The following is a 144,179-nucleotide window of genomic DNA, read 5'->3' as shown; positions in this document are numbered from 1 at the left end:
ACAACTAACAAATAAAATGATTTTCAATAGTTTTTTTTTCTTCTCATTCATGTAGATCCTCACTAGATTTTTTTAAATCTTCAGTCACCTGTGCTCATAGTGGCTGCATTTATAAAGTAAATACATAAATAAATAAATAAATAAATAGAAAGATAATTTGTTTCAGTAATTTCTAAAAAATATATAATAAATAAAATCCTGTGATGAAAAGTTGTATTTTTGCAGCCATTAATAGAAAAGAAATCATTCCATAATGTTTCAATTTGGAGCTAAAAACATATTTCTATCTAATCATTAACCGTTTTTAAAAACATTGTGTGTGTTCTTAATGGAAACAGATATATATTTTCAGGATTCTTTGAGTATATATCAAAAAAAGCCATTTGAAACGAACAATCATTTGTCCTTTTCAGTTTGCATTTCAATAAACATGATGTCCTTCCAACTGCTTGCAAATAACAGACAAAAATAAGTTCAAGTACAAGTCAAAGCCTAGGCATGCCAATACAAATTACAATAAACTATTCCTTTCAACCATGCTCATTCATGCTTCATATAGATTCATTGAGGCCGTACGTCTTCTGACTTGGCTGAAATGTCCTTTGCATACTATAGGCCTCGACACGGGTGCCAAAGGACAAACTATACTATAAACAAGCCGACATGTCTTTTACACCCACTGGACTGTTTTGGCTGAGCTCTGTCTGCTTCTAACCCAGGCATGGTGCTCTACTGGCAGCCTGACAAACCCAGGCTGTACAACCACTTCAGGACGTGCTGCTCTCCAGACAAGCCACCTTATGTGGACAAATTCTCAGACCAGACTGTTTAGTTTGTGGACATGAAAAAATAAATCGGAAAAAAACACCTCAAATATGTGAAGCGTTATATTTATCAAACTGAGTGTGATATGTCAACGTGAATAACTGTCTTCTGCTTCTGTTTCTTTTGAGAAAAACATTTTTGTCATTTTGAGAGTCGAAATAACATATACATGCTAATTACAATTAACGTTTTTGGCTATACTGAAGATGTACTGATGTCTGATAAAGTGAAACGATTGATCTGTGCAAAAAATTTAAAATTATTAAGGCATTTCTTTAATCCATTATTACATTCAGCAAATAAACAACGATTGTTGTAAATTTTCATAGTAAGGGTGTGTTTGCGAATAACATTCATTCATTTTCCTTTCGGCTTAGATCCTTTATTTTTTATCAGGGGTCGCCACAATGAACCGCCAACTTATCCAGCATATGTTTTAAGCAGCAGATGCCCTTCCAGCTGCAACCCGTCACTGGGAAACACTGGGAAACACCCACATACTCTCGTTTGCACACATACACTACGGACAATTTAGCTTATTCAATTCCCTATAGCGTCTTTGGACTTGTGGGGGAAACCAGAGCACCTAAAGGAAAACCGCACGAGCATGGGGAAAACATGCAAACTCCACACAGAAATGCCAACTGACCCAGCTGAGACTCGAGCCAGCGACCATCTTGCTGTGAGGCGATCGTGCTACCCACTGTGCCACAATTTACAAAGAAAACTGCACCTTGAAACCTTGTTTTTGGCAGCTTTTTTGTCTGTTTTGTGTAAACATAGCCAAACAAAGCATTGATTGGTAATCTATCTAAATCTAAATACACTGTAAAAAATGCTGGGTTCCATGCAATTCCTTCATGTTGTTCCAACACAAATGGATTAAGTAAGCCTTCTTTACCCCTTTTTCAAGATCTAAGATAAGTATTTTGTGTCTCCAGAATGTGTCAGTAAAGTTTCAGCTCAAAACACCCATCAGATTATTTATTATACCTTTCAGAATATTGGAATTGTCTGCTTTAAACACATTGTAGCTGTTTCTGTTGCCTGTGCTTTTAATGCTAGTTCTCCCTGCCCATCGCTCACATGTGTCTGTCAGTGTGCCTCAATCTCCGGCTGCATCAGATAAACAACACAATGACAGGAAGGTAGCAGATCTCACGTACTGTTTGTGAGAAATACTACAGGAAGAACTTTCCCGATGATTATTTGATGTATTTGTTGTGAAGTTAATTGAAGCCTTTTGATGAGTAACGCACACACACTACAAGTTTTTTTTTCAGCAAATGTGACAGAATCCACGTTATATCCACTGCTGTATGGACATATGCTATGTTAATGTACAAAATAAACCTGATTTAACGTCCACAAACTGTAATCAAAGCATCTTCTTTTATAATTGTACTGACATGTGGCTGTGTTGATAAAGTAAAGACAATAAAATCGCTGTAATTCATTACAAACATGCACTGTTTTAAAACCGTTTTAAACTTGTGAAACTCATTCTTGATCACATTTGATAATGATTGATGATCACAGAGAGCTGAACAGATCTTTTAATACCGGTTGCTTTGCGCTCGTCCTGTCTTGTTGATATGATTATATGTGTTACTACAGAGATATGTTAATACATGGCTGTCAATCACTCCCAAACTTTAGAAAATTTGTTTTTGTTAAATTAATATACCTATAAAAATGCATAAATTAGTTATCAAATAAATAAATATACTATATGGATAAATAAATGCCTCAAATATATGCCTCAAAAGCAGAAAGCACAGCGGCAGAAGTCACAGCGCCACCAACACTATTGCTCAGACTTAACAGACTGTGTTCTGAACCTGAGGGTAGCTAGGTTGTTGCTTATGGGTTGGCTAGGCAGTTGCTAGGTGGCTGCTAGGGTGTTCTGAGTGGTTGCTAGGCAGTTAGTAGGGTACTCTGGGATGTTACTACAGGCAAGTTTCATTTACATGTTTGATCGAATCTTAAAGGGGTGGTCCAGAGTGTATTTTACAGCTTGGTTATGTTTATAAGATGCAAAGCAATGCTTCACTTGTAGAAAATCACGTTATTTTTTTCATATATCTTATTTTGATTATATACAGCAACTCAGCTAACATGAAAACCATAGTCATATTTCCCAGTTCCTCTAAAAGAACTGCTCTAAAGAGGCTCTGAATGGTCAGCTAACATAATGTGCTGCGATTAGCAGATCGGCTTCATGTCACCAGGAAAAGCATCACGTCCCTACAAGCACACACTTTTGCGCTGTGTAAATATTGTCAGTCAGAATCAGACAGAAAATGACACAGAGGACACAGCTGAACCTCATGCCTTCTCTCTAAAATAAAATCTGAAAAGAGTCTTTTACATATATTCAGAATAAGCATGTGTCCGTAATATGAAACATATACATATCTTTTGTGGGTTTGTTATTTGAGTCTAATGTATGTATATTGCATGGCAAGCAGCTGCATAGAGACACTGCAGCAATGGTGAAGATTGTGGCCGTTTACAGGAGTTTGATGGATATATTTGAATTTGTAGCTAAATAGTTAGCAGTGCCAAACAGCATTTCCCGTTGTTTACATCCTTTCTACAACATACCATTAATGCTAGACACTGTGGATGTAATAGATCAATTTTAACAAATAAAAATACAGATTTGCAAATACAGGTTGTGGCTCACAATCCATAGCTTCGTCAGTTGGAGGAGTTTTTAGCTTTAGTGTATGTGCATGGTAAATGCGAGTAACATGAAGCGTTTGTGATCTCACTAACCTGGATGTATTTTTTTGTAGTCCCCAAACTTTGTTTGCTTTAGGCTTTGCTAAGCTAACTCTGTAAATGCCAATGACTCCCTTTGCATTGAACTTTGAGCATATTACATTCAGAGATGCTGTTGATGTTCACACAGCTACATTACACATTAAATAAAGTTTAAAATATGGTATCGTAGTGAAACAACCACTTTAATAATTAGTAAGCATTTCTAGCATGTTATAGCACTTAAAAATTATAAAAAGCAAAGAAAGATGTTGCTTTTACAAAACTATGATTGAGCAGAATACTTATGCTTTTTTGTGAATTGAAAGGTCAAATACTACTTTTTTGTGTTTATTATACAGTAGTGGTGACGAGTTGTTGGGGAATGTGCTTAATTGTGATTTAAAAAAAAAATCAATGTCACTATTCAAAAAATAAACTATTAAAACAAAAACAAACCCAGATTGTACATTATTCACTATACTTTGCTGGCTACAAAAGTGTGTGCAACTGTGCATTACAGCAAACAAAGTGATTACACATTAAATATGTGCATATGTTTGCATGTTCAAAATAAGAGTGCCTAATATTCCATATGCACTGTATTTATGTGTTGACCACAGCAACAGTGACTCATTCTGGCCCCATTTAAAGCGGTCCACTTGTGTACAAGGCCGGGCCAATGGTCATTTGGGTGGGACTGCGAGTTTACTTTGGGATCCCTCCCTCCTTTGATAGCTGCTTCTCTCGGGGCCTTCAATGTTTTGACATTTCAAGAGACTCCAAACCCACAAGCTTGCAGCAGTTTAAGTAGGTTTGATTTAAACAAGCTTCATCTGACATCTCAGGTGTTGTTTATGCTCAATAGCACCCAAATAATAAAGCAATCTGGTGTAGATACTTGCTTACATGGCCAGTCAGCACATCCTCTGGAGAGAAGCCCGGGATCTTTAAAGGCTTCTGCACAGATGGTCATTTTACACATGAGGAAACAGGATGGATGCAAAAAAAAAAATCAACAGTTAGAGAACAAACTGTGGTAGAGAACCAGGCATTTGTCCCTCTTTATAAATATGTACACCACAGACAGAGGAAAAAGAGTGCGAAACAAAACAAAAACACGTTCCTCTCGTGCTTCTAAATATAAAGTCAGACATCTAAAATGCTGGTGTTTACTTCACAACATTTTTGCTTCAACAGGCATTTCTAAATGATTTGGAAATGTAACCTGCATTTCACAATTAAAAATGGAACCAGTTTCACATTTCATGGTTGAGTTTTATTGGTGTTTAAATTAAGTGGTGACTTTTTGTGATTTTTTTTTTTTGCATGTGAAAGACTACAAAGAAAAAAAGGGTGTAACAGTACACATAAATGATGGTTCTGTTCATATCTCTGTGGTTTACTGAACACAATTTTCTATATATAACAAGTCCAAATGAAGTTCAGCACTAACAGTGGTTAAAACTATTTGTTTGGTACATGTACAGCAAATACCAAAAAAATTACAGTGCTAATATACGTAGACTCAGTTGCAATTCTATGTTCTAAAATGCAGCCCTAATCTTTTCATTAAACTATATAAAAAAGTTCTTTGATTGTTCAAAACATCATTTAAGGATGTATTTTTGCTTTTAGTAATTTTTTACAAAAACTTTTCATACATTTTATTCTTATCTTTCAGTCTCATCTTGTTTTGATATTCACAGAAAATTATTTAAAATGGTATTAGAACGTTCCACCGACATTATATTTATGTTCCTAAAATTGTTTCCTAATGTCTCAGTAAGTTATAAAAATGTTATTGCGGAAGGTGTTTAGTATGTTTAAAATGTCCAGTTTTCTAGACAATGTATTAACGTTATTGTAAAAAGTAGAGGTAAAATAGAGGTGAGGATCTTATGTGCAGCTTTGTTAATCATAATAATCAGGCAGGCATTGGTTAAAACGGGAGCAAACTGGAGCATATAGGTAATCCAAAGAATGGTCAAAATTATAGGCAGTTTAGGACAGGCAGCAAAATCAACATGATCAAAGAAACACTCAAAAGTCAAAACACAAAGGATGGCTGATGTGAAACTGGCATTTCGACACAGTGTCGAGATCCCTAAGTGCAAGTGAAACACTGCACCAAAGCATAATTCGAAACACCCAGGTCACGTGACTTATGTGATTCAAAACATTGGTCATTTCAGAAGAGTTTCAAACCTGGCGAATATGCATTTGATTAACAGGTTCGGAATACTAGCACAGAGTAAATGGCCCGGTTCAAATACAGACTTGTACAAATACTATGAAATTATGACAATGTTATTTTAATATACTTTTTATGACCAAAACAAGATATTTATTTACTAAGTGTTCATTCGAATGTCAGACCAATGTTGAAACAAAACACATCACAAGCAGTTGAGCATTTAAAAAATAACGTCTATATTGCTGCATCACCCTGGATTCGAACCCATTACCTCAGCATGCAGGTCTGGAACTCTCATCGCTTCTGTAAAATCACACAACTTCACAAGGTGGGGTTTAATACCTCAATTTGCTTAACTGTTTCTTTGCTGAAGCAGAACACATAAAACATGACCACTAGGTGTCACCGTAGAGACTGGTTTCGAAACGTTTCGAAGCTTTGACCCATTTGCATCAACTTCAGTGTTTCATGAAGCCTTGCTTTGCCCACTACTATGTGCAACTTTATTAATCAGAATATCAGGTGACTGGTCAGGACAGGCAGCAAAACAACATGAATAAAAAAAAAACAAACAAAGGTCAAAACACAGCTAAACAAGGCAAGGATAACCCTTAGAAGACTGAGCTATAATGTTTGTGCGTGCTATGTTTTTAATCCATCTGATTAGTCTTGAACAGCGTCAGATGTGTGTGTTTGCAATTAAAGAGAATCTGGGCCAGGTGTGTGAATGAAGTGCATGATGGGATCTTTAGTTGATTTAAGTGGCAGATTTGGAGTACTCCAGCTATCTGCAAATGCTAAATCGTTGGTGATCGTGACAGTTATTATGTTGGTTATATTTGCATTTTACTAAATGTTTTCATAATGTTTTGGTCTCATGTTATAACAATGTTCTCAGAGTGTATTATATTAATGTTCTAAAAATGTTTTCCTATCCCTATTGTGAGAACATCCGTGAAGTACAAATAACATCCTAAAGACATTCCCTTGTTTTAAGAATGTTTTTCAAGAATATTCCAAAAAATGTTATTTTAATAATGTTACGTGAACATTTTAAATAGTTTGAGTAAGTAAAATTATGATGATACTATATTTTCATAATTGTATACAGCAAATGTACAAACTTACCATCTACATTACAAATGAATTCATGTTTTGCCAAGTTTGTGTCTAAATAAATTCTAAATTAAACAAATTCTTTAAAAATGCATATAAATAATCAGGGACGTCACGGTGGTGCAGTGGGTAGCACGATCACCTCAAAGCAAAATGGTCGCTGGTTCGAGCCCCGGCTGGGTCAGTAGGCACTTCTGTGTGGAGTTTGCATGTTCTCCTCGTGTTGGCGTGAGTTTCCTCCGGGTGCTCCGGTTTTCCCCACAGTCCAAAAACATGTGCTATAGGTGAATTGGGTAAGCTAAATTGTCCTTTATTAATCAGGCGACCCATGATTAATGAAGGGCAAAAGCTAAAACAACTGAATAAAATATCAGCTGCTAAATCTTTATTAAATCCTGACACTAGTTTTTATTGCAAAAACAGTGTTTGGTACAAGCTGTTAGTAAATCTGGCCTTATTTTAGCATTTAACTTTAAAGGGATAGTACACCCAAAGCTTAAAATCATCATTTAATCACCCATCAAATCCTATTTGAGATTCTTTCTTCTGTTAAACACAAAAGACAACATTTTTTAAATGCTGGTAGCTGGTACCCATTGACCATAGTAATGATTTTTAATACTATAGAAGTCAATGGCATTCTTCTTTTTTTATGTTCAACAGAAGAAAGAAACTCATAAAGGTTGAAGACCACAGGAGGGAGAGTAAACGATGAGGTCATTTTAATTTTTAGGTGAGCTATGCCTTTAAGACGAACACAAAGATGCTCAGTCAGCTGTTGGTGCCAGCGATGCCAACATGCAGTAATCCTGTTGGGCATCTGAACAAAAAGACATCACACTGTGTGCGCTTAAGGCTTAAACACAACCATGAGAACCTGTGCTGTATATAAGAGGAAGTGCATCTCAGCCACTTTTAGCCAAAAAGCCACATACAATCGCAACATATTCTTTATGACGCATTTTTCTGGCCTCGGCGGTCGCTGAGACACAAGGGGAATCTTAATTTGCAACCTAATGGTAAGGTACTAAAAGCGACATAAAGATAGAACCATCCCTAATTTGCAGTTTCCTTGAAGAAGCTAATGCTACAGTGAGGAAATCCGAGAATAAAAAGCCTGAAGGATGATCAAAACAGATCTTTTTTCAACCCCTATATGCAACGCTGTCATTTCCATAGCTTTCTTTACCTTCGGTTTTGGAGCCAGGCCACCAGGGGAAAGTCACAGCGCAGACCACTGGAGACACCGGGGGAGAGGCGAAGACCACAGGCTCCTACCATGCATCCTGGCTCCCAGACACGGCCTGCAGAATAATCCCACAGCGGGGCATTTGGGATTTGTTTCGTTCCCAACACACATCGTTTCTCTGCTTTGTCTAGCCGTGGTGCCCTCACACAATGGACTCGAATGCTCATTGTTAGCATGTCTGATGACCATGCAATCGGTCTAATTAACATGTAACAATGGCGATGACAACTTTAACTGCCTTCCAATTTGTCATCAGCGTCCTATTTAGGGCTGAAAATGAAATTCTGTCTAGTTTGGAGAAAAGCTAGCGAGGTGAAAAGGTTTTGAAAACTGTAGTAAATGGAGCCTTTTGCATGCAGAAGTAAATATAGCTTCGTGAACACGCCATACTCCTGTACTCAACCTGTTTATCTTTTATTTACGAGTTATTAACTTAATGAGCGAGACTATAAGGACTAATGGTGCTGTGAGATCGGTCGACGTCCATAGAAAACTCTTGGCTTAAATGTGTTAGTAAAGGGAAAATTAGGGCCACGGCTTTAAATATGATATAATTGGCCATGAAATAAATAAGGAAATTTACAGATCTTGGAATCATAAAACAATATTGCCATGCTGGCATTTGCTCAAGGGTGGTTCCCTTGAACTTCAGGACCCGAGTGTAATATACATTTAGAGTAGTTTTCCTAAAGCGCCCTGCATCCCTGCTTCTGGGAAGGGAAGTAATTGCTTTTGCTGACTCAGGAAAGTCCACTTTGAGCTATTGTTATCCTTGTTTTTGGTGCGTTAACCCTCTGATGGTGGATACAGTAAAAGTCATTTTTAACCATTTTGAGAGGTTAAAATGACCATAATGCTATATAATTTTTCTCTTTATTCGTAACTGTACATGAATTGTACATGACATGATTCATAAAAACATGTGCTGATCAAAAATATGGAGCACAAACTTGTCTGAAAATCTGGTTCTACTGATAAATCTAGGACTTTCTACAATTTTATTTATTCATTTTCTTTTTCGGCTTAGTGCCTTTATTAACCAGGGTCAGAGGTAGGTAGTAATGAGTTTTTAACTAAAGAAACTGCTGTTTAAGAGAATAACTATATATATATATATATATATATATATTTTTTTTTTTTTTTTTTTTTTTTTCTTAAGATACTAGATATCTTTCAAGTGACATTTAAAGGCTTAACCAGGGTAATTCAAGTTAGGGTAATTAGGCAAATCATTACTAATGGTTTGTTCTGTAGACAATCAAAAGAAATAAGAAAAAATGCTTAATGAGGCAAAATTGTTAAATTAATGAGGCAAAATTGTTCTGTTAAAATCACAGAAGGGCAAATAATTTATATATATAGGCATAGGCCTGTATCAGATTCTGACGGTATGATAACCTTAGATAATTACAATATTGTGATTACTTCTATAAATATATTCTTTTTAAATTTCTTGGTAAAAAAAAACTAAAACGTTTTCCCCCTTTGAACACTATATTTTATTTTGAGAAACATTTTAAATATTTTGTAACAGTAAACATGTCAGGCTGAATATTTCAAGTGAATCATTGACTTCTGCTGTCTTCATTTGTTTAAAAAAACACAGATTTCTTTACCATTTAAAACAGCATCTTTGGATATCTTTTTTGCTGGAGATACTGTTGTCCTAAAAAAAATGTAAATAAAAAAAAAATCTTACACAAAAACATAGGAATGGTATAGCAGAAAATTTGGCGGTTTTAAAAACCTTGACTTTTCCAAACCATGGTATGCCTTGAAAACAGTTTTCATTCCTTACCTAATTATATATATATAAAATGAAAATTAACTAGTTTTTCATCAGATACTTTTTTTTTACTTTTACTCAAGTAACTTTTAAGATTGTTACTTTTACTTTTGCTTGAGTAAAAATTTCTGAAAGTACTTGTACTTTTACTTAAGTATAGATTTTGGATACTCTACCCACCTCTGGGGGTCACCACAGCAGAATGAACCGCCAATTTATCCAGCATATGTTTTACGCAGCTGATGCCCTTCCAGCTGCAACCCAACACTGGGAAACACCCATACACACTCATACACTATGGCCAATTTAGTTTATTCAATTAACCTATACCGCATGTCTTTGGACTGTGGGGGAAAACGGAGCACCTGGAGGAAACCCACAAACACAGGGAGAACATGCAAACTCCACATAGAAATGCCAACTGACCCAGCCGGGGCTCAAACCAGCGATCTTCTTGCTGTAAGGCGATTGGACTACCCACTGCCCACCGTGACGCCCTTGCAGGGTTTAGGGAAGGAGGAGGGTGGGTCAGTCGATCGGTCAGTCAGTCAGTTAACAGTGGCCTCCGGTGGATTTTTGTGAGAACAGCAGGTGCCAGTGGCACTCACAAGAGAAACTCGAGATCTCAAAAAGCATACACAGCGCCCTCTGGTGCATTTGCGAATACAAAAACTGCAACAACAACAACAAAAAAAACTCTTGAGACATATTTGGCACTCTCCAGTAATGTATATAGAGGTATTTTTTCAGAGTGAGCCTGGGTTGAAATATTGTTGTGTTACTTTTGTCCCTACTGACGGTGTCTAAAGTAACAATATGCAATTTATGTTTTAAGTGAAATGATCTTCAAGTTGTTCTACATTTGTTAAAAATACCACCCGATATTGATAGATAACACTTATGAGTTAGTAACCACAGCAAAAATATATTTCTGTCTAAAACATTATCTTTTAAAAATAGTTTTTTATGAAAAATGGTACTTTCATCCCCACTCTCCCCTATTTAAGTGTCTGCTCTACTTATAGTCTAATTTGTGCCTTAAAGAGCAAAAAAGTGGGACAGTATATTTGCTTTTGTATTTAAGCTCAGTAGCAAAAAAGTCTTAATACAAAAAAGCTAAATCTGATCATTTGCAAACATTCAGAGTCAGACAATTCAGTATTTTATCTTTACAATAATCCCTATTTGTAATAAAGTGTGTACCCTCCGTAGGAAAAAAGTTAAAAGGCATATCAGCTATATAGAGATTCAATTGTTTGACATGTTTGACCAACAAAATTTACTCGTAACCTCTTTTACAGGGACTCCTCCAAAATATAACACTGTTGATTAAAGACTGAACCCGTCACATGCACTTAAAGACCTACAAACAGCATCAGCCATGCACTAATTAGAAATTTAGCAGCATCACTTTCCACAAATGAACACACCCAAACAAACTGCATGGTGGGAGACGAACTACGCACAAGCAATTCCCAGGGGCACATTCTGAGAAATTATGAGACCACCAATCACAGACGCACACAGTAAAGTTTACACATGCCATCAGTTTTCATACAGTTCCCATGAAGATACATCTGCTGAACACTGGCATAATGAAACAATTTACCCCTCTGGCACCCTCTAGTATATTGCACTGAAATGTAAAGAATGAGCTTTTTTTTTATGAGGAGTGACGAGAAAAGGAGGAGTTATTATTCCTGATTTTCTTTATTGGTCAAAGACAAAACATTTTTAGCATTAAAACTAGGGCTGTATGATATTTAAAAAAATCTGACATTGTTATGTTTTATTTTTCTGCTCTAAATTTTGCGATATGAATATAGCTTCACAAGATAATTTGAATAGCACCATTTGACAGTTTTCCGGGGGGGTCCAAATATCTAAAAATTCTTAGATAATGTAAAAATATTGTTTTATTTTCAACTTTAGAAGAAATAAGTCAATATAAAAACTTAAAACTTTTTAAAATTATCTGCAAGTGGTGTAAGTAAAAAAAACAACTTATTTTGACTTTGAAATACAAACAACACAAAAATTCCAAAAAAGATACAGTAATTTAATTCAATTTTGCAGCTATATTGTATATACATACAATATATTGTATATATATATTGTGATATCCATGCTAAAACCATATATTGTGCAACAATAAAAATTAATACAGACAGAGCTAAACTAATTTTTTACAAACTTGTAGTTCATTTTAATAACACAAAGCATTTAGGTTAGTATTATAATCTAGAATGATCATTTTAGGTGATGTATTCGGATTACTTTTGAATTCATTTTTGGCCTGACTTGTTTGCAACATCAATTGGGTTATTTATTTTTATTATTTTTATTTTAAGAAACTTAAAAAATAATAATAAATGAGAATTAATGAATAGGGAATAATTTTCTTCCATCATGCGAGTAATCCAGCAAAATCTCATCCAGCAAAAATGACTGTAGTCTGATAATGGGCATTTTATAATGTAATATAAGTTACTTAGTTTAATTTTAACTTTGATTTCTAGATGACATCATTTAAAATGCCATTTAGTGTTAATGTGGCAAAGAAATGGCTGGCAAATACATTTTGCTGACAAATTCTTGCTGACTTCAATTTTTTAAGTTTAGAATTAAATAATCTTTTCTAGTCCTCTGACCTTACAGCAATCAAACCAAAAAGACTAAAAATATTAAGTTAAACTAACTAAGTAAATTAAATCAACTTACAAAGATTTGTTGTCTTGACTTTTTCCTCAGTACAATTTTTTGTATATTTCTTGACATCTTAAAAAAACTATAAAGAATCACATTGGTGTCTGAAAATTGTAATAAAATGTCATTTTAAATCTTTATACTTTAGCACTATTCTTTAAAAACTATTTTACGATGCTTCAGGATTGGCCAGCCCAGTCACCACTCCTGAACATTATTGAGCTTGTCCGGGGTAAGATGAAGGAGGAGGCATTGAAGATGAATCCAAAGAATCTTGATGAACTCTGAGAGTCCTGCAAATATGCTTTCTTTGTTGTTCCGGATGACTTTATTAATAAGTTATTTAAGTCACTGCAGATATGTATGGATGCAGTCATAATACACAATATTAATTCTTTTTCCACTGCACCATGACTTTAAATTCTATACTGTACAGTGTTTCTGTTAAGCAACAAGACTTATGGCAAAGCAAAGTCAGATCTTACTGTCCTAATTAAATAATTAAAAGTCAAGGTATGATCATATTTTATTTTGTTAAAATAAGCGTAATCTAGAGGCCTTTGCCTTTCATATAAGCCACTTTTAGCCACTTTCAAGATATTATTTGTTGTTTCTAATACTTGGATTGGCATATAATACTTGGATATAATCAATTATTCGATACATGTCAGTTTTGCATATAAATGTTATGCAGCTCCATGACATCACCTATATTTTGGCACTTATTTTCAGAGAAGGTATAAGGAATATTAAAATGTACATAAAATTACATTTTATCTAGAGAGCATAAGGACATCTCGTCTTGCACACTTAGTTTCATCAGTACATTTGTTTAGTTATTCACACTGAATGCTGCCCAAAAGTTGCATCTCTCATAATAATTTTCATCGCCAATACATCAAGCTGTTTTTAATTATACACAGTGGGCGAGAGTGCTTTAATTGAACTGCGCAACTGTGAAGAGTTTGTTGGCTGAGAAGAGATGTGACCTTATAAAAAGCAAGGTACATCTCTATATAAATGTCAAAGGCACTATCATGATTCATTAGTAGCATAAAACTGTGCGCTTGTATATACATGAATGTTGTTACAGTCTTTATATTTGGAAGTACGTAACGAGTTTAACCTGTAGTAACCCATTTACAGCGTACGAATAACAAAAATAGCTATTGTAAATTCACAATAATGAGCACTTGGCGTGAAGTTGACTGTCAGTCGCTTATCTTACATTAAGATGGATGGAGATTGAGTAGGCGCTGCTTTAAAAAGCACACGGCTCATAATGTCGGGCTCTGGTGCATTTCTGTCCTTTAATTTGGAAAGGGCGTTTCAGAAATGTCACGGAACTTAAAAAGATAATAGAGGGTAAATGTATAGATTACAGTGGATTTCCAAAGTCCAACGATATAATTTGGCTCATTTCAATGGAACAAACCCACAGCCGGAAGCCTGTAAATGCAGTTTAACACTGATAGAAAAATCTCCAATTGACTAAAAAACACAAAACAAAGGATGTTAAACTGTGAGACTTTAAAGTGATGCTTCATTTGTTCTGCCAAATAATTTCAGTACTACGTTAAAAGGATGACAAAACGTAAAGAAAAGTTTGCTCAAGACTGCCGTGTTTAGAATCCAAGCAAAGGCTAGTTTATTTCTGTGCAAAATTGCCTCTTAAGTGGTGATGAAGGATAAAGAAAACCTGTCCAGATGAAAATGTTTGGATCTTGGCTGTCATGGTTTGCGGATGAATGAGCGGATATTTTCATGCAGTAATCTTTGAGGAAAAGCAAATCAAACAGAGTAAGAAAAACTTCTGAAGGTAATTTGTCTACAATTGTCAGCTTCTAAGCTGGAACATCTGTAGAAGAGGAAATTTGAAGTTTTATTTCTACCACTAATAGCTGAATTCGAACCAAACACAACTTAGCAAAAGGCTCAAAACCCACGTTTCTGGCAAGTTTAGCCCTGTGGGTTCAGCTGTTCTATTTGTACACCATAAAACCACCAACTGCCCTCTCTGAATGTATTCATATATCACTACAAATAGCTTAGGTGTCCTCTTAAACCAGCATAAACACCTTAAAAGTGTCTGTTTTGAAAATGAGTCCTCCTTATGCACTATTTTGCATTTCAAATCTACCAAACACTAACTTGTTTTTTTCTCATTTCTTCTAATCATCCAGCCCAGCTTACGGGAAAAATGTAACAAACAGGAATTCAGCTCGTTCTGGAACACTAAACTTCATAGTGTTCACTTCCATTTTGTTGCTACTGAGGAAAAACCCCAGAGGAGATCATTATGTGGCGCAGAAGAGACCATCCTGCATGTGGTTCCTAAAAGTCAACAGGTCATCAGTTGTGGTTCCTGAAGAGCAACTTTGGCACATGCTGAAATTACAGAGATCACTGAAGCTCTCAGAGTCAAATACTCTTGAGGTTGTCTCCTCGTTCGCTGCCAAAGCTCCTATATTAGGCCAGACTTTCCGCTGAGGACCCGTCTACTCATCCGGACTCCGACTGTTTATGAGTGGCGTAGTTTATAAACGCATTAGCCTGAAAAATATATGGTTCTAAAACTGTCTGAATATGCGGTTCTTGCTTCAGCATGATTATTTAAAAAGCATCTACTATTTATTCAAAATATAAAATGCAAGGTGTAGGCACTTTCATTTAAGCATGTACGGTTGATTTAAAATTTATACTGCACTTTTTAAAACTCTTAAAAATAAAGAATCTTTATTGGAATTGTCAGTTCCATTAGGAAGCCTTAAAGGTGCAGTAGGTGACTGTCTTCAGAAACATGTGCTGTTGTGCTGGTTGAAAGTCTCTTCACAGTCCAATAGTAATGATTAAAGCAAATGATCTAAATGTGTTTATATGTATTTTTATATTCTGGGTAAGGCATACAACTAAATGTTCATCCAATGAAATATTGTCAGCTGACATCTCCCATAATTCTGATAAGTAGCTCAAACTGTCTGTCAACAAATGCAGATTTGGGTTTTTGTGCATCTTTGTTCACGCATATCCGCCATCAGCCTGTCCACGCCTGCATGAGACGCATGTGACGAACTCCCGATATTGTTTACAGCTGCTCTGAATATTCACTCTGAAATAGCATGTAAGTGTGGCTTAGTCATAAGTGAAATTCTTGCAACCTGCCGGGCCAAAAACTACTCACACTTCTAATTGACAAATGACATGAACTAGTGGGTTGTCGGGCCGTGGTGGGGGCAATCGCTAATATGCTAACCAATTAGCATTTTGGCAGATCACCTGCTGCACCTTTCAGAACATCCATGAACCTTTTCATTCCAAAAGGTTCTTTATAGAGGAAAGAAGTTCTTTATCATTTGACACACAAGGTTTTCCAAATTCATAATATTACAGCCTCTATTTACCACACTGTAAAAAATACTGGGTTCCACACAATCAATTTGTGTTGGGACTAGGGCTGGGTAATAAAATCGGTCTCGATATTTATTGACCAAATACCATTGTCAATATCGATAAAAAAAGTTCAGTATGAAGGCTATAGTTTTATTAAAATGTAGCTGCTGAGTGTGCACATTGAGAGGAATGTCAATAAGCTTAATCTAAGTTTGTGATTTCCAATAGAGGCGCGCGACTTGCACGACGTGCACATGGTGTGCAGCGAAAAACATCTGAACTTTCAGAATGCCGCAAGCACACCACAATTCATGTAAAACTAACCAATCTGCTTTACACTTTATATGGAATATACTGATTTCAGTAAGACTGAAGAAAGACTAAACACAGTACAATCAAACACTGTAGTGCTTTTTACTTTTCTCCATAAACTCCATAAAATCAAAGCTGCAGCAATGGTTTGTTCGTTTGTCATCCTCTGAAAAAAACGGTTGATGGTCACCTAGTTACGAAAGACGCCATTGAAAATGGCGAAGTAAACCCCGCACTCGCACTTGTCACTTCAGTTCAAAATAACAACACATGCAAAAAAAAGTGCCATATAGCAGCAGTGAAGAGATTGTAAATAAAAAAGGATTTAAGGATATCGCCAGAGTGGCTTTTTGGTTCCTCTTCTTGTGCATCCCAGCCACTAGCTCCCTATCTGAAAGATTTTTTAGAAGGGATGTGCAATTAATTGAAAATCCGATTTCGATTTCGGCTTCAAACGATTATGAAAAAGCATTAATCGAGATAAAAGATAATTGCATCATATACCGCCCCCTTTCCAGCTGTACACATCTGTTGCTCCTAAAAGCGCGAAAGACCGCGTGCTTATGTGTGTGCGGCACGCGCACAAAGCCAGAAGCATTCGGCCGGTCAGCATTCAGTCTCATTCGCACACTGAAGCTGGAATTATACTCGCGCCTGGTGCCGCATCGCGCACCTCCGCTAACCGCGCCCGCACCTCGCGGAACGGACAAGGTGCAAGACATCTAAAATCATCTTAATAAGAGCGCTTTAATAGTCAAATAGGTGTCAAAACGCGGTGTTTAGCGATTATTCATAATGACCCTCATTTGTGTAATAAACAAACGAGTTGAGAATCAAAAGACAAGTGAAAGAGAAACCATTAAAGAGACAGCGCGCTATGCTGTTTTTATCATTTATCAAACAAAACGAGAAAATCCCTCTCTGCTCTTGACTGAAGGATTTTTGTAGCAAAAGTTTTATTCTTACAGTGAAGATGCTTAAAGCACAGTTTGTTTCATATTTTTATTATTTTGTATTTATTTCTTTTTCCTTTGCAGGGAGGAAAATAACTGTATGTATATACATTGAAGTCAGAATTATTAGCCCTCCTAAATATTAGCAACGCTATTCCCCCCAATTTCTGTTTAATGGAAAGAAGTTTTTTTTTTAACTTATTTCTGAACATAATAGTTTTGATATATAATTTGTGATTACTGATTTCTTTTATCTTTGCTATGATGACAGTACATAATATTTTTCTAGATATTTTTTTAAATACAAGCATTCAGATTTAAGTGCAATTCAAAGACTTAATAAGGGTTAAGCAGTTCATTGTATAACAGTAGTTTCATCTGCAGACAATCAAAAATATATTGCTTAAGGGGGCTAATAATATTGACCTTAAAATGGGTTTCAAAATATTTAAACCTGCTTTTATTCAAGCTAAAATAAAACAAATAAGCATAGAAGAAAAAATATAGGAAATACAGTTAAAATTCCTTGCTCTATTAAACACTATTTGGGAAATATTTATTTAAAAAAACAAATTCTCAGAAACACTAATAATTTTGACTTTAACAGTAATCGTTTTAAATAATAGTGATTACAATTATGACCAAAATAATCGTGATTAGGATTTTTCCCAAAATCGAGCAGCCCTATTTTTTAGCATAGTGAGTAATATATCCATCTAACTTCACAATTTGTAATGCTGTATGTATTTGAATAATGATGATTAGTTCCTTTACTTGAAAGCTCAGATTTTGTCATAATATGTTTTGTTTACAGAGTTTGAGGTGTACTGTATCATTATTATTCACACCTTGCAGATGTTGATTAGCAGACCTTTATCATTGCACATGCTTTGTAACATTTTATTGATCAAGTTTAAGAGTCTCTTTAACACTTGTTTATTTTATTATAAAAAGATGAGAAATTTTGTTTAAACATTTTTGTTTTGATTATTAAAACTATTTGCCTTAGTAATGTTGGTAAATTAAAATAAATTGGTTTAAAAAAAATACAATTATTGAGTTTTTTGGGGAGCGATTTTTTTTTCAAGTAATTTGAACAAACAGCAAACGCCATTTTTTGAGTGCATTTAAAAATAATCATAAATGTTTTCATATCTTTTAAAGTTTTCATTTTGTCTGTGTTGTCTTTAAAGAGATATTTTGTATCATTATTCCTACTTTTAGTTTGGTGTAAAGGCTATTCCCCAATCCAATTAAGTCTTTGGAAAGTAAATATAAAAAAAAGTATTGGAGAAAGGCATCTTGTTTTGTTTATTTTTGGACGGCTGCTTTGCTGAGGGCGCTCTTGGTGGGTTGCCATGTCCTTTTACTATACATGCTGTTTAGCTTATTTTGAGCTTGCTCCTTTTGCTGAGTTTACTAACAAGATTTGGCAACACGTACCTCCTTTACTTTGATTTCTTGAACCGCACATGACCCTATGTTCAAGTCATAAAGCGCTTTGGGTGTACGCGTTAAAACACACGGTAATACACGTTTAAAGCGCGATATAAATGCGTTCACTGCAGGTCTTCACATTATTTTATGATACGCCATTAACAATCAGGCCTATGATAGACGGCTAGCATAACGAGGTCGACGTTTATCAAAAGACGAGCATTTTATATTTCACTTTTGTTCGTGATGGCACACGAAAATGAGTTGTAAGTAACACTCTTTGGCAGATAAAAAGATGCTTTATCTTACCTGTTCACTGGTATGAAATAAATCAGCTCATGCTCCTTGATTTGCCTTGAGGTTTCTTTGGCGCGCACTCCTCAACTTGCTGCAGTGATTGACAGCTTCGTTATTTACAATGAGAGGGAGGTGGTTGCCAAATGTGTCTCTATAAAATAAGGGACAAAACTAAAAATTCTCAGCACAAATATTGGTTTTTTATAGCAGATTCAAAATTCTGTTTTATTTATTTATTAGTATTTTTTTTTTAAAGCTAGAGAATTAAATAATAATAACAAAAATAAGAGTATATAACAAGGTGTTTATTTGCTTTATTACAAGCTGAATCATCTGCATTTTCACTGCACTTTTAATCCAAGTAGTGGTGCTACATTAACCCTGTTATTAATTAGCTAGTTAGATTGTATAATTACAAAATATAATATCAAAATATTTTAAAACATTTCAAACGGGATACATTGCCCTTTGAAGTGAAAAACAAAAATAATCACCATATTGCCATGTCATTCCAAACCAAAGTGTCCTTTGAAATTACGGATTTTGAAGGGTACAATTGATGGACACATCAAGCACTCAAGATCCTTTGTGCAGGGTAGTAGTTTTGATTTCACACAGAATGACAACTGAAAGCTCGGAGTACAAGCCAGAAACCAAGATGTGCGCCTCCATTGATTGCAATCCCACAAGTTGATCAAAACACTGTAAAAAGGCAGTCATTTGCACAGACAGTGCTGAAATGTCCACAAATAGAGGGTGGATAGCACTGTTTGCATCACTGGCTTCACCAAGACAAAAACAAACAGAAATGTGAATAAACAATATATTTGTGATGCAAGGTACAAACACGCAAGGCAAGGAACCCACGTCATAATGTTCAATCAGTATAACAAGACTCAGCAACTAGTGTGTGGGTCTGTGCTGTTTTTAAAGTCCATGTGATCAGTTCTGAACAGCTTCAGCTGTGTGTTTGCAATCAGAGCTTGATCAACTTTTTTGATCACCAGAAACTGTGGCTAGTAGATTTCCATCATTATTAGCCACTCACCATTTTCAATAGCCACATTTTTGTTGTTGGGAAAATATATTTTAAATGCATAAATTTGACTTTGACATGCTAAAATTACTTGATTTAAATTTTGTGTTATGTCCACATGCCTCCTCGTGCATTTAACTTTTTGTGTGTGTTGAGTATGAGCTTGCTCAGTGTGCATGAGCAAATGGGTCTTGTCGCATTGCAATTAGTTTTTATTTCACATGACTTTTCAGGGCTTAAAATTAAGAATTTACCAAATTTATCTCTGACCACACAAAAAATAATTAATTATTTCTAAGCCTCAAGTTTTTTAACGTGTCAAAACAAGGAAAATATATGCCATGTATTTGCCCAAATTTGCCATGTATCTAAACTATGTGCAGTAATCTGTCATAGCTAAAGGTCCCAGATCACATTTGCGTGAATATTGGGTCATCTTTATTGTTGAATCCTCTGCTTTTAAGAAAACTACAATTTAAAAATGATTTCCAACCAGCTAGAGTGGCTAGTGGAGGTGGCCGTCTATGCATTTGGTGGGACCCGCATTTGGTGGGTTGCCGGGTGTTAATCAAGCCCTGTTTGCAATCATGGAGATCTGTGTGAGTGGTGCATGACTGGATATGTAGTTCTTTTGCTGGCAGATTTGTAGTTCTCCAGCGTTCTGCATAGGCTAGATGGCTGGTGACTGTGACAACATTATACTGTTTCAGTTCTATATTGACTTCTGATATGGAACACAGAAAAAAAATAAAACAGCAAAAAATTGTAATGTAAGTTTTGTTACTTGGATTCAAAATTAAGATTTCAATATTTTTTCTGTCACAACAATGGTCATTACATTTATTTATTATTTATTAACTTTTTAAAAACAATAGATCTTACATTTTAATGCTAGTAGATCACAACTAACAACAGATACTTTTAAAATACATTTTAGAGTGTATTGTATGATTCGTGTTATTTAAACGACCAAATTAAATTTGGGTCCATTTGATAAAACCATGTCTTAACTGTTTCACAACTCCTTGACGATTGCGCTAAACTCCAAAGTGTTCTTCGGGCTTTCAGATGTTTGTCGTGTTTTATTCTAAAACTGCTTAAATTGTTTCTTGCAGACAGAAAGCCTGCAATTATCTTTGGAAGACACTCTTGGATCAGTGATTATCTTTAAATACAGGACTTAACCACTAAATTTATGTTCTGAAAAAAACATTAGGTTGCTTTATTTAACCGTATCCTTTAAGCGATTGTGATTCCCCGAAGCAAGGGATATTTTTTTTTCTCCCATGCTGTCATAAAAGAGTGAAAGGCGAGACCTGTCTGAAAGGTGGAGGATCAGAGACACAACAACTCCAAAAGAAAGAGTCTCTTTGTTAGTGATGCTTTTAAAAAAGCAGAAATGAAAAGCAAAGGAAGCCAGTAATGTGCTGAACACTTGACACGATCAGCACACCTTTCACTTTATGTTTTTTTCAGTATACCTGTGATCTTGGAACAAATAACAATGATGGCATCAGCAGTCGTTCAGACGCTTCATGCTTGATGAATAACGTCTCAGAGAGCAGTTTCATAGCGTCTATTTCCGAGACCCTATAATTTAGCTGATAATCTAGTTGAGTAGTTCCCATCCACCCTTCCATTCATAAAACTCAAAGTAGCTTTTAGTGGTGGAGTTAGTTTATTGAAATCTTAAATTTGTGTCCCAATCTAGATGGGGTGTATCTTTAGCTCTCACTCAAAAGCAGATCCCTGTTGCATCAACCAATAATTATTGTATAGCATGTTCTGCTGCTGGGTGAGGAAGTGCTCTGGTCATCTAGGAGGTGAACTGAAAATGTTTTCTCATGTGTTTTCATGTACTTAAACTAATGAAAGTCGAACACTGAAAAAAATATTGTTTTCTTACTTAGATTTTTTGTCTTGATTCTAGTCTAAATATCTAAAAATTCTTAAATCAAGAATCCTTTTCTAGACAAAATATTGCCTTGTTTTAAAGGGGTGGTCAACTACAATATCCAACACAATCTCACGGCAATTCGTAACCTTTCCATTTAGTGGCTAATTCGTATGAATTTGTACGATCTAATTTGTACTATTTAATACAATTTGCTCATCCCCCAATAACGGTTGGGGTTAGGGGTGGGGTTAGGTGCCACGCCTCCTTTTTTAAATCGTACCATTTCGTACGACTGAACTCGTTCAAATTCGTACGAATTAGCCACTAAACTGGCCAAAGTAAAATACTTACGTTTTCTCGTGAGATCAGGCTGCAATATCATATTTTATACTTTAGTTGATTTGTAATGTAGCTGTGTGAACATAAACAACATCTCTGAATGTAATATGCTCAAAGTTCAATGGAAAGGGAGACATTGGCTTTTACAGAGAAAGCTTAGCAAAGCCTACAGTAGACAAAGTTTGGCGACAAAAAAAACAACATCCGGGTTAATGAGGTCATGAACCCTTCAGGTTGGGCACATTCACCCCGCACAGAGCTTCTTCTGTTTCTGTATTTAGGCATCCAACGGATATGACACAAAAAGAGAAGTGCTTACAATTTAATTTTAATTATGTTCCAAAGAATAATAAAAAAGATATAGCTCTAGCATTTGACAAAGGAGAGCTTCCAGAATCTCTCTTAGATCAGTGTTGGATTCGGCTAAAAACTCCTCAAAGAAGGAGCAGCTCTAACCATAATAGACAAAGCTGTGGATTGTGAGCCACAACCTGTAAGTGTTTTAATTTGTTAAAATTGATCTATTACATGCACATTTTCCAGTGTTAACGTTATGTTGTAGTGAAGGCGTAAACAAGGATGTAAACAACAAGAAATGCTGTTTGGCACAGATAACCATTTAGCTACAAATTCATATTTATCTGCCAAACCCCTGTAAACACCCACAATCTTCAGCAGTGCTACAGTGTCTCGCTATGCAGCCGCTATCCCTGCGTTCTACAATTCAAATAACAAACTCGCAAAAGATATGAGAACGTTTCATGTTACTTACACAAGCTTATTCCGAATATATGTGAAAGAGAGCTTTATTTTAGAGAGCAGACATGAGGCTCAAACTGATACAACTAACAGCTACACTGACTGACAGTGTATTTACACAATAGCAAAGTGTATGCTAGTAGAGGCATGGCGCTTCCTTGTGACATGGGGCTGACCTGCAAATCACAGCACATTATGTTGGCTGACCAATCAGAGGCTCTTTAGGGTGGGCCTTTTAGAAAAACTAGGAAATATGACAGTTGTTTTCATGTTAGCTGAGTAGCTGTATATAATTAAAAGAAGATATAAGAAAAACTTACATGATTTTCTACAAATGAAGCATGAACACACATTGCTTTGCTTCTTATAAACACAACCAAGCCTTAAAATACACTCTGGACCACCCCTTTAAAAAATAATATGCTAAAATTCCTAAATAATTTGTCATTGGGGTAAGCAAAATAATTTTATGTCAAAAGGACATTTCATTGCCAGATGATTTTGCTTGTTTTTAAGGGAAAAATCAGTTTATTTTGGCATATTATTTAGTAAAACAAGACTATATTGTTTGCTTGTTTAGAAAATCTACATTTAGAAAAGCATTTTTTTGTAAAGATTCAGTCTCGAGCTACTGCTGGCCCTCAATAAAACATTTGTTCGCAAATCGATCAGATGTACTGTCTTCCTTCTTATTTGCAGTGAAAAAACACCATGATTTTACAGAACAAAATGTGATTTCTTTTATTTCTACCAGGATGGTTAGAATTATGAAATATCTATTGTATTTATTAACATGTATTTATGACAAATATGTATCATATCTTTGTTGGTAGCTAACTGAAACTCATCAGCCACTTTTTTTTTTTTTTTTTTTTTATCTTTCTGATGCCAAGTTGGACCCTATTTTGTCTTCAGAACTCCCTTAGTCTACACTTACTCAGATAAATCAGATTGGCTATAGGACTGGTGGAGCTGCTTATTGGTGGTGTTGCTTTTTATGACATTTGCATTACACAATTAAATTGATTTGCTCACAACTAAATCTGAACTACAACTAGACAACTAAATCTGAACTAAACTGAAATGAACTTCAACTGTGACATCTGTACTAAACTAAACTGAAGCCGTTTAATTTTACTAGTACATCAGCATTCTCCACTACTCAACTATTGTAATATTTGTAATATTTGGCTATTAATCTGTATCTGTATGTTTAACTGCTTTGACATAATCTACATTGTAAAAAGTGCCGTTGACATAAAAATTAATTGAAAGAAAGAAGGTCAATTCTGTGAATCAATCTCCCCTTCTGGCATATCCCAGTTGCTCATTCCAGATCTGAAGACTGTGGAAAAAAGTTTAAGTGTTGAGAACTCATTGTAATTTTCAAGAAACTTTCCCAAGACCCAACTAGTCTTTAAACTCAACTGGCACAAAGAGGGATGTACCAAGCAAATATACATATTTTTGCCACCAGCAGCCTCAACCATTGATATACAGCAAGGCAGTATATCCCAATGTTGCAGCAAGAAATCGAGACTCATCAGATCAAGCAACCTCTGACCTTTCCTCCGACCTCTGGCATCAACAAGATATTTTCTCACACAGAACTGCCACTCACTGGATATTTTCTGTTTTTTATGGTACTCTTTGTCAACTTTAAAAATGCTTGAAGTTACTAGTAGATCAGCAGTTTTTAAACTCAGCAGCCTGTCTGGCACAAACAACCATGCAACTTAACCCAGCAGGCACATGACGTCAGATTGACATTGTACCCTAACGACGTGGGACATTGCATTATGTTTGGAAATGAAAATTGGGTTGACGTCAGAACCCAACATCAAGCCAATGTCAATATCCAACATCCGACAGACGTTGCATTTTGGTTACTTTCCATCACAAACTAAAATATCAACGTCTAATAATATTACAGCTTGACGTTGTGTGGATGTTACCAATATGACGTCTATCAGACATTTGATTTTGGTCACTTATAGCACAATCTAAAATCAACAAAATATCAATGTCATTTTACTTTATTATTGGACGTCAAAATAAAATTGTCACTAGACGCTGGTGACCTAAATCTAACCTAAAATTAACATCTTAAGATGTTGTGTGTCTGCTGGGAAGTTGATCAGAGAGTAAAGCAAGCCATTTAAATTGAGCATAATGAATTGGTTAAGTACACAATCTTTCCATACATCTGGCTTTCATGTACTTTTTGCTTTAATTGTGCAGTAATTTATCTCGTAGTTGGTTGTGTTGGTTAATTTCTTATAAAACACTGATTAAAAATTACGATGGATAAATAAATACAGGATTTAGTGCTGTTGAAAAAAACAAACAGGCACTAATGCACTGAGTACACTTATTAAACACTCTTTTTTCTGTAGGTAGACAGTTCATTTCTATGTACAGTATCTTGTTAACTTTCTAAATGCCTGAAATGCAGGCCATAATAGTCATTATAAAGTAAGCCGGTAACCACAACAAGAGAGTCAGAGAGGGTAATGAGTTTAACAGAGGCTGAAACACGTTCTCTATCTTTTCCTCTGTTACTGCAAAGTGAAGTCACCGTAACTTAAGTGCTGTGTCATTTATTGCCTCATGGCATGGCTCATAAAAGTAAAACTAAATCACTCACAAGACAGTATACAGACTTTTAATGATCTATGCAGCAAACAGTAACACAGTTTCATGAGATGGACCCATCTTGACAGTTTTTAAAAAGAGTAAAGACATAAATTAACCGAACCTGAAAATGTAACAAAAAGACTGACTCCACCCATACTTGCTCTGTCATTAAACTAAATGTTAGTAGCATTTTGAGTCACTCGCCTCCTTAGTGGGTTGTAAACACAAACATAGTTTGCAAGAATGGATGTCTGCTGGAGACTTCACTGCAGGAGGTGCAATTACACATTTAGAAAGAACTGTTGTCAGCAGAGGAAAGTGTTCAAGGAGTTAGCACACACTTAAAGCCTACAAGTCTCTTTTTTAAGACTTTAGGTTAAATATCAGTTTTTATGTTATAAAATTTATGTTGTAAACTTGTAAACAAATTATTGTTTAGAAGTTGTATGCAGTCAAAACGTGCAGTGTCAGTTCCACCTTTATGGACCACTGACTGATGACATCACTCTGCATTTGCTTCTCAGCTCACAGCTTCTCGTCAGATTTTCGGTCCAGTCAAATGAGATTCTGAAGCGTAGTTTATTCAATTCACCTATAGCACATGTCTTTGGACTGTGACTTGGAAACCCAGGCGAACATGGGGAGAACATGCAAACTCCACGGAGGAATGTCAACAGGCCCAGCCGGGACTCTAAGCAGTGAACTTCTTGCTGTGAGGCAACAGTGCTAACCACTAAGTCTCCGTGCCGCCCAATTTCCCATTGTCACGACAGATCATATGTGCAATGCTGGAAACGATACTCATTTGAACTACAGAATCCTCCAAAAATTCTCAGCCCAATCCCTCTGGTTTAGATCTACATTGACCTGGTATCTGGGTCACTGCTGCAATTCTAGATTGGCACAAGTCACAGGTCTCCAAATCGATTCCTGAAGGACAACACAGTTTTTCTCCAACCCTAATCAAACACAGCTGATCCAACTAATCAAGGTGTTCAAGCCTACTAAAAACTATTAAGCAGGTGTGAGTTGGAGCTAAACTATGCAGAGCTGCGGCTCTCCAGGAATTAAGTTTAAGATTACTGCTTTAAGCCTTTCTGCACTCGAGATATGTTTTAATTATATTAAATGTTACAATAAAAGAGCAAGACCTCATACAATTGCTTCATGTCTTAAATTTTATTTCAGTTTCTTTTAATTTAGGTAAAGAAATTGTATAACAATTTCTGCAATTTTATTGATATCCCCACAGATGGACATTTGACTGGTCTTCAAATGAAAACTCTTCTTAATCTAAAAGCAACACAAATTACTTTATTAAATTTCAGTCTTTCCACAATATAGCATTAATATTGAAATATTGAGCTTGAGATATCTTGTTCAATTGTTTGGGGTCAAAAATAATGTTTTTAACAAGGATTCATTCCTCAAGGATGTATTAAACTGAGAATGACAATGTAAATACGTTTATATTTTTACAATACATTTTGTTTCAAATAAATCCAGTTGTTAAAATGAAATGTCCTCCTATATATTAATAAATCCTGAAGAAAAAAAATCTTTAGTTTACATAGGAATAAAAACAACAATTGTTTTCAATATTGGTAGTAAAAATCTAGCATGAGCACCAAACGTAGTTCAGAATAAAAAATAAGGATGCATATTAAAATGATATTAGAAGGATCAAATGAGGAGTTAACATGGTTATACTACAGTTGAAGGCCCTCTTGTGAAACTAGTATTCTCTTAAAAATATTTTCCAGGTGCTGTGTAATGCAGAGAATATTTGTTTTAACACATTATTAACCATAATAATTTTCTAAAACTCTTTGCCATGATGACATCATATTTTAGTAGTTATTCAGTAGATTTTCTTTTAGTAGATATTCAGCTTGAAGTACAATTTAAGTTCTTTAGTTAATTAGGCAAGTCATTAGCTAACAGTGGTTTGCTATAGCCAATCTAAAAAAAATATTGATCTTAAAAACAGCTTTGTAAAGATTAAGTGAGTAATGTGCATTTATGCAGCAAATTTGTCGTGTATGGCCATACATCCAAAGCACTTCACAATCATGATGAGGTGTGGTCTCTCCACACCACCACCAGTGTGCAGCATCCACTTGAATGGTGCGACGACATAGGACAACAACACTAGTGCGCTCACCACAAGGGCTGATGGAGGGAATTTGGCCAGAACACCGAAGTTACAGCTCTCCTCTTTAGAAGTGACATGGGATTTTTGGTTTAACATCTAATCTGAAAGAAGTGCTCTCTGAGAGTACAGTACTCCTTCTCCTTCTAATAGCAACCTAGTTTTCTCACGTGGTCTTCCATCCAGGTACTAACCTGTCACGGTTCATGGGTTTGTGTGTTCTTTCTGTATGTTATGTGTCATGCCTTGTGTGTTGTCGTGTGTAAGGGTGTGTGCTTGTTTACCTTTTTGTGTTGCTATCGAATCAGCTGACTTAATCATCCTCCAGCTGATCCCTGTTTCACTGGCTATTCATTTCAGCCTGTGGTTACTGCTGGTTATCAGTCCGTTGTTTGTCTTTGTTCCTGTCTGTTGTCTCTCAGGATTCTTTGTAGTCTGTTCGTCGGTTGGTGTCTTCGTTTGGGCCAGTGGGCTCTCTTTTGAATGTTTCATTGTCTTCTAAACATCTTGTATCCTTTGATACATATTTTTCATTAAAAATACTTGCAATTGGATCCTCTCTGTTTGGTTTCGTGACACTAACCAGCCCTGATTAGCTTCAGCTGTCTTGGGCTGCAGGGGAATTAATTAGGGATTAAGAATGTTTTTATTTTATCTAAAATAAAATAATTTTTCCAGATGAATAGTTATAGGAAATACTGTGAAAATATGGGAAATATTTGAAAAATAATACAATTTTCACATGAGGCCCAATTAATTTTCATAAATGCAGCTGTAATGAACAGCCTTTTGTGTTCCACATAAAAAATACCACAAAGATTTGAAGAGTCTTAAGAGTGTCTCGCTAACAGCTTCTTTAAATATACCATGCTGATTACATGCAGAGATTAATGTGAATAAAGAAAGGAATAGGAAAAATCCTGTCTTGGAAAAAAGAACTAAGCGTCTGAGTATAGCTTGCAATCAAGCATAAGCTCTAGACAGCAGATATTGTGATCTTTTTTTAGATGCCATGTCTATAAAACAGAATTTTCTCATATTCCACAGCAATTTACCAGGTAAAAGATGTTGGATTTCAGACTGCAGAACATGTTAAAACAATGCTTGTCAAATGCAATTACTGTTCAAAACTGTTTAGTATCTTAAGGCACTACTTTGGAAAATTATACTTGATTGAGACTAATTCTGAAAATTGGAGATGTTGTAACAAACTTCATGTTCAGAGAACACTTAATGATACGCTATGTGGCACAAATCTTCCATCGTGTGTGCAAAGGGATCTTCCATTCAACCTTTCCGCCTTCATATGCATGGTATAAAATCATATATGGGCTAAACCATACAGTATGTGTTATTATGTAAAGATTTAGGAGCTGTTGCCTGATGATCATACCTCTAGACCACTCTAGTGTTGTAGAGGCTATGATTAATTGGGTGTGCACGTTTCCCATGCAACCAAAAATAAATGGGGAAAAAATGAAAAGATCCAGCAGCAGCCTCAGAAAGTGAGAAAGAGAGAGCTGTGTGAGAAGACCTAATTTAAGGAAATAAAACATGATGAAAGGACCATAATGGGACGAAATGCGCAGAGATGAAGATGCTGACAAATCCGAAAGCATTCACAACCATGCGTTTAAAGCAAAATATGCGCCCCCTTCTGGACGCCTTGTGAAAGATGTATTTTCCAGAACGTCTTTTTATACATCCTTTATTAGCTGTTTCTGGGTGAAGCACTTACAAAAATACACACGTAAAAAACCATAAACTTGTTTGGCCTGAAATAGTACATTTTATGAAAGCCTCACACACTCTCCGAACAGACAGGCTGAACAAACAGAGTCCAATGTGGCCCCTCTATGTGTATTTTTCTCAAGGAAAAGAGTTAAATGTGTTCTCTAATGGTCAGACGCATTTGGGTTCATCGTGTTTGTTGTTATGAACAGCAGGAGGGTTTTCGTTTACCACACTAACCTGCTGAATCCGTCTTCCCCGCAAATTTTAGTGTTTATTTTCTGGGAGAAAATCAAATGCACCAGACAGTCCTGAAAACTGGGGAAGACGACCAAGTAAAGATGCATCTGGAAAGTGAATTCACTGCTTCATTAGCAGTTTTGTGATGACTGATGTGAAATAAAATAAACAAAAAAAATGAAAAAAATGAACATTTATATGTATGAATTTTATACTCAGTATAATCAAATAAAGAATTAATAATAATAAAATAAATAATATATTTCAAATATATGAATTCAAAAACTGCCACCTGAATTTATTTAATTAACATTTTATTATTAACATCTCAGCCTTGTTTATGTTCAGTTATTTCACTTGCAATGACAAGAACCTGTTCTTGGCCATAAAACTGAAAATGTTGCACCAGACACAAGTCTCTGAGAAAAAAAAAAGCTCTTTTATGGAAGAAAATTTCAGATTACATGCACTGTAAAACCCAAAAAGTTAAGGTAACTCAAACCGTTTAAGGAAACCGAATGCAACAAACCAACTTAATCAGTAAACGAAGCAATTAGAGCACAGTAAAACCCAATAAATAAAGAGAACTCAACCGTTTGAGCAAACCGATTGCTACAAGCCATTTGAGTTAAAAACAAATCTATATAAGTACTTTCAACTTACTCCATTTAAGTTGAAGTAATGAGGTATTTAGTTAACTCATTATCTTCAACACTGAGTTCAAAACTCTTTTCAAATGAGTAGAATTAACTTTCAGTAAATTTTGAGTTAACCCAACTCATTTCATTTGATAAAGTTGATTGTTGGGTTTTACAGCATATGTTTATGTTCAGTTATTTCACTTGCAAAGTGAACCTGTTCTTTGCCTTAAAAGTGAAAATGAACCAGACACAAGTGACTGAGAAAAAAATGCTCATTTTATAGAAGCAAATTTTAGATTACATGACTTTATATAAATTATATGTTATAAATATATCATTATGAATCATATACATTCATTTTTACTTTTATATCTACACTGTAAACCCGATCAGTTAACGCAAACTGTTTGAGGAAACTGATTGAGGTAAACCATTTAAGTTTTGAAACAAGAGTACTGTAAACTTAAATGTTGTGTTACAAACATATATATCATTTCTGTTGATATCATCAAACTTATAGATATTAGTAAGCATTAGATAATATTCAGTATTAGTAACTTAAACATTTTAGGTTCAGTTATCACATCACTATTAGTTCAATTAACTTAAATAAATTAAGTCTATACAACTATATATAGATACTCAAATGGTTTGGTGTTCCTTCAGGCATTTGAATTAAGTTAACCCAAAAATATAATTAATGAATTAATTCATAAATCATTCAATTAGAGTTCTTCTTAATATAATCAGTTTGAATGACCATAACTCTTTTTTTTTCATTGAGTCAAAGTAACTTTTTAATAAATTATAAATTAAACTAGCTTATTTTATCTAGTTTCTCAGTGATGGGTTGCAGCTGGAAAGACATTTGCTGAGTAAAACATATGCAGGATAAGTTGGTGGTTCATTCCACTGTGGTGACCCCAGATTAATAAAGGGACTAATATAATAATTTATACTTGTTATATCAAATGACTAATCATATATAAATATATATTGTCACTGTAAAAAATTCTATGATAAATTAGCCATGACAGCATATGTTTTAGTTCATTGTAACTTATTCAACTGTTAATCATGTTCTAACTTAATTTTAAGTTATTCAAGCCGTTTTAAGTCAGTTTACAAAATATAAGTTCAATGGACTCATAAAGTTAATTTGATTCAGCTTAAAAATTATATATATATATATATATATATATATATATATATATATATATATATATATATATATATATATATATATATATATATATTGTATTTTTGTATTTAGTTTTTTTAATTTAAGGCAAAGATGTTTTTTTTACAGTGTAGTTATATAATAAAAAATGTAAATGTATAAATGTAAACACAATGCTAAAACATAAAATCTAGAAAATCCCTAACTACATACACTACATGAATTATTGTTTACATCATGTTCCTAAAATGAACAGCATTACACACACATCACACAACTTGTCCATACCCTAAAAATGACATTTTTCATGCCAAATATAGGACTAAAATGCATCTTTTGCAGCTTTGAGGGGAGCCTAACAAGATCTAATCATGGGTCTAAACACTCAAAGCAAAAAGCCATCCTGAAGTGACATGCCAACAGTGGGCAAATCTGCCTGGTAATTACAGCCCAGCAATGAGAGGGGAGGTACTAGTGTGGTAGGTGCTTTTTTAATGATGCAAGGGCCAGATATGGTATAAAAACCCTCATCATTGTGCAAGGCAGCAGCAGATCCTGTCTGGCTCATACCACAAGGATATTCAGAAGTGGGAGCCACGGCTGACTTTTTTTTATTTATTTGGAACCCAAGTATGCCGGTAGGTGTCCATTTTTTTCTCTCTTTGGATTTTGAGAGACTGGGCCATAATATTAAGGGATATCTCTCCACTTTGGGTGGAAAATGAACAGTTAACATGATAATTTACATTATATTTAAGTAAAGTTTTCAGTTTATTTTTTAAAACTGTTGAGTTAGTAGATATCTGATCCAATCAAGTGTTTTTGGAGTGTATCTGCAGGTGCAAAATAAAGGATGCTTACTAAGTTAAGCTTTAAACAAGCTATTATTAATAGAATCATAGTTGATATCATTGCATATGATTATTGTTTATGAGAATGTTCCATTAGAATTTTCTACATCATCACTTATAACTGTTGGAATTCTGTTTCAGATTTGACCTCAGAGAATGGAACTACGAGTAGTAAGCATTCTTCTTCTCCTGGTGGCCTTGACGGCTGCCCATGGTGAGAGATATGTTGTCAAGAAGGTGATGAAGGCCCCGCAGTACCAGCCTTACTCCGTGAAAAGCCATGGTATGTGTTTAAATTTGAAAGATGATTTTCTTGGCTCTCGGAAAAGCTGTGTTTCTGTATATGTTTTATGTAAAGAACACAACAATGATGTGTGTGCATAGCAAAGCAGCTCGCTGATTGGTTACCAATGCATACTGCTTCCTCCAATAGCATGGGTTGTAATATTTAAAGCACAGATTTGCTGTATGTAAATTGCTTCATACTAGAAAGAAAGACATGTTAAAGGGATAGTTCACCCAAATCATCATTTACTCACCCTTTACTTTATAAACCGGCTTTAGCTTCTTTCATCTGTTAAACACAAAAGAAGGAAAGCTGGAAACATGTAGCTATTGACTTCCATAGTATTTGCTTTTCCTACAATAGAAGTCAATGGTTACCGGATTTTAGCTTTGTTCAAAATATCTTCTTTTGTGTTCAACTTAATAAAGAAGTTTGAGGGTGAGTAAATAGTGAGTATTTTCATTTGTGGGTGAACTATCCTTTAAAACAGATGCATCATACTAAAAAGTTTATTCCGATTAAATCCTGGAAGTCATTTTTTAAGTTTTAAGGAGTGAAAATTGCATTGACATTCAAATATTATATATATCTTTTGTATGCACAATAGATCTATGTCCACTAAATGATTCACAAACTAAAACTAAACTAAACTAATTTTGCTGAACACCAAGATAAAAGATGTACTGTATGAGGTATATTTATGTAATGTTTAAATGCTTTTTATTTATAAAATCTGCAAAGTTCAAATATAATCAAGTTTAATATTTTATTTATTTAATTATTTTATTCAATCTTTTTTGTTAAGTGTATGCATGTCAAAAGCAACACAAGTGTTAAGAAGTAGTCTGTAGAGGCATGTTGAAAAGTGATTTGTCTGGGTGTGTCATGGCAAAATCTAGACACATCTGTTTTGGTTCATGAAAGCTGTGGCTCTAAGAATGACCTTTGGTATGATGCAGTTTATAAACCAATTGATTTGACCACATGAAGGCAATTATAAAACTGAAGCCCTTGCCGTATGAGTGCAGAAGCGGGACTAGATTCTTCAGTGAAATTGCAAAATGCACTACAAGAATGTAGATTGTAATGCAATGAATATTTAGATTTTTTTATTTATGAAATGCATGTAATACTAGATTTAAAAAACTTAAAACTTTGGCTTCTAAATTTAAATCAAACGTTTTTTTTCATTTAGTTTATTTATCAAAAAAATTATTTTAAAAATTGTAAATCGCAGGAAAAAAATCTGAATACTTTAAAACCATTTTAATGAAGATTTTCTTATTGTATTTAAAGTTTTAAGTGATATCTAAACACTTTTATGAAACATGGGGCTTGAATAAAAAGGCCTTTTTTGAGAATCTACAGAACATACTGTGAGTGCATCCTTATACTGACTCCCTGCTTTATAGAAAGATAACAACTCTCTTAAAAACACTTGTGACAATTTTCTTTAGTAAAACAAGTTCTAAGACAGAAAAGCATTCCGTTTTTAATAGTGATCTGAATTTTGAATATAGCACAGACTGTCTAGAAATTTTAAATATTATCACTTTTTTATTATAGTAGTATATTGTACTTTTGTATTTTAATGTTATTATTGTATATTATTTTATTGTACTGTAAATTGTGCTTTTCTAATCATTGAGTATCATGGCAATATAACTTGTTTCACACACTTTATATTTACATGAAATATGTTCCCCCTATATGAAAACATTAATTGAATTCAAGTGATATGCATATTGATTGTGACTATTGCAACTGATATAATTCTTCTTTTGTTCCAGTTGTATCTGTAGCAGGAGAACCAGGCACCCCTGGTGAGCCAGGACCGGCTGGACCTCCTGGCCCACCTGGACCTGCAGGACAAGATGGTGAAGGTCTGCCAGGGCCACAGGGACCTCCTGGAGCACCTGGGCCTGCTGGGTATTCAGCACCTGGAAAACCTGGTTCTCCTGGTGGCCCCGGAAAACCAGGAGCCACAGGTGCACCTGGACTTAAAGGAGACACTGGTGCGCCTGGTCTTCAAGGCCCAAGAGGCATGCCTGGTCCTTCCGGTAGTCCTGGACCTGCAGGCATTTCTGCAACAGGCAAACCTGGACCAGCAGGTCTGCCAGGTGCAATGGGACCACGTGGTGAGCAAGGTTTTAAGGGACATCCAGGTATTCCTGGTCTACCAGGACAAAAAGGAGAAATGGGGGTTGGGGTTCAGGGGCCAGCAGGTGAGAGAGGTCCAACAGGACCAGTCGGACCTTCAGGGAAACCTGGAGCGCCTGGAGTTGGTTTACCTGGCAAACCTGGAGCTCCTGGTGAAGCAGGCAAATCAGGCTCACCTGGCCGTGATGGGGAATCTGGGCCCATGGGTCCACAAGGTCAAAAAGGTCAAACTGGGGCTCCTGGAGTTGGAATTCCCGGCAAACCAGGTGAAAATGGTGCTCCTGGTATGCCTGGCCCTACTGGTCCCAAAGGTCCACAAGGTGCATCTGGCGCTCCAGGTGCTCCTGGTGTACCTGGTTATGGAAAACCAGGTGAAAATGGTCTAAAAGGTGACAGAGGAGTACCTGGTAGTCCAGGAACAACTGGTCAGAAAGGTGAGCCAGGTGCTAAAGGGCACACTGGATATCCAGGTTCTCCTGGTGCTGTGGGTCCAGCTGGTCCTCAAGGTGCAAAGGGTTTCCCAGGTGAAAGGGGGCAAGCAGGTGATAAGGGTGAACCAGGTCCAATGGGACCACCAGGGCTAAAGGGGCACAAGGGAGAACAGGGAGCCCAAGGCATTGAAGGCAAGCAAGGTTATCCAGGGGCAACAGGTCAGCCAGGTCCAAGGGGAGCAACAGGTGCTCCTGGAGCCAAAGGAGAGTTAGGTCATACAGGTGCTACTGGTGCCCCTGGAACACCTGGATCTGTTGGACCAAAGGGTCATCCAGGGTACCCTGGAGCAACAGGTGAGAAAGGAGAACAAGGAGCTCCTGGAGCAAGAGGTCCTGTTGGCCCAGCAGGTCCTGGAGGCCCACCTGGCCTAAAAGGTCACCCTGGTATTCCTGGGGCACCTGGCCCTGCTGGTTTGGCTGCAAAAGGAATTCCTGGACCTCAGGGTCCACCTGGTCTTCCAGGATCTGAGGGACCTGCTGGAATTCCAGGTCCTTCTGGACCTCCCGGCCCACCTGGTCCTCCTGGTGAGGTCATCTTTGAGAAGGCTCAGGGTGAAACTGCATACCCAGTTCTTGTCAAAAGTCCAGTGTCTGCATTTACTGTTGCAACTGTGACACCTTATCCCCCATCTGGTACTCCAATTAAGTTTGACCAGGTTGTGTATAACGCAGAGCAGCATTATGATCCAGAGACAGGTATTTTCACCTGCCACATTCCAGGAATTTATTACTTCTCCTACAGCATGCATGTGAATGGAGCTAATGCTTTAGTGGCACTTTATAAAAATGGTGACCCAGTCATGTTCACTTATGATGAGTACAACAAGGGATTTGTGGACCAGATGTCCGGTAGTTCTGTACTTCAGCTCAATGAGCAGGACACAGTTTACATGCAGATCCCCGATGATGAGGCTAATGGTGTCTTTGCTGCCGATAATGTCCATTGCTCTTTCTCTGGATTCCTGATTGCCTCAACGTGATAAGGTGACCCATCCACATCACATCAAAACATCACTATTTCTCAAACAAAATTTCCTGTTCTGCAAACATGATGCACAACAGACTGTGCTATTGTTCTGAGAAATGCACGCATCTCAACTTGAAAATGCCAAGCAGTGGTGCCTAAAAGAAGGAAGTAATTTATGTAATGTTATCAGGGATAAAAAGATAGTTAAAACCTTAAAGATTTCAATTTTGTGCGGAGAGTGCATGTGAAGTTGTGTCCTGACAATTTCACATCTTTTCCTCATTAGTTTTTTTTTTTTTGTTGTCTTTTATTGTATTTTGTTTCCTTGTTACTGTCAGTGTCTACTTCAACTTTGTGCCTTATTTTTTACTGTTTACTGTTGTCTTTATAGTCTCACTGATTAAACTAAGAGACTGCTCTTCCTGACATCCTTATATCTGACTTGAATATTGTGAGATGGTGAAAATGCGAAAAAACAAACTCACAAGCAAATAACATCTATAAATGTTATCCCAAATGATTGATTTTGCTCTGTAAACCATTATGGCTGAAATAAAAAAAAACATTTCCTAAAGAATTCTTGTCTGTGTGTTGTTTACATGTGCTGAATATTTTAATGAATTGTTTATTGTGATTATTTAAAAACAATAACTACTAAGTGGTCTACAATGTACAGCAATTTACAATAGTACAAGTATTTAATAAACCTCTTCTGTGTTTTGGTGGTTGCAATAAAAAAAAACTGAAAACTCAACAACTATTTCAGTAGATTTAAAAATAGTGCACTTAAAAATGGAAGAGGGAATTAAAGGAGCATGCTTTGATGACTGTGTTAACTTCACCAAATAGATGTGGGTTAGGTGGAGAGACGAGTCAAACAGAAGCCGCTGGGTGGAGGCAATCAGAAACTGGGAGCCACAAGCCACAGGCAGGCCCTGCATTTGGAGGGTTTGAGGGATGTGGTTAGATAAAAAAAAATGAAGTAAATGAAGACAAGAGCACCTGGAGGGTGAATTCGTTACCATCTGGGAGAGCCGAAGTGGGAGCTACAAGTTTAACATTGCAATATAAGATGAACATCCATCATCTAAACTAGGAACAGGAATATTGGGTGAAAGCACACCCATCATGTGGTTGCTAGATTAGTGGTGCAGTTCATCTTGGAGCATAGAAAATGGATGGTTCTAAATTACCCTTTGCATCTGTGGTAGGCTAAAAACATCCGAAAAGTGTCTGTTAACGTTTATTTTTTTACTTAGAAAGCATTCGACTTTTCTTGGCCTTTAGAAATACAGCAATTACCAGTGGTGAGGGTAAACACAGAAATCTGAGTAAATCCTTAATCTTCTATCAAATGTAATTGTTTTCATTAGGACAATTTGGCACATGGCTCTATATGCTGCTAAACTTTTTATGAATACAATGATCTTTCCTCAGCTATGTTTTTACGCTACAAGTTGGTCCCACACGAACATTACAACACTGAAAAAGGGCCTTTTGCTACTTGTTCAAACTACTTATTTAAAATGAGTTGAATCAACACAACTCTTAAGGTTTTTAGGGGACGGTCCACTTAAATTTGTAAAAACGATGATGGAATGAAAGAACTGTGTGGAACCCAGCATTTTTTATACTGAACATTAAAACCATTGAATATTATTTATAAACAAACTGTAAAAATTGTAGCTAAAAAGTCAGGGAGCTATAATTACCGTAACTGTATTAAACAACATAAATTACTAACATTTGACAATTTTTAATTTATGCCGATGTGTGTTTAATGTAAAAAAATATTTCATAATTTTGCGCCACCACCTCTCAAACAATGCGTGACTGGCTGCAAGAACAATATAAGACAGACTAGGTCATTGGTTACAGGCCCGTAGCCAGGGGGAGTTTGGGTGGTTCAAAAGACCCACCCCTCACTGACAGGTCCATACATGCTCATTGTTGACTGCTGTGCCATAATAAATTGTAAAAATAACCCATCAAAAAGGCATTAAGACCAAGCAGAATCCTGTGTTGGCTCTCGGTACAGAATTTGGGACACCGAATTTAGCACACCATGACTTCCTGTTCTGAAGTCACGTCATGCCAAATTCAGCATCCCAAATTCTGACTGAGGAAAGTTGAATGTGCTGGCCAGTTTGTAATTAGCCAAATAAATGAAAATAGTCTACAGTTTTTTTTTTTCTTTTTAAACTTTAACAGACTGCTATTTTTTCCAATGATATATGATATTATAAATTTGTATTTAAAAATTAAATATTTCATTCATAATTTTTTATTCTAAATCTGTAAAAAATGTTTTTGGTACATCAAAAATTGTGGTTATGATCACCATCCAACAAGCTAAAATGATGCTTAAAATGCCACTAAAATGGCGATGCAGTGGCACAGTAGTGCTGTCGCCTCACAGCTAGAAGGTCGCTGGTTTGAGCCTCAGCTGGGTCAGTTGGAGTCTCTGTGTGGAGTTTGCATGTTCTCCCTGCATTCAGGTGGGTTTCCTCCGGGTGCTCTGCTTTCCTCCACAGTCCAAATACATGCGGTACAGGTGAATTGGGGTAGGCTAAATAGTCCGTAGTGTATGAGTGTGAATGAGTGTGTATGGATGTTTCCCAGAGATTGGTTGCAGCTAGAAGGTCATCCGCCCAGATTAATAAAGGGACTAAGTCGAAATGAATGTCACTAAAATGCAGTGTTTGAACCTCATAAATAAATATAAAATAAGAATAACTGCAAAAAGGTTCTCTTGTTGAGAAAAAAAAAACACCCTTTTCACCAGGCTGGTTATGGACCTGGGTTAGAGGTGACAAACTCAAGACAGCTGTTTTTGGACAATCAGTTTTTTTCAGTCAGAGCAGCAGAAGGAGGGAATAAAACACCAGTAATATTAAAGAAAGTACCACTTTTAGCTCAGCTGTTTGGCTTAAAGAAAATCAGATCAGTAGTTGCATGTTTGATTTTATTTTATTGATGTATTGTATGTAGGGCTGGGCTAATTAGCAATAAGATATCCAATCGCAATAAAATGTATGTCGATAACAATAATCTCTGGACTTTTTTCTCCATACTGATGTAAGAGCCAATACCACAGCAGAAATGTGCAACAATGGGAATCTAGAAGTGTGTTGATGTTGGATATGCACTAAAACATTATCGACCACCAAAAATAGGTTATGCTATTTAATAGACCCTCTCATTTTTGTGGCTTAAGTCATTGTTGGGGTATTCTTTTAAATCTAGAAGCATTAACACCTGATATTGAAATAAACATCTTTGTTCAGTGTGGAAAATAATCCATCAAGGTTGCAGTTTTGCCATATAAACCAGGCCCAATTTTAAGTATATATTGTGCTTTTTAAAAATATTTTTAAACTTGTTACAACTTCCGCCCCAGGGACAACAGATGTAAATTGGCTTTAGCTAACTCTGGCACGTGTCATGTTGTACATTGTCCCTGAATAAATAAATAGTTTACTTCAAATATAAAAATAAATTGTTCAAACAACTTCTATACAATAAGCGGAAAAAACACAAAATTCTTGAGTTTTTGAGGGGACAACTTAATTGTTTATTGTTCAATCAAATTAATTTGTAAAAAAAAAAAAAAAAGAAAGAAAGAAGTTAAGTACACCAGTGGTTCCCAAACTTTTCAGCCCACGAGCCCTAAATAACAATGCCAGTGACTTGCGACCCCCAAATTCCTTGGAGGTGGTTATAAATATACATAGTTGCACACACATCAATAGGCCAGTATAAACACAAGCATATCGACAACACAAAAAAGTGCAAGTCTAACAACCATTTCATTTTCATAGTCATTTATTAATTTAATATTAAACTCAGCTAAGACTGGTGGACACAATGTTTTCAGCACAAGTCTTTTCTTAGTTTAATTTTGGAGAGCACCAATCAGAGATCATTTCCAATGTATTTGATTGCCATAAAGGTGTCAAAGTTTAACCTGGTCCTATAAAATTAATCTGCTGCAGCTGACGCTATTGCTGTGTTTTTAATCTAACGTAAACACATCATTCCTATGAAAAAAAAATTAAAGCTGATGGATTTTCATTTGCAGGTTGTTGTTTATTACTATTAAAAACTTCTATTTTTAACTTGGGTTATGGTTAAAAAAGGGGTAATTCTATTAGTTTAATCACATTTATTTGATTTTAGGAAAATTACCAAGCCACCCCGTATTAGTCCCAGCACCCCCACTTTGGGAACCACTGATCTGAACTCCATGTTGTCCCAACAGAAATTGATTGAAAAGTAAATCAGCCAAAATAACATAAAAAAAATAATAATAATCAAGCTAGACATTTCACATTACTCTTGTAAAATTAAAAATAAATCCCACTTAAGTTTTTTCCCCCCACTAAACGATGACAACTATTAAAAAGGTTATGTTGTACAATCAATACTCAAACAAAACCACTCAAATCATGTCTGTCTAAATCCTTTATTTTTATTTTGAGTGCCCCTAAAATGAAGGGGTAAAAGAAGCATTGTGAACGATTTGCACGCAGTTACATTCCATTTAAAAATCAAGTAGAGATGGTGCTGAAGTATTTACAGGAAAAAAGGAAGAAAAAAAATATCTACTTGACGATTGCACTGGCAACTTTTCAAACATTTGTGGAACTCTGCTGGAATAAAAAACACTTTGACTGCATTACACATGACAGGGCAACGGTTTGATCTTAAACACTTCAGAACATCATTCTCATTGAAACAGGAATATTTCAAGAAAGAGAGAACAAACAAAAAAAACTTCAAATTGATACCACTGAGGGAAAAAAATAACATGAAAAAGCCATTTTCAACATCTTAAAATCCAGCAATGACAAAAGCCAATACCAATACATAATGCTGCGGTATTGCACAATGCAGCTGCTGAGGATTTGAGCACCTGTTTTAGTGATTCATGACAGTAAAAATCAAATGAGAACGGACCGATAACATCTACAAACTGTTCAGCGATGTCGTTTCTGATAGCTCCTTTTTCCACACGCTTGATTTACCCAATTGTATGGCACCAGTACCTTCAACTAACATTTCAACTTAACGTCCTTACAACACTAACAAAGTTCACCTACAAAAGAAAAAACAAAACAAAATTTAAACAAGCAATATTTCTATTAAATCTCACTCATGCGCGCACACACCCACACAACTGCTACAGAAAATTATGAGAAAACATGGGGGGAGGAAAAAAAAAAAAAACAATGTGCCTTTCACTTCCAATCATTCCATCCAACTTCCTTCCTTCAAAATGCCATATACAATGTAGTGGATGGAACAGGAATGGGTGAAAGTATGGGATATAACAGAAGGTTTGAAATGTCATTGGTTTTTGTACAAATTTTCCATGTTTGTGCTCCTCGGACTTCATCTAAAAACGGGCCTTTCACCTCCTCCATCTTACTCTGTGGCAGCGGCTGGAGCCTCTGAGCTTTCTGCGGCTGCTGGTTCCTGAGGAGCCGCCTCTTGCTTCTCCTCAGCTGGCTTTTCCTCAGCTACCTCGCTGGCTGGTTTCTCCTCACTGCTTTCAGCTTTTGGTTCCTCAGCTTTGGGTTCCTCAGCTGGAGTCTCCGCCTTGGCCTCTTCGCTGGAAGCTTCGGGCTTGGCCTCCTCGGGTTCAGCATCTTTCTTCTGCTCTCCATTCTCAGCGGTGGCCGCCGCCGCTTCTCCACCTTCAGCTTCTTTTTTGGCGCTCTTCTTAAAGGAGAAACCGCTCAGCTTGAATGGCTTCTTAAAGGAGAATCGCTTTTTGGTTTTGGCAGGCTCGCTGCTAGTAGCTGCGCTTTCTTCTGTCTTGGTGGAGTCTTCACCATTTGCAACAGCAGAACTCTCTCCTTCACCCTCCGGAGCGGCCTTCTCTGCGTCTGCTTCCTCTGCCTTTCCCTCCTCGGCTTTTACCTCCCCATCGGCAGCATGCTTTCCATTGGCTTGGACATCTTCTGCTGCCGCTTCAGCATTCGGAGAGGCATTCCCGTTGGTTTTAGCATGGCCATTTTCCTGAGGAAACATGAAATGTATAGTTTTTGCATTGTGTATCATTTTAAACTTTTTTGCATACATTGTGCACTCAATAAAAGGTGAAAAGCTGTATTAAAAGTAAGCTATAGGATCGCCACGTGGGTAAAGTCTCATGCACTTTGTCTGGCTGATGCTGTTGCCATCTAAGTGAAAGCGTTGCAAGATGGACGAGTGGATCCTCCAGCGCTGGAGGATCAAACCGAGGAGACCATCGTGTTGAGCACACAAGCAGTCTTACAAGGCCACTTCTCTCACTACAGCCATTTCTCATGTTAAATCTACGGATTGGGTCTCGTGGCTTATTTGTACATCCATTTTATCAACTAGATGCGATAAAGGCGTGGTGATTTTACAGTAATGGCCATCCACGACGGAAAAGCTTGATAAAGCTGCGAATATTAAACATTTTCCAAAGGAAATCCTCGTGTTATCGCCGAATTTCGGTTTAATCACAATTTTTTCATTTACGATTTTAAAATTAACTTGACGTTAAGAGCTCGGCTTGCTTTTGGGTGGTCTGTTACAATAAACGTGGAAATGTGAAAAACAGATTTTCCCCCAACTCGAAGCCGTTCACGCGCACCATTCATTTTTAATCTACAACAGCATCGATATTTACTAAAATTGCTATATTTCGTGGAAACCGGAGAGTCCCTTTGTTGATCGGCTCATTGTTCATTTGAACCGACTTGGTTTTTGGTAACCGCACACCCCCTCATAACATCACACGCCTGTAGAAAGATGATAATTAAAGTTATTACCTGCCCGTTTGATTTATTTGCAGCCTCCGCGGGTTTTTCGGCAGCAGTCTCGTCTTTTGCTCCGTTTTTGGAGATTTGTGCTCCCATGCTTTCACACGCAACAAAGAATCGCAGATCAAATGAATGAACAAAGAGCGCGAGCTTCTCCCTCACAGACGCGTCGCGTGCGCGCTCTCAAGAGCGTCTGTTTTCAAATAAAACCGCGGAAAAGAGAAAGCGAGAGGCGAAGCTGTGATCTACTGATCCCGGAGAAGTAATAATTACAGCACTCTCTTAAATAAAATATATTATTTTGGGATACGAGATGGAGATAATGAAATTGTTCTCTTTTGATAATGAGATGCGAGATACAACGCCCAAATACCCCTGACGTCACATAAAGGCGGCGTGAGCCAATCAGAAGCCTGCGTGAAGCAGGGGGGAGGGACTACAATCACGCACTGGAAGGGGAGGAAGGGCGCGCAACCAGCAACTGGTGATTCAGAACCAGTAAATACAGTCACAAATTGCTTTGCCTTTATTTTTATTTCGAAACATAATTTTCTTGGGGGGGCTTCATGTTTTAACTCAATAAATTTATGAAAAACTCTCTTTTTGATTCATTTTTTACTTCGCAAATGCAAAAACACCGTAGATCTAAATGGCTGAGAAGTATTTGTGAAGCCACATGATCTATGTAGACACCACCTGAGCCAACACACACATTTGTAAGCATTTCATTCCTGATGCTCCAACAAGCGTTGGATTACAATTTTCCAACATAAACATCCAGTCACACATTGCATGCATGATGAATTCATTCTGAGGAATCCTGGTGACCTAGATTCAGTCATAGTTTATTGTCAGCCCAGACGGAGCTGTTTTCAATGCACTGAAATAGTCTAAAGTGCGCTTTCACATCACCATACTAACTCACGTCGCCATGGCAACTGCTCAACATCACAGCAGACTGCTCATAAACAATAATAATATTGTAAATGTGCAATGGTCAAATAAATATTTGTTTACATTGGAACGAGGAAATGATCTTCCTGAATAATAGAGAAGGAGTAAGAAGATTTCAGACCACAAACTAAGATTAAACTGGGCATTTGTCCTTAAAAACATAGATGATCTGTTTTATATATGATTTTAAATAGTCATCTACCAATGTTGGTTAGATAACCTGTCTGTTACAACTTGACTGTAATTCATCCATTCATTTTCTTTTCGGCTTAGTTCCTTTATTAATCTAGGGTAGCCACAGCGAAATGAACCGCCAACCTATCCAGCATATGTTTTATGCAGCGGATGCCTTTTCAGCTGCAACCCATCACTGGGAAACAACCATACACACACATACACTATGGACAATTTATCCTACCCAATTCACCTGTACCGCATATCTTTGGACTTATGGGGGAAACCGGAGCACCTGGAGGAAACCTACACGAATGCGGGAAGAACATGCAAACTCCACACAGAAATGCCAACTGACCCAGCCGAGGCTCAAACCAGCAACCTTCTTGCTGTGAGGCAACAGCAATTGTATAATTGTAGCCTGTTATTAAATACAAATAACCTCAAAGCCTATATATTGTAGCCAGTGGCTAGATTGGTTATTCTAGGTCATGTTTTTATTGGATCACTTGTATATTTTTCAATTTGATGTATTATTTTTTATTTAGATTGGTGCCCAAATAATGGCGACACGGTGGCTTAGTGGTGAACACAGTCACCTCACAGCAAGAAGGTTGTTGGTTTGAGTCCCGGCTGGGTCAGTTGGCATTTCTGTGTGGAGTTTTCACGTTATACTCAAGTTGTCCTGTGTTTCCTCTGGGTGCTTCGGTTTCCCCCACAGTCCAAAGACATGCGCTATGGGTGGATTGAATAAACTAAACTGGGCGTAGTGTATAAATCTTTGTGTGAATAACTATGTATGGATGTTTCCCAGTGCTGGGTTGCAGCTGGATGGGCATCCGCTGTGTATAACATATGCTGGATAAGTTGGCGGTTCATTCCGCTGTGGCGACCCCTGATGAATAAAGGGACTAAGCCGAAGGAAAATGAATGAATGAATGGTGCCTAAATTCAGAAGCATGGTACACAAATTACTTAATATAATTTACAATGACAATTCTATGCTATGAATATTCTAATCTGAACAATATGACATACAGGAGAATAAAAACAATCGAAGGGAATTAGCTAATTTACTGCCACTGTAAGAATAATTAATAATTATGCAATTCATATAAAACATCAGTATCATTGAAGCATCACAAAAGCATTTTCATTCATTCATTTTCCTTCAGCTTGGTCCCTTTATTCACCAGGGCTCGCCACAGTGGAATATACCAACTATTCCAGCATATGTTTTAGACAGCAAATACCCTTCCAGCTGCAACCCAATACTGGGAAGCTTCCATACACACTCATTCATAAACATACACTACGGACAATTTAGCCTGCCCAATTTACCTGTACCACATGTCTTTGGACTGTGGGGGAAACCGGAGCACCCGGAGGAAACCCACGCGAATGCAGGGAGAACATGCAAACTCCACACAGAAATGCCAATTGACCCAGCTGGGACTCGAACCAGCGACCTTTTCGTGCTTCGCCCAAAAGCATTTTCAAAGATAAAAAAAACTCTCTACATAATATAAAGTGACTCAACAAAATATTTACAAGTATAAACTGTATTAAAATATTTCAGAATCTCAGTACTGCTGGCCAACGCTCCAGTAACAGATGTTGATGTAGGCCGGGAGTCCTCTGGCAGAGTTTCATTTTCAAGATTAAAACTGATAATATTGAAAATGCTTGAAAGTCAGCCCAAACCATGATCTGTTTTTGCTGATTACTTGTTTTGAATACATCCGTAGCACTGCATGTCATATGCATTTATTGCCATGTTTAGAACACTGTTGCCAGAGTAAAATACTGTGATTTTCCCCAGACATATAAAAATGTTTACTAGCAGCATGGTGGCTCAGTGGATTTGACTGTCACCTCACACGCAAGAGGGTCATTGGTTCAAGTCTTGGCTGGGCCAGATGTCATTTCTGTGTGGAGTTTGCATGTTCTCTTCGTGTTCGCGTGGGCTTCGTACGGGTGCTCCAGTTTTCCTATACACTATAAATGAATTGAATAAACTAAATTGGCTGTAGTGTATGAGTGTGTTTGTCAATGAGTGTGTTTGTAAAACATATGCTACATGGATAACCACCAACTATTCCATTTTTTTTATACAGCGGATGCTCTTCCAGCCACAACCCAGTACTGGGAAACACCCATACACAATCTGACAAACACCCCCACACATACACTACGGCCAAGTTAGCTTATTTAATTCACCTATAGCTAGGGCTGTGCGATTTATCAAAATCGAATCGCCATTTGAAAGAGACTGCAATATATCCATGCTGGATAAGTTGGCGGTTCATTCTGCTGTGGCAACCCCGAATTAATAAAGGGACTAAGCCGAAAAGAAAATGAATGAATGAATGTAAACAAAAATAACGAATAACATCTTCAAAACCAGTCTGCTATGCTTTAGAAAATGAAACATGCTAGACTTGCTGCCATGGTGTTGTGAAGCATCGCAGACATGGTATCGGTTATTGTAATCTATGCCACATTACACAAAAAGAAATGATTAAATCGTGTGTCATGATGTCCATTTGTTGTTTGCGACTCCTCACAACACCATACGTCAAGGAAATCATGCCGAAATCATGTGACCTGATCTGATTGGGATTTATAACTGGACAATTGAATGAGCACACTTTCGTTCTGCCCAATCAGAATTGCACACCTGAACTGCATCTGCTGCTTAAGAAGCGTTACTGAACAAATTAATATCAAAGAAAACCAGCATTTGTAATATGGGAATATTTTAGCTTCAAAGTCACAGACCACGGCTCTCAGATTATTGAGCTAAAGCCTGAATTAAATTAAAATCAACTCAAAGCTTAAAATAAATAAATAAATCAAATCGCAAATCAACACATCTGTCAAAAAATCCTAATTAAATATTTTCCCCAAACCACACAGTCCTACCCATGTCTTTGAACTTGTGGTGCATGCGCACATGCACTTTGGCACATGTCTTTGGATTTGTGGGGGAAACCGGAGCACCCACAGGAAACCCACGCAAATACAAGGAGAGCGTGCAAACTCCACACAGAAATGCCAACTGACCCAGCCAGGGCTCGAACCAGCAACCTTCTTGCTGCGAGGCGACTGCACTACACACTGTGCCACCATGTTGCCTTTCTATACTGCACTGTAAAAAAAAAAAACTGTTATTGTATAGAATTTTACCATTTTATATCACATTTTTCTGAAATACTGTTAAAAAACGCAAAATAACAGATTTTTACAGTGTGTGCAATAAAACATTATAATGAGCCTGCATAACTCCTCATTGAGTGATTCAATACCTACTTCAATATCTACAGTACGATTGGCTATTGTGGTCAAAAATCAGCAGACACAAAGTAGAAATGATTAGCCCTCCTGTAAGCTTTTTTTTTTTTTTAAATCTCAGTTTAATCTTTTAAACAGTTTTATAACTTATTTCTTATAACTGACTTTTGTCTTTGCCATGATGACAGTTTATCATATTTCATATTCATCCAATATATTCATATTTTGCAAGATACTTGTATTCAGTTGAAAGTGCAATAAGGCTTAACTAGGTTAAGCAAGTCACTGAACAATAGTTGTGTGTTCTGTAGTAAATCTAAAAAAATCTTAAGGGGGTTAATAATAATAATAAAATACATTAAAACCTTAAAAATATTTCAGAATTGGTTTTTTTTACTGCAGCTAAACTAAAATAAATGACATTTGTTTTTGTGAAAATGTCCTTGTTCTATTAAACATCACTTGGGAAATATACAAGTACTCTAGATAGTTTGGCAGTATGTTTTGCTTTTACTTTTGTTTCAGGATGCTTAATCCTGTAAAACCCGGCCTATAGTGCTGGTTAGCAAGTCAGTTGTCAAAAGTCAATTTTAATAATTAAAAAATAATTTATTCCCAAGATTTTTTTCTAAACCTTTATGACTTCCTGTTGTCTGTGAAGCGTTTAGTCTGAGTGTTAGGCTGTCATTCTGTCAAACATCTCCTTTTGTGTTGCACAGAAGAAAGAATGTCACCCAGGTTTCAGACAACATGAAGCTGAGCAAAATGTTCGCAGAATTTAAATTGGGTGAACAATCCCTTTTAAGTAATTTGAATATTTCCAACATTATCGCCAGAGGAAAGAATAAGATGCAGTTGAATGAACACATGCTGTCATAATATTTATCTGGGTACGTAATCATAATGGAACGCAATTTTTAAAAGAGCTGTTCTCATCTTTTGACTAAGACAACAGATGAAATAGAAATGTCAAATCAAAGTAACCTGTTCAGAACAATACTAATATACATATACACAGGAGAGACAGAGAGTTCTCAGTTGTAGAGTAAAATGCAGTTTTTGTTTTATTCTGCTATGTAACTACTGATGACATTTTCTTTCAAATGTAAATTATGTTGCTATTTAGAGCATTTTGTCACAGTAAATAACAAAAGTGCAAGTTTAGATGTTTATATTATTTTTTGACAGTACAATACTGATGTTTTAACCTCAGAAGAATTAAAACAACAACTTATTTTTGGTGGAATAAATCTGATTTTGAATCACAACAGATTAAAATATGTTATTCCGATCAGATGCTATTCTGTAAAAACAATAACACTGTAAATTACAATATTTTTATATGTACAATAGCATTGACGCCTTCTAGTTGATCATTTGGTATCGGAAGTGGCTTGTATAAAAGCCAAAGGCCTTTAGATTATTTACCAAAATAAAATATGATCATGCCTTGATTTTTATTTATTTAATTAGGACAATAAGGTCTGACTATGCATAGACAAAAGTGTTGTCACTTAACAGAAAAAATGTACAGTATTAATCAGTATTAATTACAGAATTAATATAGTGTAAGACTCCCATCAGCTTAGAGGACTGCATCCATACATCTCTGCAATGACTCAAATAACTTTCATCTGGAATGGCAAAGAAAGCGTTCTTGCAGGACTCCCAGAGTTCATCAAGATTCGTTGGATTCATCTTCAATGCCTCCTTCTTCATTTTACCCCAGACATGCTCAATAATGTTCATTTGGGGTGACTGGGCTGGCCAATTCTGGAGCTCCTTGACCTTCTTTGCTTTCAGGAACTTTGATGTGGAGACTGAAGTATGAGGAGCAGCGTTATCCTGCTGAAGAATTTGCCTTCTTCTGTAGTTTGTAATGTAATGGGCAGGACAAATGTCTTGATATTTCAGGCTGTTGATGTTGCCATCCATTCAGCAGATCTCTTGCATACTGAATGTAACTTCAAACCATGATTTTCCCTCCACAGAGCTTGACTGATTTCTGTGAGAATCTTGGGTCCATGCAGGTTCCAATAGGTCTTCTGCAGTATTTGTGATGATTGGGATGCAGTTCAACAGATCATTCATCTGAAAAATCTACCTTCAGCCACTTTTCCAAATGATCAACTAGAAGTCAAGTTATTATTTGTTGCTCTTACAACTGGGATCAACAATACCTTTGTCACGAAGTGTACAATATAAAATACTGACATTTTACGTAATAAATTCAGAGAAACAAAGAATTATCTCATTTTTGTTCCCACAACTGTGTGTGTGTGTGTGTGTGTCTGTGAGAGGGAAAAGATTGTTTATGTGCTGTATGTAAATATAAATTTAAATGTCATGACTTGCCCTTTTTTTCAAAAACGCAGTGCAACGTTTCAGTTAAAGAGATTTGCATACGGCTGCATTTACTGTTTTGATAACAGGACTCGTTTTTTGGCAGGCTAAGTTACACACTGAAGACTTTCCCACCCAAACCGTTTCTAATTAACCGAAATTCTCCGGAGTGTCTAAAAAAGCAGGTGTGCCTCACTCACAACACTCGTCGATCACAATACGCTTCAGAACTCAACGTACGCACCAAGTTATCAGTGTTATTACAGTTTGTCGACGGTTACAGACAGATTTGTAGAGCATGACCAGACAGTTGTTTTCCAATAGTAGCCACCACCACAGCTGAGCCCACGCTGCATAGTAGGAGCAAGAAAGGACCATCGAGGAGGCAAAAATTTGCGCACGCACGCAGGCGTCGTCTGCGCCACCTGATTGGCTGAACGCGCTGTCAATCACACCCTCGGTCCCCAGAGAATCCGCCTCAGCAACGCCATCATCTGTTACACTCGGCGACAGGAGCAGCCTGAACCGTCAGGGCCAATGTTGTTATTTTCATAATTCACCGAGATTTTATTAATAGAAGAAGCCGTCTGCAAATGACCTATTTTCGATTCTCTCTTTGCGGTGAAACACAAACACACTTCAGGCGACCCCTCTCTTGGTAAGTATTTTTTTGATGGTCTGGCGTTTTTTGATACACTTGGTGCAGCCGATTTGTGTCCAATGGATATCGTGGGTAATGGAAATGATGGAGGCATTAATGATGCTAGCGCGGACGGACTAACCGTGATGCTTTCTCTTTATCAACCGCGTTATATTCGTGTGTGTTCAACATCGAGAGCGAATGTATTTTGTGTAAGGACGGTGTGATGCTTTTGCTCCTAAGCGCTCGTCTCTGGCAGCAGGATTGATGCGCAGCAGAAAAAGCCTTATGTACACAACTGAATGGAAGAATAAGGCCTCTGTCACTGGACAGTAGTCATTTTATGATAGAATGATATCACACAATACCCTTTATCAGGGTTTACGACCTCGACACGCAAGCTGTTGTGTGACTAAACAGATTTTATTGTTTGTTTTAATTTATTTTTATGCGATTTGTAGCTGCTTTATATCTGTTAGAATGGATATGCAGTAGACCTTAGGGACAAAAGCTCTTTTCTCTTATATTGCCTTCTTCAATGCATCCAGAATGATAAATACAGGGTTATTGTGGTCATGCAAAACATGGACATTTTAGTCTGGGAAGTAATAAAACGACAAAAGTCATGAAAATGGTTTAAAAAGACTTGAATCTCAGAGATGTGCATTCTAATAATTTTTGAGTTTATCATGCTACAGTTATTAATTCCTGAAATTAAAAGGTCTGCTAGAAATCTTGGTAAACATATTCATAAACATGATCATTTATTGGTGGAAAGATTTTGATTTAATTAGAATGTATCCTATCTTACAAAATTTTCCCATTGATGGGTTTCAGCTGATGGGCATCTGCTCCGTAAAACATATGCTGGATAAGTTGGCGGGTCATTCTGCTGTTGCGACCCCAGATTAATAAAGGGACTAAGCTGAAAAGAAAAGGAATCAATCTCACAAAATTAGGGCAGAACAATATACCGTTTGAGCATCGATATCGCAATGTGTGTTTCTGCAATAGTCATATCACAGTTTATTATTATTTATTATAGATTCAAAAATAAAGATACTACTCTCTATCTATCTATCTATCTATCTATCTATCTATCTATCTATCTATCTATCTATCTATCTATCTATCTATCTATCTATCTATCTATCTATCTATCTATCTATATATTGTTCAATTTCTGTACTTCAATACTGTTAGACTCCCCTGAAAACCATAAAGAACTGTTTATTTATTGATTTTTGCTTGTAATTTATTATAATTTATGCAGATCCACAACATAGAAAAAAGACTTGATCATCCCAGTTGATTTAAATGAATGAAATCTATCCAAATAGAGCTATTCAAATCATCTGGGGAAATTATATTCATATTGCAATAAATATTGTGGTAAAACTAAATATTGCAATGTCAGATTTTTCCAATAACGTGCAGCCCTACACAAAATATGAGTAAAAAATAATTATTTATTTTTATTTAATGGATTTATTTTAATATGTACATTTATTTATAATGAGAAAGGATTTCAAATGAAATGAAATCATGACACTTTTACAGCATTTTGCTTAACATTTTTGCTTGCTTAACATTGCTTGACATTAGCATGTCAGTCTCTTGTCAATCTAAATCTTAGGGCCTTTTAATTGCAAAGCAAATGCAATTAAGTACTTTGTTTTAATACCTGAGGAGGATTAATGTATATATTTTATATTTTGTATATATATATATATAATGTATATAATAATGTATAAATAATATTGGGTTATCAATGTATATTTGTATTTTGTACAGGTTTAAATTTTTCTTAACTTATTGATTTATTTTTTGTGTTTTTATTTAATGAATATTTTATTTTGTAATTTGTTTATTTATTTTTTTATTGATTTTTATTGATTAGTATGTTTTTCTTCTTTTTACACTTAGATAAATGTAATTTCAACTTGTTTAACGAGTAGGGGTGGGAATAATATTTGTTGAAATTTCTCTGTAAAATTACCTTGTTATATCTGTAAAAGTTTAATAAACAGATAAAAAAGAATTAAAAGTAACAAAAAAAATAACATTATTAAAAACTAATAAATATACTTAAATAATTATAATTTTCCAGCTGCGAATGATATTTTCAGGGTATCAGCAAGGTCTTAAAAAGTCTTGAAATGTCTTGAAGTTTTAGGCCATAGAAAGTCTTAAATCCACTGAAAGGTTGTGTTGTAGGTCTAAAATCTTTTTTTTTAACAGGTCTTAATTTTCCTTCATTCATGTATAGCTACCCAATCTGGCCCTTAACACCCATACAATCACCAACATCCCATCTCAATCAAACGTTTAACTTTTTACTTAAAAAGAGCATTTAATTACTTTCCTTACAATAACATTTGCTTTAAAGTTCTCCATTTATTTACTGCAGAGGATACTGGTTATTAAATTGATTTTAATGTTGACTGAAGTAATTGACAGCTATGTTTTGTTCTATTATTGGTAAAGATTATAGGGTTTGTGAATGGGTTTATTTGAAAATTGATTTAAAATATTCAAAGAAAATGATAATTATTGTATCATTAAACGTATTACATTTTAATGTGTTTTTATAGGACAAGTGAAAATGAAGAGTTTAGATGCAGAATTCTACATGCTGTCTGGAATGTTCCTCTAAAATTAGCATTTTATCAGGCTCCTGTGTGTATGTTCAGTAATATCACTTTTATGGCAAATAATAAGTCCTTTTCCTGGTCTTTAAAGTTAAATATCTTAACATAAACAAAGGAGGCTGAACAAATTAAATTTTTGTTGAAAATTTCAGACAGTAGAGGTTTTTGCATCTGAACTCTTCAAATCTTTTCTAACTATAGCATATTCAAAAAGAACTCCTTTAGCCCTGTAAAAGTCTAAAATTTCATTCATAATGATATTAAAATGTCTTTAAAAGTCTTCAATTTAACTTGGTAAAACCTGCACAAAACCCTGGTTTTAAGCACAGAAGAACAACTGTAGTTATTTCATTCATATTACTACTAATAATTACATTCAACAATTATTTAATGCAAGATTTGTGAAGATGGTGAGGCTTTTATGACTTTTCTCTTTGTTTCCCATACTGAGGAAATCCTATTCATGCTTTGTTGGTTATTTTTATATATAATGTTTTCAGAGATACAGATAAGAAAGTAGTTTGGTGGTTAAGAAGCTGTGGTTGAGACACAGTGCCCACAATGAATGACTTATTCCCCAGAATTATTGGCTTTCTGCAGATGAATTAAAGCATGTTAAATGATAAAATGTAAAATGCATCTATAGACGAGCAGTATTTGTAACACTGTAAGTTTGCAAATAACGTTGCTGGATTTTGTTTTGCCCACTCAGGCAAAGGAGCAAATCATAGATGTTTTCACCCCATCTTTAATTGAATGGAATGCGAATACTCCACTGTGGTAGCCCAGTGCTTGCCTTGGTATGTTTATTGAATATATATGCTTTCATTTATTTTCTGCATGTGTTACATTTCAAATCTTCTGTCAAACTTGCCGCTTGTTAATCAGAATGGAAAGTTTGGTGGCATAATAGAAAATAGAAATGCGGCGCCACATTAATTGACTCATTTCTACAAATCATGCTGCAAATAAGATCAAATAAATCACATATGCGCTGACTGACACATTCATTTGTTTTGATTGTAATTACAGACATATTTCTAAAATACAAAGATGTCTCTCTCAATCACTTGTCGACTTTATTATTGATTTATGTCTTTTTTTTTTTAAAGAAATCCCTCTGGTTACTTCCAGACAGTTGATTTTGTATCTGTCCTCCTTTTAAAAATCTCTCTTAATTTGAAGGAATTTAATGTTCATTTCTGTCCTTTCCTTGCTGCAAAGAATATATTGTAAATAATGTTCAGTTTCTTGCACAGACCATTTATTTCACTTTACAAGACCCTAAAGGGGGACAGTTCACCCAAAAACAAAATTTTTTTACTCACTATTTACTCACTTTTGTGTGTTTTCAAACTTTTATGAGTTTCTTCTTTCTTTTTAACATATGACATAATCATTTGTTTTCACTATAGACTTTTTGTTAAAAACAAAGATGTCTCACTGAATCACTTGTCGAGTTTATTATTGATTTATGTCTTTTTTTTTTTTTTAAGTAATCACTCTGATTACTTCCATACAGTTGATTTTGTATCTGACCTCCTTTTAAAAATCTCTCTTAATTTGAATTTCTCGCTGCAAAGAATATAGATAATATTGTAAATAATGTTCAGTTTCTTGCACAGACCATTTATTTCACTTTACAAGACCCTAAAGGGGGACAGTTCACCCAAAAATTACGTTTTACTCACTATTTACTCACACTTGTGTGTTTTAAAATTTTTATGAGTTTCTTTTTTCTTTTTAACATATGACACAATGATTTGTTTTGATTGTAATTATAAACTTTTTGCTAAAAACAAAAAACAAAGATGTCTCACAGCATCACTTGTCGACTTTATTATTGATTTATTTCTTTTTTTATGTAAGTAATCACTGTTTACTTCCAGACATTTGATTTTGTATGTAAATCTGGCCTCCTTTTAAATATCTCTCTTCAATTGAAAGAATAAAATTTTGCTTTTCCATTTATGTTCTTTCCTCGCTGCACAGAATATAGATAATGGGCTGTGTGCAATGTAAGGACAAAGAGGCAACCAAACTCACAGACGAAAGAGAAACTAGCGTCTCGCAGCATGCGGGATATCGATATGGGTCTGATCCGACTCCTCAGCACTACCCCAGCTTTGGAGTCACCGCCATTCCCAACTACAACAACTTCCATGCGCCTGTCAGTCAGGGAGTGACCGTGTTTGGTGGAGTGAACTCATCGTCGCACTCGGGAACGCTACGATCCCGGGGAGGAACAGGTAAAACTAATTAGAGACTTGGCTGTTCTGGTACTCGAATGTGAAATGTCATCAAACTGTCCTGGAGTTTACTTCCCTCTGTAATCATTCCTTACTGTATTGTGGCTGTTTTATTGGCCCACATCATTCCATTGAAGAAAAAATACTTCTTGTTAAAGGGATAGTTCACCCAAAAATGAAAATATGCGGTTAATTTTACTCACCCTTAAGGGATTCGAAATGTAGGTGACTTTTTTTTCTTCAGAACATTAAAACTCTGCTCCTTAGTGATTCATAATGTGTAATTCAATGGCTAATGGCCTCTTTAGATAAAAACACATTTTCTTTCAGTTATATTAGGGGTCAAAAAATACAGTCAAAGTAAAATAAATGTTGTCAACTTGCTCAGGATGTTTGCAAAGGTAAAATGTTGTAAATTATGTTCTGTTTCTTGCACAAACCATTAATTTCACTTTACAAGACCTTAAATGTGGACAGTTCACCCAAAAATTAAAATGTACTGTTTTAGTCACCTTTATGGGTTTCTAACTTTTGTTAAAATCTATAGAATATGTTTTGAGGAAACTTGAAAACCTGTAATAATAATTCAATTCAATTCAGCTTTATTTGTATAGCGCTTTTACAATGTAGATTGTGTCAAAGCAGCTTCACATAAATGGTCATAGTAACTGGAACAGTGTGGTTCAGGTTTTAGTGTTTAAGTTCAGTTCAGTTCAGTTTAGCTCAGTTCAGTGTGATTTAATCATTACTGAGAGTTCAAACACTGAAGAGCAAATTCGTAGATGCGTAGCTCTACCAATCCTGAACCATGCGAGGCAGTGGCGACAGCGGAGAGGGGAAAAAAACTTCACCTGATGGGAGTGAAGAAAAAAAACCTTGAGAGAACCAGACTCAGTTGGGCACGACCATTTTAATTTCTCCGCTGGCCAAAAGTCTTGTGCAGAGCTTCATTCGCCGTGGTTGGAAAAACAATAGGAAAACAAATAGGAAATAGGAATAGGAAAAACAAATACAATGGAAGTCAATGGTTACAGGTTTATAGCTTTCATCAAAATAGTTTCTTTTGTATTTAACCGAAGAAAGAACATCAAATAGGGTTTAAAGAATTGAAGGCTGAGAACACGATGACAAATCTTTAATTTTTTGGTGAACTATCACTTAGTTTATCATCAAAGCCACAAGAATTAATTTTGTTTTGCCTGTATGTGTTTTTTTACGCTCAATGAGCTGGTAGCCATTGACTTTCATTTTATGAATCACCCAGAACCATTTAAGCCAAAAACCCTTAATAGTGTTCTACTGACTAATACAGACAACTACGTTTTTGATGACCTGAAAGTGAATATATTAAAAATTTGGGTAAACTATCCCATACTACCTTATTTTGTTGGCTGACATCACTCTGATCACTCATTTTCACCGCTTTCTTTTAGCTCGACTCTGGTATCAAGCACATTTTTCACGATCTAATCAAGTCTGATGAAACAAAAATCAACTCTTGGCTTACTTTCCCCCCATCTTATATACTTTTATTAATCTGGAAACATTTAACAGAAGTATAATAAGTTGCTAAAGATGCATTTTCCCCCTACAGTCATTGTAAAAATATCCCAGGAATCCCTACATTCAAGCATTCTGTGTTGCACATTGTTGAGACATTGTAATATTTCTATAAACTGATGGATTGTTTTTGACTTTGTCAGTAAGCTTGTGTTATTTTCCTCATCTTTTGCAGGAGTCACACTCTTTGTAGCACTTTATGATTATGAGGCAAGGTCAGAGGATGACCTGAGCTTCAGGAAAGGGGAAAAGTTCCAGATTTTAAATAGCACGTGAGTATATACAACATATTTTATGAGCCAAACGGTACTTATCAATCTAAATATCTGAAATAATAAACAAAAATGTATTTATTATTATGTTAATAAAGGACTTTTCACTTTTTCACAAACATTTCGAGTGCCTTGAACTTATGATTTGTTTGTTTATATTTATGATACCCTTATCCAAAGGGCATAGACACATGACTTACCCCTGAAGCACTTTTTGTTTGATTTTGCATTTATATCGGAAATAATAATTTGAAGTGCTTAACTATTGAATTTTTAAGTATGATTTGCGTCCAGTGGAATATATTATGGTTGTGTAAGAAGTCCCATATGCTGAGCACAATTGCATTTATGTAATTTTGTGAAGGGCAGCACAGTGGCATAGTAGTTAGCACTGTAGCCTCACAGCAAGAAGGTCACTGGTTCGAGTCTCTTTTGGGCCAGTTGGCATTTCTATGTGAAGTTTACATGTTCTTCTTGTATTTGCGTGGGTTTCCTCCGGGTGCTCCAGTTTCCCCCACAGTTCAAAGACATGAGCCATAAGTGAATTGAATAAACCAATGTGGCCGTAATGTATGAGTGTATGTGAAAGTGTATGGGTGTTTTCCAGTACTGGATTGCGGCTGGAAAGGCATTAGCTGCATTAAACATATGCTGGAGTAGTTGGTGGTTCATTCCACTGTAGCAACCTCTGATGGATCAGAGACTACGCCGAAGGAAAATGAATGAATGAATAAATGGGCATCATGGTGCTAAATTGTCCATAGTGTATGTGTGTGAATGAGTGTATGGGTGTTTCCCAGTGATGGGTTGCAGCTGGAAGGGAATCCACTGTGTAAAACGTGCTGGATAAGTTGGTGGTTCATTCCACTGTGGCGACCGCTGATTAATAAAGGGACTAAGTCGAAAAGAAAATGAATAAATGAATGAATAAAGGTTTTCAACTGTCTTAGACTTATGATTCTTTTGTTTATCTTTATAATTCCCTCAACATGCACTGCCACATTAATTACACAATTAATTTTGTTTAATTTTAGACTATTTTGAATAATAATTTGAAGTGCTTAACTATTGAATTTTTTAATACAGTTAAAAATTTTGGGTTCAGTAAGATTTATTATGGTTTTGAAAGAATTCCTCTATGCTGAGCACAATTGCGTTTATGTAATGTTGTGAAAAATGTAAATATGTCATATATTTAGAAATATATATTTTGAGCAACATTAAAATATAAATATGTCTTCAGTGTCAGGTTATGATTCAGAAATAATTCAAAATGCTTATTTGGTGCATAATTAATATTTGTGCATTTTATATTGTCATATATGTCATATATATTGTCAATAATGCCTACTCATGATTTTTATGTAAACTTTTTTTCACAATGTTTTGATGAATTTAAAGTTCAGTAACAGCATTTATTTGAAGCATATAGTTGAAGTCAGAATTATTGGCTCTCCTGAATTATTAACCCCCTGTATATTTTCTTCCCCAATTTCTGTTCAACGGAAAGAACACATTTCTAACCATAATAGTTATAATAACTCATTTCCAATAACTGATTTCTTTTATCTTTACCATGATGACAGCACATAATATTTTACTAGATATTTTTTACTAGTATTCAGCCTAAAGTTCAATTGAAAGGTGCAAACTACATTAATTAGGTTAATTCGGCAAGTTAGGGTAATTAGGAATTGTATAATAATATTAAAAATATATTGCTTAAGGGGGCTAATAATACTGACCTTAAAAAGATTTTTAAAAAGTAAAACTGCCTGTAATCAGTCTTCAGAAGAAAAAATATTATCAAACATACTGTGAAAATTTCCTTGCTCTGTTAAACATTATTTGTGAAATATTGGAGAAAGGAAAAAATAATTCACAGGAAGACTAATAATTAAGTTTTTAACTGAAAATCTTTAATCACTGTATTTTCACATCAAATTTAATCTATTCTTGTTGAAAAAAAAAACAAGTTCAGATTCCTTTAACTAAATCTTATTAACACCAAACATTTGGACAGTTATTTTCGTCTATTTACATTGGAGTTTTAAGTGTGCAGTTTTCCTCTCTATAAATGAAACTTGACCCATGAGAAGTGTTTTCATTGTTTATTTGTTCTCTCGCACCTGTTGCTGTATATCAGGGAAGGAGACTGGTGGGAGGCACGCTCTCTCACTACAGGTGGAACAGGATACATACCCAGTAATTATGTGGCTCCAGTCGACTCCATACAGGCAGAAGAGTAAGTTCCGCTTTAGTGCTAAAATAGACAAAAGCCAAATATAAATAGCTGGACTGTACTGAAGAACAATGTCTGTTTTTTTGCATGGTATTTTCATTGGAGCAAATGCAATAACATAACTTTGTCTTGTGGTTATACTGTTAACCAAACCATGTATCCCTTTGTAGTTGGTACTTTGGAAAACTAGGCCGTAAAGATGCAGAACGACAACTGCTGTCAAATGGAAATCCCAGAGGCACTTTCCTTATAAGGGAGAGTGAGACCACGAAAGGTAATTTGGATTTGCACAAACCAGTTCATACTGTAGTTTATGCTACCATTAACATGTTTGGGGTCGGTAAGAAGTTTTAATGTTTTCGCTCTCATGTTCACTGAGACTGCATTTATTTGACCCAGCTGCCAAAATACAGTAAAACAGAAATATTATTAAACTTTATTAGAACTGTTTTTAATTTTGTCATAATTAAAAATGCAATTGACTTCTGCATTTTTTTTGTACTTATTTTTTTAAAGAAAACAAAATTTTATACATGCAGCACTGTGGCTTAGGGGTTAACACTGCCGCCTCACAGCAAGAAGGTCGCTTGTTCGAGTCCCAGCTGGGTCAGTTGGCATTTCTGTGTGGAGTTGGCCTAATTCTCCCTGTGTTCATGTGGGTTTCCTTTGGGTGCTCTGGTTTCCCCCACAGACCAAAGACATGCGCTATAGGTGAATTGAATAAACTAAATTGGCCGCAGTGTATGAGTGCGTACGTAAATGTGAATGTATATGGGTGTTTTCCCTGTACTGGGTTGCAGCTGGAAGGGCATCCGCTGTGTAAAACATATACCGGAATAGTTGGCGATTCATTCCGCTGTGGCGACTTCTAATAAATATGGGACTAAGGCGAAGGAAAATAAATAAATGAATGAAAGAATGAAAGAACATTTCATATAGTACGATACAGTGTAAAAGTTTTTTTTTTTTTGCATGTAAAGGCTGATTTATACTTCTGTGTCATGTGTACGCATATGCTCCAGCGCAGCCTTGGCGCAGTCACATAGTATTCACTTTGGCTGACACTGATGCGCACCTCTTAAAAAATGTAACTGCACATTGCAACGACACTGTGATTGGTCGGCTTGGTTGTGGTGATGAGTGTGGGCGGAGCCGAGAGTCACGCAAACCCAATGGAGCGGGTGTTTACTAGTGTCGAGTGCTGTGAAGTGGCTCCATATGGAAACTTTTGTTTTGTTTACCTTATGATTATTGTTGTTGCACATCCGCTGATTCCCACCTCCACTACTTGTACATTAAGGTAGCATTCAGAAAAAACAAAACTCCAGCGAAGAAACTCGACACAGAGGAACATAAAAACCTACCACCAGCTAACATTTCGAAAATGTGTTATTGCAGAACAAATGCACGCAGAAATATAAATAGTGGGTCACGGTAAACGATCGATGCAACAGATGCAGAAGTATAAACAAACCTTCAATTTCTAGATAGATAATGGTTGTAAATACATTAGAGAATTTTTTTTCGACATGTAAAAGAGGAAAGAAATAATATTAAAAATAATAATAATACAAATAAAAAAGGACAATAAGATAGATAAAGTGGAGAAAGTAGTGTGACCGTGACCATAGCAATATGGCTCGTTATTGAAGAATTAAAGGCGACATCTACAGTTTGAGCATCAGATTTTTTTTTGAGTGCTCAAGAAACATTTTTATTATCATAATGAAAACTCTCTTTGCTGCTTGGTATATCTGTTGAAACCATTTTTTTTAGTTTCAGTTTAGAAACTTATTTGAAATAATAATCTCTTGTAATTAGGGGTGCACAATATATCGTTTTAGCAACAATATCCTTATGTGTGCGTTTGCACATCGAACATGTTGCAATTCTAAGAAATATATGTGCTGTTAATAAAAGAAATACATCTAATATGACTTTTTGATGCATTTTTCCTCCCTTCATTTACAAATGTCATGATATATTGTGGATCTTTTTCGTGATATATTCCTGATATCATGATTTATCATTATCGGGGGCAAAATATCATGATAATATCGTATTATATTACTGTATCTGAATATTCGACTACTTATTTCAGGGGGAGTCAAGACCTTGGTTTAATGTCTCATTCGAAAGACGGCACTCACTAAGCAGTATAGAGTGCCCTTCACTATACTGGGTTGTTAGAACCCACCCAGACCGCAGGTTGAGCACCCCCTGCTGCCCTCACTAACCGCACTCCTGGCAGCAACCTTGCTTTCTCGTGTGGTCTCCCATCCAGGTACTAACCAGGCTCAGCCATGCTTGGCTTCAGTGAGCGACCATGTGAGAGTTGCAGAGAGCTAGCTGCCGGCATTTTATAATGAACTTCTTAAAATAAAAACATAAACAATACACAAGTCAAGCTACACCTGCTTTTGCTTTAATTTGATCATTGATGATCCTTCGAGTGACAGTATTTAAAAAAAAAAAAAAAAACTGATTCATGCACAAAACTTAATTAAAACATTTCATTTCAGTTTGCTTTTTTGCAGCTCAAAAATTAAACAAACAAACAATTGTTTTAGAATTAGAAATCACGAATGCTGTTAATGACTTTGACCCCAACCTTCCCTTCCCAACCTCTATCTTTTCTCAAAAATCAAAGGTTACCTCAGGCCAACTTTGCTTTTAGAACTTCCAATTTAGTTGGCCATGGGGAAAATGACTAGTCTTACTCTACAAACAAACTACTTACTCTACTAACAAACAAGTGTGTTCATGACTATACATAAAAAGTAGACTAATATAATAAGAAAATATCAGTTTGCAACATCAAGCAGTGTAACAAGCTGTTTTTAACATCTAAAAATCAATGGAAGAAAGTCTTGGGCCAAAAAGATTCCAATGGCTGTGCCCTCTCGTACATGAAGAATAAGGGCAATACACCAGTTAAACATGCAGCAAACTATTAAATATCCTTCTCAGAATTATTATTGCCATTTGATACCCCCATACACCTAATTTCCTGTGTTCTCGTGTTGTTCCAGGAGCATATTCATTGTCCATACAGGACTGGGATGAAACTAAAGGCGACCATGTGAAGCACTACAAAATACGAAAGTTGGACAATGGAGGATATTACATCACCACTAGAGCTCAGTTTGAAACTCTTCAGCAGCTTGTGCACCATTATTCAGGTAAATGTGTATTAAAGTGCTTAAACGTATAGGATTGTCATGATATTAGCCCTTTTTTTACTACGTGATTATCATTCCCAGAGGAGTTCACAGTATATTGTGATATCTTTAGAAGTCACTCGCTATTCACTCACTTTCCTGTGGTTTATTCTCTTTTTTTTTAATCAGCCAAGAAGTAAAAATCATGGCATTTCAGTTAAATGTTTAATTATTTTTTATTATTTATTTTTTTCTTCTGGCCAATAAATTTTTAATACTGCATAATAAAGGAAATATTACACTTATAAACCTATAAAAGAGGTTGAAACCATTTTTAGCTTGGCAAAGCATCGAAATTCAACAATATATGAGAATAACAGCATATTTTGACATAACTCACATTATAGCATCAGTCGAAGCTCATGTGGATTCCTATAATAAAATCTGACTGAAACTATAATATGTTTCTATATTATTTGCAGTGTATAGATAAATGTTGTGTTGATTACAGCATTTCATTATAAATACATCATATATTATCCTAATAATAATTTGGTAACACTTTAAGTACCCATTCTCACTATTTTGTATTGTTTATTTCTAGCCTGTTAAGATTTTAGCTGCATATTTGTATGTCTGCATGATCTTAGTTTACATACTAATCCTAACTAATACCTAAACCTAATTACTAGCTTAATAACTAATAATAAGCAGCAAATTGTAAGTTTATTGAGCTTAGTCACAGTTATTGGTTTGTAATTTTACCTTAAAATGATTTGTGGCCAAACATGCCAAAGATAGCTTGAAGAACACAGACAAACTATGTACTGTTGATGAATTTACAGTAGAGTTTTTTATTTTATTTTAATCCTAGTTTTGTGATTCAAAACATTTTTATATGCATTTTATTCTGCTAGAAAGATTGTTGAATTGCTGCATCCAAAGTTATATACAAGTAATTATCTAACTAAACAATTTAACTGCTAAAATGGTTTCTATATAGAATGAATGTGTATAGTGTGGATGAAATTCAGACATACTACATTAGCCATGTTTTACTGTCCTGTGACCTATCTGTGTCAATCACACTGCTTTACAAGCATTCATAAATCCTCTCTCGCGGCCTCATGAGATAGTAAAGTGTCCATCAGATTCACACTTTAGAATCTAGCTGTATATAGTAGGCCATTTAAGTCGTTTTTAATTAGTCCTACAGTAAATGAATACTGTAAACTCAGACATACTGTACATCTTTTATAAAATACTTTTGTTTTCCAAAGAGAGCTTGTTTTGTTGTACTTTAATTTGTTTAGACTTGACATTTCTAATTAGATTGCTTAACTTGTTTTTAATTTACATTTTTCATATTTCTTAAGTTTTAATTTTGGTAGAAGTAGTTCACACAAAATTTCCATTTTCTCACCATTTACTCAAACTCAAGTGGTTCTAAACGTTTAGGAATTTCTAAAATAATTTCTTTCTTGAATGAATAGTGGAAAGAAGCAGACATTGACATCCATAGTAAAAATACTGTGGAAGTCAATAGCTACTTTTTCCAACATCTTTCAGAATATGTTCCTTTGTGTCAGCAGAACAAAGAAATGTAAACAAGTTTGGAACAAGTGGAGAGTGAATAACTGATGACAGAATTTTCTTGTTTTTTATTTTCATTTCCTAATTTTCTAGGAATAAACATGTTAGTTTTATAGGAATTAAAATGTAAAGGATTTGTTGTGGAGTAAAGTGAACAAAAATACAAGTTTAAAATATTTGTGCATCTATTAAATTAAAATTATTAAAAAGCAAAGCCCCTTTAAGACAAGTCATTTCACTCAGCGGCTATCTTTAAAAAACCTCTCGGGCATTCTGTTTGAATGGGGAAACGTCAAATTCTCCGAAACTACTTGGCAAGCTTACGATTACATTTCATATTACGAATAACATGAAAAATTAAATGACAACTGTGTCTTTAGTTTCATTTCTAAATGTTAGTATCACACAAAATCATCAGAAACTCACGTTTGGTCTGATCCCCTCTCCCGGAGAATAGTCATTCTATAGCGATCACTGATTGGCTTCTGTACTAGAAGGTGGGCTTTATTCACCATATAGTGTTCGCTGATTGGCTCTTGTACTAGAAGGCGGGGCTTCATTCGCCATATAGACAGTTACACTTTATCCCATTCAAAAGTAAACGAGTGACATGTCTTGTGCATTCTATAGTCTTTGATTATAGTGACTTAAAGCATCTTATCGGTATTTGACTCCCATGAGTCTTGCTTGCAAACTTTCCATGGAAGGGTGCCCTCCAGTGTTGTGTATGAATGAAACAAAGTACGTGTAAGTGTTTAACATGTAGCATTATTTATGAATCATTTTATCATATGTGCACTAATAATTTTTATATATATTCCAACAACAGTTAAAAAATATAATATGATCATCATTGAAACAGCAATATTTTGGCACCCCTTATTTTGTTTAAAAATGTGTTTGTTTTGAATGCTAAACTAACTGTAATCTGATACCATGTCTTCATTCAGCCCGGGCTGCAGGACTTTGTTGCCGTTTAATAGTCCCATGCCATAAAGGCATGCCCCGCCTCGCAGACCTGTCCGTCAAAACCAAAGATGTATGGGAAATCCCACGGGAGTCACTTCAGCTCATCAAACGATTGGGGAATGGACAGTTCGGAGAGGTCTGGATGGGTAAGAGATTAGCTCAAACACATATCTAATGAAAGAGTTTGATACTCATGCATTAATTCCACATGTATAAATCTAGACCTGTCAGTAAGCAGAGAACATTTCCTTTTCTCAAAAGAAAGCCAGCCGTCTTGGAAGGATTTATGCATAGTTCCTTTAAGGATTCTGTGACTCAGTATGAAATCTCATCTCTCTCTGAATGGCAGGCACTTGGAACGGCAACACTAAAGTGGCAGTGAAGACCTTGAAACCAGGCACAATGTCCCCAGAGTCATTCCTGGAGGAGGCTCAGATAATGAAGAAACTGAGGCATGACAAGCTGGTGCAGCTGTATGCGGTCGTCTCTGAAGAACCCATCTACATTGTGACAGAATATATGAGCAAAGGTGGGAATGGCTTCACAAACAGGAGTGCTAAATATAAAGACTGCTCTTTTGAAGGAAACCTGAAAAAAGCATCATGGTTTTCACAAAAATATTACAGTGATAGTTCCCCCAAAAATGAAAATGTACTCACTATGCTCTCTCCCTCAGGTGGTTTCATACCTTTATGAGTTTCTTTTTTTTCTTACACTAAAAAAGATATTTTTGACGTCCATATTAGGAAAACAAATACTAGTCAATGGTTATTGTCAATAAGTTCTTTTAAAAAATGTTGGAAACCTGTAACAATTGACTTTCACAGTGAGAAAAACAAATACTATGGAAGTCAATGGTTACAGGTTTCCAACATTTTTGGTGGCACGGTGGCCCAGTGGGTAGCACTGTTGCCTCACAGCAAGAATGCCGCTGATTCGGCCCTCTCTGACCCGGTCGGCGTTTCTGTGCGGAGTTTGCATGTTCTCCCCTTGTTTCGTGGGTTTTCCCCGGGTTTTTTGGTTGTCTCTCACTGTCCAATGACATACACCATAAGTAAATTGACTCCTTCAAAATAACATCCTAAGGCAACTCTTAGTCAGATATATCCCAGCAGTTCACAAGTATGGGAGTTCTCGATACCTACCTGAGCTCAAACTCTTCTCTCGCCCTTCAAATGGAAGGGAGCCCCGGGCTAAAGGATAATCCGAGCTCAGGGCTCTCTTCCTGGGCAGCATGCCAAACACGCTTTATTATCAATCATCAGCTAAGTGTGAACTCTTGAACCTCTTTTGTTTTCAACAGAAAACAGAAACTCAAAACAGGTTGGTGACTAGTGAAGGGTGAACTGATGACAGAATTGTCATTTTTGGGTGAACTTTTAAAACATTTAAGCCATGGGAGCCCAAACTTTTTCTCATAAAGAGCCGAAGACTAAAATTTATTGAGGGCTGAAGTTAACTATAACAAACTGTATTGCATTAAAGTCGCCATGGGTTAATTCATAATTTATTTAATAATATTTAAAAATAAATAGAAGGCAGCATGATGCCACAGTGGGTATCGCTGTTGCCTCACAGCAAGAAGGTCGCTAATTCAATCCTCGGCTGGGTCAGTTGACATTTCTGTGTAGAGTTTGTATGTTTTCCCCATGTTGGCGTGGGTTTCCTCTGCGTGCTCCAGTTTCCCCCAAAAGTCCAAAGACATGCGCTATAGCTAAATTGTCCGTAATGTATGTGTGTGAATGGGAGCGTATGGGTGTTTCCCAGCGATTGGTTGCAGCTGGAAAGGCATGCTGCATAAAACATATGCTGGATAAGTTGGTGGTTTATTCTGCTGTGGCGACCCCAGATTAATAAAGGGACTAAGCCAAAAAGAAAATTTATAAATAAAAAATAAATAGAAAAGATTACTTTATTTGTATCAACTAATGCATTTTTTTATATATATTATAATTAACATATTGGAATAAAAGCAAACAATTCCATTTATAACACAATGGAGTTTGATGCTAAACACACTAGTCACATCCTTTTGCATTGATTTGAAAGTCAAAGTCTTGTGCATTGTCCTCTATCCATAGAGTGTACATTTGAAAAAATATGAACATTTAATTGAAACATTTAATTCAACTTAGGTTTTTTTTGTAGCTCAGCAATAACACAACAAAAGGTTACGTTAAATTAGAATTGACAATCTCTATTAAAGGCAATCCCCAACAAATCAAAGGTTATCATGGGCCAACTTTGGCCTGTATGCCCTAGTTTTCAATATTGATAATAGTAAGAATTTTTCCAGATCAGAATATTAGAATGATTTCTGAAGGATCATGTGACACTGACAACTAGAGTAATGATATAAAAAAAATCTGTTTTCAATCACAGAAAAAAATTACATATGACAATATTTTCAATTAGCAAATAAGGATTTTTAAACAGTGTTAATATTGCACAATATTTGTGATAAAATAGCCTTTTTCAGAAACATTTATGGCGTCATAAGCTGCATTTTAAAATCTTTTTTTAATATTCCACTTATAATGTTAAAAATAAACAATCAAATTGGTGTGTAACGGAAGAATCATTATCTCAAAACATTGTTACTCAAACCTTGTAACATTAGTGTACAGTCAGCAATGCATGATCTTTCTTTTGTGTGTGTGTGTGTGTGTGTGTGTGTGTGTGTGTGTGTGTGTGTGTGTGTGTGTGTGTTTGTGTCAAACTGTCTTGCTTAAAAAAAAACTTTTGTTTTTATGTCAACTTTGTTTCTGTAAAAGCTGGTTTTGGAGCAAGTTTTGGGTTCTGATACTTAAAGTGATAATTCACCTAAAACATACTATTTACTTCCTAATCTTCATGAGTATGTTTCTTTTGTTGAACACAAAAGAAGTTTGTTTGAAGAAAGCTGAAAAGCTGTAACCATTGACTTCTATTATAGGAAAACACTATGGAAGTCAATGGTTACAGGTTTCCAGCATTTTTCAAAATAACTTCTTTTGTGTTTAACAGAAGAAAGAAACTCTTAAGGTTTGAAAAGCAAATGATGAGAATTATTTATCACCTTAAATGATGCTTAACAGTACAAAACTAAATGACTAACAAATCTTTTTAATGGTTTTCAGGAAGTCTGTTGGACTTCCTGAAGGATGGTGAAGGACGTGGGCTTAAATTGCCAAATTTAGTCGACATGGCTGCTCAGGTGAGTAAAATGTTTTGATAACCCCCTTATCGTATCTGGTTTCAGAAAGCACTTACCACACTACAGGACATCTCAATATTTCATTGCTTGTGCTCTTCTTTTTTAGGTTGCTGCTGGCATGGCTTACATCGAAAGGATGAACTACATCCACAGAGATCTGCGGTCTGCCAATATACTTGTTGGGGACAGCTTAGTGTGCAAGATTGCAGATTTCGGACTGGCCAGACTAATAGAAGACAATGAATACACAGCACGACAAGGTGAGGCTTACACTCCAAAATTGTAGCTACACTTTTTTATTGTCTTATTTAACCCTTTACAATACAGTATAATGCAGCATTAACTGTTGTTTTAAAGCAACATGATTTATTAAATAAAAAGTGCAACAAAATTTGCAAACACATAAAAGGAAGTCATATGACATTTGGTCTTTGAATTAAAAATACCTAATTTATTCAGAAACAACAATGGGGCCAAGAGCTGCATTTTATATATTCTTTAAATGTAATATTTATTAATTTAAAAGGGACTAAACCGATAAGAAAATGAATGAATGAATTAATTAATTTATTAATTTAATAATTCTTTAAATATTCCACTTATAATGTTTTTAATTGGTGTTTTTTTGAATGAGTGTGTATGGATGTTTCCCAGTATCGGGTTGCAGCTGTAAGGGTTGCACTGTGTAAAACGTATGCGGGATAAGTTGGCGGTTCATTTCGCTGTGGCGACCCTTGATGAATAAAGGGACCAAACCGAAGAAAAATGAATGAATGAACATAATCATTTTGAAATAATAGAGTATTTTCTGTCTGTTTTTTTATCTCTCAAAATACTCCTTTTTGATCAATAAATGTATAATTACTTATCAAAAGGGTATGTAACAGAATAAAACAATATCTCAAAACATTGTTACTCAAACCTTGTAGCATTAGAGTCAGATCCAGTAGAGTCAGCACTACATTATCTTTTACTTTCAGCTTGTGTCAAACTGTCCTGCTTAAAAAACAAAAAATACAAAGAACAAAAACATTGCACTGTGAAATGTGTTTTTTTAAGGCAACTTTGTTTCATTAAAATCTTTTGGTTTTGGTTTTAATTGTTGTTTAAAAACAACATAATTTATAATAAAAAAGTGCAGCAAAATTATCACGTGTAAAAGAAATTATGACATTTGGTATATGTTGTAAGATGCAAAAATACTGCTCTAATTGATGTAAATGTCCCCCATTTTCTAGATATTATTATTGTTCTTAAACGTTGCATTCTTAGTATTAAATATTTATATTCTACAGTATGATAGTTAAAAAATTAAGAAAAAAAAATCTTCTAAATTTCATTTAAAGAAAAAAAAGCATCTTAACAATTCACAGAGTAGAAAATATGTTTACTAAAGGGGCATTGCATAGTGCTTTTCCAACTTGGATTTGTTTGTAAATATTAGCAATATATGTACTGTTAAGGGTGCTCCGGTTTCCCCCAGTGTCCAAAGATATGCTGTACAGGTGAATTGAATAAGCTAAATTGGCTGTTGTGTATTGGCTAAGTGTTGGGTTGCGGCTGGAATCCACTTTGTAAAACATATTCTGGATAAGTTGGCGGTTCATTCCGCTGTGGCAACCCCTGATTAATAAAGGGACTAAGCCGAAAAGAAAATGAATGAATGAATGTACTGTGAAAAAATAAATACATGTAAAAACATTCAACAGAAGGGCCAAAAAAGTGCACAAGACTGTGAATCCATTCATGAAAGTGCACCACATTGCTTATCAAGGTTTCAAATGAATATACATTAGTTTACAGATGATTTTTTTTAACATAAGCCAAAATTTCAATATGGCAACATCTTGAAAGTAATTTAGATGACATCGCCCTACAAGTCATTTAGCAAATGACATAGCTGTGTTTCATAGCTGTGTATTCAACAGAGTTAAATCTGTAATTTCGCTGGTAACATTGCCCAATTCGCAAGTAGGTCACATTTCGAGATCACATCCATAAATCCAGTGTTCCGTTGCAGGTGCCAAGTTCCCAATAAAGTGGACGGCTCCAGAAGCAGCGCTCTACGGACGGTTTACTATCAAGTCAGACGTGTGGTCATTTGGAATACTACTCACTGAGCTGGTCACCAAAGGACGTGTGCCCTATCCAGGTGAGATCTGATGCTACATGTGGCATTATTAGATTGTTAATAAAGAAAGTTGGCTATTTTCGGTAAGATGAATTTTTAAATGGGTAGTGTATTCAAAAATGAAACTTTACTCACCATTTACTTACCCTCAAGTGGTTTTTTTATCCGTTGAACACAAAGGAAGACATTCTGAAGAATGTTAAAAAACTAGTAATCATTGACTTTGACTTATTTTTCTACTAGTAGGAAAAATAAACTATCGAAGTCAATGGTTCATGTAATATCATTCCAGACCTATATGAATACACAAAACTGCCTCTTTAGGATTTCATATTATGATTATTCAATTTATATAAACAGTCTAGTTCATATATTTGTTTGTGTGTTACATATTTTCCAGCCCAGTAGCTGTGTTGAAGTTTATTTTTGTTGTTATTTCTTTGATAAACTCTCATAAAAGAAATATGATTTTTTATAATTCTCATCTAATCAGCAGTTTATAAGAAGCATGTAAACATATGTACATTTGTGAGATAAAAGCACATGAAAACCTCAGAGATTATTATGATAAAAGATCTGGTAAACGTATGCATCACTTGTTCTGTGCATGTAGGTAAATCTTTTTTAAAACAACTAAGATTGCATTTAGAAAACACTGTTGTAACACATTGAACCACTAAATAATGTTCTGATGCAGTTTTTCTACAGGAGGAAAGCGCAAATACTTACAAACTCTTAAAATATAGTCTGTGTTAGTAAATGCAAGACTATTTATGAAATCCAGGCATAACACTAATAATAAGAATTTCACTTACCTTGAAAATAGAGGTCACTTGAATGGTTTATGAGCACAATTAAGTGCAAAGCATGCTGTATTATCAGATAATTGTAAGAAATGATCCCACATAGGATTTGACTGTGTAAAGCCAAATAAAACAAAACAAAAATATAAAATATGTACCAAGCTCAGCGGCTAATCAGCCGGAATCAGCTGAGGTGACATGACGGCGAGCAGCGAGACCTAGCTCTCACTCAAGTGGCCACGCCCTTATTTATGCAGACTTAATATAACTGAAACGAATGAGTTATAAATAAATTCACCCCCTCACAGTTCTCATGAAGGGAAATATTATCTGCACCAAAACCAAGGCTGTAAACATGTTTTTATCAGCTGTAAAATTGGCAAATTTAGCATTGCAGTCAGTGAACACCTGGAGTTTCTGGAGCCAGCTATCCAAAGGCCAGTCGATAAATTGCAGTTTCAGTTACTTCCGTATTAGCTTCACGAGTGGGATGTTGCTACTTGCTATTAGGGCTGCACGATTATTCGATAAAAGATCACGATCTCAATACGACCCTAAACACAATCTTAATTAAACTTTTCTACGATTCAACCAATTATATTTTAAAGGTCAGGAGAGAAGCAAGGCAGTTGCACAAGTCTTCACAGCAACAATTGATAACTTCAGATGGTGTTACAAGTGTCACATACTGTATTTACAAGGTATAATTCACCCAAAAATGTCATTTCTGTCTTCATGTAATGATGTATTCATGGCCGCGAAATCACACATGAGCTGACCACCAGCTGTTTGTTTACTTCAGAGAAAGAGCGCGTGCACATATGACGCCTACTTTAGTGAACACAACCTGCATAGGCTGTGAATAACAGGTAAGGAAGTTGTTAATAACGTTCAGTTTGTTGCACAGAGCGATCATTTGAGGGCCGTGCGGGAGGTTTGATTTGCATGTGTGCAAATCCGAGCTGCACTCAGAAGTATTAGTGAAACCTGTGTGGTGTCACAAAATTTAAATGATCATATCTCATTTTAGAGTTATGATTACAATAAGCATTTGATTGAGAAGTTTTTTCTTTCATAGCGAACACAAAGTGTTGTGCATGAAAATAAATGTTTACTTTGTCCGTATAACAACCCTAGCCTATATATAATGTTAAATATAATGCAAGAAGGAATCTGATAATGACACAATTGTAATTTTACCAGTGAAAACAAATGGTCTAATAATGCTATCAAAAACAGATGACAAGCACATGTCTTGAACATACTGTAATAAATCAACTTCAGAATCATGAATAGTTGTGTTCTGATGTCATCATTTTACTGTGAATTAACAAACAGGACATATTGAAAGTCTGTTCAAGTCCACCATAATGACTGTACAAAATTTAGCATTTTAACCAACAGTAGACCTACACATAGGCCTAATATTATTATCATTGTTTTACCATATGTTTGAGAATGAACAACAATAATAGGCTAATCATATTAACCTTAATGTTACATCTTGCGATCTTGATTTTAAGAAAAAAATAAATAAAATCATGATTCATATTTTTGTCAGAATCGTGCAGCCCTACTTACTACAAACATATTATGGTATTTTTATGTTTTATGAGAGTAAATAAACTTCCATTCAGCACCTTTAAATCTAGCTCATGGTAATCAATGTGTTTTTGTACCCCCTAGACTTATATTGTTTGGTGAACAAAATTTATATTTTATTCACAGCGGAATGAACCGCCAACTATTCCAGCATATGTTTTACGCAGCAGATACCCTTCTAGTCAGAATTCAGTACTGGAAATCAGCCATACACTCCCACATTCACTCATACTCTAAGGCCAATTTTGTTTACCCAGTACCGCATGTCTTTGGAAACCAGAGCACCTGAAGGAAACCCACATTAACATGGGGAGAACATGCAAAAATGCCAACTGGCCCAGTTGAGACTCAAACCAGCAACCTCCTTGCTGTGAGTTGACAGTGCTAACCACTGAGCCACTGTACTGCCTAAGTTTTATTGTTAAACATTAAAAAAATTATTTGACTTAATATTTAAAGAATTGCAGAGCGGAAGCGTCATTACGACAAAAATATATATATATATATATATATATTTATTTTTTTAATGATTTATTTGACATTTTTCCATTTAACAAACATATCAAACAACCCTTACAGAAATAATAATAGAAAAAAAAGTATATATAAATACAAATAACATATTGATAAAAAAGTGAATAAATAAATAAATGAAAATAAAAAAGAAGATGATAATAAAATAAAACCAAATTAACAAAGTAACAAATAATGCGAGGCAGATGTCTACATTTATACAGTAATCTCAAATGTTACATTTCGAGTGATGAAAGATTACAAACTGATGTACTATTGTGATCAAAAGCTGAGGTGATCAGTCTAGATCCAGCTGAAGAGTTTTAACATAGAAAGAAAGGGCATCCCAAATTTTGGCAAATGTTCTGTTAGGTCTTTGAAGGGAAAATCTAATCTTCTCTAGTTTTACAAAATACAAAAAATGACACCTATCACATTCAGAAATAATTTTAATATGCAGTTCGACTGTCAACCATTTCACCTGTGTTAGCCACAGGTGGGCTAAAATAACATTATTGTTATTATTTTGCCATATGTTTGAAAATGAACAATAATAATAGGCATATCAAATTACCCTTAAATTTACATTTACAGAATCGTGAGAAAATCACGATCTTGAATTAAAAAATAAAATAAAATCATGATTCATATTTTTGTCAGAATCGTGCAGCCCTACTTGCTACAAACATATTATGGTATTTTTATGTTTTATGGGAGTAAATAAACTTCCATTCAGCACCTTTAAATCTAGCTCATGGTAATCAATGTTATTTTGTGCCCCATATTCTTACATTGTTTGGTGAACAAAATATATATTTTATCTGTGATCCACAAAAGAAACAAAAAGGTTTGGAATGTTTCTGGTTGAACTTTCACTTTAAACTCTTAAATTAGAGAATGAATTACAACCCAGCATCATACAGGAATTTAGGAGCCTCCTTTTGCGTTTTTTTTCCCCCTGAGTTTAAAAGAGCACATGCTTTTGATTTGTCCCTCAGGCATGAACAACCGGGAAGTCTTGGAGCAAGTGGAGCGTGGTTACAGGATGCCTTGCCCTCAGGACTGTCCCAGCTCCCTGCATGAGCTCATGCTCCAGTGCTGGAAGAGGGACCCCGAAGAGCGGCCCACCTTTGAGTATCTGCAAGCCTTCCTGGAGGATTACTTCACTGCCACTGAACCACAGTACCAACCCGGGGACAACCTCTAAACACAGAGCCCCAGTGTGCCACAACAGACTGCCCTACAAAAAAAAGACTGAGCGTTTGATGAGTGAAGCTTCCAGGTTTTGTGCCATCTTGACCCAATCCATCTTCCATTGACGAAAAAAACAAAACGGACATGCGATCGCATTTTATCTGTCAGTAAAGCCAAAAATAGTATTCCGGGGAGACGTCCATCACGATTAATGATAAGAAAGGCTTGTTTGTATGTAGTGTAAATAGTGTGTTTAGTTTTCCCTTGTATTTGGCTTGTTTTATTACTTTTTATAATGCTGTTTTGCGTTCTTATCCAGGCCGAGGAAAAAAAAAAGTCGACGCTGTGAGGAAAGTACGACCAACAGATCAACCGTTTTAATATTCCCGACGATTCTGGACATCCTTGACACTTCCAGTAGGACGTTGACCAGCCTCTTTTAAACCTTAAATGAATTCTGTCAATTGTACATTGAATTAACTGAACGTGTCAACAACAAAAGACATACAGCAGTGCATAGGTAGCATTTCTGACACATTATTGTGGGTTTTCACAGAAGGTAATGACGTCCGCACTGGTTTTAGTGAGTTTGCTGGGCCTGATTATTTTGCACCCGCTCAGTGTGTCTCTCTTTTCGTTTTCTGCTTCTTAGGACGAGTGCATTTTCTATTTAGTCACTTTGGATTAACGATAGAGCAATGTATGTATCAGAATAGTACGAGACCAAGTGGGCATTATGCTTGACCATAACTGCATCTTTCCTGCAAATAAGATAAAATGACTGCTAACATACCTTACTGTTGTGAGAGAAAATAAAAAGTCCATTCAGTGTATCTCACAATATCATGCATTATAAAATAACACGACTAAACGCGTAGAGAAATATTATCAAATTGTAGAACTTCACTCAAGATAACTCTCATCGCTGGGCTGCCTTGTTTTTTTGCCCCTCGTTTTCTCTTTTACGATAAAACGACATGTCTGAATATTCATTACTGGGTGATTCTTTGCTTTTTTAACACGTTAAGGAATCGTCTGTGAACATAGTCAATGCGACGGTATTGGCATGAGCCATATTTCAAGAGTGGTCGTTTTGCTACTCTTTACATTTTCGTTGTTGATTTCAGTCAATATTTTGGATAGGATAAGGGGTTTTAACCGAAGGCTGCTTTGATCTGGGCCTATCGTTTTAATGATGTGCTGCATTTGTGTTCCAACCTCATAAGTTTTTCACATTTATTTTTGTACCATCTATGTTTGGATTAATTCATAAATCTTGTGTTTATTTAATTGCTTCCTTTCATTTATGCACAAAAACATTTTTAGAATAAAGTGTCATATTCAAAATCCATTTCTTTCAACCTTTCTGTTTTTTTTACACCACCTGACATCAAACGCATAATTCAGCATTGTTTGGCAAGTACACGAAATGTAATTTTTAAATTGCTTTAATTGCTTTGTAATTTAAATAATTGCTTTAATATACAGTTGAAGTCAGAATAATTACCCCCCCCCCCCCCCCCCCTTGATCTTTTTCTTTTTCAAATATTTCCCAAATGATGTTTAACTGAGCAAGGAAATTTTCACAGTATGTCTGATAATATGTTTTCTTCTGGAAAAAGTCCTACTTGTTTTATTTCTACTAAAATAAAAACAGTTTTTAATTTTTTAAACACCATTTTAGGGTAAAAATTTGTAGCCCCTTTAAGCTATAGTTTTTCTGATAGTCTACAGAACAAACCATCATTATACAAACATTACCCTATCCTGCCTAGTTAACCTAATTTACCTAGTTAAGTCTTTAAATGACATTTTAAGCTGTATAGAAGTGTCTTGAAAATATATAGTCAAATATTATTTACTGTCATCATGGCAAAAATAAAATTAAATCAGTTATTAGAAAATGAGTTATTAAAACTATTATGTTTAGAAATGTATTGAAAAAATCTCTAAGTTAAACAGAAATTGGGTTAAAAATAAACAGGGAGGCTGATAATTCTGAGGGTCTAATTATTCTGACTTCAACTGCATATAAGCAAAAGAGAAAAAACTAATTCATACTGAAATTCAAAGTAATGCATTAATGCATATTCTTGATTTTTAACAATTAAATAGCAAATCATTTAGACACTTTCGATGCTGTCAAATATTTTAGAGCACTTTTAATAGTTTGTTTTATAATGCAACACAAACCTAAAACTTTGGGGTTGGAAATAAGATTTAAAAAGTTCATTCATTCATTCTCCTTAGTCTCCTTATGGCTTAGTGCCTTTATTTATTAGGGGTCGCCACAGCGGAATGAACCGCCAACTATTCCAGCATATGTTTTACGCAGCGGATACCCTTCCAGTCGCAACCCAGTACTGGAAATCATCCATACGCTCTCACATTCACTCATATTCTAAGGCCAATTTTGTTTACCCAATTCACTTATAGCCCATGTCTTTGGAAACTGGAGCACCTGGAGGAAACCCACATGAACATGGGGAGAACATGCAAAAATGCCAACTGGCCCAGCCGGGACTCAAACCAGCAACCTTCTTGCTGTGCGTCGACAGTGCTAACCACTGAGCCACCATGCTGCCTCAGTTTTATTGTTAAACTTCATTTAAAAAAATGTTTGACTTAATATTTAAAAAATTGCAGAACTGAAGAGTCATTACGACAGAAATAATTTTAAAATGCAGTTTAAGCTCAGATAACATTTTAACATTCAAATTTCAAAGTATTTCAGAAAAATATAACACATAAATATGTTAAAGAAGTATCTACAAGTTTTAAATATGTTTCGCAAAATACATTTTAATTGGTAGTTCATTACACTGTGGCAAACCCTGAGAAATCAGGACTAGGTCGAAGCAAAGTGAATAAATGAATAAATAAATATTTTATTAAATATTTTGAAAGCTAAAACTGCAATGAAATGATGTCATGGATGTGACAACAGCTGTGTAAACGATAGTTATGTTTCAAAATTTGGAACGATAATACAAAAATTATAATTACTCTTTTTTTTTTTTTCATTTTGCATTTTTCTGTTAGTGCTGCCACAGTATCAGAATTCTAGAACTAAAAAGAGACCAAATATGATTAAACCTTCACCATCAAACCCTTCCAAAACATGGCAAAATTCGCATTTACAAAAATAAAAGGATTAGTGTATAAAATAGTATACATTTAGTAGACATAATATGAAACCTGGTACAACCCACAGGTGAGAGGAACATGGCAAAAGATTTTAATAAAGTACAAATGAAATGATTCAAAAAGGTTTCACATGAACTCAGAAATAAAGGTATGCGATCTGTCACTGGGGTGGTACCTTTTTAAAAGCTACACATTTGTACTTAAAGGGTCCATGTTGGTACCTTAAAAGTATACATTAGTAGCCTATCTAAAAATTTTAAGAGGAACACTTTTGTACTTTTTAAGTATTAATATGGACCCTTGAGGTATTAATATGACCTTTAAGGTACAAATTTGTACCTTTTAAAAAGGTACCACCCCAGTGACAGATCACGTACTTTATTTCTGAGAGTGCAGGATAAAGTTTTTAAGGTTTCTAATGATGCATAATTTAGCATAATTAACAATTATTAACAATTATTAATTTAGCATAAAGAAGAAAGGTAATAAAAAGCATTGTCATGTCCCCCCCATCACTGGTGGTGGTTTATCTTTAGAAGCGCATGTTGACCCAAAACTGAAAACTCATAATTTACTCATTAATTCCACTTGTTCATTGGTTCCCAATTTTCTTTCTTCTGTTAAACAATAAAGAAGATATGAACAGTTCAGATGCAAAAACCTCTAAATGCCATTTGATATTTTCAAAAATTTAAAGTAAAATACTTTAACATAAACATAGGAGGCTGAGAAAAATACTAATTTTAGGAGAAAACTTCAGACGGCGTCTGAACTCTTCATATTTTAATAATAATAATAATTCCTTAAATTTATATAACGCTTTTCTGGGCACTCAAAGCGCTTTACACATTGAATCTCCTCATCCACCACCAGTGTGCAGCATCCACCTGGATGACGCGATGGCAGTCATTTTTTTGCGCCAGACCACACACAACACACCAGCTGATTGGTGGAGAGGAGACAGAGTGATGAAGCCAATTATGATATGTGGATGGTTAGGAGGCCATGATGGACAGAGGCCAGTGGCAAATTTGGCCAGGATCCCGGGGTTAATACCCTACTCTTTTTTCAAAGGACCTCTTGGGGTTTTGATGACCACAGAGTTGAGACCTCGGTTTCACGTTTCATCCAAAAGACGGCGCTTACTGAGCAGTATAGAGTCCCCATCACTATACTGGGGCATTAGGACCCACACAGACTGCAGGTTGGGCGCCCCCTGCTGGCCTCACTAACAGTACTTCCGGCAGCAACCTAGCTTTCCCATGTGGTCTCCCATCCAGGTACTGACGGAGCGCAGCCCTTTTTAAAAAAAAGTTTGATAAATTGGTAGCAATTATATTACCAATAATTTCTGGATGCAGCCTTTATAATGCAAGCTGAGATTGCATCACCCAGCGATGCAACGTTAGACACAATGCACTCATTGGAGTGAGTGACATCACTGTGACAGGTAGGGTTAGGGGTGGGGTTAGGTGAGCGCATTAAAAAGCATGGGATGCAGCTCCGATCGCACTGCACCAGGTCTGCATCCAGACCACTCTCTTTGTTTTTGCTAAAAATGTATGTCAGTGCTTCTTAGCTTTCATTAAAATATCTTCTTTTGTTTTCAACATAAGTAAGAAACTCATAAAAGTGTGTAACTGCTTGCCGGTGAATAAATAAAGAGTGTACATTTTCATTCTGGGTCGCTGGTTCGAACCTCCGCTCAGTTGGCGTTTCTGTGTGGAGTTTGCATGTTCTCCCTGCCTTCGCGTGGGTTTCCTCTGGGTGCTCCGGTTTCCCCCACAGTCCAAAGACATGTGGTACAGGTGAATTGGGTAGGCTAAATTGTCCGTAGTGTATGAGTGTGTGTGTGAATGTGTGTGTGGATGTTTCCCAGAGATGGGTTGCGGCTGGAAGGGCATCCACTGCGTAAAAACTTGCTGGATAAGTTGGCGGTTCATTCCGCTGTGACGACCCCGGATTAATAAAGGGACTAAGCCGACAAGAAAATGAAATGAAACATTTTCATTTTTGGGTGAACCATCCCTTTAAAACAATGGCGCATACTTTTGCAGTGCATTTCTGTAATTCCCTTGATGTCCAGCAGAGGGACACTGCATTCCAGCCAAAATGTTGATCCGTGCCTCAGAGATCCACATCTCAAGTCTCCTCTCTGCTAAGCTTGTTCTGCTTAAAAATAGGAGTCATGCTTCTGTATTCCAGATCGGTTCTACGAAGTTACAAGTGAAACCATAAACAGTCAGATTTGAGTGAAGTGTGCTAAGTGGAAGCAGGATTAGCTTTAAATAGAGAGTATTAAATATAAATATCATTTATTAATTTAACCTAAAACAAATAAACTCCCTGTTTGCTGGGTAATTTGTTACAGTATTGCATATTATGATGTAAAACATATTAGACAGTGTGTGCATCAAATTAAAGGGATAGTTCACCTAAAAATGAAAATTCTGTAATCATTTACTGTCCCTTGTTTAAGCCTTTTCTTCAGTTGAACACAAGAGCAGATACAGGTTTTTGTCTTTATCCAAAATATCTTATTTAGTGTTAAACAGAGTTTTAAAAACACATAAAGGTTTGAAGCCACATAAATAGTGAGTAAATTATCATTTTTGGGTGAACTCTCCCTTTAATGACAGATGTGAAATGGCTAAAAATCAGTGACAGTACAGTATGTGACTATGCAACTGTCTAATTTTTTTCTTCCATTAGTTCACACCCCCTAGTGCCTAAAAAGGCAAGAGAGAGTGCAGCTGGTAAATCCAACACTGTCTAAGAATAAACCCGGGCTTGCAATGGATAAGGTTACCATGAAGCACTCCAGCACTTTTTCCCGTCCCACATCCATGTGAGGCACCAATAACATGGGCTAAATTACCAGCACCAATTTGCCTGAGCCCGAACTCCCCTGTTTACGTCCCTGACCTGCCATCCCCACTCTCCCACTGCCATGATCCCAAATCCGGCTCTCTGAAAACCCCTCATCCCGCTTTTCCTCACTAGACTGGGAGGTTTCACCCATGGATTGAATGGGGACGACAAAGAAGAACATCTTTTCCTGAGTGGGAATTAACATCAACTGGGTGAAACCGGCCTAATACGATTAGCCTACACAAGCAAAAATCAAAGGACATTCAGCTGAAGTTACTACTGCACCATGGCTCAGGCAACCAAAGGTACTGCAGGTCTTGCACTCATGATCTTCTGCATTTTATTGACAGACAGTGCTTTATAATAAAACTGTGTATAATTAATGATAATAAAAACTGAATTTACTATAAATCCTGCTGTGATGCAAGACAATTGATTTTAATCTGAAGAAACAAGTTGTATAGTCACGACATTAATGCATATTTTTTTTCCCAAGACCAAGACAGAAATGTCTTTTATTAAGTAAAAAAAAAAAAAAATAATAATAAATAAAGACTTTTAATGATCAGCTACACTGTAAAAATACTCAACTTAAAATTCTAAGGCAACAAGCTTCAGGACATTTTTGAGTCAACTTAAATTGATTAAACTGGGTCAAGTCAAACATTTAAGTTGAGCCAACATTTTACAACTTTTACAGTGTACTTATTAATGGTGATTGTTTTATTCACGTGTTAGTTTTGGGTTATTAAAAAATAGATAATAATAAACAATTAAAAAATTGTCATTATATTTCCCAATACTATTTTTAATGTATTTTTGAAACCCAACACTCAACTTTATAAAATGAAATGAGTGTAGTGAACTCAAAATTCAATGAAAGTTAACTCATTTGAAAAGAGTTTTAAACTCATTGTTAAAGGTAATAAGTTAGTTAAATACCTTATTACTTCAGCTTAAATGGAGTAAGGTCACACTACTCATATGGATTAGTTTTTGAACTCAAATGGTTTGTAGCAATCGGTTTTCTCAAACAGTTTGACTGACCTTAACTTATTGGGTTTGACAGTACTTAGTTGGTTTGAGTTCTCTTCATTTATTGGGTTTTACTGTGCTCAAATTGCTTTGTTTACTCAAATAGATTAGGTTCACAATACTCAGTTTTTTTTAACTCAAATGGTTTGTTGCAATCAGTTTCCTCAAATGGTTTGAGTTGCCTTAACTTATTGGGTTTTACAGTACTCAGTTGATTTGAGTTCATTTCATTTATTGGGTTTTACTGTGCTCAAATTGCTTATTTTACACAAATAGATTAAGTTCACAGTACTCATTAGGATTAGTTGGTTTGAGTTACTATATACATATATATATATATATATATATATGTGTGTGTGTGTGTGTGTGTGTGTGTGTGTGTGTGTGTGTGTGTGTGTGTGTGTGTGTGTAAAAACTGTAAAAAAATATATATATACAATTAGTCATGGCAGCATATGTTTTTAAGTTATTGTAACTTCTTAAACTAAGTTAATCATGTTCTAACTTAATTTTATAAGTTATGCAAGCTGTTTTAATCAGTTTAACATAAGTTACACTGACTCATAAGGTTAATTTGATTTAGCATACAAATTTAAGGCAACCAAGATATCATTTATTTATTATCCTTATTATTTGTTTTTATCAAACGAAAGCAGTAAAATCTAACTGACCCCAAACGTTTAACCTTATCATGTGTCAATATGCCTAACAAACATAGTTGATGTTTTGATGACAACTATTACATTGGGATGTTTAGTTAATATTTATTTATTTATTTATTATAAGCATTGAAACATTTCACAGAGTATTAATACAAATTCAAGCATAAACTATATCCAAGACCATTACAATAAGTGCAAAACACATCCAGACATAATAATAAAACAAAAACATAACAAGTGAAAATAATAATAAAATAAAATATAACATGGTACTAAAATAACAATAAATTATGACACAATCAAACTACAATGGGGGATCAGTACCAGAAAAAAAAACTCATTCTTTTTGTTTAGTTAATAAATAGTTTCTTTGTTTAGTCCATGATGTCACTAAACTCAAGCAGCGGGGAGAAAATAACACGAGGGAGATGCAGTTTATTCTTGCAAGAGTGAAGTCAGTTTAGACTTGAGAACAGATGTACCAAATAATTATCAGTACACATTATGGTGCTGTATTTTTTAGGAAAACTGCAGGATATAACTTGTACTGTATGTAACATTTTTGCATATACTGTAAATGTTTGCAAGCAAACTTAACATTCAGAGCAAGTACCTCCAAGGTTGCTAACAGATATTGGTATACTGTTTTGTGCAAACTTAACTCATACAGTAGTGAAATCCATCCCTCCCACCGCTGTAGATGCTCCGGCTAGAGCAGTGCATCCAGAATCCTTTACAGCCAGGAGTCATGGAATTTTACTAACCATGAGTCGTCCAGCACAATGGGTGGTCATCATCACACTTCTGATCTCTTGGTCAATAGCTGGTGTTGTCATGTTTGACTTTGTCAGTGATGATCAGATTGCAAGTAAGTTGAATAAATAGTTTTTATTTGACTTGTTTCTACTGTTGTTGAATTTGTTGATTTCACTCAGAACTTTTGTCATGCAGGCATCCAGGATTTAGGTTCAGATCCAGCGCTAGCAGTGAACATGGCCATTGAAGGAATCGAAAACAGGATAAACCACATGAATAATATGTTTAATGATGCTAATGGTAGGCCTGTGCTTTCTTTACACAAAAATAATTCGTTTTAGTTTGGTAGCAGTCATTTTTTTTAGACTATTTTTCAAAATTTGTTATGTTATGTTATTAATGCAGTTAACTGAATCTTTCAGTTTTCAGAAAGAGTGCAAAACCCTTAATAAATCTAATAATTAGTATAACATGGTATATTTTAAGTCTTCTAAAGCTATACAGCAGCTTTGTGTCAAAAACAGAAGTCATTATCATTCTCGCATAATTTTGACTCGACTGATTCGCATGAACCGATTCGCTAAAAGATTCAAATCAGTGACTCATTTTTGAATCGGCAACAGCTGTGCTTCAGTTGTCACATGAACGCGCCCAATTGAGAAGAACGATGTACATGGTAGTGAATGACATTTGACTTGTTTTGGTATTTTTCCTCACAAAACTATCACACTGAATGATATTAAGTACTTTTAATACGCCTCTGACAATCAGTTCATTGTAAATGCATCGCAAACTTGTATGTTTGAGAATGTTGTGAGATGAGGAACGTAAACGACAGCATTTCCGTTTTGACTAACGTTAAGCCAGTCCAAAGAGCATAGGCCAGTCCAATGAAAAAATGTATGATATATTTATTTATAAAATTGTTATCTTCATGCCATTTTCTTTCATCTTTTATTTGGAATATCTAGAATACATTGGTGAATTATTATATAATCCGAAGGAAGCTCTTTATTCAGCAGCTGACTCATCCGTGTCTTATGTGACAGAAATGCTCACACCTGATGGTATGTAAATATTCATTCAATTCAATTTATCGCTTTTAAAATAGTTCACAAGCAGTTTAACATTTTAATTATTCAGCTCTGCTTCTTCTTTGTTTGTTTACATTCAGAATTAATCATCGAAACTGTGAAATATGGTGGAACTGCATTGGATGAGGTTACAGAATGGGTCAGATTTCCAGTCTGCTGCTTATTCCACTTATACGAAGGTACCTGCCTTATTTTTCATGCTAAAATATTTGTTGTTTTGTGAGATGACATGTAATAAGAGACTCCTAATGTGATATAACCCAAGAATTGGAGTACATGCTACTAAAATGTGCTATATTGTTATTGAGTATTTTTATTTACTAGTTCTATTGTATTTAAATGATCTAACCTCTCTGTAATCTCAATACTCCATATATTATTGTTATTATGATAACCATAATTTTTTAATATTAAGATAAAAATACATTGTTAGTTATATTTGAGGGGCTAGATGCACTAATATTTTGACTTTCTTGCTGCGTAGACGTCCTGGATATAGTCTTTACGCCAGTGGATTTGCTGAGTGAAGCTGTTGTGCAAATTTTAAGTGGAATCAAGACTATTGTACAGTATCTTTCAAACATATTGGAAGGCGCTAGAGGTACTTCAGATCACATATAAATTCACTCATAAACCTCTAAATTCCATCTTGTTAACATTCCTGCATTAATTCTCAAAGCATCGATCCTGTATGCGGTTGTTCAGAATTGTTTTTTTTTTTTTTTTTTAAATCATTACTATTATTACAGACATCACTGATATTGCCAAACTTGGAGGCACTGTATTGGATAAGGTTACTGACTGTATTCGATTACCAGTGGGTTACTTATTTTACTTATTTGAAGGTATGTACATTGCTGAAACAATTAGCTTGTGTTGTGTGAGCAGATATGGAGTGAAATACGAATGATGAACATGTTTCAATCAGCATTAGAAAATGCCCCTGATTTCTCTGCATAAATAAATAATTAATCATGTTTGATCATTTCATTGAAAGATTCAACTTATTTTAGACTCGCTGGTTTCTGTTTAATTCTGTCTTTGCCATTCAGCCATCCTGGAGGTAACCATTATTTATCCAGCGGATTTGACAAGCGAAGTATTTCTGCAAATTTTAAATGTGATCAAGAACACTTTATCAGCCATATTTGGGTTCTTCAAAGGTACTGATTTAAATTCATTTTTAAATTTTATTTTTGACAAACAGTGTTATAGGGCTGGGCAGTTAATCAAAAAGTAATCGAAATCAGCATTCAGAACCTATAATCGATCTAATTTTTCCAGGTCAATTTTTTTCATTTTCTTTTCTTACCATGTGTGGAGTTACGTGATTTTGCTTTGTCAAGGCTAATTTATAATTATTATATTATTCTGTTATTATACTTCTGCCAAGCGCACGCACACAGTCCGGCGTAGCCTTTGCATAACCACACACCTCTCAAACAAACTACACGTTACAACGACACATAGCGCAAACTTTGTGATCGGTCGCTTAAGTATCGGCGACAAGGGTGGTCGGCGAGGAGAGCCGCGTTTTGGGCAATGTGCGTTTTAATTTCAGTTGTTTAGCATTAATGTTCAATAAATAATCATTGACAATATATAGTGTGTTTCCTTCAATTATTTTAAAATCAAGTAATGCACTCTTCATTTAAATATCTCTCACTTGTAATATGTGATCATATTTACTGTACAAAACCTGTCAGTGAACTATGAGGGCAAAAACATTAAATAAATAAATAGGGATGTCTCGGTACATTTTAACTTCCGATACGATACCGATATTGCAGCCTCAGGATGAACCGATAACGATACAAATCCGTGGTTTACCTATTTCGTTGTGGAATGTATGATGTATGAACGGCTAGATCAAACTGAGAACAAAAGTTAGCAACAGTATGGAAAAAACAACCAATTTATTAACTATTGGTTGCATAAATGTAAACCTTTTACATAAGAATATGTAAAAAAAGAATTAAAGAATAAATATTAAGACCCTGAAAAATATCTTAATTGAATAAACAAAAATATATTTTTTAAAGTGCAAAATACAAATTAAAGGTCACTTCAGTTATTTATTTTTTACCATTAGCAAATGGTAGAAACAGCTGAGAGCAGGAACATAAGAAAAGAAAATGTTAATTGACCAACTGCTAAAGGTTGAGTGTCTAAAGTTTCAATTTCACACACAGCTTCTTGATGAAATTTTGATCCAGTTTTGAGGTGAAAGGTATCTTTTACACTGGGCAGCAGAAATAGGAAGTTTTTGTTATAAGTTAATGTTAAATGAATAAAAATGTGCAGTATGGTTAGTACAAACATTTACATGATCAGATCTATTTAATCTGTGTTTGTATAGTAAGAAGATTATTCCTGTATCAATGGTCCCAAACAAAACATTATTAATTTTATAATAATATATATTGCACATAATATCTTTAACAAAAATATACTTGCAGTAGCTGGATTGAAACACACCTTTTTTCCACAGCACATAAAATAATATGACTTTTTTTAAGAATTATTTTATTTATCAAAATTCATTTTATTTGCATAATACATTGCACAGATTCCCACATGGGAAAAATTTGACAATGTAAATAAAGACAGAACTGCAAACTGATGTGCAAAGCTGACACTGTTTATCAGAGCACTTTGTCTTTCTGGGCTTTTTAAAGAAGAGTTAAACATGGGAATGCCTCTAATTAAATTTTCCTTCTGCCCGAAAGTTATACCATTCATTCTTTTAAACTGTAATGGCCCTTAGCAACAGAACGATTTCTTATTCTTATTTAACAGACAATTAAAACAACAAAAAATGCTAAGCATTTAACACCTTTTACATGACACTGTTTCTTTTCAGTGTGTTCAAGTAAAAAAATGAAATAAAAAAATTAAGAAATCCACTATTTCACTCCTATTATCCATGTGCACCACTGACAGGTCAAATCTGCACCCTCTTTCTCTCTCCCTAGTCTGGGTGCTGCTGAGAGATTGAGATGCACCGGCCAAAGTTTGCATATAAAAAAATGCAAAAACGCAGCTATAGAAAATGAAGGCAGAATCCGGGACATGTTAGGTGATTTAGAAATCTTGGCTGAAAGCATTTTTCCCAATTACTTCACGTCATCGGACCTACTTCTGATATGAATATCGGATTGGGACATCCCTATAAATAAATAAAATAACCGTTCATTAATCGTAATCAAGTTAAAATGTTCAATTAATTAAGATTTTGATTTTAGGCCAAATCGCCCAGCCCTACAGTGATATAATCATTTATAATCACTGTTTAAATTTTACATTTACAAGATATCACATTTTTATTCAACACAATAGTTTTCTCATTTTGTAATAGTAAGAAATGTACATTTTAAAATATGTTAAAGCAGAATGTTTATTTTTAATTTGCTCAGTGAAAATGTACAAATTTTAAGTGGTGTCAAGACTATTATACAATTTCTAAAAAAACATGTTCGAAGGCACAGAATGTACTGCAAATCACCTACTGTTTTAATTCACCCATAAACGTCTAAACTGCATTCTGTTCAAATTGTAGCATGGATTCTCAAAATAAGCATAAAATTTGTACGGTTAGTCAAAATTGTTTGTTTTTAATTATTGTCATTCTTAATTATTTAATAGGGGATGCAGACATCACTGAAACAGCCAAACTTGGAGGCACTGTATTGGATACAGTTACTGACTGGATTCGATTGCCAGTGGGTTACTTATTTTACTTGTTTGAAGGTATGTACAGTGCTGAAATAACAGGCTTTATGCAGTCCTCTGCATAAAGAAATAATTAATCATTTTTGATCACTTCAATGAAACATTTAACCCTTAATTTTTAATTCCTGCTTCAAGAGTTCACACTTAGCTGATGATTGATTATTAAGATTGTTTGGCATGCTGTCCCGGAAGAAAGACCCTGAGCTTATAAGATCCTCGAGCCCAGGGCTCCCTCCCTTTTGCAGGGCGAAAGGGGAGTTTGAGCTCAGGTAGATCTCGAGAACTCCCCTACTGTAGTAGATGCTGAACAGATAGTGATTGCTCTTAAGAGATAACTACTTACTAGGAGCATGTCTACAGTGCTGATTTGGATTAGTCAATTAACTTAAGTTGCATAATTTTGGATGGTGGGAGGAAACCGGAAAACCCGGAGGAAACCGAAACCCACGTGAGCATGGGGAGAATATGTAAACTTTGCACAGAAATGTCGGCTGGCTTGGTAAGGACTAGAACTAGTGACATTTTTGCTGTGAGGCAACAGTGCTAACCACTGGGCCACCGTGCCACCCATTTAGGAAAGGAGGAGGAGTAGGGGTGGAAGGGGAGGTTTTTCAAAACAAAGATGGCTGTCATATGGAACTTAAGGTATTTGTAGTGGCTAAGGAATCATCTGATTGGTGAATCATAAATTGAATAATGCGGGACCAGCCGCAAGCAATCATAAGCATGTGATCCTCTCCAAATTAGTTTATAAATAAACTTCACTTATTTCTGTCTTTGCCATTCAGCCATTCTGGAGGTAACCATTATTTATCCAGCGGATTTGGCAAGTGAAGCATTCCTACAAATTTTAAATGTGATCAAGAACACTTTATCAGCCATATTTGGGTTCCTCAAAGGTACTGATTTAAATTTATTTTTAAATCTTATTTTAGAGAAACAGTGATATAATCATGTATAATCACTGTTTAAAAAATTAGGATCAAAAATATTTTTAAAGATTTCAAATTTTTATTTAACACCAGCACAACCATTTTCTCATTTTGTAATAGTAAGACATGTACATTTTAAAATATGTTAAAGCAGAATGTTTGTTTTTAGTTTGCTCATTGAAGCTGCTCTGCAAATTTTAAGTGGCGTCATGGCTATAGGGTATATGCACAGCTAGTGTTTTTCCCCATACTGATAAACTTCCGGTGAATGGTTAGTGTGAGTTTTTTCCATTTTATACGGTTCCTTTAACAGCATCGATGCTGTAATGTAGGGGTGTCAAAATTAATCGTTTCTTCGGTGCATCGCAATGCAGACGCGGACAATTCGGTATCGGTTCAGTAATAATCATAACCGGTTATTACTGACGTCATTTACCTCATATGCGCTCTGTCGCGAGGGAGGCGATCGCGAGTATTTACAACGCTTTAACTACTTAAAACTCATAAACTGTGCACAATTTCACTGTGTGTGTTTGCTGGATCAGTCTTTCACTGACATATACAACAATAGCCCCTATTTCACTGAGATCGAGAGAATAAAAGTAGCCTACTCCATTTCTCTCTTTCTCTCTCTCTCTCGCTCTCGCTTTCGTTCTGTCTCTGTCTCTCTCTCTTTCTCACACACACACACACACACAAACACATACACACACACAGACACACACACACACACAGAGGCCCATTTGACCTGCTGGGGTGGCTTTTCTTCTCCTCTCGGCTGTTTTACAGCATTATGTTTGGATACAGAAACGAGCGCATGTCTGCAGAGTTTTCTCCACCGTGTCTATCATGCATCAGCTGTGAGATCGCCGTTGCCGCCTGCCACTTATTAGTGTCACTTATCTGAAGAGCGCAGTGCGCAAGAGCCTATCGCAACCGTTTTTGTTGAGGGTGTGACCAATCAAAGAGGTGTAAGAGAACTAGACAAGGATCAGAAATTGAGCTGGATATTTATATTTGTTTATATTATTTGCTTAATGCTCGTTTTGTTTAAAGTTACAGTTTATATATCTGACTGTTTATATTAAACGACAAAATTGTATTACAAATAATATATAAATATAAATATATTCATACATTTTAATACAAGAACTGCTGCTGTGAAGAAAATATAAAATTGTGTATGGAAAGCATCGTCAATGCACCGTGATGCACCGAAATATCGTATTGAACCGAATCGATGGCATGATAATTGTCGAACCGAACCGAACCGTGAGACTAGTGTAGGTTCACAGCTCTACTGTAATGTAATAAAAATATAATCCGTTAAATAAACTTTGTCATCCATTTAGTTGCTCAAGCGTAAAACTAGTTGAAAAGCCGTTTACACGCACGCGCCCCCCCGTCAGTATTTGCAGGCTAGCGCAGAAGATCTATTTATTATACTGGGGTAAAATAAATGTTCATATTTTAAGCACACGGCAGGGAAAATTTTTATTTAATGCAGTGCTTCTTGTACTATCTGAGACTCACTTTATATCGTATATCACTCAGATATAGTGGAGATCACTGATTTTGAAAGAAAACGGAAGTAAAATGTGCCAATGGTATACTGTTCACCGGAAGCACTTCACCCAGGTCACTGACATATTAAAAGTCCTTCCGCATACTTCTGGATATACCCTAGTATACAATATCTAAAAAACATTTTTGAAGGCACAGAATGTACTGCAAATCACCCACTGTATTAATTCACTCATAAAAGTCTAAACTGCATCCTGTTAATATTCCAGCATGGATTCTCTAAATAAGCATTGATTCTGTGTGGTTAGTCAGACTCAGAATTGTTTGTTTTTTATTATAGTCTTTTTTTTTATTAACAGGGGATGCAGACATCACTGAAACAGCCAAACTTGGAGGCACTGTATTGGATACAGTTACTGACTGGATTCGATTGCCAGTGGGATACTTATTTTATTTATTTGAAGGTATTCCTGAAATAACTGGGTTTTGTTTTGTGAGCATTTCAATGAAACTTTCAACTCTTTTTTTTTTAAATTTCTGTTTATTTCTCTCTTTGTCATTCAGCCATCCTGGAGGTAACCATTATTTATCCAGCAGATATGGCAAGTGAAGCATTTTTGCAAATTTTAAATGTGATCAAGAACACTTCATCAGCCATATTTGGGTTTCTTGAAGGTATTGATTTTTTTTTACATTATTTTAGACAATCTGGGATTTTTAATCAATTACCCTTTTTTTCAACATCAGCACACAAGAAATGCTTCTTGAATCCAAATCATGATATACTAATAATTTCTAAAATATCATATGTCATTGACGACCAAATAATGTATGCTAAAAATGAAGCTTTACCATAACAAAGTGAATTACTATTTATTTCATATTTATTTCATATTTATTAGGATTAACCCCTTGAGATGTCTCAGTTTCAAGGGTGTCCCACAATTTATTGCAATTGCATAATAATAACAGTAGATAACAATACAAAACATAAATTACATAAAACATCAACATCAACAGAAAGGGAAATAGTACAAATATACACATATTCCTAGTACAAAATAAACAGATCAGTGAATCAAATAACCACATAAACAACAACAGGAAAAACAAGTACAGTCCAAAGTAAAACATGACAGCGAAGTTTGCTTAAACACCTTAAATGATCCAATGGATCACTTGTTGGCAGGGAAATTATGCCAATTTATTGGACACTTAAACATAAATGCTCTTTTAACAAAATATATTTTTTTAACAAGATAAAACAAAAATAAGTCTGAAGAGAATGTCTAACTTGATCATTTTAAAGGAAAAATAATATAAATAATGTGGATACTTAAAATGAATGTATTTAAATATAGATTGAAGTTAATAGATCTGTACACTAATACTGATTTTACAGTATATATATATATATATATATATATATATATATATATATATATATATATATATATATATATATATATATAATATGTATAAATATGTATATATATATATATATATATATATATATATATATATATATATATATATATATGTATATGTATAAATATGTATATATGTATATATATATATATATATATATATATATGTATATGTATATATATATATATATATATATATATATATATATATATATATATATATATATATATATATATATATCTTGTCAATATTTTAGCTTGGTTCCCCAAAATGAGCACTCGTCCTACAGAGCTGGTTGAAAAGGTTGCAGAGGAGGCCACTGATGTAAAGACCACCGTCTCTAATTATCTGTCCAGTCTGTTTGTGAGGGATGAAGGTAATGCATATACATCCCTTCCAAACAATTTGTATGTTTTATGTTTTTACCCTGGGAAAAAATTATGTGCGTTATGTTAACATATGTTTAACGTAACATTTATTTTCCTCAGGTGGTATTCCTGACGTCACTTTTGATCCCATGAAAGTTGTCTCAGACACCGTTGAGGAGTTTGCAGACAGAAGAGATATGTTATTAGCTTATCTCTCAAACATGCTCATGGAAGACAAAGGTATTCATAACATCATCATATTATCATAAATGTATATACGTATGTTAATTTCCAGTTTTCTCTTTAATATTTTCTGTTATTCTCAGTTTCAGATGAAACACCACAGGTGATAAGGCGAAAAGGTTTGTATCAGTTTTCATTCACCCAATATTTAAAGCTGCATAAACGAACTCTGACCTGGTCTGTGGTTGAAACACACAATTAAGATTTGTTCGTATTATAATTCTTCAGGAGAATTTCTGCCCCCTATGGAAAAAGGTTAGTAAAAGCACATCTTTGCATTTACACAAAAGCTGTAAAATTATGTACAAATAACACTACTACTAAAACCTCTCAAATACTACAGTACTATGGGTTTGTTCATACCTGTAGTTTGGTTCTCTTGGTTCTTTCGACCTGAATTAAAACCAAAAAATATATACATTTAGTCTGTCTTGATGCAACTTGAAGTTTCACAATCAGGGCTTAGTTTAAACCAGGACTAGTCCTTTGTAAAATTGAAGTATTTAAACAGCTTATATAAAATGCCTTTAAAGACCACATTGCTAGAATGCATCTTGAGAAAAACCAACACTCTAAAAAATATTGTTAAGACCAAAAGAAAAACATAATAAATTATGTACTTAATGTGTTATGTACTTAATTACCATAATTATACATCCAAGTTTTCAAGTTTAGAACCTCAAATAAAAGTCGCTGAACTTGTTTAATTTTTGGTTTGCTTTCAAATTTACTGTTCATTTAGTTGCTTGTAAGAAATATATTCACCAACAACACTTTTGTTTCCAGTAATTTATTTTTATTTTACAAAACAAAATGTGTACTGTCCCATGTAAAAAGTATGAAAAATAGCTAAAAAAAACAAAACAAAACAAAACAGTGTGTGGGCGCATTACTTTTGCACTGGGCTTCAGTCCATCTAGTTCATGAAACTTTACAAGTATATTTAAGTTTCTGGGGGTAGCTCAGATTCAGAGCATATATAATGCCCATCAGCAGAGCACAGCCCCTTGAGATATCCATTCCAATTAGGATTCTCATGCCCTCAAACATGATGGTTTTCATCTTGTGGTTCATTTCCAAAGTAGACTGATCACCAAGGATGGCAATTTTCATCACTTGCGTTTTTAAGGTCCTCCTCAAACTCTTGTGTATTTTTGTAAAGCAAGAAAAATTCCAGAACTCCATTAGTTTGCAAAAATTGAGTTATCAACCCAATTTCTTTGGGTTGCTACAAGTTAAATTTTGATTCAAACTAATTGACAGACATATTTACATTTAAAATTAGCCACATTTTTAGTTCATGCAATTATCAAAATTTTTCTGTTGTGAAAACTTAACATTATTCTGACAACTTAAAAGTTTTAATCTAATCAGTAATTTAAAATTTTTAAGTTACAACAATGTATTAAGCTATGTAGGGGTAACAGACCTCTCGGGTTATTTTGTTAGAGTGAATGGCACTGATGTAACTGCAAGTTATTTTTAGGTAATACAGCTCAAACATGCAATTTAGTCTAGGATTAGCTTTAAAATGGTCTAAATGATAGAAATATACAAAACAATTAAGATAAAAAAATATTTTGGTGACAGACACTTACCAATTGTATGTTGAGCAGGAAGGTTCAGATGGCAGTTTTCAGACTTATTCAATTGAACCACACTAACTGACATATCCGTTTGTTTTAATCGAACCAAACCTGCCAAGTGTGAACACAGCCTAAAACAGCACCAGCAAACTTAATATTCAGGACTTAGGATTTCAAATGTGCTTGATTTTAACTTGCAAAGAAACAAGCATGTTACAAACATATAACGCAAGATTTTGAATTAACAAAAAGTATTTAGTTTCCTGCATCATCATTTTCTATCCATTCATCTTTACGCATTGCTATGTTGTGTCTTTTCATGTTTAAATCTTTTTGGTAATTAAAACATTTAAAAACAGTGTTACAGATTCTGTATTATGGCGCATGAAATGGTCCTGCATGTCTGCATTCATGGGTAATTTTATAAATCATTTATTTGGATCACTTGTATTGTCTTTCTGTACAACAGTGTGATTGTTAATGTCCTGCACTCTCCATCTCACACAGTACTGGCCATGTGTTTTCTCCACATTATGTAAAAGTGCTTGTCTTTAATTTCTCCAGAATGGTTTAAATCAGAGGTGGTGCATGAGATTTTCACCAAATGCAAAAATAAAAATTTGCCAAATGCATTTCTTGCTGTTTGATTTCCTATCCCCTCCTTGCGATGGAGTGCGACGTCTAACCTTCTCTGATACATTCGCCGGTTTATATTCACAAGCATTCAGCATGTAGGAGTTCTTACTACACGGTATGGCACATGTTGCAAAAATATTGTGATGTTCACAATATCAATGCCCTGGGATTTAAGCTGAGGTTGTGGAAAGGAAATAGAAAGTTTTAGAAGAATGTTTATATGACCAGTGTTCAGGCATTAATGATGTTCATGTAAAGGTGCAGTATGTAAGATTGATACCCAGTGGTTGAACTGTAGGTTTTGCAGTTCACATACAAAAAACGTTTTCACCCAGCCCCTATTTCGACGACTTCAAACAAATGCAATTTGCCAGATTGACAACACCAACACAAGAGAGCTGCCTTACTATTGAAGACACGTGACAAAAGGAATCTTTTCCATGGTAAAGGAGTTTTTGTCCAAATCATCACCTGAAGCTTTTATTTTAAAACCATTTCTATTTCACACAACTGAACAGCAACCTTCAAATCTGAACCTGGAATGCTAAAATATAATTGGGTAAACTGGCAGTAGGTGGGTTATAGAGACTAGGGTTGGGCAATGTTGGCCAATTTGGCATCACGATGGACGATGGCATCGTCGTCTTAGGTGGCAATGAATTTATAATTTATACATAATTAATTAATTCATAACGAATTAATTATTTGTAGCCTACCGTTTTAACCACCTGACCTGCATGGTCATTGATTTACCCATAACCAAATCATGAATAAATGAAGATAAGTTACACACAAATTACGATCTGTCAATCACTTTTTCTGCAGAGCTCTGGCATGAATAGGCAGAGTGATCTGTGTCATAATAATGGCGCCAACAAACTTGGTTGGTAAAAAAGGTGCACAACCAACAGGAACCAACCAATGACTGTAAAAAATATGGACGACGCGACAGCCCTTTTTCCCATTGAACGCCTTGAGGGCAAAACGCCTGCTTGACGGGCACAAACTGTCGCAAAAGACTGCTGAAATTGGAGCCAGACATGCGCAGAAGGATTGTCTGATGGAGCCAGAGGAGGAGCCGCGAAAATGAGCAGAGTCGAGCTTCCAATCGAACGCTTTATGTAAAATCAACTACGCCCCCCGAACTTCTCAGCATGCGTTTGCTGTCATATCAACACAAATGGATGTAATAACGTTAACAAATATGAGGGTTTTATATATTCAATCGCGCCAGCTCCAGGCCGCAGCGCATAACTTACTCGCGGCGTCGCGGGCTGATTCCGGCTCGCATGCGGCAGCGCCTGCTCGCTCGGCCGCCGCATCTGGCTCGATTGACTCGGGCTGGAATTGGGCAGTGAGTCCAGGCATCCGGAGTAGGTCCCGCAGAGGTAACATTAGTCAGTCTGAGCTCTAAGAGATAAGTCTCCGGCAGGCGAGAATCTAGCCGGAACTGTGTTTTGCTATCTGGGTGGCTAGGCGTGTATCAGCAAACTAATAAAGCCAGAAAAAAGCCCTGAACTTAGCGAATAAACAGTGTTCCACCAGGATCATGTATGTCAGAAACTGTAGTTTACTGCTGAACTCATTTTGTCATGGTAAAATAACACAGAAATCGAATAATAACATTTCAGTCTACTTCAGTCTCCTGCCGAAGCTCAGACGCCGCGCTTTGAGAAACTGTCAATCACAGCTGTCAATCACGATGACACGCCCAGCATTAAATTACTGCTAAAAACAAACTGTTTACAAAAATGAAGATCTGCACCTATTTCAGCACAATAACCAGTGCCTTAATCGACCAGAACTATCTTTCGGGACATTTTATTGCAAGTGTAATATTTTTTTTTATTTGGGCTCAAGTCTCCTTCATTAACACGGAGGAGGCGGGCTTTATGACTTGTACTGCAGCCAGCCCCCAGGGGGCGATCTAACGGCCGAAACCTTCACTCAAACGTAGGCTTGCGGCACACTTGGAACCAACCAAGTATCTGAGGTTTTCGCAAAAATTGCTAAGTACAAGCGTGAAAGTGAAAGATTGAAGCAGTGTACTGACGCTGTGACACCTTACCTGATAGATTCAAAAGACAGAAGAGTCATTAGAAAGAGACGAGATTAATTAAATATCACGATTACAACTATAGTGAGACATGATTCAGCAGTACATCCTTGATAAACTGTCTGAAGTGCACTGCTCTCTGGGGTTTTGTGCTCTAAGCACCCACTGACTGCTGGGGCTCAGACGCGCACGTACGATGTAGCTCATAAAAGTGAGTGCGTTTTCAGCTGTATCATGTTGAAGGAGGGCTTTTCAGAAATGCTAGGGGTAACATCAGTGTGGATGTGGATTGTTTTGTTCTAAAATGGCATTTTAAAACTATGACGTATTAGTGTAAATGGGGCCTAAGTGTGTATTTTGAGCGAGCGGATTGCTGCTTTGACGGGGGCGGGGCGGGGCGGAGGATCGTAATGCCGGCTCAGCATTGTGATGTCTATTGGCGATGGACGATGGCATCGTCTATCGACCCGACCCTAATAGAGACCAAAACAAAGATTAATATTCTGACATGAAATGGACATTTTTAAAGGAGAATAGCTCATTTTAACTTGTTTCTTGAATATCTGCAAACATTGGCCATATTATGGCCTTTTTGTATTTTAGAAGATTCAAAAACTTACATACTGCAACTTTAAAATGTATTTATTTAAAATACACTTGCTGGGTCATTCCCTTTTATTAATGGGTTTTTCACAGCAATTTAACTTTTTTCCAAGACTATGTGAACAGATAAAAAATCTAAAGAACCCCCTTTTGTGTATTAAAAAGATTTTAATAGATTTGTAAAGTTTCTTCATGGGACCATAAATGTCAAATGGGCACCATCAGTTTAGTACAAATCAATTAGAAAAAAGTGTTTCCTTATTTCATAAATGCACAGAAAAAAAAGCTTTCTCAAAGAGGCATGTTTTATAAGCATTACAATTTCAACAATGAGCTTAAAACAGTTCAACTGAAGTTTGTTTTGTCAGGGTGCAACATGTGCATACTGGCGAGGTCATCAACTTGATGCAATGACATAACGTCTCGTGTATACCTAATCTAGTACATTTTTTATTTACAAAATGAGCTTGGATCTGTGATAAATCTGAATTGAAAATTGACTTGATGAAACAGTTGCAGAAGTACTAGGAAAAACTCAGGACCCCATCTACGCTGCCTACATCGCTGTGAGATCCACAGCTGAGACAGACGGCGATGAACTGGAAATAAAGGGGGCTGAGGTGGACTCTGCTGAAGATATCTTGGAAGAACAAAAAGTTGAAAAGACAGTGGACGGCTCTGAAAATGATGCAGTTGCCTCTGTTGAGGAGGAAAAAGCAGTTGTTGATATTGTAGATGAGGAATCTTCTCATACGCCTGAAGTCACAGATGAAGAAATGGCAAAAGAAAAAGATGAAGACACTTCTGATTCAACTGAAATGACTTCTGATGTGCAAGACATTGATGATACCATAGATTCTGAGACTGAAGAAATTCCTGAAATGGTTGAAAGTGTTTCAGAGGTTGGAGAAGAGGAACCTTTTGTAATTGAAAAGGTTGAAGACACCTCTGATTCGAAAGAAATCACTTCTAATGCCGCAGATGTGCAAGATGTTGATGATAATTCTGATGTTGATACTGAAGAAATTCCTGAATTGGTTGGAGGTGTTTCAGATGTTGGTGAAGAGGAACCTTCTGAAGTCATAGATGAAGAAATTGCAACTGAAAAGCTTGAAGACGCCTCTGATTCAACTGGATTGATTCCCAGTGCTGAAAATGTGAAAGACACTGACGATATCTTAGAAGTTGACGCAGAGGTGAATGAAGTTGAAACAGTTGAAGACATTTCAGAAGTTACAAATGAGGAAACTTCTGATGTGCCAGAAGTCATAGATGAGGAAAAGGTTGAAAAGTCTGATGATATCTTTCATTTTGCAGAGGACAAACCAACTGAATTGATTTCTGATGCTCCAGATGTAACAGAAGACATTGAAATCTCAATCTCTGCAGTTTCAGAGGATAATGAAACAATTCAAGAAGCTGATATGACAGATGTCAAAGATGAGGAAATGGAAGCTGAAAAGGTTGATGAAATCTCCTATTTTGTAGAGGATAAATCAACTGAAATTACTTCTGATGCTACAGATGTGAAAGAAGACACTGATGGCTTTACAGTTACAGAGGAGAAAGGAACAATTGAAAGCCTTCAAGAAGCAGCAATGAAAATGTCGGGAAATGCAGATGATGAAATCCCCAATGTCACAGAGATGGTTGAAGAACCTGATACTTCTGATGTTATGGATGAGCTAGACGAACCTGAAAAAGATGAAGATGTAATCAGTGTCACCAATGAAAGGGTTACAACTGCACAAGATGTCATATTTTCAAAGGAAAAAATGGGAGCAGCAGAACTGGATGATCATGACAAACTCAGGGCTAAGGATGATTCAGAAGTGGATCACATGGAGAAGGAAATTGCAGATGCTGAAAATGACCTTCAGAATGAGATAGATAAAGATGAGTTTAAGGTTGAAGATGCATCTCATCAAACTATTTTGGGAAGCACTGCTGCTGAAGAAGACCAAGATGATGATGATGATGATGAAGAACCTGTCCTTCTTACTGTCAAACATGAGCTCACAGACGGTGATGATGAAAATAATAATAACAACGACAGAAAGAGAGATGCCAGAACTAAAGGTCTGATCAATAGAAAAACACCAAAGAGCCATTCCACTGAAACTGATGAACAAAAGGCGCACAAGGATCTTCATAAAGAGTCTGCTAAAGGTATTGAAATTTTTTGTGTATTTTTTTTAATAGGGAAAATTGATAGTTCAGCAAACAGATGACCAAGGGACAATTCACGCAAATTGAAAATTCTGCCATGATTTACTCACCCTTGAATTGTTCCAAAACAGTTTGCGTAATTCTGTCGAACTCAAAATAAGATATTTTGAAGAAGTTTGTGAATTTAAAAATCATTGATGTCTATAGTAGGAAACACGAATACTGGACATCAGTGGTTACACGTTTTCAACATTCTTAAGAATATTTTGTGTTCAACAGTAGAAAGAAAATCATACAGGTTTGGAACAAGTCAAGGATAAGTAAATCATGGAAGAATTTACATTTTTGGGTAAGCTACCAGATTAAATAACAAATTATACTCATTATGAAGAAATTAATTGCTGTAATACATTTGTATGTTTTAAAAATCGGTAACTTTTTTACATTTAAAAAATAAAATCTAGTTTGCAAGGTTTTAACACATAGCTAACATCCTAAAATTATGTTACTGATAATTGCAGCTTAAACAATAAATATGTATTGATTGATGTTAAAGAGTATTTGGTCCAATAATTTGTCCAAGAGCAACTTTTTGAAGTTATTTTGTAATTCAGTAGTTCAAAACATTGCAACTATAATAAATTATATGAAAAAAGTCATGGCATCAAATGTTATGTCTTGAAAATATTTTAATAACTGAATCAACAATATTTATTGAAACAAACAAGAAAAAAAGTTCTGCTTGTACAAACTACTCATTTAAAATGAGATGAAACAACACAGTTCTTGAGATTTTCAGGTTCACCTTAATTTATTATGTTATGCTATCAATTTAACTTTAATTTGTGTTGGGACAACATGAATGAATTGTGTGAAACCCTGCATTTTTTTACTGTGTACAAAGTTTAACTTAATATTTGTAGCCAGTTTGATTCAAGTTGAGATGACAAGAAACGTTTATTTGATTCAACAAACAATTAGGGCAGCAATGTTTTTTTACACTGAGTTTTTTTTTTTTTTTTTGACAACAAATAAATATTGTATGTTAACTTGTTAATCAAACACAGCGGTTGTATTCTATAATCTGTATATCAAAGTCATTTTGCCCGTTTTATCTTGGCATAAATTCAGAAGAACACTTATCACTGTTCTCTTTTGGACGGGGAAGAACAACAAAGATAAGGATAAATTGTCATTTACTATTGCTTTTTCTTCACCCTTTTTCTGCGAAGAGATGATTAAAAGTGGAGCAAAACAGCCGGAGGATTCTCTAATGGACTCTACTGCTGTAAAATTATATATATATATATATATATATATATATATATATATATATATATATATATATATATATATATATACATACAGTACATACACACATACATACATACATACATACATACATACATACATACATACATACACACATACATACATACACACATACATATATATATATATATATATATATATATATATATATATATATATATATATATATATATATATATATATATATATATATATATATATATATATATATATATATATATATATATATATATATATATGTATGTATGTATGTATGTATAAATACACTATTGCAAGCTATTTGGTGTTTAGTTACACAATGTCAGGATTTTAGCCTCCTATGTCATTATTGTTTTCTTTTTTAAAGAAAAAATTTTCTTTATTCTACAGAAAATGTGTTTGTTTTAAGTGCAATTTTATTTCTTTTTTATGAGAATTATTTTTTTTTTATCTTAAACTTGTGTTTTGGAGACAATGACGGAAATATGACTAACTACTGTATAATATTGCAATGCCATTTGTATTGCATTAACTATCAAAATGGTTACATTGAGAGAATGAACGAATGCTTTAATCCATTATACATTATTAATGTCATTTTACCATCTAACACAATGACATGGCTGTCAACGAAGAAGCTGCTTACAAGTGTCATTTATGTTAAATTAACACACTCACGGTACTCTAATTCATGCACTAATTCCTAGTGTTCATTATGGATGTTAAGACATGTAACTCTCATTTAACATTTACTCATGATTTCAGTTCTTGAGCAAGTGAAAGAAGCCAAAGAGAAAAAAGCTAGAGAGGAGATATACAAAATCATTCAAGGTGAATGGTTTATTGTTTTCTTCCATTCTTGCACACTATAAATTATAGCGTTTGTGCAGAATGAAAGCTGAAATCCAAGAGAAAAATGAAAACTGTGATGCATTGTCTTTTCTGCTTTTACAGAAATGAGGGAGGAGAAGGCTGAAGGTGTGGAGGAAGAGATCGTGTTACAACAGATAAACATAACAGTAGAAAAGGTCAAGAAAGAAGAAACTGTCAAAAAGGAGGAAAAGGCTAAAAGAAAAGAAAAGGCTCATAAACCAAAGGGCAAGTCTGATAAAATAATACAGAGCTTAAATTGTCGTATTGCTTTTAAATAGAAAGCTGTACATTTACATTTAGATTGCATGCAAAATCTCTTTCTAAGCTCGAAAGTGGTATTCACCTCAGACCTTTTACATGTTAAACCCTGCACCTCGGAAAAATAAAAAAATAATAATAATCTAGGATGACGATATGGAAAACACAAAATGAGCCCCCCTTTTTAAAAGGAAAATTTGCTCAGGGTTTATTTTAATGAGTCATTATTTAATATGCAGTTTAATTATGAGATTAAGTCATATAATGCTTATTAACTTTAGTTTTTTATTTTATTTCTATTTTTGGATTATTATAAAACTATGGTGCGACAGATTAGGCTTTGGCAGGTGAAAATAGTTCATAAAAGTAAATTAATAACCATAATGAGTGAGAAACTGTGTGTGTGTATGTATATATATATATATATATAAATATATATATAAAGATGATGCTGTAAAGAAGGTGGCCAAAACTGAAGGTAAAAAAAAGGGAAAACAATAAAAGATTCATAGTATTGGTTATAATTTTTGCATGTAAGCTACTAACTAACAGTAACCAAATGGTAACCTGAAGATTCAGTGTTAGTAGCTTTGTATGCATTTTATGTACTGTATGCAGTCAATCACCATTAACTGCATTAATATCTGTTGTATCACAGATGCAAAGATTGCCAAAGACAAACCTAAAGCAGTCCCAGTAAAGCAAGGTATGTAACTTGATAAGCGAACTTCTGATAAAGTCTCAATTAAACGGGAATACATGTTAATGTCTATTTGCAGAGGATGAAGTAGCCAAGAAAGAAACCAAACCAGCACCATCTAAGAAAGGTATTGTGTTATATATTGTGAGCAAATCCATAACTGTGTCATGTACACTATCTTTTTAAAGTTTTAGAGCAATGCAATGTTTTTCTACTATTTTCTACTTCATGTATTAAATCGCCCAAAAGTGACTGTTGTCTTATCCTAAGTTTAGAGATTTAATTAAAAATTAAATCAGTTCTTTTGACAGAATATTTCCACAAAATATTAAGCACCACAATTGTTCTCAGCTATACTACAAGTATAATATGATAATCTGAAAAGTAATATCAGGATGATTTCTTATGGACATTATGATGAATATATTAGTGTCTCAGGAGTAAAATACATTTTTAAATACATAAAAACAAAATGAAAAAGATCTGCTTGCTTCATGTTTGTCACTCTGCTGCTTACCTGACACAGTCGAGGCGGAGATTAAGGCATACTGACAGATTGACAGGCAAGTGGGAACGGTGGGCAGGGAGAACTAGCATTAAAGGCACAGGCGAAAAAACAGATGTGTTTAGAGCAGAAAATTCCAATATTCTGAAAGGAATCAAAAATAATCTGAACTGTGTTTTAGGCTGAAATTTTACAGACACATTCTGGAGACACAAAAGACATATCTTAAATCTTGAAAAGGGGTAAAATAAGTGCTCTTTAAAAATTGCTGAAAGTTGTTGTTTTAATTATTATTCACAAATTTTCAGAGGCCAAAATTACAAAAGAAGTGGCTAAACCAGCTCGTTCAAAGAAAATTATCACAGTGCATGTACAGTATAATGTCTTATTTCCATTTTAGATAGGTTATGTAATTAAGATGCTGCAGTGATGGCAATGTTTAGACTTTCACTTAAAGGCCTTAATCCTTGTAATGTTTACATTTGCTTTTTTGCAGAGGCTAAAATTGTGAAGGAGAAACCCAAAGCACATCCTGCAAAGAAAGGTAACTGTCTTATTGACTCACATTTTTGCAGATTTTAGCAATAGTTTAATTTAAATTTAATTACAATATAATTTCAATGTCATTTAATTTTACTGTTAGAAATGCATTTTAAAGAATAGTAAGTAAATATGTGGTTTTATAGAATATTTGAGATTTAATGTTCCTTTAGAATATTTTTTGGGGGAAACTATTGCTTTAAGTCATCTCTTTTATAGTTTAGTTTAGCATTGTATTTTATAAAGGAGTAGTAGTTTGCTCAGACATCAATATAACATTTACTTGTTTATTATTTCTTTTTTTAGAAAAAGCTAAAGATATTAAGGAAAAGGCAAAATCTGGTCAAAAAGAAAAAGGTGTGCAATTCCTGTCAAAAATAATAAAGTAATTAATTAAATAATTCAAGTAATCATGCAAAGTTATAAGATTTGTTTTGCAATTTGTTTTGTTTAGTTGCTGAGGCTGTCAAGGAAAAATCGAAGCCAGTAAAGAAAGGTAGTTGGTTTTGCGTAATTTCTGTTTGACGTATTGTGTAAATTGACAAATTAAATTAATTCAGATTAAATATATATATATATATTTTTAGAAGTATTACATCAGTGATTTAAAAATATTACTTATTGTAACTCTTACATAGCCAGCACACACATAAAAAGTATAATAGCATACTGTAATAGTCCATTATTGTGATTTATGCTTTGAAAAATGTAGCAATAAAAGTACATAATTGTCATTCTATGTAGAAGATGAATTCAAAGATAAGCCATCAGCTCCTTCTTTCAGGTTCAGGATTGGAGTAACATGCTTTTACTGTAAAATTGAAAATGCAAAGATAGATTGTCTTTCTTTGTTTTGTTTCATAATGTTTTGTTTGATTATTTTCCTTTTTTTTTTTTACTTTCTTTTTTACAGAAGCTGAAAAAATTGATGCCAAAGTCAAACCAGCAGCAGAAAAGAAAGGTGCCCCGATTTAGACAACTATGAACTTATTGGAAACCTGTGGCCTTTTAGTATTAGCATTTAATCTTGTCTTGTCTTTAAATATATATTTGTTTTCTTATTTTTAGTGGATGAAGCCCCCAAAGAGAAACCTAAAGTGAAGAAAGGTATCACATTTTACACTCACAACTGTGTGTGTAAACAACATGCTTGTGCTTTAAACAACATTTTCATCAACACGATTTAAAAAGTGTGCAAACTAATTAAAGTTAATTAATCAGTTATTTATATTAAACAATTATTAATTATATAGAGTTATAATTTCTTCATCACAGAGGCTGAAGTAATCAAAAAGATTAAACTAGAGCCTGAGAGGAAAGGTATGAATTATAAATCAATTATCATTATGTATCAGTTCACATTGTATTATCCCTCATTGAGACTGTTATTATTATTAATTGCTATAACTATATATTTATCTGAATTTCAACTGAACTTAGTTGTTGAACTCAATTTTACTTTTTAGTATTAACTAACTTTCATTTCCAGTTAACAAGCCTTTAATTTTTTTCTCATATTTTCATCAAAATGGAGAAGCTAAAACTCCCAAGGCCAAAATTGAACCAGCTGGTTTGAAGAAAGGTATGGTGGATTTGCAGTAACCCAGCATTTCATTTAATATGCATGGCATGCAATCATAAAGCGAAAAAAGTAATTTATACCATCTAAAATGTCATTGTGTAACAATAGTGGATCCACCAAAAGTCATTTGAGACTTATTTAGAACAAAGATTATTTTATGACAAAATAAAAGACTATTTAAAGATCAGTATACCTTATAATCATTTAAAATGATTTTAAAAACTGTATATGCATGTACATTATTGCATTTATGATCATTTTAGATGCTGAAGCTGCTAAGGAGAAAGCAAAACCTGCTCCAGTCAAGAAAGGTGCCATTTGATTTAGTTTGAATTGCATAGTGTATTTTTTGCAATGTTTATGTGAGGCTAACTGGTAACATTCATTGATTTACAGGGCCTGAGGTTTCCAGAGAAAAAGCCAAACCAGAGCCCGCAAAAAAAGGTCAGCCGTTTGAATTGTTTTTATTCTTCAGTGTTAATTTATTGTAGTGTTTTTTTCACATGCAGATAACATATTGAATTTTTCTCAGAGCTTGAAGCGGTCAAAGAGAAAGCAAAACCAGCACCAGCTAAAAAAGGTACAGCACTCACACTCTTTATTTGAAAACATTGTTAATTCTGTGCAGTTTAATTAGCGTGCCTTGTATCATTCAAAAGATGAAGTCAAAGAGAAAGAAAAACCAGCTCCTGTAAAGAAAGGTAGGACACTTTGTTCAGATTAAATGTGAGTTTTGGAAATAGAAAAGTATTATAAAAACACTTAGTAAAGTACAATTTTCTCTCTTGGGTTTTTAAAAGCTGAAGAAATTAAAAAGGCAAAAGCAGCTCCTTCAAGGAAAGGTACTGATGTTTCTTAAACTCAAAAATAAAATTGATACTGTTATTCATTTATTTTCTTTTTGGCGTAGTCCCTTTATTCATCTGGGGTTGCCACAGCGGAATGAACCCCCAACTTATCCAGGTTGTGTTTTACAAAGAGGATGCCCTTTCAGCCGCAACCCAGTACTGGGAAACATCCTCACACACACATACAGTACACTACGGCCAATTTAGTTTATTCAATTCACCTATAGCTCATGTCTTTGGAGCTTAGGGGAAACCGGAGCACCCGGATGAAAACCACGCCGACACGACTAGAACATGCAAACTCCAAAATTGATAAGGAATACATGAAATTACATTTTTAATACATATTTCTACACGAATGAGATCTAGTTAATTGAATTTTATGGTGTTTAAAAAAAAAAAAAAACGATGCAGATTTCCCAGTGATGGGTTGCATCTGGAAGGGCATCCGCTGCGTAAAAACGTGTTGGATAAGTTGGCTGTTCATTCCGCTGTGGCGACCCCAGATTAATAAAGGGACTAAGCTGAAAAGAAAATGAATGAATGATGTGGATTATTATAGGAGTTTCAGAATATTTTCCATTACTGCAGCATGCACTTGTTTGTTTGCTGTACTGTACATATAAAATGGTTGACTTGATTTTAGAGCCTGACATTTTTAAAGAGCAGAATCTGTAACACAAGGCATAAACATTTAATTTTAAAGTCCATTTTAATTATATTGTTTTTCTTTTATATTGTTACTAGAACTATGTTAATCTGCTTTGGCACAATTTACATTGTGAAAAGCGCTATATAAAAAAACAGCTATATAAAAAAAACATGGATTGAATTGAATTTAATTGTTTTTAATTCTATTGGTTTTTTAGAAGCTGTAAAGGAAAAACCCAAACCTGTTTCCGAAAAGAAAGGTGTTGTAATACCTAACAAGTGTTTCATGCTTTGAAATAGTAATTGTATGCATTTTGATTTAAGTTATGTTGTGCGTGCGTGCGTGCGTGCGTGCGTGCGTGCGTGCGTGCGTGCGTGCGTGTGTGTGTGTGTGTGCGTTTCTCAAAAAAGCTTATAAATCCCACAGGATGATTTTAATCAGAGAGTAAAGCTGTACACAGTCTCCTGTGATGGTTGGGTTTAGGGGTAGGGTAGGGTGAGGGCAGTACAACATTTAGTTTGAACAGTATAAAATGAATGGAAACCTATGTAATGTACTCACCTTTCACAAAAACAAGTGTGTGTGTGGGGGTGTGTGTGCATGGGTGTTTTAATGTTTCTTTTATATTATATCTCAGAAACAGAGGTTGCCTAAAAGTTAAATTAGCATGGCAATCTGGGGAAAATGTTAGTGATGAATAAAAATTTAAATGATATTGTTTGCCATAACAGTTATATAACAACACTTTTCATTAATATTATTTTATTAATATTTAATGCTGTCTAAACAAAGCATAATCTTCTAACATTTGTTTTTCTGAACATTTTGCAGAACCTGCTGTTGCAGTTGAAAAAGCCAAGCCAAAATCTACAAAGAAAGGTACAAATATAATTTTAAAAAGCAGTTATAGTTACTAGCATCATTATATTTGTGTGCAAATACATTTGTAACAAAGATGTAATTTTATGTAGAAATAACTGTTGCAATTGATGTCAATGGTAAGCTTATACTGATGCTTTTTTTTTCGACCTTCACAATGTTAGAAGCTGAAGTCGAGGAAAAAGTGAAACCTGCTCCTGAGAAGAAAGGTATTGATTTACAATAATAGTAAATAAAATCCAAAAGAAAGCCATTTACAGTAATCATTCTTCTTATTATTTTAGAAGCTGAAGTCATCATGGTGAAAACTAAACCAGTTCTTAAAAAGAAAGGTAATGCACAGTATGTGTTTTAAACATTTTCATCAACAACATTAAAAATGTGTGCAAAAAAAATTTGCTTTTATAATTTTTTCATCACAGAGGCTGAAGTAATCAAAGAGGTTAAACCAGCCCTTGAGAAGAAAGGTATGAATTACGAATAATTTATCTTGTAAATTTGTATTTTATTAACCCTCATAACTAGAGCCAGACAGAATCTGAGGACATTTTTTGCTGTTTCTGCGAATAATTAAAAAAAAAAAAACTGCGGATTTATGTGGAATAGTTTTAAGAGTATCATAACTAAAAACTTAATATATGAAATAAAATATATATATATTTTTACTTTTATTTAATGTTTACAATGCAAATACAAAATTAGATCCACTTATTTGGTAAACAAAGCAATAAGTCTCTTATATAATATCTCTACTAAAAGACTCAAATATTACTTTACAAACTGTTTTGAAAATAAATAATATGAACGTTTTATTATTGTTATTATTAAAATTACAATAATATTAGTGGAATTAATTTAAAAACTGACATTTAAATTGACACACATTTACACAAGTAAATTCAATGATGGGCTAAAAAACTCATAACTCTTTCAGGCTGTTTTTTGTTGTAATTAATTCATGTTCTTAAATATTTACTTAATAATTGTTATTGATTATTGTTACAATATATTTATCTGAATTTTAACTAAACATGATAAAATATTTAATGACAAATGAATTAAAGAATTCGCATTGATGCAATTTCAGAGGCTGAAGTCATCAAGGAGAAAGTTAAACCAGCTCCTGTAAAGAAAGGTATGGATAACAATCCAATCTTCAAATCCTTTGCTTTTCACCGTATAAAGCCCAATCATTACATAAGTTAAAACTATTTTATAGAGCCTGAAGTTGTTAAAGAAAAGGAACCTGAACCAAAACCCAAAAGAGGTTAACACTTGAACCTTTAAAATGGCTCACTGAACTTTTGCAGTACATATTTTATCATATTTCATTTTGCTTCACTTTTATTGTACCTTTTTCTTTTGTAGAGCCAGAAATTATTAAGGAGAAATCAGCACCACCAAAGAAAGGTATTGGTCAACACTGGGAATTCTGTCTAGATTACAATTAATCATCTCATTGTTTTAATCATATTTATCTTGTACCCTCTTACAGTTGAGGTTCCAAAACAAAAGGCTCCTGAAAAGAAAGGTGTATATACGTCTTTTTGACAAAAAGTAGTTTTTTTTATCTAAATAATTTATGATTGTGAATAATACCAAATGTAAACCGTAATTAAAATATGTATTTTATTTAATTGCTGTTTTCCAGCACCTGAAATAACCAAAGAAAAACCAAAGCCAGCACCAAAGAAAGGTAGCTAATTTGTATTAAAAAACACAAACATTTATTTTTATACAGATAATAATTTGTTAAATATTTGTATAAACATTTTTAGAGGCTGAAGCTGTAAAAGAGAAAGCTAAACCAGAGAAGAAAGGTAAGAGTTACCTTGGCACTTCAATTATTATTATTATCACAATGCAAAAACTATGTCAGACGTTTACTTTCTGTGTATTTTATAATATGTTTAGAGGCTGAAGCCGTAAAGGAGAAAACGAAACCAGCCCCTGAGAAAGGTAAGAGTTACCGCAATGAATTAATTAAAATATTCTCTTTCATAGTTTTAAATTTTACCAAATTATATCCCAGTAATTTGTTGTTAATCTCTAAATGCTATTGTTTTTCAGAGACTGAAATAATCAAGGATAAAATTAAAGCAGCTCCTGTGAAGAAAGGTATGATTGTGAATAAGATATCTATTTATCTTGATTAGTTTGTAATTGTCATAGCCCCTGAGAAAAAAATGGGTTTATGTTATTTTATCTAGATGGGTTTTAATAAATATATATATAAATAAATAAAACAAAACTTGCACAATGAACACACTGTGGTTTTAGAAGTTGAAGTCAAGAAGGAAGCAAAACCAGCTCCTGTAAAGAAAGGTATTGATGACAAAATAATTCTTAAAAAATAATGTTGTGGCTTGTTTCTACAAATACTTTTTTACACTTTTCAGAAACTGAAGTCATCAAAGAAAAAGAAAAACCAGCTCCTGAGAAGAAAGGTTTGGGTTGCTATGAGTTTGAGTTACTAAATATATATTTAATACACATTGATACATATTATCACAATGTATAAAATATGTCAGAAGTTTACTCTTGTATATTATAATGCATTTAGAGGCTGAAGCTGTAAAGGAGAAAACGAAACCAACCTCTGAGAAGAAAGGTGAAATTTAACATATTTAATTAATTATAGTTTTCTTTCTTTGTTCATTTTTCTTAGTTTTACATTTTAGCAAATCAAATTGCATTAATCTGCTTTAAATCTGTAAATGTTATTATTTTTCAGAGGCTGAAATAATTAAGGAGAAAGTTAAAGCAGCTCCTGTGAAGAAAGGTATGATTTTGAATAAGATGCGCTGTATTGATCTCCATTATATTTTAATTGTAATGGCCTCTGATATAAGAGGTGGGTTTTTGTTATTTTATCTATAATAAATATATAACACAATGAACACATTGCTGTTTCAGAAGTTGAAGTCAAGGAGGAAGCAAAACCAGCTCCTGTAAAAAAAGGTATTGATGACAAAATAATTCTCTTATTAAAATCATTACCTTTTGTGTTTTGACTTGTTTCTACAAATACTTTTCACATATTTCAGAAACTGAAGTCATCAAAGAAAAAGAAAAAACAGCTCCTGAGAAGAAAGGTTTGGGCTGCTATGAGTTTGAGTTACTAAATATATATTTAATACACATTGATACATATTATCACAATGTATAAAATATGTCAGAAGTTTACTCTTGTGTATTATAATGCGTTTAGAGGCTGAAGCTGTAAAGGAGAAAACGAAACCAACCCCTGAGAAGAAAGGTGAGATTTAACATAGTTAATTAATTATAGTATTCTTTCTTTGTTCATTTTTCTTTTTTAGCAAATGGAATTGCATTAATCTGCAATTGAGTTGTTAAATATATATTTAATACATATGAATACCTCAAAATATTTGATTTAATTGTCGTTTCAGAGGCTGAAGTCATCAAGGAGATAGTTAAACAAGCTCCTGTGAAGAAAGGCAAGAGTTACTTTAACAGTTTAATTAATATTATTATCATCATGCAAAAATGATGTCAGAACTTTAATTTCTGTGAATTATAATACGTTTAGAGGCTGAACCTGTAAAGGAGATAACTAAACCAGCCCCTGAGAAGAAAGGTTAGAGTTACCATAATTAATTGACTTTTCTTTATTCATTTTTCTTGGTTTTAAATGTTACCAAATCAAATCCCATTTGTCTGCTTGTAATATCTGAATGTTATTGTTTTTCAGAGGCTGAAATAATCAAGGAGAAAGTTAAAGCAGCACCTCTGAAGAAAGGTATGATTGTGAATAAGATGTTCTCTATTTAGTTACATTATTTTGCAATTGCAAAAGGCTCTGAGAAAATAAGAGAGATTATGTTATTTTAGATAGCTTTAATAAATATATACAAACAAAATGTACACGATCAATGCACTTGTGTTTCAGAAGTCAAGGAGAAAGCAAAACCAGCTCCTGTAAAGAAAGGTATTGATGACAAAATACTTTTCTCATTAAAATCATTTCCTTTTGTGTTTTGTCTTGTTTCTACAAATACTTTTCACACATTTTCAGAAGCTGAAGTCATCAAACAAAAAGCCAAACCAGCTCCTGAGAAGAAAGGTTTGAGCTGCTTGTGTTACTAAATATACATTTAATATATATTTAAACCTCAAATATAATTTTTTATACAATATTTATATTATTGCCATTTTTAGAGGCCAAAGTCATCAAGGAGAAAGTTAAACCGGCTCCTGTAAAGATAGGCAAGTGTTACTTTAACAGTTTAATTAGTATTATTATCATACTGCAAAAATGATATCAGAAGTTTACTTTCTGTGTATTATAATGTTTAGAGGCTAAACCTGTAAAGGAGATAACTAAACCAGCCCCTGAGAAGAAAGGTAAGACTTATTTTTTAAATTTCCAAATCAAATCCCATTAATCTGCTTTAAATTTGTAAATGCTACTGTTTTTCAGAGGCTGAAATAATCAAGGAGAAGGTCAAATCAGCTCCTGTGAAGAAAGGTATGATTGTGAATAAGATGTTCTCTATTTGGTGACAATATATTGTAATTGTTATGGTCCCTGAGAAAACATTTGGGTTCATGTTATTTTATATAAATTTACAGTATATGAATATATAAAACTATAATAAATGTATAAAATATATAAAACAAAACTTACACAATGAACACACTGGGGTTTCAGAAGTTGAAGTCAAGGAGGAAGCAAAACCAGCTCCTGAAAAGAAAGGTTTGAGCTACTTTGAGTTTGAGTTACTTGATATAAGATTGATTTAATTCTCAAAATAATTTATATATTGCCATTTCAGAGGCTGAAGTCATCAAGGAGAAAGTTAAACCTGCTCCTGTGAGGAAAGGTATTGATGTTAATAAAAGTGTTGGTATGATTATGTATCACATGAATAAGTATTATTTAATGATGAATTAGAATAATAATTCATTATTCATCACATGGTATATATGATTGGTATTATGATATGATGATTGGTATTATTGATATATTTTACCAGTCAGGCAGCCTATTCATATAAAATAAAATAAAAATTCCAAAGGATGTTTCTAGATTTTTGCTGGGCTCGTTTATAATAATATCCTCTTTTGTACTGTTTTATTGCATAATCATATTACATTTATTTTTCAGATGATAAATGATTTGATGTTTTTTGTATTACTTTCAGAAGCTGAAGAAATAAAGGAAAAAGCTGAAGCAGTTTATGAGAAAAAAGGTTTGATTTGATATGTTGTATTGAGATGATAGATAGACAGACAGACAGACAGACAGACAGACAGACAGACAGACAGACAGACAGACAGACAGACAGACAGACAGACAGACAGACAGACAGACAGACAGACAGACAGATAGATAGATAGATAGATAGATAGATAGATAGATAGATAGATAGATAGATAGATAGATAGATAGATAAAACACTTTAGTTATTTTTTTTAATGTTTTCAAATTAATTTATTTAAAAAGGCATTAGTTTATATTCTAGAGGATTAAACAAATCTGATGTAAGACAATTAAAAAAATTGTCTTTATTTATGCAGTGCAGACTAAAATAGACTTGCTTTATCTTAATACTATTTTATATTATGATCTATTATATTATGATCTATTATATATTATAATTATGATGAAGTGATTAATGAGAAAGTTAAACCAGAAGAAAGGTATGAGTTTATCTTAGCTTCATGAGTGATTTCTGTTTATGTAAGGACAAATTCAGACATTCATGTACAGTGCATTCTCTAAATATATTTAATTTATTGCTTTTTCAGAGGCTGAAGTAGCCAAGGAGATAGTTAAACCAACTCCTTTAAAGAAGGGTATGGATATCAACCACCTTTTCTGCATTTGCTTCCATTTTCACTTGAATAAATCTATTTTAAACCTTTTTATAGAGCCCGAAGTTGTGAAGGAAAAGGCTCCTGAATCAAAACCCCAAAAAGGTGAGATGTTTCCTCATTGTCTTTTTTTTTTTCATCAAAATATTATTCCTTATCTTAACATATTTACAATATCACCATTATAGAGGCTGAAATTATCAAAGAGAAAGTTAAACCTGCACCTGTAAAGAAAGGTATGGATACCAGTCAAATCTTGCTGCATTTGGAGTCATTTTCGCACAAATCAATCTATTTTAAACCTGTTTACAGAGCCTGAAGTTGCAAAAGTACCAAAACCCAAAAAAGGTGGGATGTTTCACCTCTGTCCTTCATTTTAATTTTCTTTTTATATCAAAATATTATTTAACGAATCAACAATATTAATGTTATAGAGGCTGAACTCGCCAAAGAGAAAGTTAAACCTGCACCTGTAAAGAAAGGTATGGATGTCAAGGAATTTATGTATACACATTTATTACAAAGAAAGGTATTAATTTTACATATTTTCAAACACAGTTTTTTTTTGTCTGCAAAAAAAAAAAAAAAACGTTGAAATAAGAAATATCTGTTTACACTCAAATATATATATTTTTACTGTTTGTTCAAAAAATGTATTTTAAATGAGCTGAAACTACACAGTTCTTTAGATTATTTTGGGACAGCTTAATTGTATTATGTTCAATCCACTTAAATTTAATTTAACTTAATTGAGTTGGGACAACACAAATGAATTATGTTGAATCCTGCATATTTTACAATGTAGTTTTTATGTTTTATATGAACACTTTTACTTGAGAATGCATTGTTAGAAGTCAAATATTTGACACTGTTATTACGGGTTTTAACATTTATCGGTAACATTTTACAATAAGGTTGTATTAGTTAATGTTGGTTATTCCATGTACTAACATGAACAAACAATGAATGATACATTTATTTTATTTCAGTATTTGTTGATGTTAGTTAATGAAAATGCAGTCGTTCATTGTTAGTTTATGTTAACTCAGTGTATTTAGTAATGTTTACAGGCATGAGTTTGGATGTTAATAATGCCTTAGTAAATGGTGAATTATGATTGATAAATGCTGTGCAAGTACTGCTCATAATTATTTTTGTTAGTAAATCCATAAACTAATGAAACCTTGTTATAAAGTGTGACCCATTTATCTTTAAACTCTTCTGATTTGCAGAAGAAAAACCTAAGGCAGCACCAAAGAAAGGTACAGTATGCATCTTATTGTTAGTTTAATGACTATTCTTGTTGTAAGATTTTAATATTTTGGACATATTCTAACATTTCAGAGGCTGAAGCTATTAAGGAGAAACGTACACCAGCTCCTGAAAAGAAAGGTAGGAGCTATTGATGTGTGTGAAAATATATTCCATTGCTAATTTTATCATTAATAAATTATATTATAAAATTAAAAAATACTGTTAAATGTTTTATATTTTTAATTCTTTAGTGGTAGAAGTCATCAAGGAGAAAGTCAAACCAGCCCCTGAGAAAAAAGGTAGAAGTTATCATTACAAGTGCCTTTATCAAGAATATTTTTTCTCATTAAAAATTTATAATTCATAAATACTTTATTATATTTTCTTTTGCAGCGGTTCTCAAGGAGAAAGTTAGACCTGCTCCTGAAAAGAAAGGTAGGGGTGTCAATGAAATAAACCTGAATTGCTGATTTTCTTAATGCAGTGATGATTTATCACATGAATGCTGTTTTATAGAGCCTGAAGTTGCTAAAGAAAAGGCTCCTGAACCAAAACCCCAAAAAGGGGATTTCTTTTTTCAGCACACATTTTGTGTGGTTTATATACTGATACTATTAAAAATGTGTTGCTTGACATGATGAGACTGCATTATTCTTCTTTTTTCTGTTTTGTAGAGGTTGAAGTCATCAAAGAGAAAGCTAAACCAGCCCTTAAGAAGAAAGGTTTGATTTACTGTGTTAATTATCAAATCAGTGCCAATACTCATATAACCTTTAAATGTTATAATCAATTACAATCATCATTTCAGAGCCTAAAGTCAAGGAAAAGGTTCAACCAGCTCCTATAAAGAAAGGTTTGAATTTAATTAAATAATCTATAAGAACTGATACTTACATGAAGTACTAGGATTTGTTAGCAAACAAACCATATATTTTTTTTTTTAACAGAGCCAGAGCTTCCCAAAGAAAAGGTGCCTGAACCAACACCAGAACCTGAGAGAGGTATCATTTTTGTGTTTTTACAATACATTTTTATTTCACTGATGTCATATCCTATATCAAAGATGAGACTTAAGTTATATATATATATATATAGAAAGCATTCTTTTATGTCCTATAGAATCAAAGATTTTGGCTTTTGTTATGAATATGTTAGCTTTAAGATGTCTCTCATTTCTGCCAATATGTTAAATCTGTTTTTATGACATATTTATGTAAATTAATAGGTGCTTATTCTGACCTATTAAATATATAAAATATACTTTTATGGTGGCGACACGGAGGCGCAGTAGGTAGTGCTGTTGCCTCACAGCAAGAAGGTCGCTGATTCGAGCCTCGGCTGGGTCAGTTGGCATTTCTGTGTGGAGTTTGCATGTTCTCCCTGCATTTGCGTGGGTTTCCTCCGGGTGCTCCGGTTTCCTCCACAAGTCCAAAGACATGCGGTACAGGTGAATTGGGTAAGCCAAATTGTCCGTAGTGTATGTGTGTTAATGAGAATGGATGGGTGTTTGCCGGTGATGGGTTGCAGCTGGAAAGGCATCGGCTGTGTAAAACATATGCTGGTGACATATGCTGTGGTGACCCCAGATTAATAAAGGGACTTAGCCGAAATGAAAATGAATGAAAACTTTTATGGTTTCATGCTGGATGTCAGACGTTTTTAACTGACATTTGAGGTCCACAACAAATGAGCTTTTTTTTTTATTATAGTACTGTTATTATTATCATCATGGTTTCTGCTTTCTACTATAATTATACTTGTTGTTATGAATGTTGTATCTTTGTATAGCTTCCTTTTGTTTTTATATATTTCAACTCTTACCAACTTACAACTGTACACACACATCACTGTTTTATTTTTGTACTTGATTTTTCTTCTGCAATTTGTATATGTTTGCATAATAATTAAAACAACATATATTTAAAATAAGTTATTGTATAAAATGTTATTATTTTGTAAAATAATAATAATAATAAATGTCTTTCTTACACAAGGGTAAAATGTAGTGATTTGATGGAAGAATTTGATGTGTTGTCAAACTATTTCTGTTATAGAGATGTCTGACAATTTATTTTTTGGAAAATATTTTGCAGAATGCCATTTTAGCTGGTTTACACTTTACTGTTTTGTCTGAAAAAAGGATAAAAAGTAGTAATTTTGATGGAAGGACGTATTGTCAAATTATGTCTGTTATAGATATGTACATTAATTAATTAATTAATTAATTAATTAATTCATTCATTCATTCATTCATTCATTCATTCATTCATTCATTCAGTCATTCATTAATTTTCTTGTCGGCTTAGTCCCTTTATTGATCTGGGGTCGCCACAGCGGAATGAACCGCCAACTCATCCAGAAAGTTTCTACGCAGCAGATGCCCTTCCAGCCGCAACCCATCTCTGGGAAACATCCACACACACACTCATACACTACGGACAATTTAGCCTACCCAATTCACCTGTACCACATGTCTTTGGACTGTGGGGGAAACCGGAGCACCCGGAGGAAACCCACGCGAATGCAGGGAGAACATGCAAACTACTTTATAGATATGTCTGAGAGTTTATTTTTTGGAAAATATTATACAGAATGGCATTTTAGCTGGGTTACACTTTTACTGTTTTGATGCGTGAAGTTCCCATTTTGTCTTTGTTCCATTTATATTGGAAGTTTTGCTCTGAAACTTTGTTTATTTTATCTAATTTCTTTTAGTTGAAGCTCCAAAAGAAAAGGCAAAAGTAATCCCTAGGGAAAAAGGTATAAATAATTAGTATATTAGCTAATATTGCCAATTTATCTTAAACATGGTTATTACAAGTAATGTTTATTGGGGTATATTTGATTTGATATATATAATTATTATCACTGCTGCTATTGTCAAGTTCTTAACTCTCATGTTTTCCAGTAGCTGAGATTACTAAAGAAAAACCAAAGCCAGCACCAAAGAAAGGTAATTTCTTTAATTTATTCATAAGAATAACACCAGTCCTGTACTGTAAAATATAACTGTTAACATTATAATGTATAAGAAATAATATATAGAAAAATAAGTCTGTCAAATAACAGAAAATGCACTAGCAGTTTATTTATATAAGGTTTTTGTAGCGTAATATACAACACCAGCCAAACAAATGGCACTTTAAACTATTAAAAATGTAAGTAGAAGTAACTTTTTTCAAACTTTTTAAGGTTAAAAAGTTTTGGAAGAAAGATTAAGGGCCCATAATGCAATTCAAATTCATAAATAAATGGGGAAAAATAAAAACATCAAGCACAAAATATGGAAAACTGCTGATTTTTGTAAATGTTTTACAGTGTAGGTCAGTTTTAAAATCACATTAATAATGCCTCATCAATCATTAATATTGCCTCGTCATTGCAGAGGCTGAAGTCATAAAAGAGAAAGCTAAACCAGCCCCAAAAGATAAAGATTTGATTTACTAGTTTATCTGTTAAAATCATTTGATGTGTGAAAATAATTAAATAGGGTAGATTTCTCTTTCAATTACAAATTTGTTACATTTTAGAGGCTGAAGTAAAGGAGAAAGCTACACCTGCTCCTGTGCACAAAGGTAAGAGGTAATATTAGGATGATATATAATAATAACCTATAATATTCTCTAATAATAGTCTATAAATATTATTATTGCCATTTCAGAGGTTGAAGTGTTCAAGGAGAAAGTTAAACAAGCTCCTGTAAAGAAAGGTATGGATATTATTCATATTCCATTGCTTTTGTTGTTGCCTTTGTAGTAATTAAATTATCACATAAAATAAACCTATTTTACAGAGCCAGAAGTTCCTAAAGAAAAGGCTCCTGAACCAAAACCTAAAAAGAGTGAGATTGTTTTTTTTTATATACAACAACGCAAACAGATAAGACATTTTAATGCATTTTCCCACTTCCAGAATAGATTAGTACTGTTGTCTAATATGTTTTTTTTTATATTTTTCACAATTATAGCTGAAGTCATCAAAGCGAAAGTAAAACCAGCCCCTGAGAAAAAAGGTTTTATTTATTGTTTACAGTTAAAATAACATAAAATGAGTAAAGAAACAATTGTTTAATGCTAAAACGATACAAATATTTTCAGAGGCTGAAGTGAAGGAGAAAATTAAACCAGTCCCTGAGAAGAAAGGTAAGAGTTTTTTTTATTGACATTGTGTTTGTATTAAACATAAAATTAGCATTTTGCTCTCATTAACTTATATTATAACTGTTATGTCATTTATTTTATATTTATTACTGTTACTGTTACGTTATATATTTTTAAAAATAATATTATTGCCATTTCAGAGGCTGAAGTCATAAAGGAGAGAATTAAACCTGCTCCTGTAAAGAAAGGTATGGATATTATTAAAATCAACACAAACACTGTCGATTTTCCACTACTATTTATAACTCAATTATCACATTAATAAAAATCTGTAGAGCCTGAAGTTCCTAAAGAAAAGGCTCCTGAACCAAAACCCAAAAAAGGTTAGTTTTTTTCTGCCTGTTTAATTGCTTTAATACTAAATTATTTGTATTATATCTCTTTTGATGTTTACATATTCACAATTTCAGAACCTGAAGTTATCAAAGAGAAAGTGAAACCAGCGCCAGAGAAGAAAGGTTTGATTATTTTAAAATTGTTATGAAAGTTATGTTTGAAAATGTAATATCATGCTAAAAAGCATTTTTTGTTTAATATTAACACTTTAGAAGTCATAAAAGAGAAACCTAAACCTGAGAAAAAAAAGGTACAGTTAAGGTTAAAAATTAGGCTAAAATTGTTCTCAAATTCAGTGATGATGCTGAAGTTTTTTTTTTTCTCGTTCTCTAAATATTTTCGTAATTCCAGAAGCTAAAATCAAAAAGACTAAACCAGCTCCTATAAAGAAAGGTATAGATATTCATGAAATCATCTTGTTTTGTGTTTTATTGTATTGTAAGTCATTGGGTATGTTTACATGGACACCAATATTCTGATTTTAATACCATTAAGGCAATACTTTGATTAAGAGTCTACCAAGTAAATATCAACTCCTGATTAATTTAATCTGATTAAGGTCATATTCAAAATAAACAGAAATGGAATTAAGACATGTGGAGTATGCCGATTATAGATGCATTATTGAAAGGCAGTACAGACATATTAAACACCATCATGTAGTATTTTCATTGCATTTTGTGAGAGGATATTCCATACACACAGGGTTATTTGACACTAATCTCTGCACCTACTGAGTCAGTAAAGCACTACAGACACCTACATTGCGAAATGCAGAGGATTTTTTCCCCATATGGTGGAAATTTCCAGCAGTTTACACTCGCATCCAATATCTTGTTTGTCACAGGGGTATTCATGAAATGTTCCTGAATGAAAGTGAAATTGCCAAACTGCAGTTAAAGTTAACAAAGTAAAAATGAAAGACCCGAAATAATATAAAAATCCAGAGAAACTGTGGATAGCGCGATGACGCAATAACGTTAATCGAATTATGTGCTACAACATGTAAAATGTTCATGAAAGGAACCTTCAAAAAGCAGCTCATGTAAACACCTTAATCATATTATTTTCTTATCCAGATTAAGACATATAATTTGATTACTGATGTCCATGAAAATGTAGTCATTGTTTTATAATGACGTATTAAATTCAATAAATAAAATATTTAGAGTCTGATGTTGTAAAAGAAAAAGCGCCCGAACTTGCACCAAAAATAGGTGAGATCACATAGCCAAAATCAGAAAAGCATTTGTTTTAATTGAATTTTATTTGATGTAATTCAACATTTTAAACTTAAGTATTTCCAAAATAATTTCAAATTTGTACAAATTAAAACTACATATTTTGTAGCACCCGAAATAACCAAAGAAAAACCAAAGCCAGCAGCAAAGAAAGGTACTGTGATATATTTGTAAAATAGGATTCCCTTAAAGCAAATTTTTAAAAAAAGCTAATGCTTTGTGTTTTATACTAATATTTTAGTAGCTGAAGTCATCAAAGACAGAACTAAACCAGTCCCTGAGAAGAAAGGTTGGAAATACTTTGTCATGTAATCAAAAAAACATTAAAAAAAATATAGAATCATGCTAAAAAATAATTTTTATTTATGAACTTTAGAGGCTGAAGTCATCAAGGAGAAACCAAAAGCAGTTCCCGAGAAGAAAGGTATTAGTGTAAACCTAATATGTTCACTTTTGCCCAAGTTAAATACCAAATTAAATCTCATATTCAAACTATTTTCATATTTCAGAGGCTAAAGTCATTGAAAAGAAAGTTATACCAGCTCCCGTAAAGAAAGGTATAGATGACAATCAAATCCTCTTGCTGTTTTCTGCTGCATGATGATTATTCATTATAAATTTTTTTATTTTATAGAGCCTGAAGTTGTTAAGGAAAAGGCTCCTGAACTGACAACAAAAAAAGGTGAGATCTTCTTACAGCTAAAATGCGTGATTTTAAACTCAACATTTGTAAAAGTTAAGCATTGAAATTGACATTCTGCCTGACAAATGACTGAATGTTTTACAGCACCTGAGATAACCAAAGAAAAACCGAAGCCAGTACCAAAGAAAGGTATTATGCCACTTTTGATTTGTAAAAATGTCTAGCCATATTTGTGGTGTTAGTTTTAAGACAAAAATAATATAAACATTTTAAATTCTCATTATTTTAGAGGCTGAAGTCATTAAAGAGAAAGCTAAACTAGCTCCTGAAAAGAAAGGTTTGATTTACTCTGTCATCAAATTGCCGTTATTATAATACTGCATTAAGAAAATGTGTCCTTTATGTTAATATTTTTGTAATATTATCATTATAGAGGTTGAAGTCATCAAGGAGAAAGTTAAACCAGCTCCGTTAAAGAAAGGTATAGATGTTAATGAAATCATCTTATAATTATGAAATACGTTTTTACTACTGTTTACATACATGCTGTTTTCTAGAGCCTGAGGTTCATAAGGAAAAAGCACCTGAACCAAAATCAGAACCTACAAAAAAAGGTACCTTGTCAAATTTTAAATAAAGTAAACTAAATTCATATTCAAGATTGTTTTACTTCTTATGCAAATCCTTAATTGTCACTCCTTTTTAGTTGAGGTTCCAAAGGAAAAGGCAAAACCAGTTGCTAAAGAAAAGGGTACTTATCAAATAGACAATTAAAAAAATCACATAACTGTCTATACTTTTGTTTGCTGTTGTAATATTATCCTGTTATCTTTTACAGAACCTGAAATAACCAAAGAAAAGCCAAAACCAGCACCAAAGAAAGGTATTTTTGTGAGATTAATACTGTCATACTGTTATGATAAATTAACTTTAAAGTATTTTAAAGTATTGTTTTGCATTGCCAATAATTCAGAAGCTGTAGTCATCAAAGAAAAAGCTGTACCAGCCATCCTGAAGGAAGGTACTGCATAAGTTAAAATGCGTTTTTTAGAGTTTAATAAAATTATAACATTTACTTAAGGTCAGAAATTTATTTTATTAATTTAAATTTTTATTATATATTTATTTATTTTAATAATGAATTTGTTTTTATTTTATTTTTTATAATTAAATTTAATTTATTCTTGTTTTTTTTTATAAATTTTATTGTATTTTTCTTTTACTTATTTATGTAATTATTTATTTTTATGAGATTTTTTTTATTTAATACTTTTTTATTGACTTAATTAATTAATTGTTTGTTTTATTATTTTTTATATTATTAATAATTTTTTTAAATTTATTTTTTATTTTATTTGTGCTTCTTTAGAGGCTTAAGTTAGAAAACTAAACCAGCTCCTGAGAAGAAATAGTGATTTAGTGTGTAAATTAAAATTAATCCAAACAGAAATCAATATTTTTGGGGTCTTTTGTTTGCATTGAAACTTTTTTATTTTTATTTTATAAACTTTTAATTGGCTGAAGTAAAGAAAGTTAAAGCAGCTCCTGAGAAGAAAGGTAAGACGTAGTAAGATTGTACCTCCAGGTTAAATGACCATGCTTTTATTCTTTCTAAATATTTTCACAATTATCTTTTCAGTGGCTGAAATTAAGGAGAAAGTTAAACCAGCTTCTATAATGAAAGGTATGAATATCAATGAAATTGTTCTGCTTTTCTGACTTTTTTTTAGCAGCATGATACATTACCATTTTTATAAACCGTTTTACAGAGCCTGAAGTTGTGAAACAAAAGACTCCTGAACCGAAACCCAAAAAAGGTAAGATGTTTCGCCACTGTCCATTTTTCAAATACTGGTCAATCATAGCAATCAAAAATAATATAAGAATTTCATATACTTGTTAGCCGTTCAGACATTAAAATTGTACATCCAAGTACATTATTTGACTAAATTCCTCTTTGTTTTGTTTTGAAGAGCCTGAAGTTGTGAAAGAAAAGGCTCCTGAACCTAAACCCAAAAAAGGTGAGATGTTATATATTGGTCAGTGAGATTAAATGTAAGAATTTGCTTGTTAATATTTTTAACTACATTATTTGACAATGAAGTTCCTGTTATTTTGTTTTGAAGAGCCTGAAGTTGCTAAAGAGAAAGCCAAACCAGCACCTCAGAAGAAAGGTTTGGTTAACTGTTATTCATTATATTTTGCTCGTTGTTATCAAAATATTTGGTAACACTTTAGTTTGTCACAGTGCATGCTATTAACTTGCAAAACTTGGTTTATTACTTCCCTATTATTAATATATTAATTGTTCATTAGTACTATAGTAGTTATATATAAGATTATCTTATTATCTACACCCCTAATCCTTCCTAAAACCTAAACCTAAGTTCTACCTTACGAACTATAAGCTTCTAATTAGTAGTATATTTAGGTTATAGGGCTCTATTTTGATGGTCCATGCGCAAAACGCAGGGCGCAAATGCTTTCAGGGCGTGTCAGGACGCGTTTTTGCTAATTTAAGGACGGGAAATCTGTCTTGCGCTTCGGCGCATGGTCTAAAAGGGTTGAGTTTATTTTCTTAATGAGTTATAGGTGTGTTTCAAGAATAAACCAATTAGAGTCTCATCTCCCATTCCCTTTAAGAGTCAGCTGCGTCGCGCCAAGAGTGCATTCGCTATTTACAGGACGCAAAGTAAGTCTAAGTGGAAAAAATGAGCATTTTACAAACAAACAGTTAACTATTGCAACAGAAAACTGTTAAACAGAGCTTCTACTGCGTGAGAATGAGAGATAATGGATCACTTTCACTTTCGCTCTTTGATAGGGAAACCTTTACGCACAGACATCAATTAGTCTATAAATAAATACTTTTGTTTGTTAAGCTCAAATATTCATTTCAAAACTATTTCTAAATTCAGTTCTAATTTCCAGCAAACGAATAAATGAATAATAATAGCAAAATGTGCTCAAAAACCTGAGTTATATCCTAAAACACATGCTGTGCCCCTTATGGTCTAAAACCTGACAGGTGGGCAAATCTAAGCTTGTTTTTAATAAAACAAATATAAATATGGATATAATAAATAATTTTGCTAATAATAATAACATTATACAAAAGCAAATTGTTATGAATGCACTGAAAAAGCCTCCCGAGATGAAGAAGACATAAAAGCAGTGGTTTTTCATATTTATGTAGGCTAGAAAATAATATGTTTTGTAATATTTTAATCCTTTATATTTATATTCTATATCTATTCTTATTATATCCTATATATATCCTTAATATTTAAATTTTTTAATATGTAAAGATATTTGCCTATTGCTCTCTTGTGCGTATTAAGCAGTGCGTAAGCGAGGCGCAACTCTGCGCCGGAGTTTTGACCGGGTTAGTTTTGGTCTAATGAAAACTCTATTAAAGATTCTCAAAATAGCGACGCGCCAGCGGTCCGCCTCAGAACGCCTATGGGTGAAAAAATGAGCGCTAATGCATTTGCTATTTAAACAGCGTAGCGCAACGCCTCAAAACGACTCTTGCGCCAAGCTGAAACTACCAAAAGACTACTGCGTCACGCCTTGCGCCACACTGCGCCGGGTGTATGATAGGGCCCATAGTCTTAATTAATGGTTTGTTAACAGCATGAATTATGACCAATTGTTTTTCTAAACATTTTTATATCACCTTAATAGAAGTCATCAAAGAAAAAGTCAAACTTGCTCCTGTAAAGAAAGGTACAGCACTGATATCAATGAAATAATCCAGTACACATTGTTGCAATTTGTTTAAATATTCTTGTTGTAAAATATGATTATAACAATAAATAATACTGTTTTCAGTGCCCGAAGTTGTCGAAGAAAAGGCACTTAAACCAGAACCCAAAAAAGGTGAGAGTCAGGATTATTATAGTTAATTAAACTAAAACCATTATTATTAGTAATAAATTGAAATTAAAATAATTATAAGTGAATAATCAAAAGTAAATTGTTTAATGAAATAAAATGGTACTTTTTAAAACTTTTTTTGTTGTAGTCAGAATTATTGATCCCCCCCTTTTTTTGAAATGTTGTTCCCTTTTTTTAAATTTTCCTAAATGATGTTTAACAGAGCAAAGAAATGTTCACAGTATGTCTGATAATATTTTTTCTTCTGGAAAAAGTCTTATTTGTTTTATTTCAGCTAGAATAAAAGCAGCTTTTAATTAAAAAAAAACATTTTAAGGTCAAAATTATTAGCCCCTTAAAGCTATATTTTTTCGATAGTCTACAGAACAAACCATCATTATACAATAACTTGCCTAATTTAACCTGTCTAGTTAACCTAATTAACCTAGTTAAGCCTTTAAATGTCACTTTAAGCTGTATAGAAGCGTCTTGAAAAATATCTAGTCAAATATTATTTACTGTCATCATGGCAAAGATAAAATAAATCAGTTTTTAGAAATGAGTTATTAAAACTATTATGTTTAGAAATGTGTTGAAAAAATCTCTCTTTTAAACAGAAATTGGGGAAAAAATAAATGGGGGCTAATAATTTAGGGGAGCTAATAACTCTGACTTCAGCTGTAGGGTTTCTGCAGGGTCTGTCTGAATGACAACAGATTTTCACACTAACAATATCAAAACCCTTGTGAATACACAGATGAAGTTGGTCTTATTGGTCTGGACCTGGAGCTCCTAAACTCCATCAACCAAAAACTGTCTCTCCTGGACTTGCTAAGGAAGGACATTGGAGAAATGAAAAGCGATCTGGAGTCCACTCAGAATCAAATCACACTTTTACGGATGGACAACAGAACGATCAAAGGTTGCAAACAAAAAAACTCACTTATAATAATAATAATAATAATAATAATAATAATAATAATAATAATAATAATAATGATGTAAAGTGTAAATTATTGTTTTTAAAACACGTGCTACTAATATCCTTTACAGAGCCAGAGACTATTGGTGTGAAAGTAAAACCAGCAGTCAAGGAAAAAGCAAAAAGAGGTATTCATATTTGTCAATTTCACAAGCTAGTTCTGAATTTTAAATATATTGAGCTACTACCAAGAAGGCTGTATAACTTTTTCCAGAAATTGTGATTGATTTGTTTTGCAATGCTTACCTGGGAGTGACTGAAAATAGTTTTTTTTCTGTTATAGACCACGCTCTGATCAATGCTACTAGGACTGCACATATTAAAACAGGTAATTGACATCCATTATTTAAAACTTATTCAATAATTTCTCCTTTTTTCAGAGATTATGTATGTACAGTTTTGACCTTTTTCATAGGATGCAAAATTACTCATTATGCTTTGGCTGTATGCTGAAGGAGGATGCTCCGAACTTCTGGTCAACAGATTGATGTGTATAAACAGTCACATTTGGACTGCTTTGAAACAACAGCTTTAATCTATTTTATTTGTTTTTAACATATTTGAATTAATACTGCTGTCGATCAGCGCCACCTCCTGGACTGATCATTTTGAGAATGCGATCTAATAGGAATTAAAAACAACATCTTTGTGTCACCGTCAGATGGCATCTTATGCCATTTAAATGGAGTATCGTCATCGCAAAAGTCAATTTCTTTTTTTATTTCCAAATATATACAGGGTGTTCACAGTGTCTTAAAAGTCTTAAATGTCTTAAATCCACTGAAATATTGTGTTGTAGGTCTTAAATGTTTTTTAAACAGGTCTTAATTTTCCTTTGTTCATGTATACTGTAGCTGCTCAATCTGGCTGTTAACAGACATAAAATCACCAACAATTATTTCAATAAAACTTAACTTTTTATTTAAAAAATGTGATTTTTAACTAAATAAAAATTTCATTCATAATGGTCTTAAAAATGTCTTAAATTTAACTTGAAGTCTGCAGAAACCCTGTATATAACCAGCCCAAATAAATGTATTTCACCAAAATGTTTGACACACATATACTGTCCCACTAATAAATTGATTAATAGAGTGGCACAAATAAAGTGGCATTTAGAAATGACAGAAAAACACATACCATGGTAATTATTACACAATACAAACTAAATGAAACATAAATGGCTCCCAGTTAAAATCAACATGCAATTCAGCCAGCAGAGTATCAGTAACATACTTTTATTTTAATTTTTTGGGAATTGCATGGCTTAACGTTATATACTTGTTAAGTTTCACGCAAGTAATATTGTTTGCTCTATAATGCTGGGATGTATTGCATGTGATGTGTCTGTGTGCCTTAATGAGCTCCCCGAGCAGAGTATAACAGCTGGCAGGTCAGAAACACTGTTGCTGTATTTCAGCATCTTATCTGATGACACTGAATTAGGAGAACGTTTTTCTCTCGTGCTTGAACAGCATCTTACAGAATCAGGCTATAACGACTTTAACTATTTAACTATGTAGACTATTATGTCTACATTATGAGAGAAATTAATTTTTTTGACTTTGGATGTAAACCAGCTAAATGTATAACTTTTAAAATAGAATAATAATGGGATAATAATGAAAATGTGTTTTGTAGGAGCAATATTTAAAATTAGTTTTTTCACCAGTTTTGTATTTTAAGTGTAAATGATGTCTGTCTTTGTCCTGTGATTAAACTGAAGCTTTCAATCAGCTTAACTAGTTTTTTTTCCCCTAAAACAGAGCGTGAATCTCTAAAAAACATCACGAAACCAGTGCCTGCAAAGAAAGGTGTGTCTGAACGCTGTCTCAGCAGTTTAGATGATGTAAAACACAAAAATAAATGTGATTTGACTGTTTACAGAAGTGAGTGCTGTGATACATTGTCTATATTAGTTTAAATATTTTATTTGCTCATTTAGCTGTTTTATGAATAAACAATGCATCTCAGTATTTATTCTTATTTGCTAGTGATATTTAACAAAAATACAGCCCTAATTGTTATCTTTTTGTTAACACACAGTGCATTACCTAATGTTAACATGCAAGAATTCATATTTTAATAATGCATCAGTAAATGTTGAACTATGAGAAATCAATGCTGTACAATTATTGTTCATTTTTACAGTAGTTCATGTTAGTAAAAACTAATAAAACTTCCTTTGTAAAGTTTGACCAAATTATGTAACTATTTATTTATGTCCACTTTTTTGTCCAAGCCAAAGAGGCTCCAAAGGTTAAGATTGCGCTGGAGCCTAAAAAGAAAGGTAAATTTAACATTTTGTCTATTCTGTAGAAATAAATTACATAAAAATCACCACATCGCACGACATTCTCTTACTCCCAGTTTTATTGATGGAAAGTGAATACAAGTTGAAGTTGTTGTAGTTGGATCAGTGTTTGTTTGAATATAAATCTTCCTCTGATTACAGGAATCATCCCTGAGAAGGTCAAAGAAGTAAAGGAAACTTTACAGAAAGGTATTATAACTGATTTTTGAAGGGTATATTTACTAATGCAGACTTTAACAATGCTATTTCGCTTTTCAGCAGTAATTGTGTATTTTTACACTCTTAATATATTTCATATATTCTCCCCCTCACTATTAATGGTTTAATCATGGGACAGGCAGATGGCTATGTACATGCTGAAACCTATTTGTAAATGTCAACTGGAATTAAATATTTCTTGAGAGGGGAATATTGACAATATTCCCACTTGATCCAAATGGGACTGCAGATGGCAAAAATTCCCAGTTAAAATGAATGCATGAAGCATATTTGAAAGCCTTTTCGTCTACATTAAAAACGCTTTTACTTTCTGTTTTTGTTTTTAGAACCTGAGTTGGTCAAAGATAAAGGTATGCTCCTTTTCTGTTGCTTTACTTTTGAATTTTATTTACACTTCTGTGTATCCTGATATTGTAAATGTTTTGTAATCAGTAGTTGAGCCAATAGAGAAGGAAATTGTTGTTGAGAAGGAAGTCAAAGGTAAGATAGAAATTTAATATAAACTAACTAATGTATAAGTAATAGTTGTGTGTGTGTGTGTGTTTTATTTATTATAAATTGTAATGTTTATGAAAATTGTCTTTTGCTCATTAGTGCTGCTTTTAATTATTTGATTAAAATGTTTAATGATATGAATATTTTGAACTATAATTGCTTAAATTAATTAAGATTAATTATATATAATTATTAATTATAATTTATTTATAATTTTCAGCATTATTACCATTGCCTTCATTGTCACACATCCCACAGAAATCATTATAACAGACTGGCATATATATTCTGGAAATATTCAATAAACATGTAATATAGTTGTTAATATTATTTTATTATCAATTCGGAAAGTACTTGCATCACATGAATACGTAACAAAAACTATATTCTAATTGAAAAATATTATTTTAAATCATATTGATATTATAATTTTAAGCATAATAGATTTTTTCCACACATAAAAAAACAACATTAATATTACCAAATTCTGGTTGCAAGTACAATTATTAGATTAATATTTTCCACATCAATTTCTTCTGCAGGAGAAGAGCCTGAAATCACCAAAGATATTCCAGAGGTGGAGGAAGGTGAGTTTTTATTACAGAAACTGGAGAACACAGTCATTTATTTTTCATTAAATAGTTCTAAAGCATCCTCTGATGTCTTTCCTTCAACAGAGGACATTCCCTACTTCCAGTGTTTCTTTGTGGATGAGGATGACACTCAGTATCCGTTCTTCCCTTTCTCTCCACCGCTTTGGTGAATTCAGCTAAACCTCAGAGTAAATAATAACACGGTAAAGGCCGAGCTCTGATGGATGAAGAACCTGCAGCTGTGATGCATGTGGAAGTTCACAGTAGGTCTTACAGCATTACATCAAGAAGAATATGAAGGTGTAAGATATAATATAAAATAAGAGAAGATATTCCTGGATTTTAAAACTGGAAAACTTCCTTCTGGTAATTGTCATTTTAAAGAACAGAGTTTGCTGACACAAAATATCATCTAAAGGCTGTCTATCTGTCTTTTAACATGGATTCGCCTTATGTGTCTGATAATAAATATCTGTTTATACTTAATATATACGTCCAAGAAGGAATGTGAGTATAGTTAGTCCAGACAGAACTGACAGGACATCATGAAACAATCTTTCTGAACACACCAGTGGAGTTCAGATACAAGGATTATGCTAACTTTTAAATGCAAGGGACAATACCTCATTTTGTTGGGGTGCTAATTCAAAGCATTCCACTGTTGTTGTTTTCTCTCAAAATGAGGTTTTGAGATTGTTAACGTTTGAGTTTTGACTCAAAGAGAGGATATAGTAGATCAAGAAATATATACACAGATATTTTATGTCTTTTTCTAAGTAATACCGTTTAAGTTTACTGAAGTGACAACTGCACTGAGATATACTGTAAAGACAGTTTCTCTGACTGTATAGATTTTATTTTTTATTCTTTTTTTATTCTTTTTTTTACAATTCACATTTAGTCATTTTGCAGATGTCCAAAGCGACTTACAATTGAGGAGGCATTCAGCAATTCAACAAGAAGAGGCAATACACACAAGAAGTGCTAGTTATACAAAGCAACTTGTTAGTGCTCAGAGAATTTAGCGCTTGAGTAGAAATAATAGAATTTTTTTATTTTGAGAGAGTGAGAAAAAGAGAACATGTTTCTATAGGTGATTTAAGCCCACTCACCCAAGGCAAGTTACGAGTTTATGATGTTTGAAAGGCATGCTGTAACATTTAGGTGAGATAAATGTAATGTGTGCAACAGATCAAGGATGAGGCAGGATTCAATTTAAAATTTTAAGCTTTTTTTTACTCAATCGTTAAACAAAAGATGTAACAATAATAACGAAAAAGAGTAATAAACATTTACAATATTCTTTTTACAAAAACAATGAGTGTAAGCTAAATCAAAAAACGAAACAAAAAGCAAAACAATCCTTAAGTCTATTGTCTAAACTAGGCGACAAAAATAAATAATGAAAATGAAACCTGATATCTTCAGTGCACAAAACACCTGATCTAAACTAATTAAACTACAAAACTCAAAATTACACAGGTGGTAAAACACTCAAGCTAATCTAAAAAAAAAAACAAGATAAACTAACACAAAAGCTATTATAAGGCTCAGTTTAGAATCATACTGCGAACATCAAAGCATTTACTTAAAGCGAATGAAGTTTAACAAGTAAACTCGAATTACCATAGTAAAACTGAGATAATAAATCAGAATTTTGAATTGTTGTATGAGGGGAAGAGAAGAGGGTCTTGGTTTCATTCATCAGGGCTCAGGTGCTCATGGAAAAGATGGGTTTTTAGTTAATGACTTAAGGATTTTTTTTCATGTATTTTGATTTCTGTAATCTACCAAACTATTTGTTGAATCTATACCTCAGAGAAAACTGTTTTTTTTTTTCAGAGCTCTGTATAAATGAACACACTGGATTTTGCATTCAAATAATAGACCAAATTTAGATGTTTTATCCAGGACAATCATTAATAAAACATCCAAATGCAATATTTAAAATGCAAACAAATAACAGCAGCAAACTCCACATAACAGCAATAGTTTATGCAAATAGACATGGATGTTTTTGCATTCATACATGAATAGACCTACCTAATAAAATATAACCACTTCCTGTAAATGGCTTGTCTGTATAGTAAAATATACTCATACTGAAAATTAATAATCAGTATGGTGTGTATATATAAATGTATGTGCTTGTGAAATCGCATACTTAATACTATATACAACATATGACTGAAAACTTTCTTTGTGACCATTTAAAATAATATGTTCTATGTCGTGTGGAAGTGAATATAATACATCATCTTTCATGTCACTGCCATGTGACAAGTTTTGTCGCTCCACTTGGATATTCAAAAATTCTCTCCTGTGGCATCATGGGATAGTTAAAGTCCTTTTCAGGATCTTACAGAAAGCATGAAGTCATCCAGGTACATTTTACATTATACTTTCTATCTGCTTATTTTAGTCATACCTGTAGTACTCCTAATAGTACTCATAATGTATACTATATAATACAGATGTAGGGTTGTTTGGACACAGAGCGTGTTTATCTGCACTGCCTCTAGTGGCTTAACTGACACCTTAAGTACCTTATTTAAGTAATCGGCTCATTAGGCAAGCACTCTATTACTTGATTTATTATTTAGTGAGTGTTTAATGGTGTGTACTAACTAGTGAGACTGATCAAATGTGGGTCACCACACAGACATTACTTTTACTGCCTCTGTCTTTTCTGCAGGAGTTCAGCACGCGACTCCAGAAAGGAAACATTTGTGTTTGTACAAAGATTTATTTTTTCCTGTATATTATAGCAATACTTAAATGTATCCATAAATAGAAATAGTCTCTTTTGGACTTTTTAAAACATGTTGTTACCTTTAATCATGTAAACTTACAAGCTTGTTAGTTGTGTTTCCATGTAAACTGTGTGAGTAACTTGTTTTATTCAGCGGTTCCTTGAAATCGGCGTAAGTGTTCTTTTAATGGGATAGTATGTAAAAATTAATTCTTTTACATCCTCAGACTGTCCAAGATGCAGGTGACTTTTCTTCTGTAAAACATTAAAGATTTTTTTTTTAGCCTTGGTATTTCTTAAGATGTAAGTCAGTGGCATTTTGATGGTGAAAAAAACACATACAGGTAAAACAAAATTAATACCTGTGGCTTCTACAGAATTTATATATTGAAGTTTTTATAAAAGTAAAATGATCATTCTGTGAAAGAAAACTAACATTATTTACAATATTTAATCCACAGTTTCAGCAATACCTACTGCAACATGACTTGTATCAAACAGTAGTATAATTTTGTAAATCAGAGATGCCCAAAGTAGGGCTTGCATGCCAAAGTTGGCCCATTGTAAGCTTTGATTTGGCCCACCATCCCATCTGAGAGGTGAATGAGAATGATAAGAGAGGGTTGACGTAACCTTTTTTTTTTGTTTTTTTTTTTTGTTTAATTGCTTTTTTTTCTTAATTTAGAGCAATCTGAAATGAAATGTTTTCATTAAATGACTCATATTTTATTTTAAAATGTAAATACTGCCGCTCGACGGATAAAGGACTAATCAAGGCAAGCAAATCTAGGCAAATCTAATGTAATTCTGTTATAAATGAGATTGTTTTGTTTTTACTGTAATAAGTTAATTAGAAAATGTCAAAAAAAATACAGTATTAGTTAATATAAGGCTATGTTTCTAGTCATTGTTAAACATTATTAAATAAATTAGGAAATCACCCATATTTACCTTCGGCCGACCAGCCTCAATCAAGTTTGGTTTTTGGCCCTTCATTATGTTTGGGCACTCCTGTTGTAAATAATGTTAATTTTCTTTCACAGATTTTTGTGCTTTCTAAAGCCTAATGTACCATCAAGAGCTGTAGGTATACATTGAGTTTTACCTGTAAAATGTGCTTTTTGACTCTCAAAGTGCAGGTACAGTAGCTGTGGAATATCATTTGATGACTCTGAAAGTTTAACAGTTTTAGCTAAAAATGTACATTTTTTTGGATGGCCTGAGGGTGATTAAATGACAGTAAATGAAATATTTTTGGGTGAATGTTCTCTTTAATGTTTCTCAGTGATAAAAGTGTTGCATGTTTGCATGAAGTTTATCATTTTAATGTATCTAGACCAGACATTTCTTTTTGTAATAGGAATTGTATGATTTCTCAAAACAAATTTGTGATGTGTTCATTTTTTCGGTCTTATGCATGGTATTACAGTCAGATGTTTTAAGGGCAATGAACTTGATGTGTATTTATATGTGCATTCTCTGTGAAATATAAAGGCAAGGCATAATATAGATTTTTGAAGAGAATCAACAATATGGTCGAATAGATTTTATGCAGCTGTAAATGCCTTTGGAGCTGAGATACAAACTTAATTTGTGATGAATGTCTGATTTAAGACCATAATAAATGTTTGCAATATTCCAAAACAATTGTTTGAGCTTTCTTTTATTAACAAAACCAGCATTACTTAATTGCATTTCATTTACAGAATTGCTTATTTAGTTTTTATGTGATTGACATTGTTTTTACTAACATTTATTTGTCTTTCCTTTTTAGGTCAGGTCATTTTGAGGAATTATTTCAGTACAACCCAGGCTTTTGTGTCAACATCCACTATGTCCAGTAGGTGGCATTACTGCAATAGGCATTTGTGTTACCTTTCTCCTCATTTTGTCATTTTTGTGTAAGAGCAAATTTAAATGTAAACCTTTCGTACTATCAATTGCTTTATATCAGCAACATTTCAGTAGTATGTCCACTTGAAAAAAAACATTTCAGAATATCGAGACTCATCGCAAATTTAAATAAATGTAAATGTCAAATTATTTTAGTATGTTTAAATAGTTAATTTACACACACACATACACACACACACACACACACACACAAAACATGCACACACAAAACATGCACTAGGATGATTCATTCATAATGATGAAAGATTCAGAAAAATACATTTTGTTTAATCTGACAGTCTCACAGAAAGCTGCCAATTGTTGCTAGTGTTCACTGCATTGGTATGCACACACTGTTTTGTGCTATTCAGTGTTTCTGCCAGACTGCTATTCAAGCGTCCAAAAAAAAATCTTAAACATCTCCAAGCCAACAGAGACTATTCCCAACTGAGCCAATACTAAAATTTCTCTTATTGCATAGTAGTTTTTTAATGTTTCTAAAAGAGGTATCTCATGCTCACCAAGCCTGCATGCATTTGCATAAATAAATGTTGATGTAAAATACAGCAAAGAACTGCAATATTACTGTCATATTAACTATTTATTTTTTTATTTTGACATTTTAAAAAGTAATTTGTTACTGTGATTCAGAGCTAAATTCAGCATCGTAATATCAGTATTTAGTGTCACATGATCCTTCAGAAAGTTTTATAATATGCAGATTTGTCCCAGATTTGTCCAGATTTGTCCTAATATGCAGTGTGTCCTTATTACAATGTAACAGTTTTTTTTAATTACAGCATATCACGAATATAACTACTACTAAACTACTATTTGCAATAATTAAATGCATGTACTTACAATATGGTTAAGGTTAGAATGTGGGTTAGTGTGCAATATGTATAATTAATTGAGATTAGTAAAAACGTAAAATAGTGTTATAAGTGTTACATTTTTGTTGTTAGTGTTGAAAAACAGCTCAGTATTTTTATTGAAACCATGATGAACTCATGCTTTGGCTTAGCAGAATGTTTTTTTTATCCTTCACATTTATTCACGTCATATTGGTCAAAAGTGACAGTAACCAGTATACGTATGATGTTTTATTTAGCATTGTCATATACATCATTTATGCAGATATTACTTATTCACTCTATAGTGGGCATTGCTAGTTTCAATACTACTTTTTTCAAAGCATTAGCAACATTAGACTGTCATTTTGAATGGTTGACATTAATTCAATAATGACAAGAAAATCAATACTGCAACATATGGCTTCTACAGATGGCTGTTGATTTATAGTCATAAAAGGATTTCCATGCATAAGCTCAGTTTACACACAGATAATCCACCCCCATTACTGAAAAATTGAAACTGAAACCAAATTAAGATGCATCTATTTAAATCACTCTCTCACACTTTACATTGCTGGCCATTATGCAACGAGACTGCCCTAAAATTAAAAGCAGTCCCCAAGCGAACTGCGGTCCAGTGCTGGAACGGTGCCTGATTACAATCTGTGCATTGTCAAGCGAAATATTTTCTCTTCTGTGTTAACAGTTCCCATGGCAGGAGTGTCAGGGTTTCCCAGAGCCTCTTTGCCTCTTTCTTTTCATTGGGAAACAACGGGGAGAGTTTCTTTCATGGCACTTGGCAAGAGCATAATCTGGCAGTGATGTCACTCCCAAACTTATAGGCCATTGGCCACGGAAGAACGGACTACTCTCAGCCCACAAAGAAGAGGCAAAATCAGCTTAAAGCTGAACCGTGGTTGGCCTATGGGAGAAAAAAGGGGAGAAGATGAAGGCAGGCATTCATGCTTCCTGACAAATGGCCACAGAGACTTGACATAGACTGGGCCTTGAATAGACCCCCCATATCCTCTGGCTTTTTTTGCTCTCGCCCAGTCATTTGGTAGACAAAATTAGTTTACACGCCAGTCTTGGCACTTTTGGAAACACCTGTGGTGATTTAAAAGAAATGAAAGCCTTGCTCAGTTCCTGAATTAGGAAACTAATGTCTTTTTATCTGCTTTGCCACTCTGTCAACCAAAATATACAGCAAATGCAGCACTAAATGCATTGAACCATGTCAAATACAAAACATTTATTTTTATATATGTTAAACAGAACGGAAAAGCTGAAATGCTTAGAATGAATAGGCTATTTCCTTTTTAGCCCGGAACACCCATGTGTCCACAAAGTGGCGCAAATGGATTTGCTGTTTAAACAACGTGGTGCAAAGCTGGAAAATTAGGGTTGTGCTGGTTTGAAAATAACAACAAATCGCACCAAACGCATCTTGCACCTTATTGCGCCGTGTGTATAATAGGGCCCATGGTATATGTAGTGTGTCCGAATGGTTGTTGCCAGAAGGGATACAGCTGCGGCCAGAGGATAACAAGAATTTATTTATCATATCATTAATTATATCGTTTAATAAATTACATATTAATTGTATTTTAATAACGTCTACTCCAACCCTAAACCCAACATCACAGTAATGTAAAAACAGTAATTATACGTATTATTAGTATTAGTATTATTAGTAGAGTATATTAGTATTATTCATATTATTTATTAAATTACCCATTAAATTGTATTTTCCTAAACCCTCACAGTAAAAATATGAATTATAGTTGTATGCTATATGGATGTAGGTATGTGCAGATGTATCTCATCTAGACTTTATCCATCTGAATTCCATTCTACTCCCATACTACTCGCATTCATACTATATAGAACATACTTTTCGTGTAGTGAATTCAAATTAAATGTAGTACTGTAAAAAAATGCTGGGTTCCACACAATTCCTTCATGTTGTGCCAACACAAAATGATTAAGTTAACTTGATCTGTTTTGCTAATTTGAACCTAAAACAATGAAATTGATCGGCCTAAAACTTAAGAATTGTGTTGTTTCAACTCATTTTACATAAGTAGCTTGAGCAAGTAATTTTTTGACTGTACTCGATGCAATTTCAGACGTAGCCATAGTCATCTGTAACTGTTAGATACCACCAAACAATCAGGAACAGGTTACATTAAAGAGTTGTCCAAACTATGCACGATAAGCCATAATTTAATTTATAAAATATTACAGCTTGGATTTACTTTTTACATCAAAACCAAAACCATTTCTCTACTCAGCAGAGTTTAAATAAATGTGTGTATGTCTTGGCTAGAACTGTATGGTGATGTGTGGTTAAACATTGGTTTCATTAACCAGAGTGAGTTGCTCATGAGTCTCATGCTATTAGGTCAGCCGTGAGTGCAAAGAACAATGGCTGATTACTTTCCACTCCAATTACAGCGCTTTTGTGACTGAAACAGTCCATTCACAATCTGCTGTTCTAGTGAAGCCATCATGACAGTCCTGGGTCAAACTAAACTGTCACTGCGAAATGTGGAGCGCAGGATCTTGCGAAATATTATTTGGGAAATAGCAGCCAGATCTGCTGTAATCGTCAAACTCGATTAGGGTGTAAATGTGTCACAGTTCAGTTGGATGGTTTCAGCTTTGTGCTGTAAATGCCAAAATTAAAGGGATAGTTCACTTAAGAATGAAAACTACTTCATTATTTACTGTCCCTCGTGTGGTTTTAAACCTTTTATGAGTTTCTTTCTTTTAATGAATTCATAAGAAGATAATTTGGAAAATGCTGGGGTAACTGGCACCCATTGACATCCATGAAAAAAATTACTATAGAAGTCAATGGGTGCCAGTTACACCAGCATTCTTTTAAATATCTTTTTTGTGTGTTAAAAGTAAGAAACTCAAACATGCAATTGACAGCATTTTCATTTTGGGTGAACTATCCCTTTAAGTATGGATATATTAGATGCACATTGCTGTTTACATTTTAAGGCAAAATACTGCAGGCAAATAATAGAGGTCAAATAAATAAATTAAAACGAATTATAGTTAGCACGTACCTCCAAATGGAAATAGAATGCAAAGACAAAAAAAAAAATAGTAGAAGCATGAATGAATTGGTAACACTTTACAATAAGCTTGTATTACTTAATTTAAGGTATTTATTAACATGAACAAGCAAAGAACAATGCATTTATTACAGTATTAATTCGTCTTTGTTAATGTTTGTAAATGGAAATAAACTTGCAAATATTTGGTGCTTATAAAAATAAGCATATTTTATTAGTAATACCACTTTTGAAAATGGTTGTTCTGCTTAATATCTTTAATTTATTAATTACATTAAGACAAAACAGATTTGAGAATAAAATATTGTATATAAGCAGGCATATATTGTATAAATAAATCCTTTTGCAAAATCGTTAAATTACAGATCTGAATTCCTGTTACTTTTGACACCCTTTGAGCAAAAACAGCAGGGTAGCACTTTGTAAATATTCAAAGACATTCCTCATATTTAAAAGAATGTAAAAGTAACAAAAGTTAGCAAAGTGAATATGATGAATGTACATTCATTAAGAATATATATTAACAAATAACAAATATTGAAAATATAACAACATTACAAATGTTCACACCCTATAAATAAAACTTAAACTCATTTTGAGAAAACAGGCTTAACTTTTTTTATTGTTTCTACTGTATATTGTAATAATTAATTTGTTAATATGAGTTTTTCTATTATTTATTTATTTAAATATTATTTTATGTATGTATGCATTTGTGTATGGACACTGTAAAAATACCGGGTTCACACAATTGCTTCATGTTATCCCAACACAAATCAATTAAATTAACTTTTTTTTTTACACATTTAAGTGGATTAAACAACAATAAGGTTGTCCCAAAAAAAGCACAATTATAAAATATATAAAATATATATATATATTTTTTTCTCATATTATTGCTATGCCTATTTATAATAAATAATTACAATCAAATTTATAATAATATATTTTCCTCATACTTTCATGTTTGGAGAATTAGTGTGTTTTTGTGTTTATGGTGTTTGTGCATGAGCATATGCATGTACATTATTTATTATGTCTTTACAGAGTAAATATTTTTTGTTTGACCTAAGGTGAACCTACACTGTTAACAATGTCCTGTATAATCTACTGTAAATCACTCAAAATTACAGCACCATTTTAATCTTGCTCTTAATGTATTTACATTATTGTATCTCTTTACTGTAAAATATACAGTCGTTTTCACAATGCAACTTTAAAATACTGTAACATACTGTATAACTGTTCTGCAGTACAATACCGTTCATATTACAGTTAAATACTGTCATGTACAAAAAAAATCGTTAGCAGCTCTGTAAAAACTTGCTTTTGCCTTAACATTTTTAGTTTAATGAAATTGTCTTTTTTATCCATCTCAACTTTTAAGTTCTCTTAACTTTTAAATATTAAGTTAAACTTTGTGTAACTTAAAAAAAATAGTTGAAACCTGATTACCTTATTAAAATATGCTAAAGCAACATCAAAAGAATTTTGTCTTTTTTTGTCAGAAAATAATTTACAGTGAGTGTAAAGCCAAAAAAGCTTTTTTTTTTTTGCATTGTAGTTAAAAACTTCTGACAGTTTAATAAATTTACAAAAGTGACAACTTGAAAGAACAATTTTGAATGTTTTCTTTTAAATAGAATAAAAAAAAAATAAGTTTATTGAAAGCCCAAACTCTCAAAATTGACAGGTGAATAATTAAAAAACCCCACAGAACACTGAAAAAATTATTCATTGGATTAACTAAATATACATAGGCTGAATTTAAACAAATGAAGTTGAACATTACTACATTTATTTTGTTTAAACCACGAATGTTGCCACATGCAACCATTTATCTTAACAAAAAAATAAATAAATAAATAAAAATCCAATGAATTTATTTTTCAATGTACAATAAAAAAACTAACTGCAGTGTCTGGCCTTAATTTTATACCATAATCTGTGTAGCATAAAGTATTTTAACCTCCCAATATACAGTCTATGAATCATCTGAACATGGTTGGTCAAATTGATCGAATGATGCTCCTACGTAAAGACAACACAGATTACAGGATTAACTTTGACCCAGTGACAAGATGTCCTCTCATGGCTGCTTCAGTTGGGGTTACTATAGGTCACTTTCCAGCGCCTTCATATCAAACACACACAGGATTGTTCTTTTGAGTCCAATTGCAGTCTCCTCTGGCCTGCACTAAAGACTCTTTTAAAAAGTCAGTAGCCTGTGTTCAAACCGCTCCAGAAGTAAAACAAACAGCCTTTCAGGGCTTCAGACAGCCTTTTTTTCTTATTCTCATGCAAGCCAGTCTGAAGTGGGCGCTTCAAATTGCTTGCATGGTCAAATAGTTGAATAATCTTGGGTTAGATATGAGTGGAGTGTCAGCCATCCGCTCAGTGGATTAAAAGCGCCACAGCGTCGACTCTCAAAGACGAAATCTAATTAGCATCCGAAGCACAAAAATTGGCTGGGCATTAATACCTGATGATCATCATCCAAGTGCTTAAGAGTGCAATCCGTAATCGGACTAGATTATGTGCAATGAAACTAGATTACGTGCCAATAAATATTATTGACGTTTTATGCCTAAGACGTTCAGTAAATTACATGTTAAACTGACAATGATGGATGATGCAAATAAATGGTTTGGGCACCTCTCACAAATCTCTCATTTACATTAACATTTTTTATAAGAAGCTTTAAAATATTTTATTTGTGCATACAGTATATTAGATTAGCCAGTACTGCAGCCAAATCTGAAGCTAATCGAACAAAATAACTTACAATAACGGTCCAAAAGTTAGCAGGCCAAGTTGATATGTCAGGGGAAAATATTCAAAAAAAAATTGTTTAAATAAACAGAGCGAAAGTCAAGAGAAAAAAAAATCTAATTTAGTTGGAATTTTATAGTTTGTATAAATTTTTTTAATAGATTTCGTATGACTTTAAATATAAGATCTTTATATTTCTAAAAATGTTTGGTAATAAAAATAATGTTTTTTAGATAAGATTGAATTAGATTCAACTTTATTGTCATTACACATGTACAAGTACAATGCAACAAAATGCATATATATAATATAAATATATCCATTTAATAAATCTTTTTAGTTCAAATGCACCAATATTTATTACCTACATCGTTAAAAAAGCAATTACTTAATGTGTGTAACCCATTGCCTTAAAAATGACAAGTTGATTTTACTTAAATGTATTTCTGTTGTAACTTAGCAGTATAAAGTTCACTTAATTTTTTATTTATGCATATGGCTTATAGTCAATAATTTGAAGGCAATGGGTTTACTTACTTTTTCAACCAATCGTGTTTTTCAGTGTAAATTCTCTGAGAAATATATAAAAATATAATTTTTTCATTCATCAAAAATATTCAACGAAAAGGAACTCAGAAATGACACCAAATTATTATTATTAATATTTTATATTGCTGTTGTAATATACAGTTTAAGTCAGAATTACAATCCCCCTTTTAATTTTTTTAAAAAATATTTCCTAAATGATGTTTAAGAGAGCAAGAAATTTTTTAAGTGTGTCTGATAATATTTTTTCTCCTGGAGAAAGTTTTATTTGTTTTATTTTGGCTAGAATTAAAGCCGATTTAATTTTTTTAAAGCCTTTTTAAGGTCAAAATTATTAGCCCCTTTAAGCTATATATTTTTTAAATAGTCAACAGAACACACCATTGTTATACAATAACTTATTACCCTATTAGCCTAATTACCCTATCCTGCCTAGTTAACGTAGTTAAGCCTTTAAATATCACTTTAAGCTGTATAGAAGTGTCTTGAAAAATATCTAGTCAAATATTATGTACTGTCATCATGACAAAGATAAAATAAATCAGTTATTAGAAATGAGTTCTTAAAACTATTATGTTTAGAAATGTGTTGAAAAAAAAATTCTCTCCGTTAAACAAAAATTGGGGAAAGCAATTACCAGGAGGGCTAATTATTCTGACTTCAACTCTATATAAGAGACCAATAAAGTCTCAAATTAGATTCCTTACAATTTTTTATTGTTATTGTGGTTATTATTAATATTTGTATAAAATAAATTTTTGTGTTGTTTACTTTGTTACAGAAGCAAAAAAGTTTGTTTATTTTGAATATTATGTTATTGTAAAGTATGCTCTATTTGATTGTAATTATATGTCAGCAAAATTAATGGCTATACCATGCAATGAAGACACCCAATAGTTTGTCAAAACAACAATAGTTTGAATACTGAAAAATATATACAAGAATAATTTTGTTATTTAAAGAATCTGTTTAAAATTCTTATCGTCATTTAAAGTTGTAGTTTTTCATTAATATTCCGTTAACCATTAGGTTTTACCCATTGATCATTAAAACGTTTATTATCAATTATTATTTTATATATTTTAATGAGCTCTAGTATGTTGTTTTATTTTTACATAAATCTACATTAAGAATTTTGGTGTGACTCTGGAGTCAGATATAAGTTTCAGTAGTCATGTCAAAGCAGTAGGTATATCAGCATACTATCATCTCAAAAACATTGCAAGAATTAGATGTTAAATTGTTTCCAGTAAGGACTTAGAGAAACTTGTTTATGCCTTTATCAGCAGCAGGGTGGATTACTGTAACGGACTTCTCACTGGTCATCCTAAAAAGACAGTCAGACAGTTGCAGCTCATCCAGTATGCTGCTGCCAGGATTCTGACCAGAAACGTAAAATCAGAGCACATCCTCAGGTCTTTACACTGACTCCCAGTTACATTCAGAATAGATTATTACTTGTCTGTAAAACACTAAATAGCCTGTAGGACCTCAATACATTACAGATATGCTCACTGAATACAAACCTAACAGATCACTCAGATCTTTGAAATCTTTAAGATACTTGACTACTACGCTCCCCACTGCTGGAATCAGCTGTCAGAAATGATCAGATGTGCTCCAGCATTAGACACATTGAAATCAAGACTGAAAACACATCTGTTTAGCTCTGCCTTTACTGAATGAGCACTGAGCTATGTCCGACAGATCACACTATTTTGTCTTTCTTTTCTTTTTCATTCTTTTTATAACCCGTTTTAACACATTTTAATGTGTTTCTAATCATTTTTATTCTTTGATTTTTTTAAACATTTGCAAAAAAAAAAAAAAAAAACAAGAAACAGGAACTTTTTTTTTTTTTAGATCAAATGTGTATTTCTTTCAATTTGACACAAAGGCAGGCCTCAATAATACACTCCCCCACCACCATCATTGACATTCTGCATCATTTAAAACAACTCACAATGTGCGTTTTATATAAAAGGTCTTACAAAAAAAGGGGAAAACTCCCAGATGACAATACAGTGTAATAAAAATTCCCTTGTAATATCGTCAAGTTGCCAGGGTAATACTGAAACGTCCTGCGCTCTGGACATTATGCCTTCTCGTATGTGCGCACGGCCTGCACTCCCTCAAAGGTCAAGGTCTGCAAACAGAAAAGGAGACATTGAAGAACATCACATATTCACCACACTGATAATCAGTTGCTACATTAATCAGTCCCATCAGGATTTTGGGAGGGACCCCACATAGAAATCTGATGGATGGAAATATATTCAAATGACATGACATTTAAGGTCATATTTGGATTTTAAATATATATAAAATGTCATATGTACAACGTACATTTTAAAATATTGCAAAAATGGCCACTTTTATATTCTTTTTAACCATTAGATTTATAAATATGCACATATATGTTAATATAATTAATATAAATATGAAATATATTTGAACATATATGTAAAATTGTGTAATTTCAATGATGGAAAAAAATCTTTGTAAATTAATGAATATATAAATTATGAACAATGTATATACAGATTAAAATAATGAATATATGAATAATGGAGTCATATATATATAT

The 144,179-nt window shown here is 34.0% G+C and overlaps 5 protein-coding genes and 1 long non-coding RNA gene across 61 annotated transcripts in view; 3 read left to right on the top strand and 3 right to left on the bottom strand.

Moving 5' to 3' along the window:
• Positions 1-19,935, bottom strand: part of LOC147833039 (uncharacterized) — a 95,030-nt gene extending 75,095 nt beyond the window's left edge. For 3 of the 4 annotated variants that reach the window (XR_015513204.1, XR_015513203.1, XR_015513205.1), the window contains exons 1-2: positions 19,529-19,935; positions 19,047-19,185 (exon numbers count right to left, since the gene is read on the bottom strand). This is a non-coding gene — a long non-coding RNA (uncharacterized LOC147833039). Of the gene's footprint in view, positions 1-8,093; positions 8,209-19,046; positions 19,186-19,528 lie in introns of all 4 variants that reach the window. The other variant, XR_015513206.1, reaches the window with a different exon arrangement.
• A 12,268-nt stretch (positions 19,936-32,203) lies between these two features.
• col10a1a (collagen, type X, alpha 1a) lies at positions 32,204-36,972 on the top strand. Its single transcript, NM_001083827.1, is given in 3 exon segments — positions 32,204-32,284; positions 32,639-32,780; positions 34,574-36,972. Coding segments are annotated over 2 exon segments (1,968 nt in total). The 5' UTR covers positions 32,204-32,284; positions 32,639-32,653; the 3' UTR covers positions 36,415-36,972.
• A 2,974-nt stretch (positions 36,973-39,946) lies between these two features.
• Positions 39,947-43,538, bottom strand: marcksb (myristoylated alanine-rich protein kinase C substrate b). Its single transcript, NM_001015060.2, is given in 2 exon segments — positions 39,947-42,425; positions 43,208-43,538. Coding segments are annotated over 2 exon segments (684 nt in total). The 5' UTR covers positions 43,295-43,538; the 3' UTR covers positions 39,947-41,828.
• A 6,915-nt stretch (positions 43,539-50,453) lies between these two features.
• On the top strand, positions 50,454-81,062 carry fyna (FYN proto-oncogene, Src family tyrosine kinase a). Of its 2 annotated transcripts, NM_001328163.1 has the most exons (13): positions 50,454-50,621; positions 53,967-54,054; positions 55,247-55,503; positions 57,239-57,335; positions 59,482-59,580; positions 59,748-59,851; positions 62,610-62,759; positions 65,282-65,446; positions 65,650-65,829; positions 68,420-68,496; positions 68,603-68,756; positions 70,517-70,648; positions 74,544-76,089. In NM_001328163.1, the coding sequence occupies exons 3-13, from the start codon at positions 55,257-55,259 to the stop codon at positions 74,750-74,752; spliced, it is 1,614 nt and encodes a 537-aa protein (NP_001315092.1). In that variant the 5' UTR covers positions 50,454-50,621; positions 53,967-54,054; positions 55,247-55,256; the 3' UTR covers positions 74,753-76,089. The 2 variants fall into 2 exon arrangements, 1 of the variants encoding a protein (NP_001315092.1); XR_015512471.1 differs by lacking the exons at positions 68,420-68,496; positions 68,603-68,756; positions 70,517-70,648; positions 74,544-76,089 and adding an exon at positions 79,786-81,062 and having other exon boundaries at positions 50,460-50,621; positions 65,650-67,088.
• On the top strand, positions 80,809-134,085 carry si:ch211-266g18.10. 52 transcript variants are annotated; one of them, XM_087289063.1, is made up of 116 exons: positions 80,809-81,062; positions 83,125-83,322; positions 83,406-83,510; positions 84,182-84,277; positions 84,385-84,483; positions 84,789-84,905; positions 85,054-85,149; positions 85,357-85,467; positions 87,950-88,054; positions 88,825-88,935; positions 90,852-90,956; positions 91,057-91,167; positions 92,177-92,296; positions 92,409-92,528; positions 92,615-92,650; positions 92,760-92,786; positions 97,926-99,581; positions 101,658-101,723; positions 101,847-101,990; positions 102,682-102,729; positions 102,803-102,850; positions 103,722-103,772; positions 104,075-104,125; positions 104,223-104,264; positions 104,682-104,729; positions 104,837-104,875; positions 105,044-105,088; positions 105,303-105,350; positions 105,614-105,661; positions 105,747-105,794; positions 105,883-105,930; positions 106,010-106,051; positions 106,151-106,192; positions 107,068-107,109; positions 107,682-107,729; positions 107,894-107,938; positions 108,014-108,061; positions 108,152-108,196; positions 108,817-108,864; positions 108,949-108,996; positions 109,098-109,139; positions 109,225-109,260; positions 109,381-109,425; positions 109,508-109,549; positions 109,644-109,688; positions 109,800-109,847; positions 110,010-110,054; positions 110,129-110,176; positions 110,293-110,340; positions 110,464-110,511; positions 110,646-110,690; positions 110,777-110,824; positions 110,941-110,988; positions 111,143-111,190; positions 111,283-111,330; positions 111,445-111,492; positions 111,643-111,681; positions 111,769-111,816; positions 111,912-111,959; positions 112,050-112,097; positions 112,174-112,221; positions 112,405-112,449; positions 112,529-112,576; positions 112,898-112,945; positions 113,505-113,552; positions 113,628-113,675; positions 113,759-113,806; positions 113,883-113,918; positions 114,005-114,052; positions 114,803-114,832; positions 114,915-114,962; positions 115,076-115,123; positions 115,218-115,259; positions 115,341-115,388; positions 115,499-115,546; positions 115,633-115,677; positions 115,772-115,825; positions 117,540-117,584; positions 117,733-117,777; positions 118,210-118,258; positions 118,356-118,399; positions 118,486-118,533; positions 118,618-118,665; positions 118,792-118,836; positions 118,922-118,966; positions 119,125-119,172; positions 119,260-119,307; positions 119,395-119,442; positions 120,671-120,715; positions 120,803-120,850; positions 120,938-120,985; positions 121,071-121,118; positions 121,196-121,243; positions 121,349-121,393; positions 121,494-121,541; positions 121,638-121,685; positions 121,762-121,818; positions 121,911-121,955; positions 122,043-122,087; positions 122,178-122,225; positions 122,844-122,888; positions 122,974-123,021; positions 123,178-123,225; positions 123,331-123,378; positions 124,892-124,933; positions 125,039-125,086; positions 125,841-126,005; positions 126,137-126,193; positions 126,349-126,393; positions 127,832-127,879; positions 128,308-128,355; positions 128,521-128,568; positions 128,925-128,948; positions 129,034-129,078; positions 129,636-129,680; positions 129,771-134,085. In XM_087289063.1, the coding sequence occupies exons 1-116, from the start codon at positions 81,044-81,046 to the stop codon at positions 129,854-129,856; spliced, it is 8,085 nt and encodes a 2,694-aa protein (XP_087145189.1). In that variant the 5' UTR covers positions 80,809-81,043; the 3' UTR covers positions 129,857-134,085. The 52 variants fall into 52 exon arrangements, with proteins under 52 accessions (XP_087145189.1, XP_087145188.1, XP_087145195.1 ...); XM_087289062.1 differs by having other exon boundaries at positions 129,031-129,078; XM_087289069.1 differs by lacking the exon at positions 118,210-118,258 and having other exon boundaries at positions 117,736-117,777; positions 118,355-118,399; positions 129,031-129,078.
• A 9,367-nt stretch (positions 134,086-143,452) lies between these two features.
• Positions 143,453-144,179, bottom strand: part of fabp7a (fatty acid binding protein 7, brain, a) — a 2,348-nt gene continuing 1,621 nt past the window's right edge. Inside the window, 1 exon segment of the mRNA NM_131605.2 lies at positions 143,453-143,738. Coding sequence (NP_571680.1) covers positions 143,688-143,738 — 51 coding nt within the window. The 3' untranslated portion in view covers positions 143,453-143,687.

Source organism: Danio rerio, chromosome 17 (genome assembly GCF_052040795.2).
Source record: "Danio rerio strain M-AB ecotype USA chromosome 17, GRCz13ab, whole genome shotgun sequence".
Classification (NCBI taxonomy): domain Eukaryota; kingdom Metazoa; phylum Chordata; class Actinopteri; order Cypriniformes; family Danionidae; genus Danio; species Danio rerio.
The sequence above is the reverse complement of the archived record's forward strand: the minus strand, read 5'-3'. Positions and strand labels throughout refer to the sequence as shown.

What these genes read in the sequence shown, in the direction of transcription:
- fyna (NM_001328163.1), top strand. Translation starts at nt 55,257, where the DNA reads ATGGGCTGTGTGCAATGTAAGGACAAAGAGGCAACCAAACTCACAGAC. An exon ending in GGAGAGTGAGACCACGAAAG is followed by an intron (nt 59,852 to 62,609) that starts GTAATTTGGATT and finishes GTGTTGTTCCAG; the next exon opens with GAGCATATTCATTGTCCATA. An exon ending in GCTTGTGCACCATTATTCAG is followed by an intron (nt 62,760 to 65,281) that starts GTAAATGTGTAT and finishes GTCTTCATTCAG; the next exon opens with CCCGGGCTGCAGGACTTTGT.
- si:ch211-266g18.10 (XM_087289062.1), top strand. An exon ending in ACCAACTCCTTTAAAGAAGG is followed by an intron (nt 113,553 to 113,627) that starts GTATGGATATCA and finishes ACCTTTTTATAG; the next exon opens with AGCCCGAAGTTGTGAAGGAA. An exon ending in ACCTGCTCCTGTAAAGAAAG is followed by an intron (nt 119,173 to 119,259) that starts GTATGGATATTA and finishes AAAAATCTGTAG; the next exon opens with AGCCTGAAGTTCCTAAAGAA.